The sequence below is a fragment of the Simochromis diagramma genome, unplaced genomic scaffold, assembly GCF_900408965.1.
Source record: "Simochromis diagramma unplaced genomic scaffold, fSimDia1.1 OVJJ01000603.1, whole genome shotgun sequence".
In the NCBI taxonomy this organism is placed as follows: domain Eukaryota; kingdom Metazoa; phylum Chordata; class Actinopteri; order Cichliformes; family Cichlidae; genus Simochromis; species Simochromis diagramma.
Genome location: NW_024387414.1, coordinates 18,637,236 through 18,759,131, shown reverse-complemented (window position 1 = coordinate 18,759,131; position 121,896 = coordinate 18,637,236). Strand labels below are relative to the sequence as shown.

Genomic DNA, 121,896 nt, shown 5'->3' with positions numbered 1-121,896 from the left:
CATTAATATGCAAATTGTCATGACCATTGATCAACAACCACTGATCAAAGCTCAATGATCAAAGACCATGAGTACCATTCACAGAGAGTTGGGGGATGGCTGCAATCACAGCATTGTAAGACGGCGAAAGATGTACCCTCCTCGATTCAGAGATGGTCTTTCCCTAGTGTTTTGGGGTTTAAAATAAAATTAGACGTCTTTACAGTGTAGCTTACAAAATAAACGCATTCGTAGGTTATTGGAAAAGTATTATTTGAAAAGTTACAGTATTTAAATCCCATAATAAAGGGAATATTAATCTGCATATAAATAAAACGCTCGTGTCTCCGGTAAGCTACTACACAACTCCCAACGATCTTACGTATCCCCGACGGCACTTTTTACGTGTTGCGTCACGGCTGTGGGTGTGACTATCCACGTGAGCCAGTGATCTCGGCTCGTCCGCTGACAACAAACATGCGTCGTTGGCAGCCCGAGGGGATACTCAACAGCAGAGTAGCGGCGGCGGCAGTTGACCAGCTCTAAGGACACTCTCACGCTAGTAGCGACCGCTGTCCCGTTCAAAGTTTTGGGGCTTTCTGTTCGGAGAAACAATCAAACGTTTTAGCGACGCTGTGTTTGACGGTGTCCGGTTTCCTCACACTGAGGGATTGCAATGCCCTCTGACTTTATCTCCCTTTTCAGCGGGGACCTCGACCTGAATTCACCCAGATCCTTGTACTCTAAAGGTAAACATTTTTTTATTCACTTTCTCTCTCGCTTGTCACTCTCATTTGCCACTTTTCGGAGTTTACATGTGCGACTGACCGCCTGCCGCGTTTGGTCTAAGGGTTTAAACAAGTGTGTGCGTGGGTGTGTTTTTTGGAGGTTTTTTTTGTGCGGTGGCTGAACTCCCTCCTTCACTCTCATTCATCTGTAAACCATCTCTAAAACGCCTGCTCAAAATAACGTGAGGTACTGAATCTCTTATAGATAATTTATAGATATTTCCTGTGTGTACTGTATCGTGGGATTGGACCTTGAAGCAACGTGGAATGTTTTTTCAATTATTATTATCTTTTCTCAAAACTAAAGCCCTGGGCAGCTGCATGCACACCGGTCAGACCAGTTTACCAATTCCCTGGCAGCTGAAAAACGGTGATATCTATGTTCTGGGGGTTGTTTGAATAGGCCATCAGTGACCCCCGCCCCCTGAAGCACTACATATACAGGGCACTGCCCCCAAAGCAACGCTGTAATGGGATCATGGACATGAACTGTGAGAGCCTCATGCAAGCCTTTACATAGCATAGCCTAACTTAAATGAACTTAACTAGGTGTAAATTTAGAAAAACACAAAACAAAAACAGCGTCATTTTGTAGTACCCTGTTAATTACATGGAGTTTATCCATACAATAGGACACACATGTGGGAGCATGCTGCTTTGCATGATACTAGTGAGAAAAGTGGAAAAAATAAGTCTCCCAAAGCTGTCATATGTAGAAATATCTTTTGGAAGCGATTTCATCCAACAGGGGGTGTGCAAAGCTAATATCAGTTTTTAAGGTTAAGAATAGTATGCTACCATTTTCTCATAGCAGTGGGTTTCAGCAAACGAATTAAGTGGGTGGCTTCATTCATGCTCGTGCGGAAATTTTGCATCATTAAGAATCTTAATTGGAAATCTTTTGCCAGTTTTAACCTGAAAGTATGAGTCGATAATGGGAAAATAATATAATTAGTAATTTAATTTATGGGTCTTTGTAAAACACAAAACCAAAATGCCATAATTCTGTAAATCAACAACTGATTTTCCTGACAAACGCTGCTTTTACAATGATCTTAGACTGAAAAACATGTTCTTAAATAAACATGAAGGTCGTGGTGCAGAATTCAACGCTCAACTTTACTGCGGCTGATCATGAAGAGAAACGATCATGACTCAAGATAACATGCAATAATGACACATTGCCTGAAAGTATATTTATCATCTTTCTGTAGAAACGTTTTGCAATTTGCAATAAGTTGGAGAGAAAAAGTTGAAAAGTTGAAGCATTTAGGTTGTTTTAGAATGTCGCACTTCCATTGCAACCTCTGTCCAGAATTGTGAAATGCTTCCTCTTGTTATTTCAAATTGTCATGCTATGGTTTTGGTTTGTGTCAAACTTTGAAACTATTACCCAAATGGATGCTCACAAATTGTGTTATATAATTTCGCTGGCTGAATCACTGGAAATGTGCAGCAATGAAGACCTTCTCTGCCTTTTCTCCCTGCCCTAGCATATTTACCAGAATATTAACATCTTTTTCATCAGCTGCTTACCTAGATTCAGGAGTCCATTAATGTAGTAAATAAGTTTAACCCAGTATTGCTTTTATTTTACCAAATATGTGTTGCACTGGCTGCTCATATTAAACAGTACTAAAGTTTAACATGAAGGCCACCACATGTACAAGTAATTGCTGTGAACCAATAACCCACATAGCAAGGAGGTCTGGCCTGGATCTTGTACCAAGCCGGCACTGCTGGCTGACTTCTGGCATGATATGACGTATGTCATCCAGATATGGGCCAGGCCTGGCATAGGTGGTACTGCCTATGCGATGGCATGCCACATCTGGCTCGATTGTGGTTTGGGTTATGTGGCCTAGGCCCATAGAAAACAGGACTGGCCTGGATCTGGCATTAAGCTGGCGCTTCTGACTGACCGGTGTCATGGCAGAGTGTATGTCAACCAGATGTGTGCCAGGTCTGGCAATGATGGCACTATTTATGTTCCTGTTTTCCTATTTTTAGTTAAAAGACCCAAATGCCATGTTGCAATACTATACTGCTATGGTAGCCAACATTTCAAATGCAGGTTTGACAGGTTATTGAGTGTACACTTTATCCAAAACCTAGTGACGGTTTACTCATGTTTACCACCTACTGATCGAAAGGTTAGTGGTTCAATCCCTGGCTCCTCCAGTCTGCATGTCAAGAGTGTGAATGTAGTTAGGAAGCACTGAGTTTAGAGAAAGTGTGTAAATGTGGCATGTTGTATAAAGCACTTTGAGTAATCCAGGACATGAGAAAAGCGCTATGTAAGAATCAGTCCATTCACTGTCTGAACAGAGCTTCGTCATGTTACTTTTGCACTGTTTTGCATGTTCTGGCACATGTTGTTATTATATAGCTTGATTTAGGTTCGCATTCGACTGACATCTGGGGCCAGAGCTGAAACTGTTCTGGGCCAGCAGTGAATCTACAACTGGCCCGTGGCTGCACACAACTTACACATGGCCCACATACCGCAAAGAATGATGGGACTTTGGTGGCCCAGATCAGGTTTGCCAGAGGTAGTCCACACATGGGCCAGCACAGGACCACCAGTGTGTCTGCAACTGGCCTTAGGCTGGCCCATGTGTGGGCCACCTCTGGCAAACCAGATCTGGGCCACCAAAGTCCCATCATTCTTTGCGGTATGTGGACCATGTGTAAGCACATTGTGTGGGCCAGATCCGGGACATACCAATTTCGCTATGTGGCAAAGTTCAAACTGCTCTAAGTACTCATTTTTAAACAGTTTCTTCTGTGACATAAGAGAAAAGTGATAATAAATATAGTAAAAATATTACAGTAAAAGCAACTTTACTTCAATGCTTTTGTAAGCAGCATTGATCATTCCCAGTAATGCACAAGGATAATAAGATAACAATTTGTTTTTGCTGTCAATTATATAATTTAACTTTTTACTCCTAACTCTAGACCGTGAACTCTTATGCACCACATAAATCAGCTAAAACTCCTTTGAGATTAAGGCCAGTGGTAACTTGTTTTTAAACCTGTTAATCGCACAATTGTGTGTTCCTGTCAGCACAGTCGACACCATGGTCTGTTTAGTGGAGAAGCTGGGTTTCACTGTGTTGGGTATGGTCCTGATAAGGCCCACTCTTCCACAGTTGATTTTTTTTTTTTTTGGAAAGAAAGCCCCAGTTATCTTTTAACTCCTTCACATCAGCTTAAGTCGTACCCCAGCCCAGAAATAAAATATACTGTCGATCAGAATTTTTTGCTGTTTTTTTGTTTTTTGTTTTTTTAAATAGGTAATGCTCGTCTGTAAAATGCCTTTCTCACACAAGTGGTCACAAAGAGCTGTCCCCAAGATAGAGCAAGATGAGTAAGAAAATAAATGCCATTTAAAACAATAGAAAAGCTGCATTAAACAGCCAAACATGATGAGGAACATATTTTTAGCTTGCTGTTGCGACAGAGAATGTAAAGTAAATCCAATAAACAATAGCACTCAAGACAAGACTGTTTGCTATCTTTTACTGATGGACTGTAAGTTAATGCATGTAATAAAATGTCTCTCCACCAGTTTCACATTAAGTTGAAGAATGTTATGGGTTCTGCACTATCTATCCCAGTTAACAATTGTACGACCCTCAGATCTCGACATAGTTTTTTCTCTCTCTTTTTTTTTTTTCTATTGACACGACCAAAGCCTGGTCAATCATTACCTTGCTGGTTGCACTGTGTATAAACCTGGGCTTAAATAGCACTCTATTAATATTGACTCTGCTGTGTTAAGCAAACTTAGCGGCATGCGCTTAGAAATATTTGACTCCCTTGAAAGCTCGTTGAGATCTGATGACGAAAGAAACAATATCATAGAGGGGAAACATCTGAAAAAGAGCAGTGCATTAAGAGTTGGCGCTTTACTCTGAATGTTTCTGACGCAGACACGTCGCCATCTGTGGACTCTAATAAACTCCTGTATTTGGAGATGTAAATAAACTCATGAGTCAGTGGTCTTGGGAACTTAAGCTCATTGTGAACACGGTGAAACGCACAGTAAGGTAACTCACAATCTTCATCTTTTTTAACATCAACCCAGACCTGTTCGACGTACTTTAAACCGTCGCCCTTGTAGATATATATATTCGTGTGTCAAGTTTGCCTGGTGTCATAATAAGATCACACATGACACCATACCAGCAATATGCTGATTACATGACATGGATTTCCTCCTCAGCTTTACAATATTCAACACTGCTTTGTGAGCACAATTTGCATTGCGTGCACTCTGTCTGCAAAGCCAGGAGGACACAACCAGGAGACAACCAATATGAGTCCTATGAAACTGGGTGAAATGGGGAATGTCTACAAACTGCTTACTGGTAAAATCTCTTCACTTTTCGCTCATACCCCTCTTCCTCTGCCATTTATAAGTGCCTATCATAACTGTTTTCTATATCGGGCCTGCTGTATAATGTCCAGACTGACTCTATCTCAAAGGACCTTAACATTTATTTTGACTGAAGGCCATTGAAGCTCCATTATGGCTCCTCGCCCCACAAAATTACTACTCCTGTAGTTATACTCTCTCTGAGGCCCAGCCATGTTCACAGAGCTAGTGGTGGTTTTTGTTTGTCTTTTGGAAGTGTTTTATGATATTAATTGTTATGAACAAAGCTACATGCAGCTGGCAACTTGACTAATCTAAGGAAGAAGTAGATCAGAGTCCACTAGCGAAAGTGGAATGCAGACAGACAGGCATCTGGACTAATGGCATGTTCGGTCTTCTATCCCCCAGTGTCTCTGTTTAAACATGACATGGCTGTGCAACTGTTACTTTCTGCACATACTACCAAAGTAGCTGCAGTCTTGCTTTTAAAATAGAAGAAATGTAACACTATTATTAAAGTTGAGATCTGTTTTGTCTGGAGTAGTGAGCTGTTTAAGAGTTAGGGGAGATGGAGAACATTTAGTTTCTATTTTACTTGAAGATGATCATAAAATCTCCTATTGTAATATAAATCACAAATGCTAGTGCTCGATACATTCATCTTCAGGGTTAACTGTTAATGAGCTCATTCAGTGCTCCTAAAAAGCCATAAAGTAATTCAGATTACTCACATCTAAATGCGGCCCAAGTGTTCTCACTTACCTTCTTTGAAATCTCTTTGATCAATCATTAACACTAACCAAACTTCAATAAGAAGTCTAATCAGTGTCGGGTCAAAATATTGCCTCTTCTGGTATTTACTGCACACTGGTGACTTTGTTTTGGCTGCAGAAAATCAATATATGAGCTTTTTAACCAATCAGAGCACTTGAAGTTTATACTAAAGTGTCTTCTTGTGTGTGTGTGTGTGTGTGTGTGTGTGATTGTTGAGGTCAACTATTGAACTACTTTTTGCTATACGTATAGATCTCCAAAATCTCCTTTGTTGTATTGCAGTGAACACAAAAGCCGTGTTGAGATTTAATGCTTAAAAAAAAAAGAGAAATATTTTACAAAAACGATCACATGTTTGTAATAATTAGCACTAGTATCACATTTGTGTCATACATATATAAAAAAACGTGTGTTCCCAAAGTTACAAATACCTTTTGTAGACATTGAAAAGTGTTCGTTTTTGAAACTGCAATTCGACAGCTTTGCCCGCACCTTTATAGATTTTACGACATGTAATGAAGTTGCCGAAATCACGGAACTTATAAAGTATTATACGCGTCTTTTAAAGTTTTTACGTTCTGCCAGAAACCGGCCTTTAATAAGTAATCAAGTAAAGATTCTTTGTCTCCTTGGCCTATTTTAGGTGAGCAGGTTAATTGTGTTCATGAATTGTTGCTCTCAGCAAGGAGATTATCTACCAGACAGGTGTTGCTGTGCAGCAGGATAGCTCTGAGAAAAAAATACAGTAGTGGGTTACGAAGCGGAGCATTGTATTGTATTTGTCCCACTTAATTTTGTGTCCATTACCATGTTTCAAAGAGTCCTGTCCGCAGTACTGTCTGGTTTACCGCAGTTCAGGATTTCCAATGCAAAATAACAGGAATAGGACTCGAGCATAGCGCCTGAACGCTTCTGCTTGCACAGATCTTGGAGAATATTTCTCAACACTATTCTGTGAAAAGCCCAAAGCACCTGTGACATCTTACAGCCTGCCCTTGCATTTCTGGCCCGAGCAAGATGATTCTGAACTAAGACATTAAATATTGAGTGCGGTGAATCTTGGCTTGCCGCATTCTTTCCATTGGCAGGTGACATGCGGCAGTTTAAGGTGTCAGAAACTCATAACTAGGCTGTAAGCGCAGTGTGTGTTATATTCTGGTTCAAAGTAAGAGGCTGTTAAATTGAATTCACACATTTATTCATTTATTTTTCTTTCTTTCCTGTTATTTCTAAATAAAGCAAATGTACATGCAAGTTCCTATCAAGCCAGTCTGTGTTTGTGTATAAATACATAGTGGTCAGTTTACAATAATTAACAAATAATAAAATGATAAGACTTTATTGTCTAATTGTTAGACAAATAGCAACCTAAAACGTGTTTACTTTAGAGTATGGTGTTTTAAATGTACGCTGAAATCAGAAACCCGAACACGTACTTTGGGTAATCCGATATACTAACCTTACAACAAACCCTTTCTCCGTGGAGCTTATCATATTCCGTTTTTATTGAGACAGTGCCAGAGAGCTGTGGATTGAAATGGTCTTTAAGGATCGCTCTCCAAAGTGGTTTGATTGTCCTGCAGCAGTCGTCTTGCTGCGTTGTTGTTCTGACCACTGTTACAGCCCACAGTTACTGCACCATGTTGGTTAAGTGAATGATGCTTTTATTAGCTAGCTGTAATTAGCACATATATCATTCCATCAGTTTTCATCTAATGCAATACCAGTTGGCAGTGAGACATTAAACGTAGTGCTATTGAAACATGATAACATGCACAAAGGACCTGTTGACTAACTTCATGTATGTGTTCACACATGGTTGCTGGCACGTATATTTAGGGTTGGGCTTTTTCTTTCAGGCAGTTTCACACAGTACATAGTAGTATCTTGTGTTGTTCTAAGCCGTTATGGATTTCTACATTTTAACCAAAGCTGCATAAATACATCAAATTGAAATTGCCACCTTTTTCCCCCCCCCTTTTGTCCTTCATGCTGTTTGGGCTTGATTGAGACTGCACATGTGGCTCTCTTTTGAGACTTTGAACTGCATCCATGGTTTTATTTTCCTGCAGATCCAGAGCCAGAGCTAAGGCAATTTTCCTTCAGTGCTGAGTCAGTTTAATCACATCTGTAGCCGTTTGTTAATATCCTGGCACAAAATGAAATGAAAGGTGAATCTGAAGCTGTGTTAAGGTCTGCAAGCCAATTCAAGTAGAAGAAACGTTACTTGGTTATGAACATATGATATATTCTCTTAGCTTTTTATAGCTTTTTTTCTTTCTTTTTTCCCCTCCCCGGCAGGTACAGAATAGCTGCTGTCATTTAGCTTCAAAATCCTGTTGTAGGTTTGTTAAGCCTGTAAGGGATTTTTTTTTATTCCTCTTACGTTTGACACATTTTGTCACAGATCTGAGTTTCCTCACACAAAAAGGTATTTCATAACATTCAGTAATGACGAATTCTTTGTCACAAAGTGCTCAAGAGATCCACCTCGCAAGCCAGCAGTTGTGGTATGCCAGTATCCTGTGTTTTCATTTCTTCTTTCTGAGTCATCTGGCTTCCCCAGCAGACTGGGAGGTAATTTGTGCTGGAATGAACTGGAGCATTGATGTCCTCCTGTATCCTGTCATTGATTGTATCCTTGCTTGTTCTTGTTATTGTGCACTCTCAGTTGGCCCACATTCAGTCCAGCGAAGCCAAGAATATACCTTTTACGCCACACAGATGCATGCGCAGGGTTTAGAGTAGCGTCTGCACAAACACAACAAGTTGGAGTGCATGCAAACATCTGCACGGAGGCTCGTCTTCACACTCTGATAACACTGTTTGCATCAGACAAGAACCCTGACCAAAAGTATCAGCTTTTTCCCCCTTCTCCTGCCTGGCAACCACCAGTTGTGAATGCCTGCTGTGAAATCAATTGCTATAGTCCCAGTCTCGCAGGCCTAAAGACCACAAGGAAAAAATCTGTCTTTGGTTTGGTCACACTTTTTCAAGTTTCATTACCACTTAGTGGTTAGTTAGCAAGTGTTTGCTGTAGTGCATTGACTTTGTCTGCAATGTGCTGTCAATCAAAGCAATCAGAAGGAGGTTTTTGATGCAGCAACCTCTTTGTCGTTTGTTGCTAGGTGAAACTGTTACCAGTCTTCAGGAAACCCTTGCTTACTGGTTGGGGCATACACATTTTTCCCTAGACACTGATGGGTCTCCAGACCTGTGTGACCTTACCAAACAGTTTTTCCTTTTCTACTCTGACATTGAAAACATTTTTTAAACTTTGGCATTATTTTTATTTTGTCTGGTTTACCGCAGCAATTTTGCCCTCGGCTTTAAACCCCACATTGTTCCACAAAATTCAAAGAGTTAAAGATGTGCTTTACCTTTATTGAGTTTTTTAAACTAAATCTGATTATAAAAGTATAATGATGGTATTGTATAGACGTTGCCTGATGCAAAATAAACCTGTACTTAGGTTGGATAATCATTAATCGTGTCAGTTTTTTATGATAAAATCAAATCTTAAATATCTAGAGCGTGACATCTGGTCACAAGGCTGCTAACTGCATCATTCGGTAGCTATTTAAGTCAAGGCTTATCTGCTTGATTGCATTATGGTCTTTTTAACCTTGAGGTGCCCTGCCATAGTTTCTTGTTAAATCAAAGGTCAGGTTCATTTATTAGTTTGGCGCAGTTTTTTTGTTTTGTTTTGTTTCTTTGTTTTTTGATGAGTCAAATACCAGTTCATCAGAAGAAAAAAACTGTTCATTTGTCACCATATCAACAAGCCACAGCTTGCTTGAACAATGAGCAACAGAAATATGAGTCTGCATCTTTTTTCTCCTCTTCAGTGAGTGAAGGTGCAGACTTAAGTGTGCAGTCTGACGTAAACCTGTTTGAGCACGTGGGGCAGAGTAGTAAGCATGCTATTTGGAAGGAATTTTTGCCTTAGGAGTCAACAGAAATTACATAAAGAGGGCTTCTGGATCAAAAGCTGTTGTTGGGTGCCAATCTTTGCATGTCCAGGCAACTAGACTAACATGCAGACTTCAAATTTCAACACAAGTTCCAATATTCCAATATCACCCCTTGTTTTTGTTTTTCAGTTAGTGGCCTAAACCCTGCCAGAGCAAACTGCATTTTGCGATAGTGGAGTTTGATTAGTCTTTGCCATTCTGTTGTGACTTTTGCCTGACAACTCATTCTCAATCCTTATTCGGAAGTAAATCTTCCTATATAAGTGGTAAAGTTATAGGCTTAGTCTACAGGCTGTCTCACAACAGTTTGTCAATAGAAATCTTGAAAATATTACAAAGAAGTAAAATCTACAACACAAGGATAAGAATTCAAAGCAGTTATTGTTCTGAAAAACATTGGTATTAGGAGCTAGTCCTACATTCTGGACTTTTTCAGTGTAGATTTAGTGCACCTCAAGACCTTCCCAGTGAACTTTAAATGTTGTCTCAGTGCCAGATTTTTTTTTTAAATGTTTATTTCCCCCTTCTTATCATTAGAGTCAACAGCTTTCATCAGAAATCAGCCCACAGAGTTTCCAAAACTAGACCTTTGTGATACTACAAGCTATTTTTGCGTAATGTTATATACTGACGTGCAGTGGCTCTGTGCTAATGGAGATTTATTTGCATCTTTGAATCATTATCTCCATCATTTGCTCACAGATGCTGATTTTATGATGTGCATACATACTTTATATTAATTATGAAATGAGTTGTTGCATTAAAAAGTCTCAGGGTAGTCCAGGATAGTATTATATTAAAAAGACTCAGAAGGTCTTGCTGATAGTGACTGTTCCAGTCTAAGAAGCTAGGGTGCTGTCCCCCTGTTTTTATGCGTTGTCGTTAACAACAACAACGGTAAAACCATCGCGTGTCCGCTTGTTTATTTTCCAAATAAACCTTTCACAATAAAGCTCAAGATCCTGTTGAGACTTTTCAAAATAAACTGAATCACGTGAAAGAGCAGATTATTTACGGATGAGAAGTAAAAAAGAGCCGCCAGGTGCTAAAAAATAAACCTTAGACTCAAACGTTAGAACAGGCTTTTCCCTGCAGCACGCCGTGTAATAAATACTCACAAAGAAAATGGCGGCCCTTACAACTTATGTCTAAAAATGTATAGTTTCATACATCGTTAAAACACTCGACTCCAGGTACTCGACGCGCAGCTGGAAACACTTCACGCAAGTCAAGCTGCCCAAGATTCACAGAATTTTCAGAAAATGTAAAATTTTTGTGATTTATATCGTTATCGGACGATAGATGTCTTATATCGGGATATGAGATTTTGGTCATATCGCATAGCCCTACACCCTTGTGAACATATTTAATTGTCTGTCAGTATATTCAAAGACACTTCCTGTTGCCTCATCACTTTTCCTGTGAACCTGTCAGAAATCCCTGTTTTACCACATCGTGTGTGTGTGTGTGTGTGTGTGTGTGTGTGTGTCTTCTGATTCACTGGAAATGGGGACTTGGAAAACTTCTCATCAGCAGTTAGACATTAATTCGCTGGAAATTTTATGATTTGATCTTTTTTTTTTTTTTTTTAAGTAATTATTTTCTGCGACATTGCAAATAAAACACGTTTTTCTTTTTTTCTTTTTTTTGAAGGGTGAAAAAAAAGAGGTTGATATACAAACATGCAGTTTCTACAGGAGTATATACCATCACTCTCTGATAAGTTTACTTCGTATGTTACAGCCGGCTCATAAAGAATATGAATTCAATTTCATTTCCAACATTCTCTCGGCTAGTGTTTGCACTTTTAGTATTTTAATTCAGGTGATGGCACATGGGCCACACACTTAGGTTGCAAAGGGGTGCATATGTGATATGTAAAATCGAGTACTCAGCTATGTAATCTGCCTTTGTAAACTTTTGTGAGCGAATGGGCTGTTCTAAAGAGCACACTGAATTTGAGCATGGTACTGAAATAGGATGCCACCATTGAAACAAGTCAGTCTGTGAAATCTATTCCCTCGTAGGTAGTCCACGATGAACCACAATGTAAGTGATTGCAAACCATGGCAACTCGGCCACCAAGTGGTAAACCACTAAAGTTAAGAGTGAGGTCTCCTGGTCGTAAGGCCCATGGTGCATAAAAACCACCAGTGTTCTGCTCACTTAATAACTGCAGAGCTCCAAACCTCCTCTGACATTAACACAAGCGTAAAGGTATTGTGTTGATGTAATCTGCATGTGGTACCCTGATTTTGTCCATATAATGTAAATTCTACATGCCGTCAGTAAGAAAAGATTCTGGACTGCTTTGTCAGTTGAAAACATTTACTTATTTATTTGGAAACGCAGGACAATCAAAACGTGTGCATGTATTAGTAGATGTAAATATACACGTTTTATGTGTAGAATTGCCACAGTGTGTCTGTTTGGCTCTCAAGTGGCGCCATTATGATGATGCACTGGTATTGAAGATGAATCTTTTTAAGAGTCTTTTTGTTTTCCTTCAATAGATAACGCTCCAAGTTTTTCAGAAAATTAAAACATCCTCGATGACCACCATATACGTGAGTAAAATGTGAATTTCACTCATTTAGTGGTTGCTGGAGGTCGCAAGGATTGTGCGTTGCCATGAGGTTGTTGACCGGTCTCTAGGCCAGTGTAACAGGCCTTTCAGCAAAGTCATGGTGTCTTTGAGTCTGCCGACCAATCACAGGCTGTGCAGGCTGGTCTCAGTGACACTGCACAAAGTAATGGGTAATATTTGCACATTTGGTTAGAATTGAAATTCACCCACACTGTCCCAACTGTGAGGCATCTACACAGACATAGATATGTTGTGTCGGTTGTCCCTGATCATGTAAATATTTATAGATTCATATGACATTACTGCAACCAAGGTTGCAAGGTTATCAGAATCCCTAATCTCACATTCTATAATTGACTTGTTTAAAAACAAGGTGTGACGAGGTTTAGGTTAAATGTGGCAAACACAATGGTAAGAATCTTATATTGTGACAGCCTTGCTTTCAAAGCTGACCATGCTGTATTTGCCAGCCTTTGTGTAAGCCGTCCACTGCAAATAGTTTGAATTCCACTGCTTTTTGAAGTCAAGCTTTCAGGTTAAGTTGAATGACCATTTTGTCTTTTGGGTCCACTGGTAAGCACAGAGCTAAAGGTAGATGGGTTTAAGAGCATTAAATTCAGTCAGATTGTCACTATTTTCTTTTCCAGTAGTATCTGCTGACAGTAAAACAGACTCCATTGTGGTACTGTTTAGATAATAAATATGATAATTGACCTACCTTGCTTTCAAAGATGACTTGTGGACGTGTGGTTTGGCCCTCATAGAGTCTCAGTGGGCTTTTTTTTGATGACGCATGGAAGTTGTTCCTGGTTGCTTCAGGATTAGCTGGGATAAAAGGGCTACATGCCACAAATGCTGAACCTGGTGTGACACAAATAACTTGACCCGCTCCAAGGCTTCACTGACTTTTACGTTGTTAGATTGCTGTGTGGAAAGAACAGTCTGTAAGATTTTTTTCTTTTCAAAAACGTGACAAGGACGAGGTGATGGTCAAAATAGAAAATGTTGACATAACTCAAGTGAATACATTGTTTATTTCAGATGCATCTAATTAAAAACACACATTCTAAATTTGTACTCGGATTGTTTTTCCTTTTTAGGCCAACTTTTCCAATATACCCTGAAGCAAAAGTTGGGGAATTTACATTTCTATTGAGAGGAAAGATGAAACTTTGTCTTTTTAAATATTTGGGTAAAAGCAGTGTTTTTTAAAAGTTAGATGGGCAAAAAATAGTTACGGTTAAAGTGAGAAAAGTTGGTTTATGTTCCATGTATTCTCATGCAAACTCAGGTAAGTGTGAAAGCGTTTTTACATATCGTTAGCTTCATAGCATAAGTGCCTAAGTCATTTTTTTGTGTTTTCGGAAAACAGACGGACAGGATGATGCAGCAGTGGTAGGGGAGTAAAGTTAGGCAAAAATCTCAATTTGACCAAAAAATGACTTAGGCACTTATGCTATGAAGCTAACGATATGTCACTGTACACTTCGCACTTTACATGTATTATGCAGCCTTGTGAAAAACGTAGTGCACCTTGTGATTCAGTAGCTTTAAGATCCACCTTTAGCAACAATAACATAAAGCAATCATTTTCTGGAAGATTGCCAGTCTTTCATGTCACTATGTCGGAATTTTGGCGCACTTATTTTTACAACTTAAATTCGTTGAGGTTTGTTTACTTTTGTTTTCCCCGGTCCTTGTCAGGTCCTGGCACAGCATTTCGATGTGGTTCAGGTCTGGACTTTGGATGGACCACATTGATTCTTTCAGTTTTCTGACATTCTGTTGCAGATTTGCTGCTGTGCATGGGATCATTGTCCTGTTGCATAACCCGTTTTCTGCCTCACATTTAACTCTAGAATACTTTAGTATACAGAAGAGTTTGTGGTTGACTGCAAGTTCTGCAAAGCCCAAATCATCAACCTCCACCACCGTGCTTGACAGTTGGTATGAGGTGTTTGTTCTGATATATTGTTTGTTTTTCGCCAAACATAGAGCTGTGCATTATGGCCAAAAAGCTCCTCTTCAATTTCATGTGTTCAAAGAATGTTTTCCACTTGTGGTCAACTTGGAGAAAAATGGCCTAAATTATTTGGAAACCTCCCTTCCCAGATTTAACGGCAGTAACAATTGCTTCTCTAAGATCATTGCTAACATCCTTTCTTGTCCCCCCCCCAATTTTGTTAACACACATCTGAATGCTCCAGACCTAAAACCTGCTACAACTTGTGCTTTAAAAAAGGTGCTCACAGTTTCTGATGATCAGTTAACCAAGTGCATTTGATTGTCAGCACCTGGCTACTACTTAGCATCTAAATTCCTATGGAAGCAGTGAGGGTGTACTTGGTTTTTCACAGGACTGTAGCTTAGTATTACTCCATAAAACACACATGCAACAACTGTGGTTTCACAAATAGTTTCTTCTTGTGCTTTGGTAAGTCTTCTGAGTTTCTTCATCAGGTAAACTGCCAAACACAATGATGATGGTGTTGTGTTTTTGTTTTTTTTTCTTTTCCCAAATGCAATATGTGGCTAAGCACCATAATACCAACATAATACCAACACTGCCTGCTGTTGTGCAGTAGGTTGAAAATCAATCACAGTAAGCTTTGTTTCAACAGTTTTGTAGTCATCATGTGTGATGCAGTTATTTAAGAAATAAGTGACAGTGTGTTGTCAGAATGAAAGTTATTTTGTTTGATAATAACTTAATAATGTTATAGAATACTCTGTTTTTACTACTTAAATTTAGACCTTTTTTTTGCCATCTGAACTTGTTATCTACAGGGGACAATGCCATCTTTGTTCCCTCCAGATTATGTGTTTTAAATATGTATCATTACTTTTTATTAGTAGGATATTTGATTTCATATGCTGGCAAAAATGAAATAAATTAGAAAATATGCATTTTTTTTCCACTAGTGATGTAATTAATAAAACAGTATGCCCTACTATTTGTGGGAAAGTGGTTTAATACTGGGTGGGTGGTTGTCATATTCGGGATTACTCAATTAGCCAAGTACTACCTTCACTGTATTTTTTTATTTTTATTTTTTTTTTTTAAATACGTGGCAGTAACCAAGAGTTCTGAGAAGTTTATGGACAAATACATTGTAGCATTGAAGAGTATGAACACATTGGCTTATGCTCTATACAAGTAAGTGGTGGTGGCAGCCTGTCAAAATGCATTGTCCGGACATGCCTTCACAGCATCAGGATCATGACAGGAGAAAAATGGTGGGCTTGTCAGAGAGGTTAATGAAAACAGGGCAGAAGCGATTGTAACACAACATTCCTTTCTATGGGCCACAACCATTAAAATAAAAGAGGCAAAAAAAATTATTTAACGACTTAATTTGTTATGCCAATGTAAATGTAGCTAGGTGCAGCAGAATTTGTTTAAATTACAACTTTGATTTTTGGGTTATGTAATACCAGTCACCTGTATGCAGTGTGACAGATGCACTATGTATACGGTCATGTATACGTAGTGCATCTGGTTTTGCATCTGGCTCATACGTATGTGCTGTATCTTGTTGGTGGTGGTATTTTGGGCTCATGTGACTTTTCCCATGTAATTACTGCAGAAGGAAACCTTGCAAAATCATTTCACTTATGCGCGTGCACTTGTCTACTCGTGCATCATTCCTGCATACATATGCCGACATGCTACATTCATATTGTGCACAGGTTTGTGACAAGTTTTGTTCAACTTGCCAAGAGGCTTTTGGGGTCAAGTCTTTGGTATTTTCCTTTTGATCCTGTGCTTTGTGTTGCTGTTAAATTGAGTCCCCCCCCCTTAATCTTAGCCTTCAATGATAACATAAATATAAAAACATAATTCTCAGTTTTGAAATATGAGCCAATGTGTGATAACATGTTGAAGATTACTAGTGCTGGTTTGAAGAAAAAGTCACCACGAGGTACAAATAATTACCTTTTGTAAAGGATTTGTGGTACACCAAGGTTTGCTTGACATATTTTTTTATTTTTTTCAAATAAAAACAAATACAGCAGATCACAAAATATGCAATTTACTACTAACTTTGCATATAGTCTGTTCAGTGTAACTGCTTTGATTCTTTCACTGTTCATACTGAGACTGCTGACTTTGACTGGCTCTAAGCTCTGGGTAGCTTTAGCGTTAACCATGTTGCCTATTTTAGCTTCTTTAAAATGTCCAGTGTAAGTATAAAACTGGGTCATTGCTGTTAGCTGTTAGTAGTGGGTGGTAAAAATAACATGGAGTGAGATTTTAGTACGGTGTTATAAACTGAAGCCACATACTGATTTTTATTTATATATGTTCGAACTTCATTGCTCAGGTATAAACCTGTATTCATTTATGCCTTAATAATACTGCTTATTTTCTAATTTCTCCATGTTGGCTCAGAAGCGAGACAAACACTCAAAAGAGTTGTCTCTCGATCTCTGTTGCTATGGAGTCCCTGGTAGCCTACATGTAGGTCGGTTGTAAACATTTCAGGGTTGCTGTAGATGGTTTGCTGCAGTTGCCCGTCGATTAAGCTTGTGCTCCTTGTTGCATTTTGTGAAATTCCACAAAGTCTTTGCAGCCTGAAATTTTTCAGCAAGTAGGTTGCACTACTGCTCGGTTTCTGCATGACAGGATTCCACATGACAATACCACTAACCTGTTGAGCAGGATGCACTGCAGCAAAGGGTCTGGAGCACAGTAAACAAGACGGGGAGAGATGTAGGTGGAGTGGAGGAGGGGGACAGAAGTGAGTTAAATCAGTCACTCGGCTAAAAAACCAGTGCCACGCCCAAGGTGCCAGGGCTAGTAAGAGCAAGCAAGAGGAATGTGAGGGAAATGAATGGGATTGTAAGTCCTACCATTCACATGGTGAGTTCTTTCTTCTTTTTTTTTCCATCTTAAGTCTGCACTACTTGCCACATAAACATATCACAAGACATGATGAGTATGATCTGTGCAGAATTCCTGATGTGAAACTCAGATTGTGAGTGTGTGTGTGTGGTTTGTTAGTTTAGCTGTGAGTCAGTTCAGTTTTTATACACACATATTTCAGTGCATTGTTAGCATGAGTGCTACTGATCAAAACTAACCACATGTGTCAGTGTGAATTATTCTGGTTGTTATGATTGTCACAGAAAATGAGAGGTTTTCCTCTGTGGTCAGCGGACTGCACAACATCGCTGTAGTCTTAAGGTAAAATCAAAACATCACGTGGTGTGTGTGAGTCCGTACAGTTTATTGCCCAGTTAGCAAGGCTTTTATTTTTCTTTTTTAAATCTTCAGAGTGAAAGGGACAGTGTTTTGTCACGTGTAAATAAAGAACTGCACTCTGTCTGTGCGTCAGGAAACAAACATGCAGCAAAATAAGAATTTTCATTCAGCCCTCTAAAAAAGTCCAAGGGACTGTGGAAACACTCTGAACAGGGCAGCCAGTGATTCGACACTACTGCTGTGAGAGAAGAGTACATATTTTCTGTCTGTGTGGTTGGCAATCTGTTTACTGGAAGGGCTGCTCACTAAGAGCACATGTTGCTGCATGTGCAGTCAGTGAGGCCCAAGAAGTTAAAAGTGTAAATGCACGGGCAGGGAAAGTGTTTTTGTGGCAGCGGTGGGATATGTTTGTGTGCATGCATGTGTGTCTCTGATTTTGTTTGGAGAGCGGAGCCAAAGAAAAAAAAATTTTTTTTAACCCCAGGAAAACCACACTAGAATCCTCTGTGTATGTGTGGTTCACTGGGAGTTAGGAGTTTGTTGGCTCCACTTTTAAGCCTCTTTCTGGGAACCAGCATTCCCTGCTCTTCTAAACCGAGCTGTAAGAGGCTGGAGGGCTTTGGGAATGAAGAGGCATGGGCTGGTTTCAGTATGTCCCAGGTTTGTCTTTTGTACACAGCGAGTGGTAACAATGGGAGGGTTACGTATCTGATATACACACCAAACCCTGGGACTCAGCTGCAAGTAATTAAAGCTGGCAGTTGGCAGAGAAGAGAGTCAGGCGACTGTAATGGCCGCTCTAAGTTCATACCATAATATTTGGATGATGAATCAGGCTGCTAGTAAAAGTGTTGTCATGCTGTTGACCCAAGGCTTTCTCCCTTCTCCATGTCCTGTTGCCCCAGAAGGGGGCACAGAGAGGAGAGAAAAGGCTTTGTATGACCCTGTTTTTGGTCTGTAATGAGATCTGCTATTTATTTTGCATGCTACAGCATTTGATATGTCTTAAGTTGCTGGGTTTTCCCAAAAGTGCACTCCGAGTCTTGACTAACTAGTTCAGATATATGATTCTACCGACCGTCCTCTGAGAAAAAATATGCAGCTTTCAGTTTTGGATGCTGTATAGTAGGGGGCAATGGGTGTATGCATAAAGTGCATACAAACAAATCTGTGCTTAAACTGTGCGTACAAAAGTTTCACTCACAAATTTTCTTACCTGAATTTGTTTGTGTGCTGCAAACAAATGAACTGCCTCAGACTGTGAGCACAAATAATCAAAGTCCTGCTGTCTCGGAAATGTAAACAAATTTATATTGAAAGTAATGATGGCTTAATTTACCTCCCACCTTTATGAAACATACTTTTAGAGAAATTTTTAAAAGTTCCAGATATTTCACACATAGTCTTGAGTGAAAATGGGCATCATTTCATCCTCGATGGATGTCATCATCACAAACTAATTTCTTGGCATTTTCTCACTTGTTTTTTTGTTTTCTTTTCATGACTGTAGTGATTCTCTCATCTTTAGTTGACACGTTAGATGTCTTTCCAATTTCTTCTTTATTTTCTTGCCTGTATTGATTTTTATTATTATTCATATTTTGCAGCAACTTTAATGATGAACTTCAACGATGGCATCATTTTTTTCATGTTATAATACAGTGTTGGAGTGCTGTTGCTTATATGTGAAAACATGGTGGATAAAGGCTCCTGTGTCAGTAAGAAATGTGCAAAATTACCTCAAATGAGGTCATTTAAACACTACAAGTTGCTAGTTGAAAAAGGGAGAGGTGTTAAAAGAGAGTGAACTTCCATGACCCCTGTGGCGACCTATCATCTCTGTTTACAGCCATTAGCCCGAGGCAACATTAGTGCCTTCTGTAGTATAACAGAACACACTGAATCTCTGGCTGGACTGTTAGTAGCGTGTTGCATTATAGCTAATGCAGCCGCCAGGCTTTAACAAGCAAGAAGAATGTGGTAAATTAGATAATATCTTTGCATTGGCTGCAGCTATGCTATTTTTCTCTGTCTGTTGTGACATCAGTAGTTTTACAGAAGATACGAGATAAATTTGTAAATCTTTTAAAAACCATGATGCTGCTTTTCTGATATGCAAAGATTCTTTACATACATTTCCATCTAATGTCAGTCACATTATATAGCTTTGAATTCCCCTTGAATTTTTAGTCTGTCAGCAAATTGGGTGAAAGGTGTGGCATGACTATTCATACTTGCAGCCTGCGACAGGCTTTGGCTTTAGTGAAAAGGTGAAGACGCGTTTGGCATCAGAACTGATGGTGAAATATGTTCCAGTGCATTGTTCCAATAGCCCTAGCTTTGTATCATGGGTATTTGTGTGTCATTGTGTTGGAGTCATTGCCAACAAGGTCATGGTGGTTCTTATAACTGTGTAAGAGTGGTGATATGACATTGCTGTGTAATTATATAGTTTCAGAAGAACGTATGAGCCAAAACCAAAAAGGTTTAATCACTTTCAGGTTTCCCGTTTACAACTCGGTGATGGAGCTGACACATTTGATGGTGCTCAACAAAAGCTGTTGAGATCCTGTAAATCTGTCACCTTACTGTCGCTTTTATTGGTTCCCCCCTCCTTTCACAACAGAGTCAGTGTATGACCTTCTTCCCAGAGAGCTGCAGTTGCCTTCATCCACTCAGCAAAGCCCAAAAGTCATGAGTCAAAAGAGCGGCGGAGAGGCAGGGCCTCTCCCTTCAGCTTCTCTAGCATCAGGTAGGATCCTGCTTCTCTTATCCTTATTTCTCCTCTGCAAGCAGGACTGATCATGCCCCACCCTGAAAAAAGTACAACTCATGTTACAGTCTGTACCTTCAGGCAAACAAACACCTGCATGTGGCAAGAAAGCCAGTCAGGCAACCATCGTGCTCCTCTGTGATTCTCACGTGAAGGAAAAAAAACAAAACAAACAGTAATAAAAGGCTGGTGAGGGAAGTTAATGGCAGCTGAACATAGCTAGCTGCCTGTACTCAGGTTGCTATGTACTATATGTTGTGGTCTCTTGTAGCAACAGTTTAGAAATATGGTTTATGCACATGTTTTAAGACAATGATATTAGTGCATAATGGTAATTAAACTGCAAAGTAGAACGATTGTAGACCATAAGAATATGAGGCCCCGGCAAAGGCCTGTTATTCATTACCCCACAGACTAAATCTACTTACCTATTTTTTTTTTCTTAGCCTTTTTTCCAGAGAATTAAGAAGCTTTGAATGGCTGTAATCACCTTGTTGACCATTCTGCAGTTCCAAGGTGGAGCTATTATTTACAGAAGAAAATCTTCTTAATAGACCAACACGGAAGTCCAGTATAAATGAACAGCTAATGACTATTTCCTACACAAGTAAAAGTTGCCCATTTTTTTTTTGAGGACTGTTAGCTTGTTGAGAGCTCCAGATTTAGATCCGGATCGGAGGGTGAGCCACAGATTGTTGAATGTGTGAAGATAAGCATATCTTTTACCCGCCATTGTTGCACTTGGGTTTATGGTTTCATGGTGGAAATTAACACATGAGAGTTTTGCAAAGATTCTAGAGATTAATAAAAAATCTTAGCATGTGCTTCTAAAAACAAAGAAACAGCAAAAAGTGCAGTGTCACTGATTTTATTTTATTTTTTCTAATTTATCTTTTGATGTTTTAACTTGGTGTTCTATGTTCACTTGATATTTGAAGTTATTCAAATGTTTCAGCTGACCTGAGACTTTTAAGTGACTGTTCCAGTAGTTATTCGAGGAGAGATGAACACTTAGGGGTAATAATGCAAGCAAGGTAGGCTCAGTCCAGGAGCTCCAGACTCCAAAATCAAGTCAGTCACTTTTGCATGCATGGGACTTTGACAGTACAGACTGCTATGATACAGACTTTATGGTAGGTTCTATTCATTGCCTGACCCAGGCTTTTTACCCCCTTTTTTGGTTTTTATAAATATTTTCCTGTCCTGCCTACTTTTGATTTTTTTTTTAATACCAGTCACAGGTTACTGCTTCCACAAGCAATTCATGTAGAGCAGGGGTGGGCAACTCTGGGCCTCAAGGCCTGGAGTTCCCCACTCCTGGTAGATATTTAGATATCATCCCATTTAGATATCATCCTGAATCAAATGATTGGTTCAGTACCAGAGCTCTGGAGAACTTCAAGCCATTTAACCCAGCTGTGTCGGATCAGGGACACATCTAAAACCTGCAAGACACCGGCCCTTGAGGTCTGGAGTTCCCCACCACTGATGTAGACCAAATAATTCATTGATAGATTCGTACCTATTGATGTTTTGCAGTCACATGACTGCTAACCATTTGACATTAAATTGTTTACCATTTTGGACATGTGACAATATTAGGTCAAGTGAATAAGATCCCAGTCACACAGGCCTAGAGACCAGCTAAACATCCCGTGGTCTTTTCCCATCACTTGTGAAATCTTGGGGTTCCTTGACTAATTGGCATAAACCACCTTGCAGTTGCTTTGGTTGGTGACAGATTGCCATGGTTGCCTAAAGTTTGCATGGAACAGACTAAAAATTTTTCACAGACACTCACTGGCTGTTCTACAAGCGGTAGTGAAACTCTGAAAAGTGCAAAACCAACCAGACACGGAGACCTTTTGCATTCAAAGTAAAACTTGTACCTTTTGAAATGTTTTGGCTCCAGTGCCAGGGTAAAGCTTTTTGCTTAGAAAGAACGTTTTCCATTGTCGTTACACTTTTTCAAGTTTTCCTACAGTTTGTCACTGCAAATGCCTGCCTGTTACATCTGTAGTAGACTTTATTGTGCCAGATAAAAGTAGGAAGACATCTGTGAAGTTTGTTTGTTTGTTTGTTTTTTAACTTCTGATTATTGCCTTTACATTCCTAGGATCGACTGTACACGTGTCATAAGGTGATATGTTTAAAAGTTTTAAATGTCCCTCTGTAAAGCATTCTGGTGTCTGAACAGGGCTATGCAAATAAATTTCACTTGAGTAGTTAGCAAGCATCTGAAGACAAGTCGGCATCGTCCATGCAAGCTACAGGCAGCCACTGCTATCTGATAGTGAACAATGCAATCACAAAGAGGTTTTTGGTGAAGCAGCCTCTTTCTGACTGATTTCACCTCACCAGCCAGTCAAAGAATACAACCCCGACCCCCAGCGCGACATGTAGTTGTCTCACGTCCAATATGGGGGACTACTATCAAGCAATTTGTGCATGATGTCCTGCGAGAAACAGCCATAGTTTTGATGTTTTCCTGGTTGTTTGGAGAAAAAATTTGTTGTTTGAAGTATTAATCATTTGCTCTCATTTGTTTGTTGGCAATTCTGTATTGTGGTTTCTGATCATATGTGTTTTTGTCTCATGATACTTGCTCAAAATGACACTATCTTCATGCGTTTTATGCGCTCTTTTTTTCTTCCAACCGTTTTTTTTCTTTCTTGTAAACCAATGATTCATCCAAACGTCAACAATGTCAAGACCAGTGTAACTGTTTGTTTATAATCTGCCATTTTATGGCGTTATTTTTGTGCCACTATTCTGAGCGCACGTAAAAAAAATTGAGCGCATGTAAAAAAAGTTTGCAGGTGCAAGTGTTGTATTTTGAGGAGAAATGTATTTTGAGCAAAGAAAAGCTGAATTTGAGTGAACAAAATTCATTTCTGCGTGCAAAAAATGTATTTCAGTGTTTGCTATTATCCACACACACACACAAAAGCAGCCCCTCTCGCTCGTTTTTTGCATTTGCGCTCGCTCACAATGTGTTGCTCGCGCTCTCAACATTTCTGCCTGTGCTCGCTCAACTCTTTCTCTACACCGTTATATTTGTGCCACAAAACCAGCCAATCACAGACTTGGATGCAAAAAAATCTGATTGGCTGTTCTGGTCTCCAATCAGCTCGAAATGACGAAATGCAATATCCCAGAATCCATTTCGTCCAAAACTCAAACGAGGCAGTGGCGGAGGAACACAGAGTGGTGGAGTTTGAAATATTACTCTTTCTGGGTCACAAAATAAACTTTTAAGATATTTTCATGCGAGAATGTTGCTGTGTAAACTTCAAATACCTGCTCGATTCATCAAGACATCACATATTTGCATAAGTGCTCTAACATTTTCGGAGATGCCTGTTACCCACCAGCTGACCGGGTGGTCACTCGGGTTAAACGTAATATATAAAGCTGAACTGACAAAAAAATCTCCGACTACACCACCAGGTGTTATAGGAAAAACCATAAAGCCTTTGAACTAAAACAAACGCTGTTGTGACAGTGATGTACACTGTCTTGTTGGTATATATGTATGATTTGTATCACCTTCATGTTTCCAAACCGATATCATGAGCAGCAGCTTTTACAGCTGTGGCTCCAGCAAACATCAGCTGATACTAGAAATTAATTTTAAATAAATTATAACAACAGCTTATCAAGCTTGAACGTGCTGCTGTTGTTGTTTAGCGCAACATCCGCTTGTTTCCTGTTTCTGGCGCAAAGTGGGAGATAAACAAACAAGAGAGACGATCAGCTGATCATTGATTAGTTTCATGATTGAAGTAGCAACAGGAGAGAGAGGGAGAGAGAATGAGGGGAGAAGAGGCAGCTGTGCAACGTAAAGACAGAATAATTCCAGCTTTGTGTCTTTTTTTTCATTCTCGCTAAAGTCCAGAACGAATCGCGTTCCTTTTCCTCTCAATACGGATGTATTGTAATTGGTCCAGCCCAGAGTTGATCATGACCAATTGGCTAATCCACCACCTTTCATTGTTTATACTGTTACAAAAACAAACAAACATAAAAATGAAAAATCATCATCGGCCCACTGGGCAAATGTCCGGTATGCCCAATGGCCAGTCCAGCTATGCGGTCAGCTGGTGGGTAACAGGCATCTAGGAAAACGTTAGAGCAGTTATGCAAATATGTGATGTCTTGATGAATCGAGCAGGTATTTGAAGTTTACACAGCACCATTCTCGCATGAAAATATCTTAAAAGTTTATTTTGTGACCCAGAAAGAGTAATATTTCAAACTCCGCCACTCTGTGTTCCTCCGCCACTGCCTCGTTTGAGTTTTGGACGAAATGGATTCTGGGATATTGCATTTCGTCATTTCGAGCTGATTGGAGACCAGAACAGCCAATCAGATTTTTTTGCATCCAAGTTTGTGATTGGCTGGTTTTGTGGCACAAATATAACGGTGTAGAGAAAGAGTTGAGCGAGCACAGGCAGAAATGTTGAGCGAGCATAGGCAGAAATGTTGAGCGAGCACAGGCAGAAATGTTGAGAGCGCGAGCACAGGCAGAAATGTTGCGAGCAACACGTTGAGAGCGCGAGCAACACGTTGAGAGCGCGAGCAAATGCAAAAACTGAGGGGCTGCTTTTGTGTGTGTGTGTGGATAATAGCAAACACTGAAATACATTTTTTGCACGCAGGAATGAATTTTGTTCACTCAAATTCAGCTTTTCTTTGCTCAAAATACATTTCTCCTCAAAATACAACACTTGCACCTGCAAAAAAGTTTTTACGTGCGCTCAATTTTTTTTTTTTTACGTGCGCTCAGAATAGTGGCACAAAAATAACGCCATACCATTTAACCATCCTTTTCCCACACTCTTTATATAGTTCATTTTAAACTCTTTTGAATCCTTTTGAAATAACAGTGTGCACCAACCAGCCACAACATTAAAACCGCTTGCCAAATACAATAGCTCTGCAAAACCTCTAAAGGTGTCCTCCAGGCACCAAGATGTCAGCAGCAGAGCCTTCGTTGTCGTGATCTGTAGATCATGCTATTTTTTCTTTCTTTCATATCCTTCGTCACTGAGATTGCGATGTGGGAAATTTTCAGGCCACACCTTGATCTGTTTATGCTTCTCAAACCATTCCAGAGCACATTTGCAGTGTCAATTCTCCTGGTGGAAGCTGAAATACAGTGAATGCGTTTGCATGGTCTGCTGGAGTGTCTCGAAAGGTGACATGCATCAACGTAACAATACACAAGATTGTTAGGAGCTAGTCTTCTCTGGAGTGTCACACTGCCTCTGGTGGCTTGCCGTTTTTCCATAGTGCGTCCTGCTGCTACCAGGTGAAAGAGGTGCACGCACCCAACCGTCAACAGGACTCACGATCCTGCTTATGTGCTTATGTGCACATTGTACCAGAGACATGGGACAGGATGGCCACTGCATTAAATCACTCAGTTCCTTGTGCTTGCCCATTTCCTTCACTTCTAACACGTCTGCTCCAAGAACTTTCTGCCTAACGTGTCCCACTCCCCTCACATTTACCACTGTATTCCTTGTTATGTTGGTGGTTTCAATGTTATGGCTGATCAGTGTATATAAGCATGTTGAAGCAACATGATTTTTGCCAAACAAATTTCCCTGTTCTATTGATTTCTTTTTTTCTCTTCTTTTTAATAAAATCTGAATACGTTTTTTTTACTGTTCAGCTTTTATTGCTTATTCGCTGTCTCATTTTTATATTCCAGGAAGTTCCCTATGAAGCAGGGAGTGTCTGCATTTTATATGCAGAAAATGGTCTGCAGTTCTCTGCTTCCTAGGTCAGAAGCTTGTTTATTTTGTCTCAGCGGCTACGCTCAGTCCCCAAAATGAACACTGATAGAAAGCAAGATATAAATAAACGAAAAGTTCCCATAATTGGCATGCCTCATATTGTACAATATTATCATTGTCGAGATTTTTATTTGAGCATGCACAAAATGCTAGCAATAATGAATTTCTGTTGTTTTTGAAGTTGATTACAGTACATTGAAATAAAATATAGTGGCCTGCTCAACCTTTGTCTTCGTTTTTAGTCTTCTTGACATAACACCTCCACTGTGCTACAAATACTCCACATTTATAACTTCATCAGAATCAGATGCACATTTATATGTAAGATCTAGTAACAACACAGAGTTTCTTTTTTGGATGACAACATATAAAAAAAAAACGTAATAAAATCAGCAACAAAAAAATTGAAACAGAGAAAAAAACTATTTTGCTGTAAAATTGGGACTACTAGCCAACATTAGTTGAGATGCCTGTATTAACTATCTAATTATTTGCACTGTAGATGCCTCTTCTCTGACCATGGAAGGCCCTCGCAGTGCTTTTTCCACCTCTTCCAGCTCCACCATGCATTCCAGTAATCTAACCAATGACCAGAAACCAGTTAAAGCCAGTAATGTTGATCCAGACGACACCAGGAGTACCAAAGTGGTACCAGAGGCTGCTGGAGCAGAACGTGGAAATGGTAACGGCAGGGGCAGCGGCGAGCTAGCAGGAGGAAAAGGTGTAACAACCCAGGAAGGCCCACTGCATCACCCACTGACTCCATCAAAGCGTCGCACCGTACTGAACATCTCGCCACCTCCAGAAGATTTGTTTGATGACAGCCGAATGTCCTGCCAAGATGATGGGACCCAGGATACAGAGCAAAGTAACAGCATCTGGATGGATGAATCTCTGTCCAACTTCAGTGTGACGAGCACGTTGTCTTACAATGACAACACAGAGGTGCCACGGAAGTCCCGCAAACGTACCCCCCGTCAAAGGCCTGGCCCTAAGACGGCGCCACCAGGGGAGGGCAGCATGGATGTGTTTGATGCAGACAGTGCCAAAGGCCCGCACTTTGTCCTGTCGCAGCTAGGCCCTGACAGCAAGGGAGGACATAAAGGAAGGTTTGTACTTTTTGTATTATGATCACCAGAAATTTGTCACATGCCTCTCGACATTTCATGGAGTTGTCAAAAATATTTCCAGTGGTTTCTCCCTGATTAAAGGGAGTTTTTCCTTCCCACTGTTGCCAAAGCGATTGCTCATGGGGGTCATATCATTGTTGGGGTTTTCTGTTTTTTCTGTACTATTGTAGCACCTTGAGGCAACTGTTATTGTGATATGGCACTATATAAATAGAATTGATTTTGAAATAAATTATGTTACATTATCAGTAAGTAAAGAAAACACATTGATTTAGGACATTGTTGACTCACTTGTTAGCTAACTTTTTGTTCATTTAATAGTTTCCTTTGATAGTTGCACCAGCCCTTTAGTAGTTACTTGGGTACTCAGCCTTTCTCTGACTATAACTTTAAAGACCCGTTTTAATAATTTTGCTCAGCCCTCATCGTTATTGTAGAAGGAGGTAGTATCACGAAATGATACGTTGGCACACACCGACAGATGGAAATCTTTACCAAACTGATCTGGCTCTAAATTTCCCACCACACTTTGACTGAAGGAGAGCGGTTAGATCAGAGGGGAGGGAGGGGCAGGATACTGAAGTACAAACAATGGTCAGCCACAGTGAATCACAGAGCCCTTCTCAAAGACCTAGGATAAGCAGAGCAGATTAAATAAACAGATAAGGCTGAACGTTTTAGGAGCTGGGGATAGAAAATGTTTGGTTGATGGACACCCTCTGAACTCTGCATTGCTTAGAGCGCCATGGCAACTTCAGAGCAGTTTCACTGTTGTGACTGAGAGCTATGTACTGCAGCAAACCCCAGCCAATTGCATACAGATATATAATACTGTTAGGGTTCTTTTTATTTAAACTGGGGTTCTGAACCTAACATTGCTGCAAACACTTGCATGGATTAAGTTGAAGACTTTTTAATCCATCACAGGCTACATGAAAACGTTAGAATTAGAGATCATCTGCTCGTGTCTCTGTCAAATTGGTCTTTGCTGCAGTTCTGATGAACCTCAGACTACTATTCAGAAAGGAGGAACTCTCTCGATGCAGTTCCCACAAAAGAGTGAGGGGAAAGAGTTGAAGATCCTCGTCCAGCCTGAGACCCAACACAGAGCCCGCTATCTGACTGAAGGCAGCAGAGGATCAGTGAAGGACCGCACTCAGCAGGGCTTCCCTACTGTAAAGGTAATTGTAAAACCCCTCTGTAGTTAATGTTGAAATTCTACTGCTTTAGCATCCCTGTGTTTAACGTTAGCATAGGGTGAAAGTAATTGCTGATATTGAATTTATTACTTGCAACATTTTCCAAAGAAGTTGGGGCACTCCTGGGCTTCCCTACAACTTTTTTTTAACAATACTGTATTGAACTGAGAAGACAAGTTGCTGTCATTTTGAAAGCAAAATGGTCCCTCAATTTTCATTTGAGCCTCCTAACAGATAGGCCTCTTGTGTTTTACGTATGTCAAATGTTTTCTCCAAGTGATGGGTCTGGACTGTGTTCACTGACAATGATTTTGTGAAGTGTTCTACTTGTGTTCAAGTGGATATCCACGTCCTTGGGAGGATGAAACGAAGTGTCAGAGTCTGTAATATTTCATGAGACTGTTAGTTCTCACTGCTGTTCACAAATGAGGACGTTGGATGAGGAAATCAGCTCCTTCAGACTGTCAGTCACTTATCAGGAATCCAATTTTCACTTGAGTTCATGTGTGAAAACAGGGACCTAAGCTTTAAGGAGCTGTAGCTTGATGAAAAAGGAATTAAATTTTATGTACTCGCTCAGACTAAAGCTGAGCTGTAGTTAACCGACTTCAAAAGCAGACAAAAACCAGACGTTAGTCAGAACAGGCACATTGTCTTGTGTTTGATCATTCATTTGCCCAGGTTCTGCAGATGGTCACAAGGCAGCCAGAGCCCAGAAATGACAGTCGAATCCAAACTGATAAAACAATCACCAAAGCCATAAAGAACTAAAGCTGACCGATTTGCATCTGAAAGCAGAATCCAATAATAAATTAAGCCAACAATGTCCTTGAGCAAGACATGGACACCATCAATGTCAGGGCAGGTAGGTGAAGATGCACAAGTTCAGCTGAATGCACAGAACTGATTGGGCATTATATGATGGAATAGTGTAAACTGGGAGCTCATTATTAGCACAGAAGTTTCAGAAATAAGCAGTTCATACTTACACTCCATAGTTTTGTATGAAAATGTTATGACACAGCAGATCTACAATGAGCTCCGTTTGATTGCTCATCTGTTTTTGCCTTGCACAGTTGGAGGGAGTGAGTGAGCCAGTGGTTTTGCAGGTGTTCGTTGGCACCGATGCCGGCCGCGTGAAGCCTCATGGGTTTTACCAAGCCTGCAGGGTTACTGGTCGCAACACCACAGCCTGCAAGGAGGTTGATATTGAAGGCACAACTGTTATCGAAGTGTCCCTGGATCAAAGCTCCAACATGACCCTAGCGTACGTGCTTTTCTTAAAACTTGAAATTGTGTCATTTAAGTGATAGTTGTTAGTCCTACTAAGAACATTTCCTTATAATTGCCAAAATCCTCTTGAGAGCAAGTAAACCCAAGTTAACACTGCCCCTCACTGCAGGGTGGACTGTGTTGGGATCCTGAAGCTCCGCAACGCTGATGTAGAGGCTCGCATTGGGGTGGCCGGATCAAAGAAGAAGAGCACACGTGCTCGGCTCGTGTTTCGGGTCAACATCCCCCGTCCAGATGGTTCAGTGCTTACACTACAGACTCCCTCATCTCCAATCCTGTGTAGTAAGTCATTTTTCTCATACTTTGACTGGAAATACTGTTGTGAAGTCGGTATATTAGTTAAACCACTTAAAAAAACTTTGCAGAAAATTATCCAGCAAGGTTTAATTACAAGGTACTATTTACGATATTCATGTAGTTATGACAGGTTAAGTGTGCGAAAATGGGTAGCTGACCTGTAACATGCTTGTTAATAATGACTATAATACTGTAAACTGAATTTTTTTTTCAGCTCCTGTTTCTCCATTTTTAGAGTCAGAGGTCAGGAGACTATTGTCTTCTGATATCAACATTTGGAGAGGAAGGAGACAAAGATCCCATTAGACTGAGTTGTTTAATAATGCCTACAGAATGCCTACAGTACAAAGGTGTGGTTGTTTTCATAAACAGGAAAGACGCTTAGGGCCGTAAGAAAATATCTGTGTCAGTGGATTTGGGAGAATTTGCTCTGAGAGTGGCAGGGGAGAAAGAGAGGGCAAGGACGAAACAATAGGTGTGTGAACTTCTATTGTTTACACGGAGCCAGCATACAACCCAGGGAAATATCTTTCCACGAAACAAGAAAAAACAGTAATCCTGCTTGGCATCTTAGTGTGTGTGCATGTCTGTACGTGTGCGTGTGTGGGGGCGGATATTACTCATATCGTGGGGACTTAAATCTGTTTATACAGTCATATTATGGAGACTGTAACTCATGACCCCACGAGGTAGTTATAAGATTGGGTTAGATCTGAGAAAGTAATGGTTATGTTTAAGGTTGACATGATTAATAATATCCTTTGAAGTGTGTGTGTGTGTGTGTGTGTGTGTGTGTGTGTGTGTGTGTGTGTGTGTGTGTGTGTGTGTGTGTGTGTGTGCGTGCACCCGTATCCACACGATATGGGTGCGGTGTACAGTAGTCAATGCCCCCCAAAATCAATGTTGAAGGTAAAGGGTATGTTAAGCATTTGCATTTACAGTTTTCTCAATACTTGGTGATCAGTTTTTCATTTTTGATAAAATATCTTTGAAATATTTAAATTTACTGAAAGTTTTAATTTGAAAAGGCAAAACAAAGCTGCCAATCTACTTTACAAATTTTTGTTTTCATATTAGTTTTTTGAATCACTGCTTCAGTCCTTTCAGCATGAATTTCTTTGCTGTTACTGTTAGATTTCATTTTATTTCTGCCTGGGTTGCACGTATAAATAAAACTTTAAAACATAAATGCGTGACGTGTATCTGCTGTGTTTACAGCCCAGCCAGCAGGAGTGCCTGAAATACTGAAAAAGTCACTGCACAGCTGTTCAGTGAGGGGTGGAGAGGAGGTCTTCATCATTGGAAAAAACTTTCTTAAAGACACTAAAGTCATATTTCACGAGAATGCCTCTGGTCAGTAGTAAAGCTTTATGTTTTGCATGGTTATTATAGGTGAGGTCATTTCCCTGGTTGATGCTTTACATCGTTTCTGTGTTTCAGATGAGAAGTCATGGAAGGCAGAGGCTGAAATTGACATGGAGCTTTTTCACCAGGTGTGTTTTTTATCTATTTTTAATCTTTTTTGTGACAAACAATTATGGTAATGGATAACGAGCTCAGTAGATAGATGCAGCCATTTCAGACTGGTAAGTGGCTTTAGATGTAATCATCTTAAATGGCTGTTGTTCAAAGGTTTGAGTAGTCTCATTGTGTTCTGACCTAATTACACTCCGTCTTAGAGGCTATTACTGAGTGTGTCTCAACAGTCCAGTCTGAACCTTTGCTCTTGTTAAATGAAATGACCAGAGCGATGAATCTGCAGCTGCCAAATGAAAGTATTCACATTTTGCTAAGACCTTGACACCCTCATAAACCAGTTTTACAGTTATCTGAAGTTGTGATGTGTGTTGTTTGGAAAGGCTGAACAAACATGATTGAATGAACCAACTCGGCTAACTGTGCTTTGATGATTTGAAAGATAATTTGGCATTACTTTGGTCGGTTAATGGTCTTCTGTGCTTCTTCATTATTGAGCCAAGTTTTACCGCCACCAGCTGCTGGTAGCTGGAAGTGCTACTGTCATTGATATTTAGTTGACATGGCTGCATGTTAGTGGCTAACACATCCGCCTCAGACACAATCAGATCCCAGGGTCAAGGCTGGAATGCTAGTGGACTCAAAGTGCTGGTCCCAAGTCTGGATAAATGGGAGGGCTGCATGTAGGATTAATATTAATAGCAAAATAATATCAATATCTGGTAGCTGCAAATCCATCGTCTACAGCGAGAGTAAGAAATAGGATTTATTGCTCCTTTATATTTGGTTTCACTGTGATGTCAGATGTGTCATAGAAATCTCTATGGCAGAATGCTGAAGTTGGGTAGTCTTGTTGTAGTCGTGTTTGCTGATGATTTTTTTTGTTTTGTTTATCATCCTAAAGAATCACCTGATAGTAAAGGTTCCTCCCTACCAGAACCAAGTCATCACATCTAAAGTGTGTGTAGGAATCTACGTGGTGACGAATGCTGGGAGATCCCATGACGTTCAGCCATTTACTTACACTCCAGATCCAGGTTTGTTTGAATCCGTTTCACACTAATTCACATAAAGTGTGTCCTTTTTACAATCGGCTGATAGAAGATGACCATGAAAATGTAATCGGGATTCTGGTAACCTTGCATGTAGCCTTCAGATTACTGGGTCATTTCCCACACATGGCTGATTAGATTTACTGACTGGTACCAAAGCAGACCAACCTAGTTAGAAAATAAAGCTGGATTGTATTTAACACCCCAGACACACAGGCCAAATTTTCATTCTCTAGGTGTTTGGCCTTGAGGAATACACATTCTTTTCCTGGTGACCGATGGTTGCCAGGGGTTCGCAAACCAGTCTATTAGCCTGTGTGATTGGGCCTTAAAAACTTTTTTGTTTTAATATATAATTATGCTTTTATGAATGTTCTTGTGTACAGTAGTCATAAGACTTACATCACTTCTTTGTTGAGTATATCAATATATTGTCATTGTTATTTTAGCAGTCATTACCTTTTAAATTGTCTCTTTACTAGTTAATTTGATATCCTTTTAGTCCTCTGGGTAAAAACACTGTAAGGTGTGACAAAGTAACTAAACTAAAATTTAGTAAGCAATTTAATTAGCTGTCCACTCACATCATATGTAGCTTTACTTAACTAACATTTTTGCTGTGCATTGATTTTTGTCGTTTTGCTGACACTTGCAGCAACAATCGATGTTCCTGTGAAGAAAGAGTTGCCTTCTCCAGTGAAGACGTGTTCTTTTGATGAGCAAATTAAAGGTTATTTTTTATTTATTTAAATTTTTTAACAAAGACACCAAGGTTTCCTATATAGAGTAAAGTGAATACATGGAAAAAAAATGTAATGTAATCCTTGCTACTGGTACGGTTGTAGATGGATCCCTGATGCCTTTGTTGTCTTTAGTAAAGAGAGAAGATGTCACTCCAATGGAGGTGACAAGCAACCTTCAGTCTTCAGGAGTATTTAAGGTGAAGCTTTTATCTTATGTGTTGCTTTCATAATTTGTTTTAAAGCCAAGTTGTTCAGTTTGTTCATGTTTTATTGTCCCTGAAATAAAGCATAAAGGTAGTATTCTGTGTTTTGAAAAAGAGAATAACAGTGATGCATAACTGAAAAGCAAAGTGAAGCACATCTTTTGTATTCTGTTTTGTGGGTTATCAGCAGACTGGTGATCTGTGCCCAGCCCAGCAGAACTCTGATATGACGGCAGGACATCTAAATAAAAACAGAGTATTCTCCAGCAACCTGTCTCAGCCTGCAGGTGATCCTGACAAAGGCCAGGCGCCTGTTTTTACCAGCACTGAGCCCTTAAGCACCATCCAGAAGCAGGACATTGTTGCGGACAGCTCGTTCTCTGTGCCTGCAGACTCTCTGCTTCAGCAAGGATCACAGCAGTTCCTTTTGGAGACCAGAGATGGCCTCAGGCAGGAGAGGCCAGGTGTCAGTTCTGGAGCTGTGGGAAGGTTGTGTGGGGAACCTGCATCTCAACCGCAGCAGCTGCCACTCTTTCCTCCAGATGAAGTAGCCCAGCTGGAAGAAGCAGTGAGACAACTAAAAGCCAAAGGATACTGTAACTTATCACTTCAATCTGACAACCCTATAACCAAACAGCAGCAGCAACACATCCAGCATCAGCAACAGATCCAAAAACAGCAAATTCAGCAGCAGCAACAGCAGCAGCAGGTTATGGAGAATCTGCAGCAGCAGCTCTTTCAGTCACAGATGCAGATGCACTGTGCCATGTTTCAGGATGCATCCCAGGCCAAGAATGGAGAGCTTCAGGTCTCATCACCAGGTGTGGTGACTAACCAGGGATCACTTTTCCAGCCGGACCAGCAACAGCAACAACAACAACAACAGCAGCAACAGCAAGCAGCTCTTTTTCAGCAGGCAAATGATCTTCTTTCTATCCAGACAAACTTCCTCCAGCAGACCCCATCTCACTCTTCACCACCGATGTTTCACAATCCCAGCACTCTGGCAGAAACGCAGGATCCACAGGGGGCGCTCTTTCAAAAAGCCTCCCAGGAACAGGTCCAGGCTGCACTCTTCCAAAGCACCATGACAGTGCTACAGTCTCCAGAGCAGCAAGCCTCGTCCCCTGGACTCTTCCTCCCCCAGACCTCTATGTCCAATCAGCTTTCAAACAACAGTTCCCAGCAACAGCAGCAGCAACAACAGCAGCAACAGCAGCTGGCCTTCCTTAGCGCTTTACAATCTTCTTCCCCTGAACCACAGTCAGTATTTCAGACCCAGATCTCCCCCATCCAGCAGAGAAGCCCCATGGAGCAGGAGCAACCATCTCAGCCTCAACACCACACACAGCCAGCCCAGCAGGCCACCCTGTTTCAGAACATCTCCCCACATTCATCTACAAATTCACTTTCTCCAGGCCAGCAGCAGCAGCAACAGCAGGCTGGCTTGCTGTTTTGCAGCAACACCCTTTCCACACCAGACCAGGGCTCTAGCATCCTTTTCAGCAACCAAGGCCAAATGCCTCCTTTGACCAACAACAGTCTAGTTTCTCAAGAGCCCCAAAACACCCCTCTGCCCTTTTCTCAAGCCAACATGGTGACGGTAACCCAGCAAGATCGCCCAGAACCCATGACCTTAGGGAACCCTGCTGAACCACCACAGCAAGCCATGTTTCAGGAGCAACAACCTATGCAGCTGGGGAACAGCAGCAACAGAGAGGAGCAGCCTGTGGGTCTCTTCATGCCTCAGTCCACTATGGCTTCTCTGCAGGGGGGTCTGGCCGCTCAGGAGCTTGCACAATCAGCCGTGTTTGCCTCACAGAATGGCGTGGCAAACCTCCAGACAACTACGTCCTCCCCTGTTCAACAGCCAGGATCTCTGTTTCAAACAGCTGTGAGTGGGAGCGTCAATCAATCCAGCCAGCCTCAACAAGCTGGCCTCTTCCTTTTCGGTATCCAGAACGGTAAGGAATTTATTAGGCAAGTGCACGTTGTTGAAACTGCTGAAATGACTCAAAGTGAGAAGTGAGGAACAAGATTATCACTTAGTTACTTTTAGTTCACTCTGGTTGCTCTCATTAGAGTTGTTTTCAGATGCAGCAAATAGCTGTTTATGGCAAGAAAAGATACAGTTAGTAATTAGCTGGTAAACCTAAAGGAGTATTACATAGTCAAAAAGCCCATTTTTCTTCTTCATTATTTAGCAGAGCTAAAAAGGAGCTTCGTTGAGTGATGAGACTCACAACTTTGACTACTGAGCATTGCTTCGTATCTGTTCAGTAGATTCACCACATCAACTTAAAGCGTGATAGAAAGTTAATGTGTTCATTGCATAGACAAGGGGTAGGCAACTCCAGGCTGTGTTGGATCAAGGACACATCTAAAACCTGCAGGACACCAGTACTCGAGGCCTGGACTTCCCTACCCCTGGCATAGACTGTATCTCTATGTATCACTACTTGTTTCTGCTGCCCTCAAGTGGCAAAAATGAGTTACTTCAGATTAAATTTCACATGTCTGTGAAATACCAGTATTAGAATTTATCCTTTTTATTTTTATTAATGTTCATCTTTAACATATTTGTAAAGTTGTTTTTTTTTTTATCCCCATCCTTTAATTGTCCAATAAAAGAAAAACAAAACACAATTTTTAAGTCGGATTTATAGGTTGCAAATTGGCAAGAATTGAGTACAGTCAAATCTGGATTGTGAGGACTCATTATTGACAGTAAAGTAGTGTCTCCACTTTTCATTCAAATTTATGACCAAAGCATAAGTAATTAATAATCTGTTCACTGCTTACTTTGTTCAAGGGCCTGTGGTTTGTTATTTTCTTGACTGTGGTTCCTGTTGAGTCATGAAGCTCTTTCTGTTCCTTCCTTGCAGAATGCGGGCAGTTGATGGAAACTCCTGGAAACACGCTGTCAGATCAGATAATAGCAATCAGCCAGTCTGGTCAGAACCAGAGAGAGAGTGAAGCGCACATCCAGTCCCTGCTCAGCCAGTCCCTCTCTCAGTCTGGCACTGTGCCGAACACCATGTCTGCCTCTCAGAACATGGAGAAGATTGACGATCTGCTGGTCAGCCTGCAGGAGCCGGGCAGCAACATAACTCGTTCCTACTAATTGAATGCAGGTTTATAACTTTTTCTTTCTTTAAAAAGTTTTATATGTGGAAAGATTGTAAAAATTTGTAGGTCCAAATATTGTCTCTTAGGAATTTTATGTAGGTTAAACCTTTAAAATTAACCCTCAGTAATGTGTTTATTTGTGGTCACTGTGTTTTGTTTTTTTCTGAACTATATGCATATGATTTGGTCTTCTTTTAAGGGTGTGTTAGGAAAGAACAGTTAAGATGAGCTAAAGATTTTATAGTGACCATGAAGATAAAGTGGACAAATTAATATTCGGATAACTAAAAGAAATGAAACATAAACATCTCTAACTCAATGACTGAATGGCTGAAAATGGCAATGGACTCCAGAGAAGGAAACTTCCGTGAAACTTTGAAAGACGTTGAATTTAGACCTCGGGAAAGACACTAGCCAGCAATCCTTGGAATTTGTTAGATTTCTATCTGTAAGTAGAATTTCACTAATGTTATTTGCGGTATCTTTTAGTTCTTGTGGTGTTTTCACAAATCACTTTCTTTTTTTTTTCCTTTTTTAAAAACTTTTGTATTTTGGTTGCACGGAGCATGGATTGTGTGACACAGTGAGAGGAGTGCGGTATGTAGGGGTTGAAGGGGTTTTAGTTCAAGGACCACATGAAATCAGTTTGATTTCATTTCAGTGGGTGTTAGGGCAGTTGAATCACTGAACTTCAACTTTAAAAAGTTTAATAAACATAAGTTAATGAATCCTCCATTTTTCAAAAAGAAAACAAGAACCAACAGTCTGAGATGTTTTTGGTTTAACCTCAGTGTAGCATGACAGGCCATGGGTTATTTCTTTTTCAAGAGGGAGTTGGTTTAGACAGCCACTCTCATTAGTTGGATGATTTTTAATTACTTTTAACTACTGCTATTAAAAAAACCAACAGACTGAAGAGACCAAAGATTGTGCAAGTTCTACAGTTTGTTAAAGTTTTCGAGTGGGCTGAATTGGCTCCTCTGCCCTCATGTTTGACACCCCTGGTAGGTAGCTTCTGTTGAGTCATGTGATCCAACGGTGTAGAAAATGTGAAAGAAGGCTGGAGCAGGCAGAGAAATGAGAGACAAAGGACGAGCTGTAAAAACGAATACACACTAATCTTATGTAATATCGCAATTAAGTTTTGTTTGTTTGTGGGTAATATTTCATTGTTGTAGCAGCAAGCTTGCACCCGATAGTGTAAATAAATCCGCTTTAGTTGTCTTTGTCACAAAGTGACTTTGGTTTCATCGATGATGGAAGCTCAGATGCTCACTAGGTGTACTGTACTTTTCTGTGTTATATTTTGCTGCAAATCAGTCTTGTCAAGGCCAGTTGAGTAGATTGATGACTATAAACTAAAATATTTGTAGTTCAAGCAAAGCTCGTCAGTGTGATGGTCAGTGCAGATGTGAAACACACACCAGTCAGCCACAATAATAAAACCTTCAATAGTTTAATGCAATTTATCGCCCCGCTGGGAGAACTTGGTTCCTGACATTCATGAGGATAACTGGACCTGTTGTTTGACCAGCATAAATACAGCTCAAGGAACATCACGCTTCCCAGATCCCAGTGATGTCAAGCATCGACAGTTTGAGCTGGAAGAAGCCTGGTCTACGGACTCCTCAATTTACTACCGACCAAGTCCAGAAGGATCCTCGCCACCAGAGATCAGGACTCCGCCAGAGGTGTTCTTGAGGGACCCATGCAATATTAGGAAGATGGGTTTTAATGTTGTGGCTGATCAGTGTCTTTTTGAGTATGAAATACTTTGCAGTATCCACCACAGTGTACAGGCTTTGTAATGAAGGCGTGACAAAATTTAAGGCATTTAAAAAAACAAAAATCATCACCAGGAGGCAGCAAGTTTGCCTGAAGCTGCCTCTTCTGCATTGTTTACAGTGAATATGAATATGGATCATAAAAACAAATTACCACGAGAGTCTGATTTAAGCCAGTATCGCTAAATGTGTCCAAATTAGTTACTGTATAACAAAAATGTTTTATAACAGTGTGAAGTTTTGACATCTATGTTACAACTGTCACTGTTCATTCACAGAAAAAGCTAAAACATTATTAGTCCTTTATTTTATTTAACCAGGTAAAAATTCTCATTGAGATTAAAAATCTAATTTCCAAGAGAGACCTGGCATCGTACTAACATATTAGAATCCTAAAAGCTGTGCTGGAAAACTGGACAAATCAGGAAAAACTTACATTACCTGCATTAAAATGTTAAATGCTAACTTCAGATGACCTATATCTCGTATATGTACATGCACCTAGAGCAGAATATATTATATGTAGAATATATATATTATATTTTTATTGTGTGCTTTAGTGTCATTTTGTTGGTGTCATTCTGCGGCAGGCACGCATGAACAGGAGTAGTAGTCTTTTTTCTTTTTTCTTTTTTTTTTTTTAAAGCCTTTCCAGCAGGTTATTAATGTGATTGATTCAGTGAATGTTGAAAAAGCAGCAGCATTCACTAATGCTACTGCACATCTCATCCAGGATAGTGTATTAACATGCACGAATAGAGCCCGCTACATATGTTTTCTTGTAAATGGATACTGTACAGTTTGGATACTGTACTGTACAGTTCATGTCACCGTAAGCAGTTTGCCAGTGACCTCTGGACCAAAGTTTGACTCAAATCTTGCTCTGAATGAATCCAGGAATGATGGAAGGCCAGTTTTATGGCTCATGAGTTTTTATTCTCTTTTTACAGGCTTGCATTTTAGCTTTAAGATCAGCTTTCCCCCTCAATGTCATGTCTAGTTTCCCTTTAAAGTGTGTGCACGAACAAGGTGCTGGTCTCTGATAGGATCGGCTCCATTTTACGCCTCGTTGTTGTCGTGTTTTCTGTGTATAGTTTGTCAGAAGTACATCAACGCCGCTACATTTTATACGCTTTTAAATCTGATTTAGCTGTCGGTTAGGATGGAGACGATGTAAACTCGATTAGTGTAATGTGTGGAGCTACAGGGCGTCAGTTGGAAGAGTTGGAGTGGTTTTTAAAGGGACCCGATTCCTGAAGAAAACCCGTCTTTGGAGAAAAGAGCTTTCTGAGACTGGCTTTCTTCAATTTGTGACTTTGTTTAATAACTAATACTTCCAGTGTTGAATATTTATGATTTAATTTCCTTTTGTTTGTAGATACTAATTCTTTTTTTATCAGTTTAGTACTTGTGCCTCTTTTCAGAGAAGTATATCTTAATTTATTTGTGTGTTGGTTAGTCTCCAAATTGTAATCGCAGCTGTGTTTCTAACTTCGTGAATGACACAGTTTGTGATTCGGCAGCCACCCCCCAAAGAGACACGCACACATGCTGATACAGGCACCTTGCGATGGATATTTCTGTGCACAGTTCCTTCTGTGACTTGCAGAAGTTGTAGTTACACCTTTAAGCTGACGTCACATGTTTATTTATGGTTTGTAATTAGACCGAAGGTCCGATGTGACCAAATACTTAAAAACAGGGCAACAGTATTTTTACAATGAAAATCATCCTAAATGTGCATCATGGTTGTAAAAGTGTCATTTTGAGACACAGTGAATGAATGGTACACATAAGGGGGAGGTGATTACTTTTTTTTTTTTTTGGGGGGGGGTAGTAGTTTCCTCAGTTGTGTATATTATGTGTAATTGTTGATCAGATATGAGTGTGTTTCCCTCATTTACACCGTCGTGTATGGAAAACAAGAGGGAGGTTTTTGTTTTGTTTTGAAAAAAGTTCTCGTTTTTCTCATTTTATTTAATTTTCTTTTTCAGTAGAACAAGATGTGGTTTTCTTTTATTATAACCTATTAATATTATGTCAGCAGAGTCACACACATTTTAGTTGTTTTGTGTGGTTTTTTTTGTTTTTTGTTTTTTTGTTTTTTTACCATATACACTGCTTAAAACACCCATAAAGATTGTACACGTGCCTTAACGAGATGTTGTAGCAACAGTCAGATTGACGTTTTACCATATCTGCTTGTTTAACACCTCGCTGGCCCTACCGGTGATGGTTAGTCCTTATTAAATAGAATGTTTCAAGCCATAACACTTTGAGTGCGCTTTAAGTGCTCGACAACAGTGACCAGATAAATGAGGTTGTGGTGGATTCATGTGTTGTGCAATTTGTGTCATATCTGACTTGTTTGTACTGAAGTACCCATTGCATTTATGTTGTTCGACACAGATGCAAAAAAGATTTTTCTCTGAAACTGCTATGCAGCTAATAAACCTTTTTAAATGTAGATCTATTACTTTTTGAACATATATTTTTCTATATAGCCTCTCCCATTTTTAGACTAAAGGAGAAACCAAAATAGATGTTCTTTGTTATTTACAATTTCTGCCTGATTTTAATTCTGTTAGTCAAAATGCTAACTTTTCAGCAACAATTAAAGATGCTTTCTTGTGTTTTCGTTGAGACAAGGGTCACAAATGTGTGTTTTCTTTGTTCCCATCTTACTTAAAGGCTTTGTTAGGAGATGTGAGTTATACCTCCGTCTATACCAGTTGTTTACTGTGCAGTGGTTCCCTTTCTTCTGATGTCTCTCAGGGCATCCTGTTAAACAGGATGTAATTTTAATTGTCACGAGTCATTTTGCTCAGACCTGTCAGACCAGTAAAAGGTGGTGCACACTAGGTTTGTTCTGCAATTTGTAACGGTGTGGATAATTATCCTTGCCACAAATTCTCTACAAATTGTACTTTCCATTTCTCTGCCATATTTAAAGCCTAAGTGAACCACTCTTCTAGTAAACATCCGAAGGTGTAAAAATCTTCCTTTCTGTTTCTAACCATGTGAACAACTATCAAATCATCATTACCCAAAATATTAAAAAACAAACAAACAAATAAATAACTTTTATATATTTGGCTTTTATTGGGACATTTTTACTCTTGCAATTAATTTTCTGTTAAACTTGCTGCTATCTGTAATAAATGTATTTACTTTAAGTTCTAGTTGGGTTTTTATTTCATTTTTCTGGTGTAAAACTATTACTTGGTTATGAGAGGAGGACACGACTTTTATTAGTTTTAGTTTATTATTTGGATGCCTTCTTAACACAAATTAGGTATTCCTAGTTTTGTGTTTGTTTTTCCACACTGGCTTTATGTAGATTATTTTCTGATGAAACATAGGATTATGTTTCAGAAAATAATAGTAGTATCATTTGGTATATTCTTACCAAAACACCCTTTTTTAATGAAATAAGTAGTAACAAAATATCAGATAAAGCAATCTGTAACTGAGAGTTAATTTATTTATTGCGCCTAATGGAATAAAGTCTGGCAAAATCGTTTTTAAACGTTTCTCCTAAGCGTAGGATGGAGGGAGAATAAACTGGGCCTACCTTATTCCAGCTTTAAATGTGTTGAAAGATGATATCAATTAAACTACACGCGTTCATGCAGCATGAAGGCGACAACATACAAGTTATGAAACATTTCTGTTCATGTTAGATTTCAGAACATTTAGTAATATTAGTATGCAATTAAATGCCGATTTATGTATTGATTTATTAATAAATAAAATAGAATATAACAACAACAAAAAAAACAGCACTGACGATCGGTCAGCTCTCCATATTCAGCAGGCCGTAATTTGGGGCCTATAGTTTGTTAAATCAACTGTAGCCCACGTTGTGACATATCCTTGGACGTTTCAGTTTTCTGGTTTCCGTCAGTCCTTTAAACGCACCACTCAGTTCTCGCGTTTCTGCGGCGCACGCATGTCAGTTGCTCTTTCTGTGCGCTGCATCAAGAACATGGCAGACGTGAAGACGGTGGACGGAGACAAACTCAGCAAAAAGTGAGCTTATTCGTTTCTTCTTTCGCATTTTCACCGCTCTTTACCTCTATCGCTTTTGTCACATCGTCCAAGATTTTTTCCTTTCGACAGTTATGGCAGTTCCAGTTTGGCATCGCAAAACATCAGGTCAGAGTGTGAAAACGTAGTGAAGGTCCCGTATTGAGGCACCGTACTAGCCTACATACCCCAGAATTCAAGTCGTGTGTGTTTCTGGTAGTTGCAGTCCTAAATTTAATTTAAGACCAGTGGCGAAAGTGTCTCTTGTTGACGTGTGAAACTACAACATCCACAATACATTGTTAAACGACTTCGATACATCGTGCAATCGCGTGGGCGTCTTATGCGTGCAGTTATAATTTTAGCGAATGATGGTTTATCGGGTGAAACTATGTATGCTGATTTGTTTATTTAGACGGACGCTCTGTTTAATATAAAAAATCTTAAATAAAGCCAAGCGCATGTTACTTCGTTCTTCCAGATCATCTTTGTTTGCCAAGAGTAAAGCTGTAGAAAGTGAAAGCGGAATCTAATTACAGGAAGTGTAAAGCTAATTATATAAAAATATATACTTGTTTACTTGTTTGGATCTTGGAGGGTCTTGCCAAATAGGAGGGTTCTATCAACCCCAGCAGGGTGTAGTTTTGCCTGAAGGACAGAGCAGAGACAGCCTTCATATACTGTACACTGTCTTTGTATATGTCTATTTTCTCAGGTCTGTCTGCTGACTGTCGTAGTTCAGCATGCTGTGTCTGGTCAGGGCAGCCAGGCAGCAGCTGTGCCAAGCCTGTGGGGTCAGGGGACAGTGGTTAAAATATGCGCCCCCATGTACAGCTGCAAGCCCAGCTCAGATTTACGGGAACCGCTGGAGAGGTGACAAAAGGTTGGTGGCTTTTCCATTCCAGTGCGGAAAACAACCAACCTTTTGTCATTAGAGCTGATGTGTTCGTCCGTTTTGCATGAATATTTGTTGTACCTCTCTGCTAGTAGAAAATCATGTTGTCCTTTTGTTTTGCTTTTATTTATTTTGGTTACAATAATAGAGTAGGTTATATGATGTGACTTTCTGGCTTTTTTGAATTCCAAAAGATATTTGTTTTTGGTTGCAAATGCATCATAAGGGCGAAATGTAGTATCCAACCACTGATTGCTGTTTTTGTTTTTATTCAGTGAGCTGAAGAGGCGAATGAAAGCAGAGAAAAAGGCAGCTGAGAAAGAAGCCAAGGTTAAAGAGCAGGTGGAGCAAAAAAAAGAATCAAATGACCAGGGAACCGAAAATGCCTTGGATGAGGAGACGCTTGACCCCAATGTGAGAGTTTTGCGTAGTTATTTTACCTCAGTGCATATATATATATATTAAACCCTTTAAAAAAAAACATATATTAACAACAAGAACATCTGTCTTTTCCCATGTAATACAGCAATACTTTAAGATCCGCACTCAGGCCATCCAGGAGTTGAAGGGCACAGCGGAGGACCCTTACCCACACAAGTATAATGTGGACCTGTCACTTACAGAGTTCATTGAGAAATACAATCATCTACAGCCTGGAGACCAGCAGACAGATGTTGTTCTCAGTGTGTCAGGTAGTGAAAAGTGTTTACTATCTCTTTTTTTTTTTTTCTGTGTGTTTGCACTTAATTGTAATTAATCCAAACTGAATATATGTTTGATAGGCCGCGTCCATGCTAAAAGGGCTTCAGGTGCCAAGCTGCTGTTCTATGACTTGCGAGGTGAAGGAGTCAAATTGCAAGTTATGGCAAATTCAAGGTACAGAAACAAAGTTGGGGGTTTTTTTTGGTTTTGTTTTTTTAGAAAACCCAAAGAGATTTCACCTCTTGACGCTGTGAATGACACACTCCCCATCTGGGAATTTGTTTTGGGTTTGCATGGATTGTGCAAAAGTAAATGTTACAGATTCATAATGATATATTTAAATTATAATGAGCTGATGATTTACCTTTTCATCAAGATTTATTGATTATGTGATAATTATAAAATCTAAGGGAAAAAACTGCATTTACGTCTCCAAATAATGTTTCTCCTTACGAGGAAACTTCAAATTGTAGTGACTGATTTTCTGTGTTACCTTCTTTTTTCAGAAACTACAAGTCTGAGGAGGACTTTGTGGCTATCAACAACAAACTGCGCCGTGGTGACATCATTGGTGTCCGCGGTAACCCAGGAAAGACCAAGAAAGGGGAGCTGAGTATAATTCCCATTGAGATGACTCTACTGTCACCATGTTTGCACATGCTACCCCACCTCCACTTTGGTCTCAAAGACAAGGTAGTGACCAGCACACTCTGTAGGGACAAAATTATTGGTCCATACCTCTTCATCTTTTAATTCATTTGTTTTCAGTCCCTTTACCACAGGCGCATGAAATATAACATCTAGCCAGACAGGCTGCCAATTCAAGCATGGTATTTTAATTGGATGCAGTCAGTTCTTGAAATTCATTCTGTCCCACATATGCCACAGTCACCTATTAGTGGTATTATTCATAAAGCAGAAGCATTTCAGCACTATAGCAAGTCACCCCACAAAATTGCTGAGCTGCATATTGTATTTGTAAGTCACAAATGCTTTGTTTACTCAGTAACCGGTGAGTTCCAAACCTTCTCTGGTATTAATATCAGCACAAAAATTGTTTGCCAAGAGCTTCATGCCATGGGATTGCATGAGAGAGCAGCTCCTGTAGCTGTAATGTGTAGGTGGTCCAGTACTTTTCTTCAGGTTATATATTAAGGCACAGTGTTAGTGAAACTAAATGGTACTTTTGTCGTCTCTTTCTTAAAAGAACTAAATCATTTATAAATGGGAGTGCTACCCAATTTAAAAGGTTAGCTTTAACAGCCAAGGCATTCATTCTTCAATTTCACGATGTGCTCTGCTTCAAGGCAGTGACAAAGTGCAAATGACACAAGCTAGAAAAATGTTCTACTTTACAAGGCTTAAATGTTACTGTGTTTCTCCAGTGCAGACCTTTTTTCACAGTAGATGTTACGACTTTTAAAGACCATAGTATCCTTCACTGCAGCATAGTCACGTGCCACTTTCTTTACCTGCACTGCAAGTCTAGCAGCATTAGAGTTGTTTGTCTTAGTCTTATATTTATTCAGTGACAGTTAAGGATCACTTTTGTGTTCACTAACCAGCTTTGGCTGCAGTGTCCAATAACCAGAAAGCTTTTACAGAGGAGCTAATATTGCTGTGAATGTAGACTTTAGCCTCTGTTAAGAGGAGGGAAACAAATATATCTGCTGTTAGAACTGCAGTAATCAGTATTGGGCTACAACAGTTCATCAACTAACTAGTTTCTTTTTTTAATTCTCACAGCAAACTTTTTGTTCAATGCTCTATTTAATCCACAGCTCTGTAGTGTGCAGTTGCACTACAGAGCTGCAGTAGAAATGTATTTAGGAGCAGCTTGTGAATAAAAGGTATGATGACGATGATGCTGCCATGGTTTAATATTAATAATGGACTCCCTTACTGAGAGGGTGACCTCAGATGGAGCGAAAAACAGCAGCACTTGTTACTATAACCACCATTAAAACTTTTACTAGAAAAAAAGCTGGCAAGAGTCCTTAAACAAACCACCTCTTCAGCAAGCCCCAACGTGGAAAAAAGTGAACTTCAGTGTAGCTGCTGCCATCCACTGCCGTTTGTTTGATACAGCAAAACTATAAAACTGCAGAAGTTAAAATAAGAGCATATCTGTGCAGATGAACTGCTAACTTACTCTGATATAATCTTTAGGCATGCTTTCTGTTTGAGTGATACCTGCAGAAGACAGGGCTGAATCTGGTCTGGTTTTTTTTTTGGTTTAGTCTGTTTTCTTCCACAGGCCAGTAAAAGTAAAACTCTGCACCACTGACCCAGTGCTGTTAGGCAGAACTTATTATTAACTCCAGTTCAGACCTGCACCATTAGAACATGTTTTTGCAGCACAGGACAAAACCCAGTTCTAAGGATGCTGATGTGCTTGCTTTTCTTCATTGCACTCTGACAGACACTCAGTCATTCACACAAAACATGTCCACATGAACAAACACCTAATCTAGTGAAGGCTGTTTTAGTTTATGCCTTAGCTTAGATTAAATGCAATGAAAGTTGTTTTGGTTTTTTTTGGCAGATGTTGTAGTTCCAATTAAACCACTAGAAATATTGCCAGTTTTGAAATGTAAAACGATGGGCAGTTCATTTTAAGACCTTTTTTTTCCCCTCTCTTTTGAATAATGAATATATTTTCCCAATGTGAATTCTTTCACTCAAAGGAAACACGATTCCGCCAGCGCTACTTGGATCTGATTCTCAATGACTACGTGAGGCAGAAGTTTATAACTCGTGCCAAAATCATCACATATCTACGCAGCTTCCTAGACCAGTTGGGATTTTTGGAGGTAAGTTGGATTTGAACATATACCTAACTAATCTGTGTTTGTCTGTTTGTTTTTTGGTGTGTGGATTTTATAAAATAATGTTCTAATAGTTTATATATTTGTTTAAACATATTGTAAGTTTAAATCTGCCGTGCTGATTCATGTTTTATTTTTCTGCTTCAGATTGAGACGCCAATGATGAACATTATTCCTGGTGGTGCAGTGGCCCGCCCATTCGTTACTTATCATAATGACCTGGACATGAACCTGTATATGAGGATTGCTCCTGAGCTCTACCACAAGGTAATGTGCTATCCCAGAGTCATCCATGTATGTCATGCTCCTCTGTAATTGTTATGAAATGAATCTGTCAGATGTGTTGCACTAACTCTTTACAGCGTGACAACTCATGTGATGGAAGAGATTTGCAGTTTATTTCAACCCTGGACTCTCACTACACCTTACCACTAATAATCACTAATACTCTGAATCATTTTATTGATCTTGAGTAGATAGACTTCTGCTTACTATTAAATGTATTTGTTAGACACTCACTGGACACTTTATTAGGTATACCTTGCTAGTACTGAGTTAGACCCTCTTTTCCCTTCTGAACTGCCTTAATCCTTCGTGGCTTAGATTCAATTAAGGATTAAGGTCCTGGAAACATTCCTCAGCAATTTTTGCACATCATTGATGTGAATCTTCCATTTCATCACATCTCAAAGTTGCTCTCTCACATTGAGATCTGGTGACTGTGGAGGCCATTTGACTACAGTGAACTTATTGTCATGTTCAAGAAACTAGTTTGAGATGACTTGAGCTTTGTGACATGGCATGTTACCACCAGTGGATGGGTACATTCTGGTAATAGGTAGGCAGTAGCATGTTGCTCAATTGCTGCTAAGGGACCCAAAGTGTACCCCTACACCACCACCAGCAGTCTAATGGCTTCATGCTTTCGTGTTGTTTGTGCCTAATTCTGCAACTAACTTGTATTGAATTGTAGCGTGTGGTCTTCTGTAGCCCATGTTGTGTGTTCAGAGATGCAGTTCTGCATACCTTGGCATATTGGTTATTCTAAGTGGTTATTTGAGTTAACTGTTACCTCCTCTCAGTTCGAAGCAGTCTGACCATTCTCCTCTGACATCATCAAGGCAAGTTTGACCAGAAAACTATAAACTATAAACCAGGGGTGTCAAACTCAAATACACAGTGGGCCAAAATTCAAATCTGGAACAAAGTCGCGGGCTAACTTTAATATTTATTGAAGAAAAAAAAAATCTTCCTCCAGATATGAGAATGCATCTTTTCTTATGGACTCGAACACGTTTTGCTGAAAAACTGAATATGGAACAAGCAAAGTTTAATACTAAACAATATATATATATATATTAGCTGTATAATACCAGTATATTGTATAGCCAAATGTAATTAGGCTGCGGGCCAAATTTGGCCCGCGGGCCAGAGTTTGACACCTATGCTATAAACCATAGAGATGGTTGTGTGGGAAAATCCCAGTCGATCAGCAGTTTCTGAGGACACGAGTTACTGCCATGTGATGAGAATTTCCCGGTTCTGCGATACCTAAAGCACATCTGATCTTAATCAGTTTTTTTTGATGTTCTAGTAAATTGGGTGAACCACTCAAAACTCTTAACCTGTATTTTTCTACCATAATTGAATTATATACACTGTCCATCATATGTTTCCCACAGATGCTCGTAGTCGGTGGCATAGACAGAGTGTACGAGGTTGGCCGTCAGTTCAGGAATGAAGGCATTGATCTCACTCATAATCCAGAGTTCACCACCTGTGAATTCTATATGGCATATGCTGATTACAATGACTTGATGGAAATCACGGAGAAACTACTCTCAGGTAAGTAGAGACTACATCGCGGCCATGTTATTTCATTGGTCAGTGAAAGTTTTCTTTCACACACAGTTATGACATTATGAGCTGTAACTCAGATTACCTCCTGATAAATTGAGTTGCATTAGAATATGTGACTTGATTTAAAACCTAAATGGGATTAGTGATTTGCTATTTGGCCAATGACAGTATAGAAAGCAGTCTTTGAAGCACAATGATGATGTTCTAAATGGCTTCATGAAAACTGATGTTAAGTTGATCAGAGCTTTCTCCTCAGGGTCTTTTCAGTTTTGTCACTTTGTTTGCTGCAGGAATGGTGAAGCACATCACTGGAGGATACAAGGTGACTTATCACCCTGATGGTCCAGAGGGACAGGCCTATGAGATCGACTTCACTCCACCATTCAAAAGAGTGAGCATGACTCATGACCTGGAGAAAATTATGGGAGTGAAGTTCCCTCCTGCTGACAGCTATGACAGTGATGGTAAGAATCTGTGAAATGTATAACAGACACTTCACATGCGAAAAATTACTGCTTCAGAAAAATGACTTCATCATCCTTACAATAGTTGATCATTAGGAAATATGTGTATTATTCTCTTGCAGTCATTTTTTTCCTTTTACTGTTTTCCCTTTTTTAGAGACACGTAAATTCTTTGACGACCTGTGTGCCCAGAAAGGAGTTGAATGTCCTCCACCCAGGACCACTGCCCGTCTCCTTGACAAGGTGGTTTATAAATTTACTTAACCTGTTATTCTTCTTTTTTCCTCCGTTGAATCTGACTTGCTAATGGCTTTTTACCCCCACAGTTGGTTGGAGACTTCCTAGAGGTCACTTGTATCAACCCAACATTCATCTGTGATCACCCACAAATCATGAGCCCTTTAGCAAAATGGTGAGAAATGCTATCTTTAGCCTTCATATTTATTTAAAATGGCAATGTTCAGATTCATACTGACACTTCTGACCCTTCTGTTACAGGCACAGAACCCAGAAAGGGCTAACTGAGCGTTTCGAGCTCTTTGTGATGAAGAAAGAAATCTGCAATGCTTACACTGAGCTGAATGATCCGATTAGACAGAGGGAGCTGTTTGAGCAGCAAGCCAAGGTGTGTTTAAAGGATAATATGACCTGTTTCACTTCTACTTCAGTGCACTGTCCTGTTCCTGCTGTTCTGTCTTTATGCTGTGATGGTATTGCATGTCAGTGATTTGAGGTGGATCTTTTTCAGGCCAAAGCTGAAGGGGATGATGAAGCCATGTTCATCGATGAGACCTTCTGCACAGCTCTGGAATATGGTCTGCCACCAACTGCCGGATGGGGCATGGGCATCGATCGTCTCACCATGTTCCTCACAGACTCCAACAACATCAAGGTAAATTAAAGTCCTCATGGTGAGGATTAGAGATGTTCTGCTGCCTATTTTCCTAAACCAGGGGAAAAATTAGACTAACCAATTAGTCTTAAACTTAAAAAACAAAAATTTGCAAACAGTTTAATGTCAGAAACTTTGTTAACAAAGTAATTAATTATTTAATCACGTTTGGCAATATTAAATTATGCTGCTTAACTGTGCGGCACCTCGCATCGTGCATTATGAACATCACATATTATAATCTAGACAAAGAAGAAGAAAAACACTTAAAGCAATGTCAAATATAATATGAAAACATGATACTACAAAAATGTTCATGTATTATTAAAATATGTAAAATTTACCATCCCAAAACCTAAAAAAAACTGTGACTGAAAAGTCTTATGTCATGCATTATGAATTAGGCATGCTGTTCGAAAATTCATGAAAACCACTTAAAACCACTCATAAATTATCCATTTTCTTTCGTGAAGTTGGGTCGCGGGGGCAGCAGCTTAAGCAAAGAAGCCCAGACCTCCCTTTCGCCAGCCACCTCCTCCAACTTATCCGGGGAAATGATAAGGCGTTTCCAGGCCAGCCGATAGATATATTCACTCCAGCAGCACCTGTGTGTACTCCAGGGCCACCTCCCAGTAGGACGTGCCTGGTCTCAACACCCTACCCCGTAGGCGCTCACCTACGCCATCTGGTGGCAGATAGGACACAACTATTTACCAACATTTGGTATCAATTTAAATGTAAAGCAGTTAGATTAAACAACAAATACATCTGGTTCTGACTAGTGACAATAGCAACGATGGCTAGTCGGCTAGTCACTCACATCCCTAATGGAGATGCCCAATTTACTGCTGTTCTGAGGTGTTCAATAGGTTTATGCTTATATTTATATGCTGTTTTTTGCTGTCAGGATCAAACTAAGAATTTCATCTGTTCCAACTTCAACAGGTGAATCATTCTTAGTTCTGCCAATAGTTTCTTCTCTAATGAAATTTCTCTCTATTTTTTTTCTGTGAAAAATTCCACTTTTTTTTTTTTTTTTATTGCATTCAACCAGTTTTAAATTAATTTACATTTGGTGTTAGAGTTGGTACCCTCACTGTTTCTCCTGGAGCAGAATAATCACAGGTGTATGTTTTTATTACCCATAGAGTAGCTGACAAATGCATTAGACACATCTTACAAAAGCTTGTTTAAAACTAAAAATTTCTATCATGTATTTCACAAATAACAAATTGAATTTATAACTGAATTTGAGGACTGGAAATGAATTAACATCCAAAAAAGGAAACTGATTTTTTTTTTCATTCATGGATTCAAGTAAATACCTGTAATTTGGCATCTCAGTCAAAAAAATAAAAATATGCTTATTTGTAAAATAATAAATATTAAAATTCATGGCTCCAGTTTGTTCAGTTCAGTTTTGTTTATATAAACTAAATCACAGCAAACAGTCCCCTGAAGATGCTTTACATTGACGTAATACAGAGAAAAAGTACAGGATAACAACAGTAATTATATTTTACCATTAAAAATAGTTTTGATAAACCATACTTGATAAATTTGTTAAGTACTGTACATTTGACGAAGAGAGCTTACATTATAGGTTCATGTTTTTATAAACTTGGCTATTTTAGTTTTGCTAAATGTATTTATTTTTATTTACCCTGGCTAATTTCGTATTTTTCTGATGCTAGGTGTCTTGGTCTTTTAAATCTTAATCCTTGCTCGTAATCATGTTACGTTAAAGGATGAGCCAGGGTTGCTTTTATTAGGGATGCTCCTGATGACTAATATCTAGTCATTTAAATTAGAGGGGGGGGGAAACATGATCGTCGACTAACGTCTTCAGAAAACATTTAAAACTGAATACACTTTAAATGCACAAGTGAAAGATTGGCCAAATTGTTATTTAGTGTGTGGTTAATGGTAGTTACTGAGACTACATTAAAATTGTTCCCCAAAAATCAGTTTGTAGCCTAACTATTTAAGACAAAATGGTGCCTTTCTTGACTTGTATGTTTAGACTAAACTGCCCCAGAAAAGCACAGAATTGGAGAACTACCAAGAATAATGGGTTAATGAGAAGCTACTGTATGAACAAAAAAACGAGCTGCTAACGTCTGCCGGGCAGTTGTTATATCTTTGTGTCATGAAAAAGAATTCTCTGCTAACATTTCGTTTTTTCACCTTCACAGGAGGTGTTGCTGTTCCCAGCCATGAAGCCTGATGACAATAAGACAGCAGCGCCATCAGAGGGCACCTCTGTCTAATAACATGACCTCTGACCTCTCCTGCTATCACACCTTTGCAGGAGTCGGCATGAAGAAGAATGAGCCTTTACCTCATTGTTGTCGTCAGTGGAGTTTCTGGGTCTTGTGTTTTATCAATGTTAGTTTGTCAAATGATTGATAATTTCTGTCAGTAAGGAAAATCATCGGGTCTCAAATACACGTTTTGGATTTTCTGGGTTTTTTTGTTTGTTTTTTATTCCATACACTTTCACAATCCTGTCTGATCAAAATATACTTTGAGCTATTTAAAGGGATGCTTTAGGGTACAGCATATAATAACAATGTTCAAGACCCTCTAATACTCAAGTCTTTTTACCAGATCTACTTAAAATCCTTGTCTAAGTTTTTCAAGTTGGACTCCACAATAATCCTTTGCCAAGAGGTTTGAATAAAGTTCATATAAAGTAAACTGATTTCTTAAGTCTTGTGTATGTGTTATTTCCTATTTTTTTTTTTTTTTTTTTTTTTTTTTTTAACAAGAATAAACCTGTGCTCATAGTTTGACATTTGAATTTATACATCTGTTTAATATCAAGGCTCCTAAAATGTGGTATATTTAATTAACTTTTTAATGTTTGGTTTTTCACTATAGCATAATTTGGCAAGTGAAAATGGATGGTAGGATTTAATTATGAGGGATTATTATTTTCAGTATTCATAAAATTTGACCTAGTAACTCAATGAACCGAGTCTGAAAATTGAAACGCAAATAATCTCTTTTTCATAAAGAATGTACTCATTAACCCAACACAGTAAGTGACACCAATGGAATCACAAATATTAGTCCATACAAAGCACAGTAGCAAACAATGAAAAGTTCAAATCCACTAATGAGCCTAACTGCATCTACTGGTGTGGTTATTCCCAAAAGTGTCTGTCATTGTGTTTGTGTAAACCACTTAGCTTTTGCTCTTTAAAAGAATCTCCAAAAGTTGATTCTGTTCATCTGGACGTAGCATTTTCAGTGGGAGAAACGTTTCCTCACTCATCCAAGTGACTTCTTCAGTCTCAGCTGACTGCAGGTTTCCCCAAATTTATAAACAGTACATTTGTATAATGACTGAAACCAGCCCACTGAAGGAACAATGGGCTGGGAGGTCACCTTCATCATAATTATGCAAATTCTCATGACCATTGATCAATGGCCATGAGTCCCATTCACAGAGAGTTGGGGAATGGCTGCAATCACAGCATTGTAAGATGGTGAAAGATGTACCCTTAGCCCCCCTCCTCGATTCAGAGATGGTCTTTCCCTTTTCACGTAAATGGCCTCCTTGACTCCACGCTCAAACCAGCCGGCCTGACGAGGTGGCTCTTCTGTGTTGTGCCATCTGCTTCGCCAGAGGTTGTTTGGTTTCTCCGATGTATAAATCCTGGCACTTAACAGCGTACACTATGTTACTCTGTGTCAGGACACCCGATCCTTGGGGTGGACCAATTTTTGATGCAATTTTGACACCCATTTTGGGGTTTAAAAGCCACAGAGACCCAGTGTTTAGAAAAAATGCATCTCAAGTGAGTGGTCTTTGATCAGTGGTCTTTGATCAGTGGGCCTTGATCAGTGGTCGTTGATCAATGGTCATGAGAATTTGCATAATTATGATGAAGGTGACCTCCCAGCCCATTGTTCCTTCAGTGAGCTAGTTTCAGTCATTATGCAAATGTAGGTTTATGTTGACCTGCAGTCAGCTGAGACTGAAGAAGTCACTTGGATGAGTGAGGAAACGTTTCTCGCAATGAAAACGCTACGTCCAGATGAACAGAATCAACTTTTGGAGATTTACTTACCTGGATGATTGAGAATGCATCAAGACTCTTTAAAAGAACATTTTAAATATTTGTTTACATGCAAGAAAAGTTAGGAAATTTAAAATAAACAGTTTTGGAGGAAGGTTGGATATTGTTTCTCAATCACTTTGTCTCCCTTTTGGAGCATCAAGTGTATATACCCTACTATCTTGTTTTCAGAGTATTTTGTGTTGTTGCTCTTGGCTTTAAAAAAAGTAGATTCATGGTAGATTCAATCACCGGAGCTCTGTGTATGATCAATTTCATTTTAAGTGTCACCAAGCATTGGCTGGAGAGGGTAAAAACTCTTCTAGCTTGTGCCTTTTGAAAGTTTAAGATTAAGTTTACCTTCAAGGGCAAAAACAAGGCCCTGCTCTGTTTTTCTCACAAACAGCTCTGAGTCAAGAACCAATGACTTTTAATCTCTGTCACCCAGACTGTGGTCAAGAGGAGGTTTCTGCAGTTGGGAGCTGTCAGTATTGAAGAAGAAAGCATTTTTTCCACTCCCATAATGTCCTGCTTAAACAAACTAGGCCTGCTCATACATTTAAGGTATGCCTTGATGTCCCCAACAACACTTCTGATCCAGAAGTGTTATTTATTTTATTTATGCTTTTAAAGTCAAAGTGCTCACATGCAAATAGAGAATCAGCAGTTGTTTCTGGACCAGTTGAGCTCCGGTGTAGGTTGAGCCTCAGCATCAGCTTGACAAGCAGATCCACCAACAGCTCTTGCTGATGGTGACTAGAGCAGAAAGAGAGACCTGGGAAATAATACATTTGAGATGAGAACTATGGCCCAGCATGTGGGAGGGCTTTGTATTTTCAAGGGGCTCCAAGTGGAAATACTTAAGTACAACTGCATAATGATTGTAAGTAGAACTTGAGTAAATGTGCTTTAGTTTCGGCCACTGCAATGAAAGGAAAAGGTGCAACATAATAGAAAGATGGTGAGCCTGCAGTCAGGTTTATTTTATGAGTACATGTGTTTACAGAACTGAATCTGATGAAAAAAAGAAACACTGTGTGGAGGAGTCCATACATCAGAAACTGTAAGAAAAATCTGCTTCACTAATCTTTTCCCTACAAGCCAGTGCAGTGATGCCAGAGTTATGTTCATACATCAGACACTGAGACACCACAGCCTTCACAGCTGCACAGTCCCAGCAGCAGTTTTTCATTTTTTTATTGAGTAATTCTGTTTATACCACTGCTTTATATCCTACCAGAGAAACAACAAAATCATTTTATTATTCTCTGTAGTCATGTTAAAAAAACAAAACAACAAAAAAACAAAACCTTTCTCCATAAAATGTACAAAGCAGTTGCAGGAGCAAACCTGTGCATAGTTTAAATGTAAACAGCTCATCATAAATTCATGCTGCACTCACAGGAAACAGAATCCACATAAGTGGACTGTTTCACTGAGATGTGCACAGCTGACGAGTATCAACCTTTATATGGAAATATTTTTTTTTCATCAGGCAAAAGGTACTTTTGCTTGATTAGAAATATAGATTTTTGCCCATTGGATGAGCGCATTAATAGGAACAGTATAGTATAAATTATTACATTTATTTAAGTACTTTACTAAAGTACAGGTTAAATGTACCTGCACTTTATTTAGTATAAGTACATTTGCTTCTTCTCTAACATACTTTGTATGTAAATAGAGTACTTTGCACACCATACTATTTATTTTACAGAATAAGTTACTTATTACTTTGCAGACAAACTGCAATTGCACAGATCAATCTACCCAGCAATACACGAGTAATTCAAACCGTCAGCAGCTGCAATGATCCAATAACGCATGAATCTGTTAAAAGTGTATTAATGGATTACTTGTTTTACAAAGTGGCAAGAAATATTTAAAATAAATGAAGAAATGCTTTATACTCAAGCAAAAATGTTATAATCATACTTCGGCTGCTAAATAGTGCATATGATTTACAATCAAAATATATTTACACTGTTGTGAAGCACAACTTTTTTATGTAATAAATTTGTAAGACATAAGGAGCCTGATATTTTCTAGCATGTGATCACAATTCCCAGATAGCACTCATTGTTGCAGTTAGTTAATTTCAATAACAGGTGTTTAAAGTAATTTATAAATAAAATTTTAGTCAATATAAAAAGAAAACGTGTTTTTTTCACGGACTTTTTTCACAGACATTCTCCTTTTTTTTTTCTTCTTTTTTTTTGCCATTGCAAAAGAAATTCTCAGAAATTAAAGTCTTGGGGTCACCACCACCTCATATAAAATAAATCCTGGAAACGCCCCTGTTATTAAATAGGCTGCTATCCGACATGTAAATTTTATGCAGGCACTTGAATATGTCAGTTTTATTTCAAACTAGAAAATTACAGTTATTGATATTACTGTTATCGCGATTATTGTTTTAATATTATCGTTTTATACATTTTTTTTTTCAATAGAAAGACAGAGCAAACGTAACAGCCATGTGCCGCCTTATCTACTGTACCTAAGTAGAACATGTAAGCATTTTCTTCTGACCCCATTAACTTTGAATAATTAGCATTTCTTTTTTTAAGTGTGCATTCACTCACTTTTGAGAGCTTTTTGGCCCCGGGTCTCTCACCTCCCACACCGTGTAGTGGGATGGTGCGCGCTCTCGCGGTCAAGTGATTCGCTTTCGATCAAACTGTGGCTTCACACTGAGTGAAGATGGCGATGAGAGCAGCTCTGCGGTGCCTGTCTGCAAACTTTTCGCCCAGACTGCCTCAGCTCTCGCAGGTTTCAGCGACTCGGCTGCAGTGGAGAAGCGGCTCCCCGCGGACGCTGAGCACGTCCTCGGTCCTGTCTGCAGGTAAATATAATACATTTAAAAAACAATAATAATAATAACCCAGACTTGCCAAATGAGCTGTAATGGTACTACATGCGGGTTGCTCACACATTCCTGTCTGACTGTAATGGGTGGGAATAAAAGGGGTCACACAGTTTGTGTCACTTTCCCACAGGGCGGCAGAGAAAAGCGCGAGGAAAGGCAACTAAAACGTTGTTTTAACTTTAAAGAAGCTTCACAGACCGAAGCTTACGTGCAGATAATTAGCCACCACATGTTACGCTGGCTAAAGGGTTCAGACGGCTGTATATATATTCTCTGTGAGAGGAGCACGAGCTCTAAATTGTGATGGTGACCAATTACCCGAGTCTCGTGCAGCCAGAAGCAGCTTGTTAAACAAAAGTCAGTGCTGGTACTGGGCATGAGCTACAAATGGCAGGGGAGGGATGACTATCATGTAGCTTTCATTAATTCTAAATCACAGACACCACCCTATCAGATATCCATACTTAAAAAAAATATTCCTGAAGCAAATGAGTTACCAGAAAGCGTTTCTTGAGCCGTTTGCCTTGGCAGTTACTGTACTCCTTAGCAATCATCTTGCATAGTTCAGTCTGGTTTGAACTTGTATTCTTCAGTGTTGGTCAGGTGCCAACACTGGAAGCTGTTGAGCCATTACAGTTCTCTCCTGCAGGGTAAACGCGACATGAGGAGCATTGAATCAAAATGGTTCAGTGTTTCTTTTCAAAACTGCAGCTCTGTCAGCTGTGGTTGGTGTTAAAGCAGTGATGGTGAAAATTGAAGATTTACCAAGCCAAAAAACGGGGTTGTGACGTCCGCACAAATGCCTCAAAGTTAGCTCTTGTAGACAGCACACAACTGGTGGGCTTCCCATTGATGTAACAGCTTGTCAAGAAATTGACGTATGCGAATCAAAAGCGTCATCACTGTTCCACTGGTTCATACTGTTATAATTTCATCTTTAAACATAATCATTTGATCTGTTCCAGACTAATTCTCCTTTTGTTTTTCTCTCTGTAGCATTAAAGTTCACAGATAAGCACGAGTGGGTGCAAGTGGAGGGTGGTGTTGGCATTGTTGGTATCAGCAATTATGCCCAGGTAGGTTTGTCTTTCTACTAATTTATGGCTCACGTGGTTCAGAGGTTTAATTATTACTATCTAAAAATAGCAATAAAATAGTCTGTCGAAAAATCTGCAGTGTGCACTTTAGAGCTGGTCTTTGCCCTCAACTGATGTGCTTTAACAGGCTAATTTAGTGCTTTTATGGCCAATGTTTGACACAATTGATCACTAGCATTGTGCAGGACTGGGCAGACACTTGGAGACATTCAAGGACTTGAATGTATACTGGAATATCTTTAAACATGAATCTAGCTTTGTAAAGAATCGTTATTACGGCTACCCCTTACACCTGACATACAGTGCTGTGAAAAAGTATCTGACCCCTTCACCTCTCTTTATTGTTGCATAGTTGCAACACGTCTGAGACTATCTAACAATCTGCGTAAATATTAAATGCAGTTTGATTTATTAAGGGACAAAATACAACCCAAACCTACCTGTGGAAATAAAAGTAATTGTCCCATAAGTCTTATAGCTGGTTTTTCCACCCTTGGAAGCAACACCTGCAATCAGTTTGCAATAACTGACACGAGGCTTTCACATCACTGTGAAGGAATTTTGGACAACTATTCTTTGCAGAATTGTTTTAAATCAGCCACATTGGAGGGCTTTGAACCATGGGCCTAGACTTGGAGGTCCTGATTCTCATTCCAGCCACATCACACTAATTTGCAGACCAACCCCAGTGAAAGCTGAAAGTTCTCGCTCGATGACTCTTAACAGAACCACATCATCTGCAAAAAGCAGAGATGAAATCCTGAGGCCACTGAACCTGACGCCGTCCAGGAGTTGGAGCCTTATTTCAGGAGTCATAGGATGCGAGGCAGGGTCCTGAGCAGATTACCAGCCAATCACAGGGCTAATACAAACTCACTTCCACACCTGTGGTCACTAGTTAACCTAACAAGCTTCTGTGATCGGTGTAAGGAAACAGAAGCACGTGGAGGAAAGCCAGGCACAGGTAGAACACACACAAAGGCCCGGCTGATTGGGAGGTTCAAAGTAGGAGGTACTGCAGCAGAATGCCGTCTTTCTGAAATGTCATCAAATTCAAAATCTTTTCATTTTACCCATCCTTGCTTTTTCACTATTTCAATATAGCCTTAGGATGAGGCTTACAAAAGACTGTAACGAATCCATGAAACATCCATGTCTTTAAACTAAGAAGCAACCCTGAAAATGTTTTTTGAATTCTTTCAGGGTTATTTTGTATTAATAAGCTGGAGGTAATTTAGTATAACATCGACAAGGTTGAGTTTCACATTTATGCTGTGAAAGCATTGTTAAAGCTAACTGTGGCAGGCAGCAGTTAATAAAAGTGTGACAAAGCTAAAGCCAGATTTACAGTATATTGCTCTGTTGCAGTACCCTCAACAGACTGCCAGCATTTTAAACCTATCTGGTGATATCTTACTGTTTTGGCAACAAATTTCATGAACTGTCTAAAAGTAATTCCCAGAAAGTTGATTCCGTTCATCTGGACGTTGTGTTTTGTGTTTATCCTTCACTGAAAAGAGAAGAATTTGTGAGATTTCCTTACCTGGATGAAGCATGCATTAGAACAATTTAAAATAAAATGATCCATCCGTCCTCTTCTGCTTATCTGGGGCTAGGTTAAGGTGGCAGCAGCCTAAGCAGAGATGCCCAGACCTCCCACTCACCAGCCACAGAGGCGTTCCCAGGCCAGGTGAGAGATGTAATCTCACCACACTGGGCCTGCTGTGGGGCCTTCTCTCGGTGGGACATGCCTGGAACACCTCAACCAGGAGGCATTCTAATCAGATCCCAGAATCACCTCAACTGGCTCCTTTCAATGTGGAGGAACAGCAAGTCCACTCTGAGTCCCTTTCCTCCTGTAGATCCACCACCCCCAGGAGGTGCCGTAGGGGTCAGGCACAGGGTGGGCAGGGGTGGAGGCCCAGGCTCTGATTCTTGGCTACGTAAACTGGCTATTGGGACAATAAAATGATCCAGAACAGTAAAAACCAGACTGACAGTTTTCAGTACTGTGATCATTGAACACAGGGACTCTTTACTTTGAGCCATCCTGCTGTTGCTGACTGCTTATTAAAGCAATAAACTGATTATAGTATTAGACACCCCCCCTAAATAAGCTTTGTATTCCTACAGTGCTGTTAGATATTGAAGTACTGTATGAAGTTCTCTAAATCTTAAATAAAAAAAGATTCTTGGACAACTTCCATGTGGTTATCTATAATACTTTGTGTCATATAGTTTGTTTTGTCATTTTAGGAAGCATTAGGTGATGTGGTATACTGTGGACTCCCTGAAGTCGGCCAAAGACTTGAACAAATGGGTAAGAGCTGTGAATTTTTGACATATTTATCAAGTGATTGATTCTAGTATTGAAATAAGAAGTGTTTTTCCTCTGTGTGTGTGTATATGTGTGTGTTGCAGATGAGTTTGGTGCACTGGAAAGTGTAAAGGCTGCCAGCGAGCTGTACTCACCATTAACAGGAGAGGTGACTGAAATCAACACAGAGCTGGCAGAAAATCCTGGACTTGTGAACAAAGATTGCTATGCAAAGGGTGAGCATTCACCACCCAATGTCGTACTTTGCCAGTACACTTGTCCTTGTGATTTCTCAGAATTGCAGGATAGAGGGCAACCTGCCAAACCAGTATTACAAAGAAGTAAAATTACAGCTTGTTCTTTTCAGCAAGTACAGCTCTTGATTTTGAAATAAACAAACTCTTATCTTTCAGGATGGATAATCAAGATGACCATCGAAAAGCCCGAAGAACTTGATGGCCTCATGGATCAAGCTGCATATGATAAATTTGTCACATCACTTGAATAAAATTATAAACTCATTTTGCTTTGTAATTTAATCACAGTCAAAGATTAGTCCCTGCAAGGTTACTAACATGTAGTGTGTCACACTTATTCATCTGTGGTATTTATTCTAGTACCGGAATTGTGTCCTCAAACTAAAATACTCGACTACAAATGCTCAGTAACAGCTTCCACTTAGAAAGTTCCTTTTTGTTAAGCAACTAGCACATCTAAAGGGCTCTTAATCTCAAGATCTGTCCGTATTATTGGGTCTTGTTTGTGGTGCTTTGCTCCATTACCAATATACAGATGTGTTAAACAACTTGAACGTGCTGTTTCAAATCCATTTAATAAAATGTGGGCATTTTGTTTGGGTTGTTGTATTCAAACTTGGGAAATGAATCATTTCTCGCATTCTTGGCAAGGCAAGTAATCACAGAGGTGTGTATTGTGAACATGTAGGGACCTATTTGCGGGGCAAAAGTGACAGCACACCTTTAGCTGTAATATTTTTTTGAAGCTCTTCAGACAGACTCATTCAAACCAAATTGCTTCATATGAGCTGCCAGGACGGACTGCAGCTTTTTGTGTGTGTCTATTATAGTTTAAAATACCTTGACCTTTGCCTTCAGGTGATGATAGCCTGAGTTAGTCGAAGCTAGTTAATCAATGATTAATGCCGCAGTGGTTTTAAAATCAGTGACTGAACAAAAACATGCACATTCAGGTTGATAATGAGAAGACTGTGATTGGTCTAAATAGGTTGTTTTCAGTTTATTCTTGCAGTGTGTTCACCACCAGTGTCTGCTGCTGACTGTAACAACCATTTTTCATATTCCTCCGTTGGATTAAAAAGGCCGGTTTGACCCTCAGTTGGCTTTTAAAACCTGGGAAAAACAGTTGTGATTGAGTAATGAGAGGAATTCAAAGCAGAAGATGGTAATGTTGTTGGGTTCTTTTCTTTATTTAATTAGCTTCATGGACATTAGTGTCATTCTGCTGGTTTTCAAATGACTCCAACACCTTTATAGGACTGCAGGTGGGATAGTCCCTGAACATCTTTGTTTCCTCTTACAGAAACCTGTGCCTAATCTATATTATTTTCATATATTTACACTGCAAAAAAGGAAAAAACAAATTTAAAAAATGGTGCTAAAGGCATAAAAATGATAAATTAATCAAAGATGATGGAGCCTACACATTTTTTATTTCATGACTTTTTTTCCCCCATGTAAATAAATCACCTTAACCTTTTATAGGACACTCATTCAAATAAAAGGAAACTCAAAATTTCAACCCAAGGGTGTTCTCGGAACATATTACAGCTGTATGTTTATTATTATATTTATTAACTGACTGGAACTTTTCATAATTATAACATCCACACCAAAGTGCATTCCTGTCGATGCTCAAGCAACAGCTTCATGGGGAAGCTTATGTATGGTGGCACTCTCCAATAAGATGATACTTTCTTTCAATGACTTAAATTCATTCACTGATTTGAGCACATGTATACACCCAAATACAGGGTGTGCTGTTCTCTGACATGGTGATAGGATAGCTTCTGTAAAAGAGCCAAATAGACAGTTGCAAAATTCAATCAGAACTAAATAAACCACACACTGAATTACTACATTGATTTTAGAATTAATAAGACTCACAGTAAACATATATGCAATTTAAGAGCTTTATAGTAAAAAAATGAACACAATCACATATTACACTATTTTTTTTTTATCTTGAAATTACTACAAGTGGTTTAAGCTTCTCACTGAGTGACTGTATAATGTTATACAAACTCGTGGGAGCTTATATGCTGCTCATTATGACTGTCCTACGCTTATACCTAATAATTTATTTTTTAATTTAAAAAATGTTAACTGGATGCATCTGCTGCAGTTCAGCAGTTCTGTCTGAAAATTGACTTACCGACAGAACTGCTGAGTTCCTGAACTTGTACCTCTTTGTTGGATATGCCATATGCACCATGAGGTGCTGATGCAGTTGCCTTTTTTTGAACAGGCCCAGGTTTTAGCATGTTAATGCCTTATTATGCTACATATTACAATGAGGCTTTAGATAAAGTCAAGTACAAGGTCTCTCTCACTGTTCTGAAAATAGCAAGATTACAAGGAAAACAGGCTCTTTAACAGCCTTTAATAGCAGGCTGATCACTTTAATGAGGTAGAATATACCATAAAAGCATCTGACTGAAGATATTTCAACCAAAAAATAAAAATACTAACTGTATTAGAAAATACACTGATGTGAAAAAGCACTTTACCCCTTCCTAATCTCTTCTTGCTTTCTTTTTAAATTAAGATTTCAGTTATTTTCTGTCAGAAAAACCTGAAGTAGAATGTCCAGCCATCAGTTCCATAACTCATAATTATGGTATATTCTCCTCATTAGCCTGTTATTAAAACACAGTTGTACTAGTTTAAAGATTAAATCTGTGTACATGCGGTTGGACACGAACTAAGGTATAGCCCTGAAAGTTTCGTGGGCACAATACAGTACGTTTTGATTTTTAAAAATATACATATATATTTTTACTGAATTTCTATACTTTGTTATGTTCATATGTTTTGGAAAATTGTTCAATCCTAACATTTTTCACAACTCGTTTCACTCAGTTCACTCCTGCCATTAGTGATATTTTATGTTATAATTACAAATATAATCGATAGAACAAAGACATTGCTGATCCGTATGTAAGATACTGCAAACAAAAAACAGTTTTTTTGTGCATATTTCACTCAAGTTTCAGATCATTAAATCAAACAAATGTAATATTAGACAAAGATAATAACCCAAGTGAATACAAAAGGCACCCGTTAAATTATTTCATTTTCAAAGATGAAAAGTGCGATTCTCAAGCTACTAAAGCCTCAAACGACCCATTTCTATCCTTGCACGGTTTGTTAAGTGTCATTTTTCACTATCTGTATAGAAATGAAACTTAATGTTCACCGTGGCCTAGTATTGCTCATCTAAAGACGATATAAATTATTATTCTACACTAGATTACTTGAAGTACCGCTTATGACTGGCGTTTCCGTTTACGATTTTAAGGGGGTGAATGCTCCTTTACACACTCTTTGATTGGCTGGTTGTTACATATCCCACAATCCACCGCCTTACAACTTCCTTTTTCCTTTCGGCCATTTTCCTCCCTTGTAGGTATGTGAAGTTATCCTCCAAAGATTTTCAAAAATCCGTTTCAATCCTCGATTTTCTGTTTGTATTTGTGAGTTTAGCTTATAGTCTGAAAAAGTGCTTTTTGTCATCTTTTAAATAAGGTGATTATTATCATGATTTTTTGTGTTAAATTGCTAAGTAGCTAATGTTTTTATGGAGATGACCGGTGAAGCGATGGCTGTCAGTAGCTATGTTTAAACACTGTCCTACTAAATAAAGATTAACCTACGTGAATGCCGAAATGGCGATGACAAATGGATTATTACATGTAGTAGTTTGTAAGGACATTATCGGGGCATGAAAGTAGCCGGACCCCTTGTTAATGCTTTAGCTTAGCATCTTAGCACTGTATGAAGCGGAGGTGCGCCGGCATGACGATCCGCTCATGTGTATGTGCCACGCTGTGTTGCAGGGAAGCAGGCAGCCATGGCCCCCAGCCGGAATGGAATGATCCTGAACCCTCACTTTCACAAAGACTGGCAGAAAAGAGTGCGCACCTGGTTCAACCAGCCAGCCAGGAAGATCCGCAGGTGAGGACATGGACGTATGCTAACTTGAGCTAGCGTGCCCGTAAATGGTTAGCATCGAATTCGGTTCAAATGGTGGGAATTTTTGGCCCGTAAAGGATAACTAGACCATGCTGTGGAACCAGAATTCATCCCATGTGTACATCAATATAATATTTACATTGACAGACGTTTCTTATACTCTGTAGTTACCGTGTATTATGTGAACGTGCGTGTAACTGTCCCTCAGTCCCATGAGACATTATTAAACTATTAAATAAAACAAACTGAGAAAGTGGTTGAAGTAACTGTACCTTGTTTGATTTGAGCCACCACTTCAGCTGATCAAGCTGTTGGTCAAGCAGGACAGTCTTTACGATTTTGGCATATGTTTGCCTGCAAAATTATACTGAACTAAGCAGATACAGCAAACTTAATGTTTTTTGTTTTGCTTTTTTCTTCTTTTAATTGATATTGATATTTCACTGATTAGGTATAAGACTGAGGTTGGAGCATGAAGCTGTAGTCTTAGAGCTGATGTAACTTTCTGCTGTGAATCTTAGTAGACCCTACAACTGACTGGAGTCTTTTCTAGCAGTTAATGGTTTATGTGGTGCGTTATGCTATGTATTGTGTCCTGGTGTTTTACATGTGGTGTCAGCCTTAGAAGTGAATGTTATGAGTGTCTTTTTTACCTTCCTATTTGGCAGTCTTTGTTTGGGTCAGTTACTTTTCAGAGGCAAACACATTTGTCCCTCAAGTACATCCTCCTTCGAGGAAGTTGTTCACCGTGAGTCCTTACAGATGTTTAAGAAGGTCTTTTGGTTGATCTAAACTTCGACTATTTCCTCAGGCGAAAGGCTCGTCAGGCTAAAGCTCGCCGCATTGCTCCTCGCCCTGTCGCTGGACCACTGAGGCCACAGGTTAGGTGTCCCACTATCAGGTACCATACCAAGGTTCGTTCCGGACGTGGCTTCACCCTCGAGGAACTGAAGGTACGATTATAGTTCTCTGTAAATGTTTCATTAGAAGGTAAAGCATATCTTTAATTTCTTTAGACCTAAAACTGTTAAAGTTACATGAAGCATTCAGTGCGGCATTAATTAAAATGCACACTTGCACACAAGTGCTGCAGGCAAACTGATGTTTGGCAACTGTTTTGTCTGGAAGTTTATTTCTATATCAAAATGAAGCGCTAGAGGCTAAAAACTTCAGAAGTGATATTTAGAGTTATTGTGGATGGAAACTTGAACAAACTATCAAGTCAAAGAACTGTGGCTGTAGAAGACCTTGATGATCTTGTCAACCTTTACCTTGGCAAAAGTATCAGGTTTTCCCTGTATGAAGAAAGTAAATGAGCTTTAATCAGAAACCGCTGAGAGCACGAGGGCTTCTTTTGTTTTCTCAAGTTTTAGTGTTTTCATGCATGTGTAACTGTTAAAATCAAATCATTTATCTGCCATAAAATTAATCATGAAGAGAGCTAAACTAAGAGTCTGATCAGCTAAGTAATGAATATCCATGAACTTTAAGTCATAGCCAGCTGTGCTCTCATCATTGGCCATCGCTAGTAAGTGATCTTGTTTTTGCAAGTGACCCTGTATCCCATGTAACTATAAAATGTCTCCAGCAAGCACGTTAACCATTGATGGCAGACGTGTTCAGGAATGTAACAACCACTTTGTTTTGCATCACAGCAGTTCAGATTATGACAAATCTCTGGACCTGCTGCATTTGCTTGATCAATACGTTGAATGCATTTTCTGAATGCTGCTATTTGTTATTTGAAAAGGAAGCGATTTTATGCTGACAGCTTGACATCAGTGTTTTATCATGTACAGGGCACGTGATCAAAATCAGAATTGTAAACGATCAAGTCCTCTTGTGCTAATGTTCCCGCAGGCGGCTGGCATCCACAAAAAGACGGCCCGCACCATTGGCATCTCAGTGGACCCTCGCCGCCGCAACAGATCCACAGAATCTCTTCAGGCCAATGTGCAGCGCCTGAAGGAGTACCGCTCCAAGCTCATCCTGTTCCCTAGGAAGGCTTCTGCCCCCAAGAAGGGAGACAGCACTGTAAGTTTTCACATGGCACACAAAGATTAGACTTTGGTGTTTCTCCTTGTTATTAATTTACTTTTTGTTTGTTTGGCTCATTTTCCTGAGAAAAAAACAAGTGTTGAAGCATTCAACAAAAGCATGTGGCCAATAGGAGTTGGCTGTATATAGAAACTGAAAAAGCACAGTTTTGGAAGCCCTCTTTGGTGTGAATGTACCATTTCCTTATTTAAAATTACTTAAAAAATAATTTTAATGTATTAAAAAAAATGGCTAAAATAAGACTTGCACATGCCTTTAAAATAAGACGCGGAAGAGATTATAGAGACTACAGCAGTTTTTTTATGTGTTAAGGATAATTTGATATTTGAATACCTTTTCGGCTGCTTCCTTTAGACTCCATGGGATTTAAGGTTACCTAGGTAACCTGGGGACACGTCTGCTAATTATGAAATTCCGTTAAGCTTGGAAAATGAAGCGTACTGATGAAATTCAAGGTTTCTGTTAGATCATTATTAAAACATGCCGAATCAGCCGTGCATCAGTATAATAATTTCAGACTGACTGCCGGGATGAGCTGCACTCCCACATTCTGCCACCTTTAAATGTGAATATATAAGCACATTTCCCATTGGGGTGATTGAAATCAAACCAGACGGTCTTAATAAGCATTTGTTTGATGCCCTAGTGAAAAGTCTTGCTGTCTGTTCCGTTTAAAAATATTTAACTGTTTTGTCATTTCAGGAGGAGGAACTCAAGATGGCCACTCAGCTCACTGGTCCAGTCATGCCCATCAGAACTGTAAGTGACAGCTCCTGCAAGGTTACCCTGTGTATCTGTTTATAGATGAGGATTAAGACAGCTGATGATAATTTGTTTTCACTGACGTTATTGGCCAGTTTTACCTGGACCAGTATTACAGAAGTAATGACTGATAAAAGATGCATTAACCGTCTGAACATTTTGCATTACAGCAGTCAGATGATGACAAATCTCCGGAATCTCTGTATTTCTTTGATGAAACACTTGAACCCTTTTTCTGATGACTGCTGTTCACAAAAATAAAAAATCAGCTAGAAAGCTGAACTGATTTTCACAAAATGTTAAATTCTCAAAATTAGACTCAGGCTTTTGGATTTGGAGAAACCCTCATTTTTCAGTATTCGGTGTGTGTCTTAACCCTCATTTTGTTTTTCTTCTTTAGGTGCACAAGAAGGAGAAGGCCAGGGTTATCTCCGAGGATGAGAAGAACTTCAAGGCTTTCGCCAGCCTGCGTATGGCTCGCGCTAATGCTCGTCTATTCGGCATTCGTGCCAAGAGAGCCAAAGAGGCTGCTGAGCAGGACGTGGAGAAGAAGAAGTGAAAATAGTCACTATGGAACTTTGCAAAATAAAGTGTTTAAAAAGAGCAAGGTGTGAATGTCATGATTACAATCTCATTTAGATTGACAGATGGCAGTTTTCATGAGCTAATCATAGATAAGCTGGCAAAATTTTACTACTTCGTCAGGGAGAGAGCCAAGTCGTGCGTTTCTGTCAGCAACATTACACACGAACAGCACCAGGTTGCATTTCATAAAACCTGGAGAGGTGCTTGGAGAGCACGAGTGAAGAAAGAACTCGGTAGATAAATGTATTCTAATCAAATATTTTAAAAATGTCAGAACCTTGGAGGATGTCTTCATGGCAGTCCATTTCATAGATGGTATAAAATCAGTTTAAAATAGCTGTTGGGTTAAGACTGCTGTCTGATACGTGACAATATGCTGGATCTGAATATATTACAAGTTTTTGCATTATAATGAGAGGAGAAAGAAACCCAGTTTGGGCACTAAGATTCAAACATCTATGAAAACACGAGTTAAACCAAAAACATGATTGTACAATTTTTAAAAAGCAAAAAAAAACCAATAGTCTGTTGATAGGGTTTTAATCCAGCAGGTGCTTTGGATGGCAGTCAGATATGTGGATATTAAAAACAACCCACACGGCATTTAATTCACATCTGTGACTTGTGTCAAAGTTCAGTTATTTTACTTTTTTCTATTACATTTATGAGTCCTGGGCAGCTGCAGAGTAGATTGGTGGGGTTAAAAGTTGAGAGACCAGTCCCCAGTACAACACTGGGACACATCTGTCTGTAGTGCAGCAGCTGTGAACTTGCTCTAAATTTGGTTCAGCGTGTATAACTGACGCATTTACAACAGTAGGGGGCACTGTAGGTACAACATGTAGATCATTGATGCAGACTTCAAATAAATCGAGTAGTTCTAAATTAATATTATCTTTTGTAATGTGTCAAACTTGATAATTTAATACTCTTAATCAGCGTATCAGTAACTCAGGAGTGGGAAATACTCCAGTTAAATCCTTCAGTTTTTTTCTTAATGTGGCCCAAAAACAAAACAAAACTCAAGTTTAAAGCAGGGTTTAAGCCAGGAAGATCCTCTGAAAAAACTGATTGCTAAAATATTAAAAGACCTGTATATTATTTACAGCATGGCAATGCAAAGGTGAGTGGATATCAACAAAAGCCCGGAAAGAAGGTCAGGAGAGGTGGACGGTAATAGAAGAAAGAAAGAAAGTTGGAAAGTTTTACATTGACCCCCTGCAGGAAAACAAAGCTGAATGTTAAATTCTCGACTTTTGTCTGGCAGGCATGAACCAAGACTTATGTAAAGCCCTGCTATTACAGCCGAGGCTCTGCACATTTTGCATTTTGTGTTCTGTGGGTGTTCTGATAAAGTGAAATGAATAAATATAAAAAACAACACCGGAGCAGAACAACACAAAATCTCGCTGATGGAGTGAGATTTCCTGCCTCCAATGCATTACTCACTACACTGTGAGGAAAGTGTCAAAGATTCTGTATGCTCAGCATGTCAACGTACACAAGCTGGAAATAAAAAAGCAGGATGTGGGGGACTCCGTGCCCTTGAGTCTCCTTAGAGTGTCTCTGTGGTCCCGCGGTCTGGACGTCCATAAATAATTCAGCTGATGAAGGTAAGTGGACAGTCAGGTTGGTTGGACAGGGGTGATTGATATGGCTGATAGGAGCTCAAATGGATGGTCCTGTTAGTCGTATGATCGGGTTTTGCAAAATAACCGATACACAGAGAAAAAAGACTTTAGAAATATTGCTGCCCCAACTAAATGGCTTATCTGCCATTTATGTGCAGTCATTTAATCAGGATAGACACATTCAACTATCACCGTGTCTCATTAATGGCCACTGGGATGAATTTCCTGTTTTACAATGCTGCATTAAATGCTTAACAAAATATAGATATTCTTATTGATTTCTGCCAGGAATCTCATTCCCTGCATTTCACCCATCCTGTGGATTAGGATAGAGGGCCCAGCCACCGGGCAGGAGAAGATTGTTAAGTCAATGTACCCCAGATCATAAAAAAGCCGCCCAGAGATGAGTGACTTTGTTTTTAGTTGATGGACAGAAATTCTTTTAACAACTTTAACAATCCCTTTAACTCCTTTATTGAGCAAGTAATCACACACTCACTACCTCAGATACACTTTTAAAGAATAAATCCATATCCCTATCTTACCTTAATCTATAACTGTAGCGTGGAGAGCTGAATGAGCTGAATGTCTTCTTCTTTTTTGCTGCTCAACAAAACATCTCACATTGACTGTTTGACGTCCAATTGCAGTCAGTGAGGCCGGGCATCCGGCAGTGTGAGCTTCTCTATGGTTTACCCTTTGTAAAAGGGGAACTGCAACCTTTTTGACCACAGTGTTAAAACGAGTCAAACATGACGCCTGGAGATTGCAGCTTCCATCACCGGTAAGAAAACTTTAGAATCAATAATGTCTTTGAAACCCTCTAAAAACCTTCCTGTGGACAGAAATACCTCCACTCAGTGGAGCTGCTGGTGGAAAATTTTACACAAATGCACTGAGGGAGCTTGACTAGACTAAAAAAAAAATGAGTGCACCAGACCATGTGTAGAGATCCTCCTATTTGGGTTATTGTACATGCAATGTGGTCAGCAGCACCAAGGCAAGCACTGAATGTGACTGGGGAGAAGCAGCAGGGGGACTCGGAATAGATAATCCATGTGTAAACGCAGGGAACGTCCTGTGAGGTGCTCAACCGACACAGCAGCAGCAGATGGTCGTTGTTTGGAGCTGTGGCGTAACAGGGCTCAGGTGTGTGCCCCAAAGCAGACGCTTAATACCACCTCTGAATACCCATGGAAGAAGAGGCAGTGAGGGTGAAAACTCCAGGAGAGATCTGCCTCTGTCGGAAAGCAGCCAGTGTGCGCGCGTTAAACACTGGCTGCTGATCCAGGCTTCTTTTGTCTGAAGTGCTTCACACGTAAAATCAACCTGAGAGCAATGCGTGTGCATTTTTATTTATTTACTTTGAATGAGTAACATGGTGATCATCTCAGCAGAGTAGTTAATTAGAAGCAGGGAGCCAAATGTTTTACATCTCATGCTGCTGGAATGATTTTATTGACCTGCCCATCTGCTTTGAAAGCCTCTCAAAGCCTCATATCCTCTTGATATAAAGACCAGATTTTAATGCGGCGCAAGTCAAATGAAAGCAAAGAATGTTCCACGTATCCGAAGGACATTTTAGCACCGTGAGGTTTAAAAAGCTTCTGGAATAAAATGTTAAAATGTGAAGCCTACACTTTACTTTTGTCATTCACTTTGCCACAATGACTAACAGCCAGCTGCACAAGTTGCTTTCAGACAGCTCGAACTAAGCTCTTACTTTGAGTTCTTACATTTTCTCTGTTTTCGTCAACTGCTTTGTCTCTCACGGCCTTCAGTGCTGTTTTGCAGAAACTCGAGAGCTGATGTTTTTTTGTCAGCGCCATGTATGAATGTTATGCAATATCTGGAAATACATTCAGGAAAATAATACATTTGTGGGTGGACTGTGAAAAGGTCCAAGCATAGACGCAGTGTAGAAACAATACATTATATAACATACACAGCTGTCAAGTGATTGAAAAACCACTCTGTGAATCAATTCATTGTCATTTTTACTGAAGGCAACTTTACACTTGACTTGGAGCATTTGTGCGTGCGTGGACTCAGCACATATTGTTTATTACTTGTGGGTGCATGTGTGTATTTAGCAAAGGCAGAAGAGTCACCTGCCTTTAGCTGTCTGCAGCTTCCACACGGAGATTTGATTGCGATGTGCTGCTGCTGGATGAGCAGTTCTTTTGAACTTCCTCTTGCAGTTTTATGTATGTCTGTTTAAAACCTGACAATACTACTAAAAGGATGAATCTCAGTGCAGAATGAATGGTTTCTGTTGAAAGACGGTCCCGTAAATGGGAAACACGCAGAGGAGGATGGCGAAAGGGGCACTATTGTGTTCACTGTTGACTCCAAAATTTTCATTTCATGTACTCTTCCTTGCTACAGCCCATCAGTTCATGCTCTGTCTGAAACATGCTTAAGGCCACCTTCCCTTTCGGTCAGCCCCTGTCCAAACAGAAAAGCAAGAGGATTGGGCTTCTGTTCTGAAAGCCAGATCTGTGTGCCTGAAATGGCCACTTTCAGGATGTCAACCCTCAATAACATCACAGAGCATCAAAGAGTAGAAAGAAAAATAAAACCGGTAATGTGCCCGAAGCCTGAGCTTCAGCTCACAGAGGTCACTTGCACATATGCTAACCACATTATTTTTTACCACTGCAGTATAGAAAATAAAGAAAAAACACAAATGCTGCATGCAGTTCAGCTTACATAAAGAAGCGTCTTTCCCCCTCTCGTTTGCACATATTTCAGTGCATCCTGCTCTTTCTATCCTCATAATCTTCAGTAAGCAACTTAATCCTGAGCGGGGAGGCTGCTGTAATAACTAGCTGAACATTTGGTCATAAACAGTAGTATTGTGTTGGAAAACAATCTGAATGGCATATCTGTCTAAATCCTGGTCCAAAATCCACAAAGGCAGCAGAGAATTAGCAGATAGAAATGAGCGACACCTTATGGAGGCGGGTTAAACATGAAAAATAATGCTATGTCTGTGTTTATAGACAAGAATTTAACTAAATCACTCAAGATCTACGCACGCCTCCACCTCAGGTTTTGAGCTTCCAGATCCCAGCATTTTCCCACAGCCTCTTTCCCCTACCTCTTTCTTTTATGGACTCGATTTCTAACTGAACTCAAAATAATCGAGTCCCAACGAAAAGCCCATCCCTTACATCAGCAGCTGGACTCTCTCCACTCCCCATCCCTACAAGCCGAGCCTACTCCCTCCTCACCAGTCTAAGCCAATGAGTTTCGGCGGAGAAAACAAAAATCAAGCAGTGTGTTATGGGAGCGGATTAAACAAGTGTGCTCAAGAAGAGAAACAGCTTCAGGTAGGAAGTGAGTCTCCCGCTTAACCCGACTGTAAGCGCAGTTTATCGGTTTGGTGAAGTGCCGCTGAGTTTTTGATCAGCTGCAAATAGTCTCGGAAGTGAGTCAGATGAGCCAGCGATACATGAGGCTGTGAAAGTAGACTGTTCGCTTCACGCTTTAACTCGTATTTAACTGTTGCTGTTATTTTGCCCTACTGAGCCTTGCCCGGTGTTGGGTTTTGAAGCTTGCAGATGAGCGGTGGCGTTTATTCACCGGGATAAAGTGTGAAGTAGCCGTTTAGCCGCCTTCCGTGTAAATTTCACCGGTGGATTGAGTAGAAGTTTGATTCATAACACGCGCGCGGTCGTATCTGGGAGCCTTTGATGCTGGCTCTGTTTTGAGCTTTCTGGAGTTCAGATTCATGCTTTGAGATAACATGTGGTTTCACAACTGGCTGAGAAAGACGCGTACGGGCGCTGTCCTCGGTGCTGAAAGCCAAGCGCCGAGTGCGCTGCACTTCTTCGTTTGAATTATAAGGATGTGACATTTACAGTGATATTAGAGGAAATTACAGCCCCACCTTTAAAGCATTCAGGGGGGGTTATTAGTTGTGCGAAACCGCCGTGTTCAAGGACACTTAAGCAGGGCGTACGCTGCCCATATTAAACCCATCAAAGTCCTTTCTTTGACTACTACCTGCTAAACCCATTGCCTTTTTGGATCCATGATTCTTTCCATCTACTTTCACGTATTTGCTTGTTGTTTATTAGGAGGAAATGCACTTTAAATCCTTTAAACGCATCAGCCATCTCATATTCAGTTCTTGAAACAGGATAAAATAGTGAAAATACCGGGAAATCTTGATACAGGTGGGCTCTCTCCCCTTTAAATATTGTAATAAAGCTCGTTAGAATAAGAGGTGGCACTCAGCTTGATCATCTTAAACGAATTTTTGCAGGAATTTGAACTAGACTCCTAAAGGCACAACCCTGCCATCTTCATGCCCTCTCTGTCGCTGTTACCAAGGTGAGATGATAACCCTCAGGAGGGGGGACAGCTCTGACAGGCAGCAATAACAGCTTGAGTTTGCTTTGGTCCCCTGACACTCAGCAAGAATCTCTGTTTTTCTTTTTTTGACAGCTGTACCAAGTCAAAAGGGCCCGTCTCCTGTGAGAGTGCCACGTCTTTACCGAGATCCCTCAACCTATCACTGGATTTTTCCATCCCTCAGAGCTACACCACAGCCTCACCTCGCACTGCTTCACTGGTTGGCAGATCTCTCTTGCCCTGAGCCAGGATGAATGATGTTCTGGAGGCCACCTCCCCTGCAACCAGCCTCAGCGGTCCAGCTACCTGTGTCACCAAAGTCGAGCTGCGCGTGTCTTGCAAAGCTCTGCTGGACCGAGACACTCTGAATAAGTCTGACCCCTGCGTCATACTCATGGTACAGAACGATGGACAGTGGATAGAGGTGAGACCTCATTTTATTCTTCAGTACTGGCACATATACAGGTGAGCCTCTGGGAGGGAAAAGTGTGACTAATATCTCCTCACTTAGCAGTCCACCTTCATTTATTAATCTCCCTGCCTGAGTCATTACCTGCATTATTTCAAGAATTGAAGTCTTGACTCACACATCAAGAGAGCTGAAATATTCAAATGCAGGCTCTTGAGGTGATTTAAATAACGTGTTTTCTTAATGTTATTAATGTTAATTGCACAGGGAAACACAGAGGAGACTTGCTCTCTTCCCTCCTTGTATCACAAACCTAAGATTAAAGATTGGTCATGTGTGAAATGTTGTAGATTGGGAGTGATATTGCTCTCTCTGTCTCTCTCCAGTCGTCACAAAATCTGTGTAGTCATACATGATCGACCAGGGAGATAAATCTGTTAATGGTTTGGTGAACTTGCAGCTGTTTTATTTTTTTCCCTTTCTTTTTATTTATTTATTTATTTTTTCTTTGCTCTTTTGGAAAAGAGCATGGCTTACACAACAGATGCCTGATTCAGAATTGAAAATGTCAAATGGAGTATACATTTGCAGTCATCACTGTCTGTCTCCACAATTAAAACAACTCGCACACAAATTGTGTTCGCTGCCCTGTCGGATTCACATTATGTGCAGTATAATTCACTTGTCTACATGGGTAAACAGTGGGTTGGTAATTTGCAGCATGATGAGATGTGTTCCAGCTGAAAATGTTTACTTTCTTGGTTTGGTCCCAAGCTGATCTGAAGTGTAGGCAGCGGCTCTCTCATTTCCCTGTTAATTAAGTCATTTAGTTCATGAGGGAGAGCCAAAAGGCAGGTTTCCGTTAAGTAGAGGATGTGTTAATGTGTGGCAGAGGATATCTAATTATATAGATTTTTTTCCCCTGCAACCCTTCATCTAGAAAAAGCCTCTGTTTTCAGGGAAATGGGAGATGATTAACCCTGACAGATTCCGGCCACATGGGAGTCATTTGTTGGAGGTGCGCACATTAATGTTTGGGCTATATGAATGTGGAAACCTCGAGATGCTATTTTTAGGTGGGGACGATAAAAACTTGCTTTGAAGTTGTCTGGGATTTAATTTGATGGGAGGGTGTTACATGAGATGACTGACCTGGGTTCAATGTGGCATGAATTTATGAGTGGCTATTTTTAGCTGCACTAACTGAAGCATATGCTTGACAAAAAAAATCAAATAATAGCGCCATCACTACAGCTCTATCTATCTATCTATCTATCTATCTATCTATCTATCTATCTATCTATCTCTATCTATCTATCTATCTATCTATCTATCTATCTATCTATCTATCTATCTATCTCTATCCATCCATCCATCCATCCATCCATCCATCCATCCACCCGAGTCTTGACAATCATAACAGTATTCACCAGTTGTCCAATGCTCTGCTGTCAAATCCCTCAGTTCTGGGCGGCACCATCCCGTCTGCAAATTGTTTACTTACGTCAACAACTGAGTAAGAAGCAGAGCCCACTCATATCGCCACCATATCACGCTCTTCCTATCATCTAAGCTCATGCTGCGTGGCCCCAGTGGCTTTTTAAACTGCACATATTTCCACTATTACCTTTTTTCACCACCTGCTCACGGGGCAAATTAGGAGGCAGGTTGAAGATCACATGACATGTGCTGCTTTCGCAGATTTGTCCTCTTCTTACGTAAACTGGACCCTGTACGCTTCTCTGAAAACTAGTTATTCCCAAAACTCGATCTCTAATTTAAGCTGCATCTATTTGTTATGATAAAACAGCCTAAATAATGCACTGATTATAGAAATGAATTTCCCATGTCAGGAATCTCTTTATAGTTTCTGGCCCCACACCAAAAGCAAACAGGCGTCATGCACAGACTAGCACAAACTACCCTATGTAGCTCTGATTAGCCTTTATCAACAAACAGACTCATCAGACTCATCCCAAATCTGTCCATCCAGATGGCACAAAGAGAGAAAGAATAGGCAAGAAAGGCCAGTAAAGAATAAATAGGAGTAAATGTGACAAAGGAGGCCAAGTCTGAGCTGGTAATTCTTTTTTTCTTTGCATTGCTTACTTTGAAACAATAAAGCAACACCTGCTTTTTATTATTGCTGTTAGCCAGACAGCTTTTCTGGTTATTAATCTAGAAGTCTGACATATGTTTAGGAACAAGTACATCCTTTCCCCCCCTGAATTACTAACCTGGAGCTGAATTACAAAAATAGAGGAAAATAAGATAAAAACTGACAATTGATCAGTTACATTATATTTGTGCAAAAAGTAAGTAAATAAAATGGAAATGGTTGGCCTCATGTAATCCTCTGTCTACAGATAAAACCTCCACCCCTCAAAAATAACACAAAATGTTTACATTATTAATGTAAATGAATAAAGCAGAGTCGATTATTCACACTGAAAATGTGAGTATCAGAACAAACTCCAATGATTACAGTGTACACGAGACAGGGAGTAACAGGTGGAATGTGACTTATTTAGCCCTTTAAAGCTCAAAACATTAAATAATTACCAGAAATGTCTTGAAAATTGATTTTTTAAATTAAATCTTCAGACAATTAAAACAAAAATTTGCATATATGAGTTTTAATTTGTATTATATTTGCTACTTCCAGCATTTTTAAAAAAAAAAATTACTGCTTAAAATTAACAATTAAAATAATTTAGAATACAATTAAAACATTGTGGAAACTCATATACACTGGGCGCTAACAGGTTATACAGTGACTCTGGTGTTTACATGCAAATGAAATGTGAAATGTCATCATGCAAAATTCAGCCTAAGAGAAGATCTTAAATGTTATCACAAGATCGACAACACTTGCAAGTGTTTGTGTTAAAACTTCCTGCATTTACAGTGAGATTTGACCTGCCCAGGAGGCACGGCAGGGAAAAACAAAACAAATAAACATGCAATGAACACTTTGCTGTCCATAAAGTACATTAGAGCAAAGCTGCAGTTTGCGAGGGAACACAAAGGGCAAACACCGGGCTTTGTGAAAGACTATGCTCTAGACAGACATGTTTGGCAAAGACCAAACACAGCTTTTCAGAAAAAGAACATCATACCAACTATGATGGAAGTGTTATATCGTGGGGCTGCCCCGGTGCCTTAGGGAACGGGCAGCTTACAGTCATTGATTCAAGTAAAAATCCTGCATCATAACAAAAAGTGCTTGAAGATAACATGAGACCAAAAGCTGAAGTTGAACCAGAAGTGGACCTTTCAGCAGGATAATGATCCTAGACGCACCAACAAATCAATAAAGGAACATCTCTGAAAGAAGGAATGGAGAAAGCGCAAGCAAGAAAACATCTTGCAGCTGAAGGAATTTTTTTTCGAACATTGAAAAACTCTGATCTCAGACACTGATTCACAACTGTGCAAAATACCCTAAGAGGTCATTTCGAGACCATTTTCTTTCTTTCTTTCTTTCTTTCTTTCTTTCTTTCTTTCTTTCTTTCTTTCTTTCTTTCTTTCTTTCTTTGGCAGAAGAATGGCACGCCCATTGATGTTGAGGTTGAATATTAACTTTATCTCTAGGCACAATTTAACATTTTATGTGTGTCCAAATATCAAAAAAGCCTACAATTTTCATTAGATGCACTTATTTGTTCACATAAAAAAAGCACAAAACCCCCATCAGGACTATAGGGACTCCAGTCGAATTATTCGTGCATGGGTGTTTTGGGCCCATGCCCTTCTTTATCATGTAAAGTGGCACCAATAAAGATGCTTCCGAGTAGGTGGGAGGCTTTATGTGGTTTGGGTCTCCTTGGAGGGAGGGCTCAGCTCAAGTTATTCTGAGTCATCCTTATTGTCCTACAATGAAACATTTCTATTCACAAATATGAGTGGGTTTCTTCCAGGTTGGTAACAACTCTGTTTACTGCGTGCGAGGATTCACTGAAAAGGATGACGAGGAAGTTTTATAACTTTCACAATATTCTATTCAATATCGTCGGTGTCCATTCAAATGTCTGAGAAATGCCACCAAGAATAACCTTAAATGTTGATGTATGAGTTTATTCGTGAAAGGCAGGATCTGAAGCTTTCCAAGAGAAAGCAAATTCCTTCCCTCAGTGCTGACTGATGTCTTGTGCAGGCTTTTTAATGATTTCCCATAATGTTCCCCCATGAAGAAAGTGTCACGGCTTATGCACACCTTGTCACGATGAAGACAGTCCATCATTCACTGTGGCAAAGATTATGCTTTAATATAGCATGCAAGAGGAAAGCTTCAGTTCCAATTATGTTGACAGCATCATTATTCTTTGGCATATTATTTATAAAAACCCTAAGTGGCTTCAAAAGGAAGAAAAAACCCATTTTAAATGTATAAATATTATATTTTTTCACAGATCTTGGAAGACTGGCATCACTCTAAAAATCACAAAATGAAGAAATACCTTTCAAAAGACCAAGAAAATCGATTACAAGAAGCTGTTGGCTTGTGATCTGAGATATTTGCTTGATGTTTGTGCTTTGATTTGTAGATTAGATGTATAAAATGTTGTGCGTGATGCAGGAATCATGCTTCTTATTCCAGTTCAGTCCTTCAGCTTATAGACTCTCCCAAAGCGAGAGATGAGAAATGGGAAAACACTGTCAACCGTTTGTAAAGTAATCAAAAGCAAAGTGTGGACCTGCCCCGCTGACAATGAAGAAATGACTTTGGACTGTGTCGTAGACGAATGCCATTGAAGCCGCTACGTTTGGATGAGCACTTAAACCTTCCTCAGTCCTTCATTTGCTGCTGATAGATCAGTTCCATATAATGCACCTTGGTGGGTCTTTTCCCTTCTGGGTCATTCAACTATTTACACATTTAGCTTTAAGTCCCAAACATCGCTTATCCACGCGCATTTGGTTAATCTTGGAAATTCGTGACAATTTTTTTCCTGTGTATATTTATTGTTCTTGTTAAATTTACCAGTACTAAAGTGCTGTTGACTTCAAAATGCTCAATGATGATTTGTCCTTGTGACAAATTGGGCAGTGTGGAAATGTTCATGGAACTGTGTGAGAGCTAAATTCTACATCATGAACAGATGGGGCCCCAGAGAGATCAGCTTTTCCTTGTCAGGCAGTCAAAGACAAGCATGGATGTTTCCTCTAAGCTGAGATTAAATGTCAGAGCCCTCCAATCATCTCTCGTATCATCCTCATGACAAACATAATAACGTCTGCCCTTCTTTGTAAAGAAGCTGGTTCTGTTTCTTACATGCGATGTAAAACACTATAAGACAGTCTGTCAAAGGGGGGCTTCATTTCTTTACAAATGCATGCAGTCTGTCATAATTAGGAACATTAGATAAACTAGTGTTGACATTCAAAAGTTCATTCATCATGTTCTCTCTCAGCTGGACAGGACAGAAGTGATCAAGAGCAACTTGCACCCAGTCTTTGGCAAGGTTTTCTCGCTGGATTACTACTTCGAGGAGGTTCAGAAACTGCGATTTGAGGTTTACGACATCCACGGCACTCACAGCATCGGAACCCGTGATGATGACTTTCTGGGAGGGGTGGAGTGCACTCTTGGCCAGGTAAACAGATGCTGCTGTCTTACTAACCCATTTTTGCCAGCTGTAGCTCCAGATTTGTGGTCTAATAACTGGGATTTGTTGGTGTAAAAGCACTAAAACATGCCCCCTTTTGTCTTTATTGGTAAATGGTGTATATTTGCTGCACCGCTTGCAATAAATGATTCATACTTATTAGTGATGCCAAAGGCTCAGATCTCTATATACTGCTGTTTGCCGCTGAGGGCTCAAGGCCAAACGTTTTGTTTATCTTGTTCTTTGCAGATAGTGGCCCAAAAGAAGATGGTGAAACCTCTGTTGCTCAAGTATGGGAAATATGCCGGCAAATCCACCATCACAGTAGGTTCCTGACATTGCGTGTGTAATGTTGCTGCTCTGATGAATGAATTAATTTGAACACATAACACATTAGCCCTGTGTTGCTCCTTGGTATCACTGTAGCGGTGTAATTTTATTTTATAAGTCAGACATCTTCTCTATGGTAGTGTCCGTTTTAGTGGCACGGAGAGGCATTCCCACTAAAGCGCACAGGGAAGCAAGAAAATCCATAAGAAATGATGAATGCACAAGAAATCATGTGACAAATGTGGAAGAGAATAGCTCTTGGTTCATTATCCAGCATCTTATAGTTAACAAGCCAGTGGCGGTAGCACATCAAAACATGACAAGGTAATCACGCAACCCTCCACTCAGGTCGGGAAATACACAAAAGAATCTCATCTTCTCCTTTCTCTAATGAATTCATGGTGGACAAGCTGCTGCAAAGTCTGACAGCGTTATTATCACCGGGCTGGACTGTCACACACAGTACAGATGTTCCGGTGTTTGCGTCGGTCTCCTGCATGTTTTTGGTGTGAGCAAAAGTACAAAGCGTGATTTAAATTCAGCCCCATCTTACACACACAGACAACAAACTTCACCTCCTTGGTTCTCTTCACTTACTGAATACATGCAAAAAAAAAAAAGAATCACTCAGTCTTTTGCCAGATTTAGAATTTATTTAAAAAGCAAATGCATTATGAAGCTCTCGAGGGGAATGGTGAGGATTCTCACAAAGGAATAATCTGACCATTTCATCTGCACAAGCGCAGAGAATTCAGTGCACAAGCACAATGCTGAACCATTATCCGTAATGCTGTAGTGGCACACGCATAATGGCATTAAAAACATGCCTTTGTCGATTTATAATAGTGTAGCTCTTCATTATACTTTACTTGCTACGCGTAAAAAAAACAAAACCGAAAATATTCTTACTGTAGCATATTATATGAGACACGATGGAGATAATGTAGGAGGTTTTTTTCTTTGTAAAAAAACATCCTAGATTTATAGACACATATTTGTACTTCTACACCCCCATTGACATGATGCATTATCGAACCCATGGGACCAGGATTAGGTAATGCATCAGGTATTTGAGGTTACATAATTACTAGTTAAATTCAAAGTCAGACCCTGTGGATCTCACCTCAGACAACGTTAAGATAAGTAAGAGAATGAACTGAGAAAGTATACTTTTGCCATATAGTTAGGTAGTGAGCTCAGGAGATCCACACCAAAAATGCCTGTTAGCATCTACTGTTTGCAGTGTGCCCATTAATGTGCAGACAGCTTGCTGCTGCTATACAGCCTGCTCTATTCTTTACCAAACAAATATATTTTCATTGCTTTTCATATGCAAAAGCATGAACCTGCTCCTTTCTGTGCTCACTGTATTGTTGCCTTATGTATAACAAGCAGCAAAAACCATATCTTCAAGCGCGAGACAGAAGCTGTTTTCAAGCATGACTCCCAGAAAATGTGCAGGGAATCATGTTGGGGCAACGTCTGAAGTTGCCCTTTCCCACGTGAGTGCTACCCCATGCTGTCATGTGTCCTGCTTCCTGGAGGTGTGAATTCACCAGGCAAATAGTGCACTCTTCTTTTTGTGCACTCTTCTCACATATCTTCTGCACTTTTGAACAAACATACTTCTTAATGTTTATTAAAGGGCAGAGCAGGTGTGTTTCAGCTAAAAGCCTTCATCAGTGCAACTGGACTTAACAGTTGTAAAGACAGCTGGCTGGTAAAGGCTGCTTAATGTCGGATCCGACTGCTTCAGACATTTAGGGTCTCAGGCTCAACTCTTTTGGGTGTGAAAATGTCTGTAGCCACAGGCAAATCCTCATTCTAACTTTAATACTATAATCCTTAAACAGCCATTAAAATAGATCACAATCTACTCACACTATACTACTTAATCTGCTGCCCTGGCAAAGATGGAAAGAGCACACCTGCCTACACCTTTTACAAAGATTTTACATGGTAGTTGTTCGTGTCAGGACAAACTGGGTGATAAAAAAAAAAAATAAAGCCTTTCCTTCCCTGTCATCACTGTCAAGCGTTGTCTAGCCCTGGGCATGCTTACTTTAGAGCCACAGTTCTGGCAATTTGATGTAATGTTGCTGCCAGTTTAACACAGAGAAGCAGAAAGCAAAGCCTTGTGTTCTGTGAGGTGGACAGACAGCACAATGGGAGCAGCAGAAGGTGCACTGTGTTTCTTACAAGCTGAACTTTTTCCTCTCTAAACAAATGTGGAAAGTGGAAAAAAATCTGATAACTAGCACAACTTTACTGTTTTGTTGTGGTAACGTTTACATCTATAACAATGTAAATTCACAAGTTGAGGTGATAACCTGACACATCAGTAAGCTTCTAGCTAATGTGTCTCTCCACGCTCTGGTTTAATCCTACACCAAGTAAAAGCCACTCCAAGAAAAAATGCTAATGATCACAACGAGCTTCAACTATTTGTTTTTACAATAAAAAACATAGAATTATGTGCATATGCATGTGCACAGAAATATTACTGTTACAAGCAAGCAGGTAGACTGCAACCTGTAATTTGCATTTACTGTGTAATTTTTTACAAATGTAAGGTGTCATTTACAGAGTATAAAATATGTAGGCACTGTAGAACAATGTAGCAGCATTCGAAGGATTTCAAATAAATAAGAAACAAATCAGTAAAGACTAGCTTTGGAGTATTCTGAAAGAAAGTAGAGATCATTTATACTACAAGCCAGTCATTTTATTATATTTTGCTTCCAGGGAGTCAGAGTTTCTTGTTAGTAGTCTTGAGGAATCATTTCCCAGGTTTTCTGAAGGTCTTTCACAATTTCTCTTTGGAGGCTGCTTTTCCACTGGTTTTTAGTTCAACCTAACTATTTTCAGAGGACTGTTTTTGTTTGTTGAGCCATAAACACCGACCTGAATCTTTCAAGTGCAAAAAAAGATTAACTCAAGGGATTAACCAATATATTGTCTACACATAACAGACAGCTAAAAGAACCCAACCATTTTTAACTTGTAGCCTGTCACAAAAACACATTTAGTCAAAGAAATGTTTCAATTTCTTTAACTTAATCAACTAAAAATGTCAAAGATAATAAAGTTTGACAGGCACAAAATAGTATTTTTGCACTAGTAAGGTCATTGCTCAGGTTAACACAGACAACTTGGCATATCTTGTAATCATCTACAGTTTCTCCTTAAAAGATTTAAGGAAACTGGACATGTGGGAGTCAAAATCAAAGGTTTTGGGTCTAAAAAAAAAAAGATCTACAGCAGATGAACCTTCCAGTCTGGTCCTTCCAAAGACCTGAGAGATGCATCTGGCCCTTCAGGTGATCCATCTGCTTTTCACTGAAGCTTCATCAGAAATGGTCTCTGTGGATCTGTGGCTGTCAAGAAGCCATTCTTAAAGAAGGGAAACAGGGAGAAAAGGCTGAGGTATGAAACTTACACAAGAATTGGATTGAAAATCAGTGGCAACAGATCTGATGGAGTAATGAATCCAAATTTGAATTTTTTGTTTCAAACCATTATCAGTATGTATGGAGAAGTTCAGGAGAGAGGTACAACAGTGAGTGTCTGCAGCCATCTTTAAAACACGGCGGAGGCTCTGTCACGGTTTGGGCTGCATTTCACTAGGTGGTGTTTGAGATCTTTTCAAAATTGATGGAAAAGTGCCGGCAGATTTGGATAGATTCTGGATTTCATCATGCAATACCATCCCAAATACACAACCAGTAAAGATGACATGGGTAAATTATCAGTCAAGAATTTATCTCCCCAGAGCTCCACAGAAATTACTAAAGGAGTGTGCGATCATTGTGACAGAAAACAGAACAAAATTTATAAAGTAGAGCTTTGACTATCATTTAAGAAGCCCGGAGAACTATTCCTGAAGACTACTTAAAGGAATGAAAGGAAAGCTTGCCTAAGAAAGTTCAGACTAAGGATAAGTGGTGCTCATACCAAATATCCACATCTGTTTGCACGTGTTTCAATAAATGATGGCACTTCTCATTTTCCTAGCAAACAATAAAGAAATGAGGGGTGACTCTGCACTCTTGTACAGTGCTGTAGTTAAGTGATGACTAACTTTGGAGTATTTTTCTGATGTTTTTTCTTCTTGCATTTTTACTCACTCATTCTTCTTTTCACCTACTGGTTAAACGTTTTACAGGACTTCACTCTAAAATCACTTTCATTTGCAATTGAAAATCAAAACAGTACAAATACTCATTATAACTGATGATAGATATTTGAGTCACACAGGGGCATTTAAGTTTTACAAGAGTGGAATTTTATTTGCCGTGTAATTTGTGGATTTGTCTGTTTAACTTTGCATTGACGTAAACGTCTCTTTTATCCTTAGGAGAGTCTTTTTGGATAGCATTTACATAGCTTTTAAAAATCTCTTTTCCAAAGAGCCTCACAATGTGTCTGCCCGTTCCCACATTTATGCACATTCACACAGTGATGACAGAGAGCTTTCATAAAATTACTCATCAGGAGGATTTTGAGCTTCGGTGTCTTGCTCAAGGACACTTTGAAATAAATGCACGATTCACTCCAGTAGCTAATGCAATAAAAAAAAAATGGAGCCACTAATTATTGGCGATAGTTTGTTATAAATGCTGACAAATGATATTGTATTGATATTCTGGAGCTTGAATCACGACAGTCATGTTTGCGAGCTTTAAGGTCGTGTTTTGGAAATATATATCACAGTCTTAAGTCACATTTCTTTTAACAGTAATAATAGAAATGCAAACACAAAAACATCACTGCCAAATTCTTTTTCCTTCTAGGTGCACGCTGAGGAAATTTCTGGCAACAACGGATATGTGGAACTCTCCTTCTGTGCCAAGAAGCTCGATGATAAGGTGAGAGGAGTACACGTTTTTGATTGAAACACCAACACAGTTGTTTTATTAGACACGGTTTAGAAGCATTAGATGGTGAGTAATATGAGAATCCTCCTGTCATGATACTGTATAGGCTAAGAAATCCATCCACAGTAATTCAATGGCATTAAATTTATGCTCACAGAAGGGAATATTTTCTCACAAAAAATCATGCTGTTATATACAAATTATATTAGTATTCAGAATTATTTGTGTTATTAAATGTTGATCTACTTTAAAGCTGCATATCACTGACCTTAGCTTCTCCTGGACTCAAGCTGTCAGACTTTGCTGAAGGCATGTTTCAATCAAAAAGAGAGCGGGAGTTTACATCCAGTTACAACTCTGATGATCTGTAGTCACACCATGTTCTCAGGAACGAGCCTCGGGACTCAAGACTCACAGGTTGCCCTTTGATTTCCAGCTCTATTTGGAAAAAAATTCAAATTTTCTACAGCATGTGCATTTATTTTTGGAATTCCACTCTGAATTTTACCGCCACACTGACAGTGAAATTGAACCCGACTCCAACACATGGAGTACAAAATAATAAAAATAAATCCTTGTTGTGAAGTCCATTTTCTCCTCCTCGTAATGGCTGCCCCAAGTCTCCAGTTTCTGTTGAAATGCTGGAGAAACCACTCTAACCCAAATAAATTACTTTTACTTTTAGAGAAATGATGTGCAATCACGTGCCACTCAGATGCAAAAGTGTTCATTTGCTCTGAACAAACAATATAGACTGTGATTAGATACTGATTTTATTTAGGAGCAAAGACAATTTAATTTTGGTTCCAAAAATAACCCATTCTATGTTAGCGAGGAGACACCTTTTGAAAGAACTGAACATCATTTATTAAGATACAGAAGTCAATTAATAACCTATTTGGTGATTAGACTCTGAGGAAACATCATAGAAAGTAGTCCCAGCAGTGATAGGACAGGACCCAGTGGAGTCTGGATGCTGATGGTGGTGAAGACAAAGATGAAGACAGACATGCTTGGATGCAGCTCTGAGTGACCAGTGTGAGGTGGAGATGGAGAGATGGCGGATTGGGATGTAAAACTCATTTTACACTGTGGGCCACATAAAGCCCACTTTATCATTTACTTTGGTGTAGATAAGGGGAGATCTTTATCAGCAGAGAAGCTGCAAAACTTTTAAGAATACAGTTAAAAATCCCAACAATACATCTTGCTTCACATTTTCCAGTGGGCCTGATTAGAGTCTTTATGGGGCCGATTCTGGCCCTGGGGCCTTATGTTTGACAACCCTTGACTACACTCATGATGTTGACAGGATGGGAAAGGGGAGCACTCAGGAAAGCAGACAAAAGATCACAGATTTTTCTTGTTGAAGTTACATATAAGCTTAATTTTTTAGGATTGTGGGCATAACTTGGTTTGGATATAAGAGGCAAGCTGGTTGTAAGAAATTTTCCATCATTTTCAAAACATGCCTCTGAACAGTGCTGGCATCTCTAAAAAAAAAATTGCATTTCTTCAGTGTCCTCTGCTCAGATGGGAGGAGATAATGTTGCAGATATTTGTGTTAAAGCTGGGGTAGGCAGGCTGTTGTTGGCATGAGTGGAAACCAAAAATCCATAGCAAGTTTTCAGCATATTGTAATTCAAGTCAGAGACAGAACGAGAATGGAGACTTTGGTCGGTGCCAGCTGTCTTCGGAGCAGATCAGGATAGTCTTGTTGTGGTGCAATAGGTTAAGTTCAAGGCTTTCACCTGAGAGATGATTTTTTTAAGTGATACTCATTGGGGATGCTTAATGTAGAGCTGCAGGAGAGGTGTTGTCTATTTTGAAATTGTGGTGTTTTTTATTAGATAGAAAAAAAGAAAAGAAGTTACGACTGGAAACCTTCTTTATATTAATAAGGCAATTTTCCCATTCGTGAAACAGTAGATACCCCAATCAGCACAATGTATACATTTGACCATTTTCTTCACAACTGTAAAGGTTGCAAAGCAAATATTGGAAAGAAAACCCCAACAGTCAGATAAATGGCTTTGAGCAAGCACTTGGCAATGGTGGGGAGGAAGAGCTTCCTATTAGCAGGTAGAGACCAGGCTCAGGGATGGGCAGCTATGTACAGCTACCAGCTGGGATGACAGGAGAAAAACAGTGAACACAGAAAGGCAAGAACAAAAACTGTGGCAGAAGCAAACTTAGTATATTTATATTTATCGAGCTCACATACCGAGGTACATGTGGAGTCATGTCCCTAACCACATGGTCAATGAAAAATGTTTCATGTAATCCAACCTATTGTAGGTTATGCAGGTACTACAAACACATTCTGGGCATCCTCCAAAAGAACCTCATGAATGCCCTGATTTTTAAACTTCCATAAACTTATTACAGCTTATCAGTGTGGAGGACTTGAATAAATTGCACGCGCACACAAGTACCGTATGCGTATTTAAAAATAAAGCGGGAGCAAACCTGAGTTCGGTACCTTACTCACATTTTTATTACCAGTAATCGTCATCATCAACAACACACAAGCATACAAGTGTGCGTATTTAAAAATAAAGCAGGAGCAAAACAAAGTTTGGTACTCACATTTTTATCATCAATCAAACCCATCAAAGTCCTCATCCTCTGTGTCTGAATTGAACAGCTGCGCTAAATCTCCATCAAACATGCCAAGTTCACTTTCTTCACCGTCAGAGTCACTTTCCGTGCCGTGCGGCTCCTCGGAAATGATGCCGGCTTTTGCGAAAGCTCGAACAACAGTGCCAGCAGACATGTTAGTCCAAGCATCTACAATCCATTGGCAAATTGTGGCGTAACTCGCCCGGCGCTGCCTTCCACTCTTGGTGAAACTGTGGTCTCCATCGGTCATCCATCGCTCCCAGGCCGCTCGCAGCCTTACTTTGAACGGGCGGATCACACCGATGTCCAGCGGTTGGAGTTCCTTTGTCAGGCCTCCCGGAATGACAGCAAGCTCACAGTTCATTTGTTTCACTAGTTTTTTCACATCGGCTGTGAGATGGGCACGCATAGAGTCACAGATTAAGAGCGATGGTGATGCGTGGAAAAAAACCACCTGGTCTCCTTACATACACCTCCCTCAGCCAGTCTTTCATCATTTCCTCATCCATCCAGCCCTTTTCATTTGCCTTAATGATGATTCCTGCTGGAAACTTCTTTTTAGGCAAAGTCTTTCGCTTAAAAATCACCATAGGCGGCAGTTTCTGTCCATTAGCATGGCAGCCAAGCACAACAGTAAAAGAAGACTTTTCATACCCCGTTGTGCGTATCGCTACCGTGCTGGTCCCCTTCTTCTCCACAGTGTGACTCACCGGGATGTCAAAAGTGAGCGGGACCTCGTCCATGTTTGTGATGTGGCTGGGCTGGATGTTTTTGTCGCCGATGTGTCTGCTACGGAAGATGGCCAGCTTTTCCTTATAATCCGCTGGAAGTTGCTGCGCTACCGTAGTCCTGGTCCGGATGGAAAAATGGCACCGTTTCATAAAACGAAAGCACCAAGACGGACCTCCTTGGAAATGTTCAATGTTCATCTCTTCAGCTAGTGAAACTGCTTTTAGCCGAATGGTGACCGTCGAAACGCTTCTCCCGCTCGTTCTTTGCTCGATGATCCACCGCTCGAGTCTTTCCTCCAACTCGGGCCACCTCGCCTTATGTCCGCGGAAACTCAGCTGCGTTTTCTTGACCTGCCGGAGCTTGTTTTCTAGCTTCCTCCATTTGCGAACCATCGATTCGTTAATCTTAAATTCTCTCGCCGCTGCTCGATTTCCATGTTCCTCCGCATAGCTGATGGCCTTCAGTTTAAACTGTGCTTCATAAGCGTGTCTCTTTGCCATTTTCAGGGTTGTTAAAACAACGATGTTCCACATAATGCACATACCTGTTCTTTTATACAGGTATGTGCGATTGATAAATTGCACTGTTGACACTCAATAAGAAAACCAACAATCAGTATGGGTCAAGATGCTGTAACAAAGGTTTTTATTTCAAGCTGGGTTACTACAGCTCGTATAATCAATCCTATAAAAAAAAACCAAACGTCAGAAGTTAAGGAGTCTCGCTATGTTGGTGTGGCAATCAGCAAACTGATACGCTGGGAGTGTACTTGGACTGAATGACCCACACTCCACTCAAAGTAAACCCACAACTTCCAGCATAAAATACCCAAAGTAATACCAGTACCACCATAAACATAAAATATTAACAGAAAACAATAACCTCCCACAGTAGGAGCCACAGCACTAAATACAAATAGAAGCTGTTTATTAGCACTGCGCTAGAGTTTACCGAAAATGAGAAATAAAATGATGTAAAGTGAACACTTGTTGGGCAACCTTCACTGCACCTTGAGACTGCCACTGGTCCAGGATCGTGATGTTCAAAAAAAACGAAACTACTTATATACTAATTATTACTACATTCACGCCCCAGCACCCCAGGTTGCACATACATCCCTACGGTAAAATAATCCCAGCTGAAACAAGCTAATAAAGGTAAAACAGCAGGAATAAAACTAACCCACCTAATGAGCCTCTCAAAGGGTCAGGTGCTCTCACCTTGGGCCCCTGAATTGTGCCTGGGTCTTAGTGCCCTCCTGCTACAAGTGACAGGGTGTCTTCTTAAGTAGTTTTTTTTAACAAAATAAATTAGCTGTGACAGGCAGCTTGCATATAGCAAATTATCTAACAAGGACAACAGATGATGACTGAAGCATGACTCTTTCTAATGAGCTGCTCATCAGTTGCATCCCCTCAACCTGCTGTAAATACTGAATGTCAGCCTGTTCACGTTGCTGAGCAGAAGGATTAATTAGGAGGCATGATAGATGGTGGTAACTGCTAATGATAAACATTACAGTTATTGTAAACCTGAAATTGAATTTTGACATGTTTGCCTCATGAGTCCATGCTACTGATGCCACTGGCTAGTGGTTGTCATGGCAACAAAGTAAGGATCTTACAGCTCTTTTTTTTTTTTTTTGCTCCTATCCCTCAGGAGATGTATCTGGCTAATGTAGCGGGAAATGCATCTTTAACCGTCTCATTCGCTGTACACAAAACTCCCCCTCACCCACCCAGCCGACACAGGCACACAGAACGACACAGACACGCAGACGCACACACAGTAATTATTTGTTTTCCTCCCAGAAGAATCAATTGACCTCAATAATCAGTGTTGCCTCTGCTCTCAGACGCCTGAACTTGAGACTCAGGGGATGATTCAAGGCTACCACAAATAACTATAAAAGATGCAAAATGTTCCACGTGTTTTCAGTTAATTGGGGCATTTACTAACACTGAAAATGGACACAAACACTAGTGAGTTGATCTGAATTCATCGTGTTCATTACAGCCGATCGCCGGGGCTGTTTAAAATGCACTTTGCGCAAGTTGCAACACGCGAAGCAAAGCGCAAATACTTTGCTAATGAACTTCAGCCGTAGCATGTTCAAGCTATTTGCTGAAGGAAAATGTCAATACTTGAGTGAAAAATCTATGGCATAATTTAGATGCTTATAAAAGATTGACCCTTTCCTCAATGATGTCTTATTCAAAAATTCCACCACGCTGCGTCTTCCTGACCTTTAATCATGCAGAGAGTTAGCTGACAATTATTCCTCCTGCAATCAGCAAACGATGAATTAGTGTCTGCAGACATTTGTACAAATCACCTGGACAAATACTAAAAGCATACTGAGATATCACAAGCACTCAAACCCGGGTGGAAATCGTCACAGCTTCATTGTAAACGGTAGCAAACGCTTGAAGAGACTGCAAATTGAATTAAACCAAATCCTTTCTGTTAAATGTGATATTTCATATCTTTTGATCTAACAGACATTGACCTCTGCGAGAGTCCATGAATGAATAAAGCTAAAAAAGAAAACCAGAGAAATACTAGTTTTATAGACTTTTCCTTTTTTGATTTACAGCAAGTAAAGGAAGAAAAATCTTTCCTGAAACTGGTTGTTTCTCACCTCCAGATCTAGTGGGTTAGTCAGTTTTGTCTTCTCTGTTTCTGCAGGATCTCTTCAGCAAGTCGGACCCATTTTTGGAAATCTATCGAATCAATGACGATGAAACCGAGCAACTTGTTTACAGAACTGAGGTAACCTTACCACATTCCCACCCCGGTTTCATCGACAGCTTTTAATGTGTTTCTAACACTTTACTTCTGTTGTTATTGTACTTGTTCTCTAACAGGTGATTAAAAACAACCTGAATCCAGTGTGGGAGCCCTTCAAAGTGTCACTCATATCCCTGTGCAGCTGCGATGAAGACCGGAAGCTCAAGGTAGGGAACGTTTTAGAACTGTGACTGCAAAAACCACAGTCAGTGAGTCAGAAACTGCATGACCAGCATGATTCAGCTGGGGTCAGCAAACAGGGCAGAACACTGAAAATACATCACTTTGATTTGTATATGGATTTTCTATGAGTATACCTGGGATATATGAATGAGTTGTTGTATGTCAAAAGTAGTAAACAATGTCTGTATGTGTGTGTGTGTGTGCCACAGTGCCTAGTGTGGGATCATGACTCCAGGGGGAAGCACGACTTCATTGGCGAATTCTACGCCAGTTTCAGGGAAATGCAGAAAATTTCCAGTGGAAATAAGGTCAGTGAATGGAGAGGTGGAGCAGAGCGGAGGGGAGGGGAGAGACAGCTGTGTAACAATTTTATCCTTTCCCAATGTGCCTCTGATTTTTCTCTGCTGAAATCCAGCACACATGGAAGGAAAAAACAATGTCAGGCTGCTTTGATATGTTCAAAATGCCACAAGTTGTTGCTTTTGTTCTTTGTCTTTCACTTGCTTTTGTTCAAGGTGTCGTGGGACTGTATGAATCCTAAGTACAAACAGAAGAAGAGAAACTATAAAAATTCAGGAGTTGTCATTCTCACTGACCTCAAGGTAGGAAACTCCTGCAGAAACATGCTTCAGAAGAAGCAACACCCTAGAGAGAATCAGTCAGTGTTTCATTCTCTCAGTTTACAAAGTGGTATAGACACTGCTGCTGTTTCTGTTACTGTTTTATAAAGGGAAGACTTTCCAGAGCATTTTTAGTCTCCACTACATTTTCAGCATACAGCACAACATTTTTTTTTACCTTTATAGCGAACAGATTTGGTGTGCTTTAATGACCTGGTGACATCATAACTTCTGCGGTTTTGCCTGAAAGATGTGTGTTTTTCTGCCTCGCAGCTTCACAGAGTCTACTCCTTCTTAGACTACATCATGGGAGGATGCCAAATTCACTTTACGGTAAATTAAACCGACTGTCTTTAATGACTGCTTCGCTGTCACTGAATGCTGTTAACTGCAGCCTAGTTTCATGACTTACATATTGTGCTCGGCACACCGATCATGTTGCTACTCGATGAAGACTTTGGTACGTTTCCTTCTTTCCTGACCTTTTTGTTTGTGCACACATAGCTTTCTTGGAGGCAGTTTCATGAAATAAATTCAAATGTTCTGTAACTCTTGCCCTTTGGTTTGCCCTCTGTAGTGCACATTCTCGCTCTCTGGCTGGATCAGAGAAGTAATGCATGTTAATCATGAGGACTGCTGTGGTAGATGCAGTCCTCCCTTGTTGAAATAGCTAGCTGCTTGGATCTACTGTGTATGGGAGGTGATGCTGCTTCAGTCTATGTGGGCGTAAAAAAAAAAGAAGCAAGTTCTTACCTCTGATCATGTAATTTATACCGCCATTAGGTTTATTTCAGGCTCCCTCACTCGTAATGGCTCGGAATATAATAAGCAGCCAAGCAACCAAGTAAAAGTCTTTGCAGGAAGTCAAGTGCCAAAAGAAAAGCTTAACTGATTCTGATGAACTGTTCATGTTGCACACTTTGCAATTTCTTTCTCTTCCCACCAGGTTGCCATTGACTTCACAGCCTCCAATGGAGACCCCAGGAACAGCTGCTCCTTGCACTACATCAACCCTTACCAGCCCAACGAGTACCTAAAGGCTCTGATAGCTGTGGGGGAGATCTGTCAAGACTATGACAGGTTTGTCAATCTTTTGTTTCTCAGAAAAGGCTTTTTGTGGCCTACAGGGACTGTCACTATCTCCTGTTGTGAAGCAGAGCTGCAGAGTGCTCCTCACATGCCATTTTAGTGGAATCTCTGCCAGTGAAAGGAGCCACTCCATCTGATCCACAGCATTAGGACTGTAATGGAAACAGTGCAGTGTTGAAACAGAAGGGCAGAGAACCCTGCAGGTCATTATAGCTTTGCTTGCCAGTTTTTTGTGACGCTATGGGAACCGAGCTATTGACCACCGGCTCCTTTCCCTCGCATTTATTCCTTCATTGAAATGAATTTGGCACTTTTAATTTTCTCTAACAGACGGGTTGCAGTTTTAAGAAAAAAGTCAGCTGGTAACTTGCAGCTTAAACACCGTCGTTCACGATAGTAAATACATTTTAATCTTCTATAGACGAGAAAACTGTTTGTACCTGGAAAAACTAGAGCAAGTAAATTTTTGCCTCTGCTGGCATTATTTATGCATGAGGCTAATCTGGGGCTTGAAGATGGGTCTTGGTGGCAGCAGTCAAGGACACTTATGCAGTTTTGTGGATGTACTCCTTTACGGTCATTTTGAATCAGGCAATTTCAAAGTAAACATCAGTTTTCTTCCCTCTGCCTGTGTGCGAGATAGGTGACATTCTGACCTTTTTCACCCTGTCAGCCACAGGCATTTAAATCTTGCAGACATCAGATTTTGATGGACAGAGAGTTCTTACCAAATATGGGGATTTCTTTCAAATCCATTCAGGCGTCGTAGATTGAAAAATAAATAAAATGAAGTGACACTAAAGTGTTTGGGTTAGAGTTGAACCCGGGCCATTGGATTTAGCCTGAGCACCCTGTAAACTAAACTGGCGCCCAGTTTAGGCACACTTGTTCTGGTAATGCAAATATCTAATTAGCCAATCACATGGTAGCACCTCATTCAAGCATATAGACAAGCTGCTGAAATTCTAACCAAACATTAAAATGGGGAAGTGGGAAGTGAGGAAGTGACTCTAAACCTGGCATGTTTGTTGCTGTTGAGTATTTAAGAAAATACTGATTTATTGGAATTTGAATGGTCCAAAATATCCAGTCAAGGGCAGTTCTCTGGGTGAAAATGCGATGTTGATGAATAGCCAGAGTGCTTCCAGCTGATAGGAATGCAACAGGAACCCTTCAAACAGGACACCAGGTACCACTCGTGTCTCAAAGAACAGGAAACTGAGGCTACAATTTGCACAAAATTGGATAATAGAAGACTGAAGAAATGTTGCCTGGTCTGACGAGTCTCTATTTTTAATGCAACATTCAGATGGCAGAGTCAGAATTTGATGTAAACAACATGAAAGCATGGACCCATCCTGCCTTGTGCCAACATTTCAAGCTCCTGGCGGGGGTGTAATGGTTTGGGGGATATTTTCTCAGCACACTTTGGGCCTCTTAGTCCCAACTGAGCACCATCCTACCCGAGTACTATAGCTGACCATGTCCATCCCTTTATGACCACAGTGCACCCATCTTCTGAGGATAAAACACAATGTCACAAAGCTCAGATTAGCTCAGACTGGTTTCTGGAACATGGCAGCAAGTTCACACTTTAAGATGCTATGGAACAGGAGATTCTCATCATGGATGTGCAGCCAAGAAAACTTTTATCAAAAAAACTAAAAACTAAAGACATCTCCGTGTGTACCTTCTGTTATTTCATTATTTTCTATACAGTGCTATGTTGTTCCTGCCATGTTGATCAAATCATAATCATTCTTATGTAACTTTCATTTCCTGCCACGTAGCTGCTAAATATTTTTATTCTTGCGTGTCACAGGTAGTAGCCTAACTCTACCTGTGAGCATGTGGTGCTTCTTGCTGTCGTGCTGTTTTACATGTCTGTCATAGTTTCTTTGCTCTCATGGGAAGCTGCATGTGGCTGCTTCTCCTGTGGATAGCTGACTGATACAGTTTCTTCTCAGCATCTGTTGCAGCGATTGGTCCTCCTTCTTAGCTCGCACAGGCTCATTACCCTGATACAGACGAGCACATGCTGAGATAGGGGCTGACACCAGGATAGCAGGCACTTCAAAAAGAAGTGGGAGGCATTATGGCTGGAGAAATAACAGCATGGTGTAGAATCTGATGTAAAGACAGAGGTGGTGCAGCATGAAGCCTGTTTTCCTCTGAGGATTCCTCTTACTGTAAATACTGGTTGATGTACTGTAGTTATAATGTTTGACTTCAGTCACATGTATTTTTAATGACTGGCCAACAGAGCACAAATATTACAGTATCGATGTGTAAAAAATATCTTTAGTAGACTTGCAGGTATTTGCTAATTAATGAAAAATAATTTGTGATATTATCTGTTTTGGAGAAAGACCCTCTCATCTGTCAAAAGTAAGCCAGATGAGGATTAACACCCCAACTCCTGATTTATGCAGATCCTCCTATTGAATATCAGGAGCACTGTCTGGCTAATTATAGCATGCAAGCGATAGCGCCGGAGACACTGAAATCCTGCCTCTGAATTTTCAGTTCATCTTTGTGGCTTTATCGCATCCATGTTTACACTGATGCACACCAGCATCATACATGGAAACATGTCTCTGGGCCAACAGCGGCTGCAAGTGTAGGCAGCCCTTCCCTTGGAATTGTTATTGAGGTGTAAAATGTGGGCAAGCAAACCTTTTAGCCTTTAGTGAATATAGGTGATGTGGGATTTTAGAGTCCATGCAGAGGAGTGCATTACAGAGCTGGAGTGACTAGCTTTTGTCTGTGTGGGTAGAGGCTCGTTTACCTTGCTGAGAGGGCTATTACACCGGGCACATCGCCCTGTGGCTCCTCACGTGTGCTGACGAAGAGGAGAAAACTGTGACCTCCGTGGACTTTGGGCAAAATTCATATGATGAAAATCACTTGTGGCCAGTCTCCTCTGTTCTCTCGTCTGGGCCGATCCTATGTCATATCACATTTAATAAGTTTCATGAAATGTATTTGCTGTGTTATCACAACAGTCCCGGGGCCAGGATAATCAGTTTTCTATGTAAACAATAACAGGAACAGAATACACGCCAAAGCAAAATTGGCTCAGCTTGAATAACTGCTTCCACATTAAAATATTTTCATTAAAGCTCTTTCTTTACACTGGCAAAGCTGGTAAAAACCAATACAAAACCCAAAACATTTTTTCTTTCCTATTATCTTGCATTGATACAGAATGCCTCGATGTGTTTGAAAGGTCAAAATCGTGGGAGTAAAGCCTGTATTCAGTTGGAAAGGAAGGCTGTTTTTTTTTTCCTCGATGAAAATGGATTTAACTTCAGTTGAAAACATTTAATTGTTGAAGGGGATATTAGAGCTGCTTTCATACTGTCGTATCACTTGCCCAACCTATTGAACAGGAAGTCTATAAATGTCAGTGGAGCACTGTTACTGGAGTATTTTAGCGCATTAGCTGGAACACGTATTCAAAAATAAGAATACATTAATGTTACACGGGCACCTGTTTGCCTTGTGAGCCATAATCAGTGATGCCTTGAAACTACAAGCTGATAATTTATTATAGTCCCAGATTATGGCAAAGTCCTTAGATTGTAACAACAACAATAATGAGTACCTTGGAGATGCATAATACCCATTAACTATTTTATGTATATCATGCGTGGAACTGCCAGTTATCACACACCGCGTATTTCCTGTTGCCACTAGGCGGCGCCATAAGTGCAGTGTAATATAGGCACATAGATGTCTCCAGAGTCCCATCAAATGTCAAGTTTGGAAGAGACTGGACAATGTACAGCTGAGTTTCTGGTGTTTCCTGTGGCGAATACATTTGGCGAGTCACAACCAGTGTTGGTCAAGTTACTTGAAAAAAGTAATCAGTAACTAATTACTGATTACTTCCCCCAAAAAGTAATCCCGTTACTTTACTGATTACTTATTTTCAAAAGTAATTAATTACTTAGTTACTTAGTTACTTTTTAAAAACACGATTTACAACCTGAATAGGTAATAAAGCGATAGATCTTTCAGCCCAATTCTACGTTTTCTGCATAATCCATCAAACAAAATGTAATGAAATGGAAAAGTCTCTTTTTTTTAAAAACTTGTTTTATTAGTTTTAATCTTTTAACTTTATGCATCAAGTAAAAATTTAATTATATGCAACATTCTCTGACTGGAAGAAATTAATTTAACATTTAAACCTATTTTCTGCACATTCCAGCACATAAAATAAAATATTTTTTTGTCTTTACACTCAGTCTTTCAAATAGATGCAAGTGAAACACAGCAGAAAATAAATAAAGTCAAAGACTAGCGGTCCTGTTGCTCTATTTTCACCTGTAAAGCAGGAGTGGGGTAGGCGGGGGTTTGCCCTGGTGCAGGTGTGCCGCAGCGGTCAGTGGAAGAATCTGCGAGTTTCTCTGTGAATTTCCCATTACATCGTAGCGCACTCAGTGCTTGTTTAGGGGTTTTTTTCACTATAAAAAAAAGTTTTCTTCCCACACACAATGGACACTAATGTTTTTGTCACTTTTTATGGAATCAAACTCAAAGTAAGGTCAGTACTTCCACGCTTTAAACGCTGCACGGTCATACTCTCTCCCGTACTCGATATATTATCCATTGTTGATCTGCACACAGCTGTTGTTACGGACGTGGCATACGTCATTGTCATGAGACATTCTTGCAAAAAAATCACGGTTTTAGTAACGCAGTAACGCAGCGTTCCTACAGGAAAGTAACGTAATCTAAATACCGTTTTTGCGATAGTAATCCCTTACTTTACTCGTTACTTTAAAAAGTAATCAGATTACAGTAACGTGTTACAAGTAACGCGCTACTGCCCATCTCTGGTCACAACAGACATGACCTTTTACGAAAATTCAAAAGCTTTGCAATTTAATGTTACTAAGGTCTTTAGATTGGACTCACCAAAGATCATGTCTGAAAAGTTTTTTAATGTAAAAGGCCTGAAAATGGCAAAATAAATAAATAAATAAATTGCACTGAAATTACACTTTAAATCCAAAATGGCTGAGTTCCTGTTGGATTTTGGTTATGGTTCCAAGAGATCTCAGGACACTGCACGAGGCTGCCAAATTTCAGACAGATAGATGAAATGCAGTGCAGGGGATGATTTTTTGAAATGTTGTAGGTGGTGCTGTGGAGCCGTTTTACCATATTCAGTGATCAGAGCCCCCCCCAAAAACAAGAAAGCTGTCATTAGGCTTGAGAAGTGGGACAAATTTCTTGACTTTTCAAGCTTGCCAAGCACTTCAACAACAATTTCCTCTTTCATGCAGAATAGGCATGGCACCATGGCATGCATCACCACATTGGTTTTAAGGTGAATGCAATCAGCCTGAGAGGAATAGTACAATCAAAATTTCATGGCAAATTATTGGAATTCACCAACATGCCCTTCAACAACAATTCAAAAGCGCCACACTTTAATATAGGCAGCATCTGAAGTTTAAACTGGCCAAAGAGGAAGTTGTTTGGACAAAGTCAAAAGTTCAAAAAAGTATAAGGCCTGGTGGACTTCCTGTTGGGTTTCCATGAGTGGACCCCACTCGTGTGTAACAAACTTCAGTCAAGTAGCTCGAACTATGTCTTGGTAGTACTTCATTAAAGATGTGTTAGGTGGCGCTATAGAGCAAAACTATTTTGAAACCATAAAATATGTAACTTTTCACCAGACTTTACACATGTGCTAATTTTGAGTACTTTTAGGCTTCATTACTTCATAAATAATAACAAATGGCGCAAATACAATGGGGCCTTCCCACTGTTACTGCTCAGGCCCTTATAACCAGTCATTTCTGTGGTAGTAAAATAACAATCCTGGTACAGCTATTACTAATTGCAGTACAACTAAAACTTGTCAAGCCAAAGTTAGTTCTTTCAATAGTTATCAAGCAGTTAAGAGTTATTGCTCCCTCTGAAAGTGTGAAAATCATCTCTGTGCCAGTGTTTATGTAAGTCCACAAACACCAGAGTTAATCGAACACTTCTGATAGCTCTGAAAAGCTGCCTCAAAGCCACATTAGCCACTATAAGTGGATAAACAGCTCTCCAATCAACACTTGTCCATGCACCAAATAACACAACTTCCTAACACTGTGCAGTTTGCTGGCCACCCTCTGAGGCACCCACACCATGTCCTGAATAAATGAATAAAAGACATGATCTCAAAATGTTTGTTCAACCCCAAACCAAGAGCTGAAGATGTTGTTTGCGATTGCACGGAGCTGGGTTGGCTTGTCAGTGATGAAGGCATGAAATCGATAAATGTCCTGATAACAGAAGCGGCCATTAGACAAAGCTGTCTGTAGGCAAAGAGTCCCTGATGGTGACTGAAAACAAGTCGTGACAGCTCCAGTGCTTACTCTAAATGCCCAGAAATTCCCAAAATATTACTGTAAATACTTTTTGTTTGCCGGAATACATTAGATTACTTTACAGGCATTACTGTATGTATTTGTATACTGCATATACAGTAGTTTTTTTTCAATAAAGCTAATGAACAGGATGCTCTAATGGGGTGTAACAGAAAGTGAGTGACCAAAACAATATCCTTCAGTTTCCATAATGCAACCCAAATGTGTCTTTTGCTCCTATCCCGCCTGGTTAAACCCATGCCTTTCAAAACAGATCAAATCAAAAGAGCAAAAATGGAAACAGGACAACGAGAACAAAGCTGAGCTGTAAGATATGTCATGAAGATATAAAAATCATGTCTTGTATTGTAGGTAGTGTGCATTTGTTGTGCATTTCATGTTTGAATGTCTGAGTGAATGCTAGAGGAAGATATTCCACACAGGTACTGTGTAACTGTGAGTAACTTTCCAGCATTGCTGTGCAGTGGAGTTACAGGCACTGAATCCCATTAGTGTGCTGCAAACACTTGCTGTCTACAGCTGAGAAGGTGTGGGGTTCAGGGTCAGGTTCAAGTTTACTTTAAAGCTGAACAGGACGTTGCTTTTTCATTTCATAAAGGATATCCATACTTAGAATTCAGACACGCAAATAAAATTGTAGTGGGCAAATATAATACACTTTATCTGGAGTGTACTATCTTGTTATTCATACAAACTGTGCACCCTGGCCTCTGACTGGAGGCAGCGAATCCAGCTTAACAGACTTTTGAAGTAATATCTTCCCATCTAAATGGTACAGTGAAAAATGAAGAGGCTAAAAATCGTTAGAAGCTCTGTGAACAGGTGCAAATGCTGTCTGCACTGACTGTGGGACAGATTTCAAATTGTAATTCAAGCCTTTAACACGTTCTAAAATGCAAACAAGCATGAGGTATGCCCTCAGAAATACAAACAGATGGATAAGCCATCAATATTTTCCAGATTGCAATCAAAAGGCAACCACAGATTAAAATGCAGTTGCTTTAATTTGTAACTGATTAATTTGCTTATCGTTTCAGTGACAAGCGATTTTCAGCTTTGGGGTTCGGCGCCAGAATCCCTCCGAATTATGAGGTGAGTATTTTTTGTGTGCATCTCTGTTCTCCCTTTTTACTCCTCTGTTCTAAACACTGTGCTTCTTCCAGTGATAATGATGTGTGCTGTATAGAAGTGTGCTCTTACCGAAACCAGGTATTTTCCACTAATCTGGGATTTTACGTTACGTGAGCCAATTTTCATGACCTGTTCCAGGACACAATTTGTCATTCAAAATTTCACATTTAAAACTAATTACCGAGGGTATTTTTATTCATAAGCCCCTCGTCTTAAAATATCCACTTGTCTCGAGAAAATATCACGTTACAATGACACAGAAGCCCCAGAGTGTTGATGCTCAATTTACATAAGAATTCATGAGTGTGAGAGCATTTGTTTAAGCAAATTAGACTTTGGGAACCGAAAGCCCTCGGTGATTCTGAATAGAGCCCCTGGGAGATGTCTGTCATGTGAACAGTGAGCACACACACACACACGGACACACACGGACGAAACACCATGCTCACATAGTCTATCAGACCAGAAGGGCCTGTGTTTAATGTAAGATTGTAATGTGCTATTCTTCAGTAGGAAACACTCATAATTATCATTTCAATCATGCTCAGCTTTGCAGCTCAATAATGCAAACTATTAATTTCTGAATTTGCCATAGCAGTGATTTCCTCACAGGAGTCAATTTTATTTTAACCGTGTCCTGTTGATCTATTGTCGCTGGTGGCGCAGGTGAATCTAAATTAAGCTATTAGATAAATCATAAAGTGCATCTGTGGACTCATATGTTAGGGACTGTACTAGGTGCCAGAAGTGCGAGGGCTCTACTGACTGCGGTACCATTTATTATGCATTACGCATAAGTATTAAAGATGTTAATTTAATGCTAAAGATTTATCACATACAGTATGAGCTGTGGGAATTAATGAATAAAAAAAGAATAAATAAATACATGAATAATAAATTTTTCTAACACAACACAAATAATACAAAACAAGTAACAAGTAGTTGAGTTGTAAAATTTAAAATCTTAATGGAGTCATATTATGTAAAAGAATCGCTCCATATATAAACAGATGCTGTTGGAAGGAGGGGCAAAGTTTGTACTATTTCTACACATTTCATTGCAAAATCTTTGACCTTTTTCATTTTACTATGAAGCCTTTCTTGGCTGTAACTGCTGATACTCGTGATTAAATGTGTGTTATTTAAATCTTAAATACAGAAGAAAAAAACTTCCAAAGGTTTAGTCAATAATGAAATTAGGATTGTTTTTGCACGTACGTCTCCTTGGTTTGCCTTTCAGACAACCACGATCTTCATTTGCATCTGGTCTTGGGCCAGTTGTTTTCTTCCAAGTGACCTCTTATGTGCTTCCCAGGTGGCCGGAAAGTATCCTTGATTTTTAGCTTGATTGTGACTGCCATTAGAGCCACCTGCTGAATGCAAACTGCTCAGGAGTGAGTGTGGCACATATTCATGCAAATAATCTCCTGACCACAGAGGCACATTCACAACAACTAGTGCAGTATTTTATACGATCAAAGGAACAAAAAAAATATGTTACGAACACTACAGTTTCTTTAAGATTGTAATATTAATGTCTGACTGTCATACAACAGTTGGAATAGCTCAAATGAAACTAATAATATTACCAGTGCCTAAAAATGCTCTGTTCCATCTAAGTGTCTCTGAAAGCTATATGTGAGCCAGAGGCACAATCAGAAGCACACAAATGGACCATTTAAAAGGGAGACGGCTGTTAATAGCATTATTAGACATTATAATGTCATTAATGTTACACTTGGGTGTTGTACTGCTGCGTCATGTGAGAAAGTCTGTTGTTAAACACTCTACACTGTGTCTCACTTCAGGCTGTAAATCACGTTATAGACGTGATTTACAAAAGTGACGTTAAAAAAAAAGTAGCCAGCTGGAGAAGAGTCAGTTGTCACTGATCTGGCTGACAGTTGGTGCCTGTGGGAAAAAAAAACAGTTTCTTGTGAGAGGATGGATTGAGAGGGGGATTTTATTTTTGCCAATTAAACAGCTTTGAGATAAACAAAATGTATCTGACATTTGGATTGCAGGGAAAAAAACATTTAAAAGAAGAGTGGGTGCAAAGCCTGTTTAAAAAAACAGATATTAAGCACGTAATACATGCTTTATACTCATTACTGTATAGTGTGATGAATAATTGGTTTGGGATATGTATACAAATAGCATAGATAGACTGCACCATTATGGGACATACGCAAGCCTCGTTAAAAAAACAATACGTGTCAAATTTCGGCAATATTTGATGAACATTTTAATCACAACTCTTGATGTTGTTGTCTGTTTACCACCTGATCTGATCTAGTTTGCCTTTGACTAATCTTAGGAAATGCAGTATTTCCCCTTGATTAGTTAAAAAAAAAAACCCAAAAACTAATCCTCTTGTTGGACAACCACGCGATGTGAGTCACTATTATATTTACCCTGTGTCTTATTATCCTGCTGTCTTGTGTTTACCTTATATGACTTTTCCATGTGTTTCCTGCTCTTTTTGATTCTATTTAGATCAAACGTTTGTATTCACCTAACATTTTTTAACAGAATTGCAGTAAAAAACAAAACATGGAAGTAAAAAAAGGTTCGATTTCTTCACCAAATCCTAAATTGGAAGCCTTTCACACTTTCTCCTCTCGTTCCCCACTCACAGGTGTCCCATGACTTTGCCATTAATTTCAACCCAGAGGATGATGAATGTGAAGGTAGGTTGACGGGCTTTGTTTACCTCCACTGATAGTAGTAGAAAGAGCATCTACACCACCGGTAAAATAACACAAACTAATTAGGTGCAACCATTTCTGCATTCGTCTCTCTGTAATTTTGTACTTACTTAAAAGTTAGTGTTTTAATGTGATAATATTCATGGATTTCATAACTGATTGGTTGAAACCTAAAGTGTCCGTCTTCAAATTGTGAAAAACAACAACAAAAATAATTCAGGCCAAGTTTGTTAGTATTCAGCAAATGAGTCATCTGACTGTACACTTCAGCCTGGACTTGTTAACTGACAGGTGTAGGTAACTGTGATGATGTTTTCTTCAATCCGCTCTCGCTTTGATCAGAGATCCAAGGAGTGGTTGAGGCATACCAGAACTGCCTTCCTAAGATCCAGTTGTACGGCCCTACCAACGTTGCTCCGATCATTAACAGGCTAGCCAAGGTGGCGGCAGGTGACGGCAACATTAAAGATGCTTCTGTGAGTGCACATTTTTACTCTTTTTTTCTTTTTCCTCAGAAATATTTGGTTCTTTATTTTATACGGCCTTTTTGTTTTTCCCGGGGTTTCTTTTTGCCTCCCAGTGAAATTCCTCAAGACAGCATTGCTAATAGTAGTAATTTCCTTTGGTCCAAAAGAAGTAGGAGCCCATTATAAAACAAGTAGTACTTTTTAAATCATACAGAGCTGTATTGACAATATTTCATTCAACATATTTTGATATCATTTCCTTTTTTGTACAGCAGTTAAAGTGTGTCTAATAGAGTTACTTGCTGCTCATGTTTCCTAATGCTGAGAGTAAAGACTCAGGATTTTGATCCACCGCCTGCACAGACATTGTGTTCTGAACTATTACACATACTGTGATTGCACTGACCTTCATTATAATTTATTCCTAAATGTCAGTCTGCCTTTTGAACAGTAACAGCAAACAAACTTCGACTCATTGGACCAATCCGAAGTGTTTACAGTACATTGTTCCATGTTAATATCCTGGGTCCATGCTGCTCAAGTAATTACACACTTGAAATTAATTTTGCGCACACGGACACACATGTGGTGTCTCTGCTTGTGATCTAGTTGTTCTTTATCTTATGCTCCTTTTTTTTTTGATTATTTGTTTTGGACTCTGTTGTTTTCTATGTAACATTTTTGACTAACTGACACAAACACATAATCTTTTCTACTCAGCAGAGGCTGTAAAATGATCCAGAACAGCATGAAAGGCCTCCTTCAGATGACAGCGCACACTGAGCTTAGAACCACATGTTGCGGTTGAAATGGGTTAACGTTAGCATGGATTAATTCACAGTGAAAGGTTTTATCTTCTTCCAGCGATACCACATCCTGCTCATCCTCACGGATGGTGTAGTGACTGACATGGCAGACACACGTGAAGCCATTGTACGAGCCTCCTACCAGCCTCTCTCCATAATCATTGTTGGTGTGGGCAATGCCGACTTCACAGACATGCAAATTTTGGATGGAGACGATGGAGTCCTACGCTCACCGAAGGGCGAGCCAGTCCTCAGAGACATTGTGCAGTTTGTGCCCTTCAGAGACTTCAAAACGGTCAGTCCTTCTCTCCATCTGTCTGCTTTTGTTGACTTGTTCAGGATTCCTTTCAATCCCGCTCTGTGTGACTGCTTAGCATGGGATGCTCTCAAAAATAATTATTATTATCATTTTATTAAGCCCTTGTCATTTAAAAGAATAAACAGGCAGCTTTTGCTGGTTTTTCAACTGCTACAGATGGCCATCATGGACTGGAAGAAATCCAGAAATGTGCACACACGAGAACGGTTTCTTAATGTTGTTACATCCAATTAGTAATTTTTCCGATGTATAATTGCACCGTCTGTTATAGATTCTTGTTCATGTCTCCCTATTTTCTGAAAATATGCACAGAATACACGGAATAACGAGTTAATGCATAAACTAAATAAAATCTTTTCCTGACTCTGCATTCATCTGATAGTGCACATCAGCCAATTCAGCCACAACCATCAAAACGCCATATCAGTGAACACATTTCAAAGTAATGTTGTTCATTGCTTTGCTGGAATTACAGAGATTCGGACAGTCAATGCAAGAAGAACTAAAGCTGTTCTGGCCACTTCTGATGAATCAGATGAATCAGATTCATTTTAATTTACTTACTGCATATTAGGTTAGTGTTTCAGTCTGAAACTATCAGTTCATGCAAGTCACTTAAGTTGAAAATGAATTATAAGATATGTTGCCACATTTATGTTGCTGTAATGTATATGTATAACTTTATGCTACTGTGCAACTGTAGATGGCCCCTTAATAGTAAGAAAAACACGAATAAATCAGTGGCAATACAGTAAAACAAACACTGCAGGACTTATTATTTTGGTTTATGTAACTCCTGGGAGTGAGACAGAACAGACTTTGTACAGAGTAATGCACACAACAGGTGCCATCTAATAGAGGTCTTACTCTGACGTACTTTTAAAAATTTGTCTGAAACAAAGAACATCATTATTGCCACCAGAGGCTCTAGATGTAGATGAGAAACCTTATAACCTTTATGTTCCTTATCACAGATTAAAACAATATTTAACAATTGTCTTAACAACTCCAGCTGTTCTCTAACTTTGTTGCAGGCATCACCTGCCGCCCTGGCCAAATGTGTTCTGGCAGAGGTGCCCAGCCAAGTAGTAGAGTACTTCAGCCACAAGGCCATCTCTCCTATGAGTCCTATGAGGGACTTACCGACTCCCATCCTCAGCCCAGTTGCCACCACTCCAACAGAATAACTGCACACCCTGTTCCCGCGACCAAGCTTTTGACCACAGCATCAGTCTGGCAAACTGAGAAGGATGCTTGTCTCACTTTGGACATAAACTGGAGAAAAAAACCTTCTAAATGTGTTGTCGCTCGTGTATTTCATTTTTCAAAACAAGCAAAGTGTTTACACAAGGACGGTACTACAGAGATTGTGGGTTATATTTCTGCGCTCAGTGCGGATTGAGCACTCGTCTCTGACTGTGCAAATCGACCATCCAGCTGTTTCAGCATCAGGAGTCCTGGAGGATTTTTTTCCCCCATGATTTTTATGCATGCAGACAAATCCCTTAGTGACGATCTACTGATCGCGGCAGGCTTAATATTCTTTGTTGCCCATGAAGTTCAGCTTTTTCCCCTTATACATACAGTGTGTTCAGATATTGTTTTGGAGAGGTACTATACCAGATGATTTCATCGCAATTTGATTGTTTTAACTTAAGCATGGACGTGTGGATGGTTTAAAATAGTTAATAACAAATAAACAATTTGCCCTGCAAATCAAAATCTGTCTGCAGAATTGGCCAAACAACCCATGACCTGACATTGGAATAAATGAAAACGGTTGCTAAGGCTTAAAAGCTTTTTTTTTTCTTCCAAAAGGCAGCAACCATAATCAACAAATCAAGAGCAGCCCTCATTGCAAATGCAAGAACTGGCACTACTACTTCTTGGCAAACAAAAACAATTAGTGCCATGTGTGATTGACAGTTGGACTGTACAGGTTGCCAAATGTATGTATCCTGTGTAAAATAAGAGTCTAAATAACAGCTCTGAACCATTTTCCAAGAAAACCTGATGAAAAAACAGCAGCAATGGAAATATCTTTGTTGAGCGCTCTCATGCCAGACTTGTTCATCTTGAACTTCTGTGAAACTGCAAGTGACATAATAACTTCAGCAATCTGCAATATTTGCTACAGCTTCAGCTCTTGGTGTGCTTTTTCAGTTGTAACAGGGAGCCGAAAAGACAGAGCAAGACAGGAACGGAAGATGTGTTTGGGTGGTTGTGTAGTAGCGAAAGGTTGTAAGGCGCTGCCTTTTCTGCGGGTATCCATGAGCAAAGCTCGAGTAACATACTCTCAAAGAGCTAATCGATGACTGCGCCCTATTTTTGGTCTCTTGTCTAGTGGCTACGATGTAAGCTGTGAAAGTCATGCTTTTTGTCGGGTGAATCCATCTTTGTTTGTTGTCATCTCTAAACCATGCAGGTTGTACTTTCTGCAGTGACTTCTTTTTATAGATATATTTCCGTTCCTTTTTTGTGCTGCCTTTTACATGAAATATAATTCTACTTGATGTTTGATGATAGATTTAATGGGTGAGAAAGACAAGAAATGAAAGCACAAGTGAACCATTAGCGCTGTTATGCACAACTTAATATATCCATTACATTTACATCACATAGATCAAAATCTAAAACAATAGTATGACTGGTCACCAAATTTCCATTTTCTTCAGCGTTTCATAATAATAAAAAAAGAAAAACGTCGATCCATGATAAACTGTTCGTTATTTCACTTCCATCTAACTCTTGCCTGAAGGTTTCCTGTTTACTGGATGGAGACCTTTGATTTTGCTGTTCTATTGAGCTTCACAATGTTCAGTATATAAAAGACGTAACCTTCATTTTTATTTATCCTGCCTGAGCTTTGTCAGATTGTCTTCATATTGTTCAGAGTGTAGCCCGTAACCCGTGTCAGTCAGAAAAAGCTGTCATGTTTTGCCCTTATTACTAATGCTACAGTGCTTAAAGCACAGTCTCTAAACTGAAACGCTTTGCAGCAGAAAAACAAGTTGCTGTTTTTTAAAAATATATATATATTATTATTGTACTGTGAATACCTGTGTGGATATTGCAATCTAAAGAAGAAAAGAGAGACTGTGTGTTTAAGCTACCGGCAATTATTTTTCAACGAGTGTGCAAAAAGTCAACAGCACCAGATAGTCCTTCAAAAGGCGTCCTCTTGGCATTTAATTAATTTTCAAGTGTACAAATAACCTTGACAACAAAAGCTTTTGCCTAATCAAGTAATTATTTCCAAGAATGTAGATTTCACCTCAGCATTACATTTTTATTGATCAACACTAATTCAAAAGATTTTTACGTTTTGAATGAAATCTCTCCCCGAACTAAAGAAATCCTATATTTTGCTTAGTATTGTGTTCTCCTTTGGTATTCAGTTGCATATGCAAGGTTTGCTTTAATGACAGTGTTAATAATTACAAGTTTAAGCCCCACAGGAAGTGTTAAATTCCTCATTAATCATCTGATGACCATTGCTTAAAAACGTGATCATACAGTAGTGAGTTTCAGTAAAAATAAATAACATGAGCGCTCCACGACTGTCAAGCTGGATAATGTGCAAATTATACTCTAACACGGTTTGGCTGTTCTTTATTTGACCCTGTACTTTGTATAGTTTATCTACAATGGTGCATTTGCACTGTGAATGATTCTGAATGGTGACAAATGCACTTGGAAAGAAACCACTCTGTCACTGCCAATAAATGTAAAGGAAGCAAATTAAGTCTTTACAGCTACTCCATCGTGCACATATCCACTCCAAACTACAAATACTAGTCAGACTTTGATTTGTCCTCTAGAGTTTAACCACCCTTCCCCAGACACAGATTATTGACTTCCCATGAAAGCACCTAAACACAGCTACCTCTGCTGTCAGCTGCTTTTTGAACTTTGATGATCAGCTATTGAGGATTCTTCCGTCACTGTGGATCACAGGATGAGACCTATTGATTCAGCAGGCCTTGATTCAGAGCCGTACTCGGTTACTCGAATGTAAATAATCCTGGAGGGAATTGCGTCTCACAGCTGAAGCGTAGCGCCACGTTACCAGTTTACAGCGGTGTAGGAATAAATGCAAAAATGAGGAAATTCTCGGCTGGAATAATCAGCATCTGAAGATTTTGGCTGGTTATTCAGAAGTTTTGACTTTCCTGCATGATGAATAATTGTTTTGCTGTTCATGCATCTTAATACAGTCCTTATTATTCTCCTGTAAATGATTTACAGCACAGAAAATGTTGCCATTCTTGGATAATTACTGTAACAAAAAGCATTTTTTAAGAGATTTTGTCAATGAAGCAAGCTTTGTACTTTATCACAATTCTTTAGCTGCCACTTATTCTAATGAAATATGGCAGGAAGTGCAGATATCAACTAGTATTTCTCTTCCTTGAGGGCAAACCAGCTCCCTTATTAATAACTAGAAGACATCCATGTTCATTCTGTGATTTGTGCCTTAACGTGGCAATACGCTTTTTGTCCCCTGTAACTTACAGTATCTCACTCTACGCGACTCTGCCTCAGGTTATGAGCTGCTCTGGCTCAAATGGTTCATTCCCTTATACTTTTAACATTTGCATGAGATGGGATTTTAAAAATGATCAGTAATTAACCACAGAATTCAGGCTAAATGTTATCCCTTATAAGCAACTTTAGTTTGCTTTTATCATCAACAATGCTTCATGGCTTATCTAAATTACAAGGGGAGTTTGATGGTTGTACAGCAGTGATGGATGGGTCTTCTATGCTTCACCAGATTTTCCGCAAACAAATCTTCGAAATCTTTACTCAAATCAATTAAAGATCCTATTCTGTTTCCATTTCCTTTTAACTGCAATGATTCAAATATGGAATGCTGAAATAATAATTGTGCGCTTGTTTGCAAGAACTGCCCTGAACCCAGGCATCATCAAGGCTTAACAAACTTAATTCGATTTTTAAAAAAATAAAATAAACGGCATTCTTATTCTAATGAGAATTTATCTACTGGACCATAATGGTGCAATCAAGAGTTAACTAAAGCAGTAAGACCGCAGTGCATGTGCCCATCTTGCTCTGCAGATTGGAAAAAAAAAAGCTGTGAGGAATTCACTGAGCTACTTATTCTCCCTTATCTATTCTTGCACTATTGTCAGACAAAATTAACAAGTCATAGGTTTTACACCTCCTCGTTGTATCGGAAATTTCCCATGCACTCTCTCTCTTTCTCTCTATCTTTCCCCTGCTCAGCAGAGTAGGGTTTACAGTCCATAGCTGTAATATGAACCTGGTGTAACTGCCGGCCCCGTGGCCAACAAGGATCCCATGCATCATTAGTAAATATTTGATTTCTTTAAAGGGAAAAAAGGGATTTATTGCATGCATACTTTTATTGTTACGCTGTGCTGTACAGTCATTCCTTTGGATTTTATGATATGCTAATATGCAAGCCTGCATTTGCACAAACCTCTGTTCCTGTAGTTTATGCTCTTTGTCTTGCAGTTAGGTAAATAAATCTCATCATTTAAGTGAAAATGTCTCTGGGGTTTATTGTAATTAAATAAACGATTAATTACTGAATGATTCAAATCTCGAATCAGCATTAATCTGTTTCTTTTGTCATCTAGCTTCTTCTGATCCTACTCATATATTCCAGTGATCATCTCACAAAACATTTCCTCGCCTCATGCTGCCACACAAGCAGGATGAAAAGAAAAAGCGATACTGATGTGCTTGGTAAAAAGTAGGTTAGGCTATCAGCTACACATTTGCTTTGTGTGGTTTGCCGATGCTGTGAGTACCTTGCATGGAAAGAGGGACTAAGCCTACTCTTTAATTCCATCAGACAGCTCCTTTCATTTAACGGCTATTGTTGAGAGCACTGAATAACGGTTGTTTCCATGGTGACACCTACTTGTGGGGAGACGTAGACCTTCATTTTTGTCAGATTCAGGGACAAAGATGCAGGATGTGGCGAGGACTCTGGCAGGAGGTCATCTGCACATGTTTTATGAACGAAGGAGGGGTTTGATTGTGATGAAAACTGTTTTTATCAAGGCCACTAAATGTCCAGGATGGCTTTGAGCCTCAGGTGGGCTCTGAGTCCAGTATAGACGGCTTTTCCTTCTCTCGCTGTCGGGCTCTCTTCTGCAGCCCTTTTTGTGCCTGGTTGACTGATTTATGGCCACAATTAAAGAACACTCACCATCGCTTAACATTCACTGGCAATAAAATCAACAACAGGCTTGCACCCTGGGACAAGGTGCTGTTGTTTAGTGAAAGCAGCTCATTGCCTCCATGTTATCACATTACTTTTAATGCCTTTAAACTCAGCTGGGCTTCCCTCGCCCTGGTATTACTTGGAGGTCTATCTGGAGGTGCTGCAAAAGCAGTAAGGACAGGAGGAGAACTCATTGGTTGGTTTTATTCTCAGTGGCTGGTTGCCTATAATGAGGAAATGACTAATAAGTGATGGAGAATGGGAAATCTCTGTAGTAATTAGCTACTCCCCCTTCCCCAAGGGAACAGTACACACCTTTGAAATGCTTCCAGTAAGCTTACCCAGTGTTATCGCTCACATGCCCGTTATTCTCCTGTTACTTTGTGCACATACATGTATGTTTACGCATAGACGTAGACACAAGTTAAAGAATAAAGCTGTTAATAATGCTTTTGTGAGGAGCACCTGTGCAAGTTACAAAAAGGAAAAGCAATTCCTACGATTACATTATATTATCTTCAAATGATGCCGTGTTCCCAGGCACCAGCAGCTTTCTCAGCACCCTTGGTCGATCATGCATGCAGAGAGCTTGATTGAAGCGAGTCTCTTCAAACATGTCAATAGATGAGTCATCTGGAATCAGGATTCAAGCATCCTGATAAGGAAGAAGAAAAGACACAGCGCCACAGAGGAGAATGAAGTTTGGATTCCGAGTTCAATTAAATTCACTTTGAGAAAATGTTGTGCAGTCAAGCAATGTCATCCCGTGGTCCTGAATCGTGCCTCATTTGTTATCGCACTCTCCCGCACCCTTGTGCCGTCCACTGACATTCTCTCTTTTCATTTCAATTTTCACATTTATTTTGCAATTCAAGAGCCATTGTTACTGCTTGGGAGAAAACAAAAAACGTTCAGCATTCAGAAACTATCAGCATTCAGTGTTTCCCATAACACGAACACTTAATGTGAAACCCCTCATCATAATACTGTGAGACCTTAGGAGGCTGCGTGCTTGAGATAAATGCTAATGCAAGGGTGACAATACAGTCATGGTGACAATGCTAATATACTTTTAGCAAGAAATGTTTACTAGGTTCATCCTCTTTGTTTGCATTTTCATACTAAATATGCAAATTAAACAAAAAGATGCAGGTGAATTTGATGGGTAGGTCATTAATTTCGCAGGTGTGTTTGTAATAAATCAAATGAGAAAACTGCAATGATGACAATTGCGGGAGATTTAAAGTTAAGGGATCACTAAAGTTATTACACTTTCATCTATCCAGTCGACCCTTATTCAATCTGAAGAAATCATGTGTGGACAGTCCTTTTTTGTTCAGTGACATCTGTCAACACGAAAAGAAAGGAGATAAAGCACAAAGAGAAGAGGCATTATCACAGCTGGTTAAATAAAAATCACGGAAAACTTTCCGTTTACTCAACATGGTCTGTTAGACAAGATAATTAAAATGCAAATTACAATGAGTAACCATAACAAATTGCAAATAAAATAAATATTCCACCCATCCACTTTTTTTGTTTCTGCTTATCCGATGCTGGAGCCTATCCCAACCGAGAGCCTGGGTACACCGTGGACAGGTCGCCAGCGCTCAGTTTTACACCCACATCCAATTTAGAATCACCAATTAACCCAACAGGCTGTCTTTGTACTGTGCGGAAGAAGTAAATATTCGACTGATAAACGAGGTAATTAAAATGTGAAATAAAATACAGTGGCGTGAAACTAGTAGAGGTGCCCTGATTTAAAAAACAAAAACTTAAAAGAAAATCACATTTCTAAAAGGTTTGACTGTATTGGGTTTTGTATTTTTCCTACTGGAGTCGGGAGAAACTAAATTAAAAGCAGCCTCTTCATGTTCAGAGCTAAGAAGAATCTGAAAGGTGAAGTTTTAATTTTCCAGTAGGGACTACTGGTGCCAGTGAATGTCACATCTCTCTTTAAGCGAAGCCCACCTAATGTAATTATATGTAATGAGATGATATGTACTGTAGGCATTGTCAGGTGTAAGACACATAAGATGTTAAGAGGATACATGCCTATAAATCATCTCCGTCTAGACAAAATGGCCCAAGAAGGAAGCTCATTATACAAAAGTACAGTGTCTCCGTGCCACAGCCCTAGATCCATCTACACCTCTGACACCAACAGATATAGTCGTATAAATTAGACTCCCTCATGAAATCACAACTTTAACTCTTCTGTTTCCCACCGGCATAGCGTCTCCCTTCCCTCTCACTTCCATCCTTTCAGCTTTACTAAAACGATGTGAGAATCCTACCTGCAATGGAGTCACACAACCGTGGCGTTATCAATACAGAGATCTAGATGAGTTAGAGTGGGAGAGCCATCTTACAGTCTGTCAAGATTTTTTATTTTTTCACCTATGCCACCCTTTTTTATTTCTCGAGTAGCGTGAGCAGACGTGATCATGGATCACTGGCTGCTTCATTTTTGTTAAAAGTAAAAAAAAAAAAAAAAAGCAAAAATACTGTAATTAAAGGAGCAAAAGAAAATACTGTCCTGATTCTTCTGCAAAGGAGGTTTTGTCTTTGGTAGATTCTGTCTGTAAGCATGACAGCTTAACATGTTTTGAATGAGTCCTGATAAAACTTGTAGGGGTGTAGATCAGGGGTCATGTTAACAAGCCATTAAAATTTGGCTACCGTGGTCTTCATGTTCAACTTAATGATTTATTGAATAAAAATGTATTCTTACAAATGTATAGTGTTTATTGTCAACATATAAAAAGAACCATATAATGATTTCGAATGCCATGCCGCAGTTGACGTCTAACCTTTCCTTCAAGGTCAATAAATTGATTTTAAGGTCAACAGTGACTTTTTAATTATATAATTAGAATACATGTACTATAATCCTGAATAATTATTATTTCTTATATATATTATGAGTTGTGCTTTGCTTTTGTTTTCACTGGACCACACGCTTTTTAAAAGTATGTTTAAAAAGAACAAAGAAGACATACAAGGTATAATACTGTTCTCTTAAAAGTATATACTACATAGAGACAGAGCTGCCTTGGTGGAGGTTTTCTTGTTTGACTTTGGACTTATACTGAATTTTATCAGGACCTGTTGCAGTCAGTTTTTGTGTTTACTCATCCACCAGATACAGTGTTAACGCTCACCTGGGAATGTACACACTATGCTCTCACAAGGCATAAAAAGCACTGGGTCACTTTTTCTGACTCTTTTCATAATAAGACGACAGACATGCTGGAATACTGCTTCACAATTTCATTGGGCAAAGGTTACTTTGGGTTTTTGCTAGATTATGTAACTGAGGAACCTGAAGGGGGAAAAGTAATCTATAGAGGAGCTGCAAATATTCTGCTGGGTTGGGATGATTGGCAGTTACGTGCTAATCGGGTTAAATAGAGCGGTGTACACATGCTCGTGCTAATTGTTGGAATAAGCAGTAGAGCTGTACAAATGCAGAAATGTTATGATGTTGACTTTATAATAAAAGGAATGGAAAGGTGAGCCGATGATGCTGTTCAACACATTATCAAACAGTTCAAGTTACACTCCAGTGCACATCCACTGGCCACTTTATTAGGCATACCTGTTGTCAGAAGTATTTAATCAGCCAATCACATTTTAGCAACTCAGTCCATTTAGGCATGTGGACATGGTCAAGGCATGGCTATTAGCGCCAGATAGACTGGTATGAGTATATCAAAAACTGCTGATCTACTGGGATTTTTCCACATAACTGTCTCTAGGTTTTGCAGAGCATGGTGTCAAAGAGAAAAGTATCCAGTGAGTGGAATTTCTCTGTGTAAAAATGCTTTGTGTATCCCGAAGGAAAATGGTCAGACTGCTCTGAGCTCATAGAAAGGCAACATTAACTCAAATAACAGGTGGTTGCAATCAAGGTATGCAGGAGAGCATCTCTCGATGTACAACATGTTGAACCTTGAACTAGATTGGGCTACAGCAGTGGAAGACCACACAAGGAAGACACAACTGTCAACTATGAGCTACAGCTGGTGAAATAGGTGAAACTAACAAAAGAATCTAAAACAAAAAACAAAATAATATATAAAACAAATAAAACTAAGCTCTTTAGTACCACCTGAGCATTGTTCAAATTGTACAACCCACATCAGCTGAACATTTCCACTGTGCACCCATCTTCTGAGAGCTGTTTCTAGCAGGTAACATGTCAGAAAGCTCAAACGGGTTTCTTGGACATGACAATGTATCTGCAGCAGCTGTGCGATACTATTGTGTCAGTGAATCCCTACTATTAAGAATCAAGGCAGTTCCAAAGTCAATTGAGGATCCAACCTGTTACTGGCAAAACGTAACTAATCTCCAGTTAATCTTATGTTGAACATAACTGATTTCTGTTGTGCTATACTTTTAGCTTAGTTTCTCCCATCAAAACACTGTATTATATTCTACTGTTTTGGGCATTTTTTGTATATCAATTCATCTGACAGAAAGTGTAATGTTCATGTTAAAAAAAGAGAATCCCCCTTTCTCACTTTTGCGCATTGGCATTTAAAAGTCAAGAAAAGAGCAAGAAATGCCAGTATCACTGATAACACTCTTAATCCTCACTGAAGCACACTGCAAGCAAAAGAGAGTAAAGCACATCACAAATGAGCTTTACACACACACACACACACACACACACACAGACACACACATATGGTAGTTCGATGGTAGGGAACAAACTACCAGAAGGCAACGTTGCAGACATAGAGGGCAGTTACAAGTACCTGGGGATCCCACAGGCAAATGGGAACCATGAGGAGGTCGCTAGAAAAGCTGCAACCACCAAGTACCTGCAGAGGGTCAGGCAAGTCCTAACAAGTCAGCTGAACGGTAAGAACAAGATCTGGGCTATCAACACCTACGCCCTGCCTGTGATCAGGTACCCTGCTGGGATAATAAGTTGGCCAAAGCAGGAGATAGAAGCCACTGACATCAAGACCAGGAAACTCCTGACCCTGCATGGAGGGTTCCACCCCAGGTCCAGCACCCTGAGGCTGTACGCTAAGGAGGGGGCCGATGAGTGTCAGCACCACGGTTCAGGATGAGACAACAAACATCCACGAATACATCAGTAAGATGGCCCCAACCGACCGCGTGCTCAGTGAATACCTCAGGCAGCAGAAACCCAAGAATGAGGAGGAACCATCAAGGACAGGCCCCTGCACGGTATGTACCACCGGCAGATAGAGGAGGTGGCTGATATTCAGAAATCCTACCAGTGGCTGGACAAAGCCGGACTGAAAGACAGCACAGAGGCACTAATCACGGCAGCACAGGAACAAGCTCTGAGCACAAGATCCACAGAGGCTGGGGTCTATCACACCAGGCAAGACCCCAGGTGCAGGCTGTGTAAAGATGCCCCAGAGACAATCCAGCACATAACAGCAGGATGTAAGATGCTAGCAGGCAGGGCATACATGGAACGCCATAACCAAGTGGCCGGCATAGTGTACAGAAACATCTGTGCCGAATATAACCTGGAAGTCCTGAGGTCAAAATGGGAGATGCACCCAAGGGTGGTGGAGAATGACCGAGCTAAGATCCTGTGGGACTTCCAGATACAGACGGACAAAATGGTGGTGGCTAACCAACCGGACATAGTGGTGGTAGACAAGCAGAAGAAGACGGCCGTAGTGATAGATGTACCGGTTCCAAATGGCAGCAACATCAAGAAGAAAGAACATGAGAAACTTGAGAAATACCAAGGGCTCAGAGAAGAGCTCGAGAAAATGTGGAGGGTGAAGGTCCCAGTGGTCCCAGTGGTAATCGGAGCACTAGGTGCGGTGACTCCCAAACTAGGCGAGTGGCTCCAGCAGATCCCAGGAACAACATCCAAGATCGCTGTCTCTGTGGTAGCCACCACCATTTTGTCCGCCTGTATCTGGAAGTCCCACAGGATCTTAGCTCGGTCATTCTCCACCACCCTTGGGGGCGTCTCCCATTTTGACCTCGGGACTTCCAGGCCGTATTCGGCCAACACGTTCTCACTCCCAAAGCGTAACATTTTACGCTAGGTGACAAATCGTCAACATATTACATTTTCGGCTACCCACCACGTTCCTAAATGACGACCTCGGAAAAAAGAGGAAATATGAGAACCGTCTGGACTCCATCTACACATGTTCGCTCTTTTTCTTCAAATCGCTTAGAAACACGCTATTTTACATCATTATAGTCCTGGTTAAGATCAGGAATAAGGTTATGGTTAGGGCTAGGGATAAGGTTAGGTTTAGGGCTAGAATACAGGGCTGGAACGTCTATTACCGCGGGAGCGTCATTGCACTGGATTCCAGCCATAACCCGCCGCGTACCATAAGAACGCCAAAGGTCTCCTTTCGCGTTCCTCAGGAACGCCGCGGGACGTGACAAAACGTCGACATGTTACGCCTCGGGAGTGAGAATGGGTCTGATTCGGCACAGATGTTTCTGTATACTATGCCGGCCACTTGGTTATATACAAAGACCATGGTGCATCTGTGGTTCACCATAAACCTGCAACAGACAACCTTGAACATGCATTTTTTTATGTAGCAGAATCAATTATTTGATATTTCATACACATTTCTTTCCAACATAAGGCCTAAGATGGAAAAAGCTTATCATATAAAAAGATTGATTTCTTTGTCAGGTTACGTGATTCAAGTTCTTTCTTCTCTTGATGAGCTGTATTGACCAGAAAATTACACTGCAAATCAAGTTCTTCCACATTTATTGATCTCAGCGTGTATTTACAAGAGTGAACGCTATTCCTACTCATGAGGAGAATCCGAAAACAGCACCAAGGTGTGTTTAAATTGGGTTTCTTGAAGAGGCTGCATTGATTGGTGATGTCACTGAGCTGAAAAGAAACCTTCTCAGAATCTCTAAATATGTTCGTTGTGAGGTTTGGGTTCAAACCTGTTTTTCACAGGGCCTCTATGACACCTGTTTATGGTTGTGTAATGCCATTTAGGAAGCTAACAGAAGCTAACCTTTTGCTTATGTTAAATTAGCATAACTTCGATCTTTCTACTGGGCTGTTTTTTATTTGTTTGCTTATTTTTTGTTTGTCACAGACTCATGATGTATTTTGTTTTGCACCTTTTTGCACCTTCCCCTTTAAGGATTTTTATTGATCAGGGATGGCAACAACTGCCTGCTGTCTTTCCGTATTGGTAGAGTTTTAATTGCCTATATTTCCTGAAGTTGTATAATGAGAAACACGACAAAATATTAATATCAGAAATGTCTTTTAATAGTTTAGGAGTTAAATTTATTGTGTAATAAGTCACTAAGTCTGTAATAATCCCTGTTTTCACAGCATCGGTTTTTACAGCAGAGAATGTGAAATAATTATATAATTCACTCTCATTTTTCTTGGGTGTAACCTGGTTGTTATTATTGCTGATTACACGAGAATCAGAACTCTGAGCTGAGTAATAAACACGCAGTTCTCTAATATTTCTTATAGCCTTTGATAAAACGTAGTCAAATAGATTTTTGTCATCTTCAAATATTTCTTTGACCATCAGTCAGCCAGTCAGTACTTTAAGCCACACTTCTTCTGATTGAGTTTTCTGTTCACCCACTGTCACTTCAGAAGAATAACTCTCACCTGTGACTGTGACATCACCTTAAATTTCCTGATAATCAGTCCCTGCAGCAGATCTGTACATTCTTTCTTCTTATTTGCTTGTTTTCTGTTCATCCTTCCCTGCACCTCTACCTTTGCCTGCTCTCTGTGTTTTGTGACCATGAACTTGATTTTTGTGAGTAAAGCTTACTTTTGCTTTCACAAACTGCCTCTCAGGTCCTCTCAACTAAACTCTGATACACTTTCCAAAAAGCTTCAGTGCTTTTAGCAGATTGATGCTTTTAAACTGGACTGAGCACTTGTTTGCAAAACCACGGTGAGAAATTAACATATAAAAATAAAAAACATAATGCCTTGCATTCATGGTCTTTGTTTTGAGTAAGTGAACAATTTACAGCCTCCAGTGGCTCACTGCCTCTGCGGGAGATAAATTGGCTTAATTTTGTCCATTGCCCAGCCTGCATGGCTCCATTGTAGAATCCAGAAAAAACATAAAACAAGCTACTTTCACACAGATGCCAATAACTCTTCCTCTATGATACATGAACAATAAAGGAGGATACCAGTAAGTTCCCTTTTTTACTACTTGCTTTATTTAACTTTCAAATCTCAGTAAAGCTTTAGATCACAGCCTGCAATGTACAACATAATTACCCCGGTGTTATGTAGTAATCTTTTGTTCAAACTGTCTACATATGGGAGAAGATGTGAAGGTAACAATTCAGAATTTAACAAAGAACCTACATGGATTTTATGGCTTTTTCCTCTTTTTTTTCCTGAATGAGCATTCAGTTATGTACAGTCACAGCAAAATAAGAAAGTACACACTCTTTAACGTCTAAGATTTTTTGCAGCAGGACGTATGAAAAATAATCTGGTTCTTAGCAGGTCTTAACATTAGATAAATGCAACATCAGATGAACAAAAAACATTTTACCCTGTTGTCATTATTTAATGGAAAGAAGCAGTGTGTGAAAAACTAAGTGCAACCTTACTACTTCCATCAAGAGTATAAGGAACAGACAGGTGCTGCTAATCAAATGCGCTTGATTAATTGGTCATCAGCAAGTGTGACTACACCGCTCTACAAAAGCAGAGGTTTGGGCAGTTTGCTGAACTGGAACATTCAGGTCCATGTGAGCACAATGCCAAGGACGACAGACATCAGTGATGAATTTAGAGGAAATTGTTGCCACCCATCAATCTGGGAGGGGTTAAGAGGCCATTTCCAGACAATCAGAAGTTCATCATTCTACACTTAATAAGATTATTCACAAGTGGAAAACATTCAAGAGAGTTGTGAATCTCCCCAGAGGTTGACATCCCAGCAAATCACTTCAAGGTCAGACTGTACAATGCTCAGAGAAACTAATAAGAGCTACATCTCAGACCCTACAGGCCTCAGCATATTAAATGTTAAAGTTCATGACAATTAGAAAAAAGCTGAACATATATGACCGTTTTGGAAAAGCTACCAGAGAAAGAAAGTGGAGAAAGAACAACAAAAGAACAAAAACAAATAGCTTAGCTTAGCTTGCAAAGTTGTGTCTGAACAAACCACAACAATTCTGGAGGAATGTGCTTTGAACGGATGACACCAAAGTGAGAGATGTTTAGCTGTAATGGCCCGCACTGCGGTTGGACAAAACCAAACACAGCATATAAGCACAAATCAAATGTCAAGCATGGTGTTGGAGGACTGATGAGGCTTGTTTTGCAACCACAGGACATGTCACCCTGCTGTCACCTTGAGTCATCCATGAACTCTGTGTATATACCAGAGTATTTTAGAGTCCAGTGTGAGGTCATCTGTCTGACGGCTTGACCAAAACTGGATCACGCAACAGGACAATGACCACCAACATTGCTGGGATCATTGTCAAGGTATTGCAATGGCCCAGAAAACTTCTTCAACCTGATTGACATGCTGTGGTGGGACCTCATGAGAGCTGTGCATAAATAAATGACCTGAAGCAATCCAGTTAAGAAGACTGGGCCAAAATGACTCCACTGTGATCTGAGAGATTATTATTTCAAATTATTGTCTCTAAAGGCGGTCTTAAAGACTATCAGATCATTATTTGGTGTTCTTAATTTATCACACATTGCTTCTGTATTCTAGAAATAGTTTTTCTTACATCAAAAGTGACACAGATGGTATGTGATGTATTTAATTAATTTTATGGCCTGCTATTATGTCGTAATAAGTAAAACTTTAGAATAAGCAGAGGATTTATGCTTTTTTTAGTGCAACCAAGCAATGATGTGAACGCTGGGAGTAAGTTAGAAATAAATTTGTATCGTACTCATTAATTTTACAAGTGGTTGCCAGTCAGTACCATTACAGACAACAATATAACCATAAAACGGACCCAGCTGTGAAGATTGACTTCTCATCTCACCGATGATCATCAAGAGGCAGACTGCATTATTCGTTTATATTGCCAGGATACTTAAAATAATTTTAATAATTTAAAGTATACAGTATATTCACTTCCAACAAAGGTCCAGGGGAAACTATATTTTCATGCATATTGTCGGCTGCTGAAGACTGCCTTAGCTTTTTTTCAACACATACAATTCCTCATGGCAGATTACACCCACCCTCGATAAGATGTTTTCGGTGTAATTAAAAACAATTTTCAAGTGTTTTCAGTATTGAACATTTTTCCACAACTTTTATAGTCAACCAGCATTAAAGTTCCTAAAGCTGTAATTTCCCCTTGTTTTATCTCTGTGCACAGCC

At 39.7% G+C, this 121,896-nt stretch overlaps 5 protein-coding genes, 1 long non-coding RNA gene and 1 other non-coding gene across 10 annotated transcripts; 6 read left to right on the top strand and 1 right to left on the bottom strand.

The window, feature by feature from the left end:
* Window positions 1-408: 408 nt before the first annotated feature.
* nfat5b (nuclear factor of activated T cells 5b) lies at window positions 409-35,435 on the top strand. The gene is given in 13 exon segments (XM_040011763.1): window positions 409-728; window positions 20,319-20,444; window positions 26,772-27,378; window positions 28,394-28,580; window positions 29,675-29,865; window positions 30,001-30,173; window positions 31,407-31,541; window positions 31,629-31,681; window positions 32,569-32,701; window positions 33,372-33,446; window positions 33,562-33,656; window positions 33,850-35,172; window positions 35,175-35,435. Coding segments are annotated over 13 exon segments (3,312 nt in total). The 5' UTR covers window positions 409-655; the 3' UTR covers window positions 35,316-35,435.
* A 7,046-nt stretch (window positions 35,436-42,481) lies between these two features.
* On the top strand, window positions 42,482-52,949 carry kars1 (lysyl-tRNA synthetase 1). Of its 2 annotated transcripts, XM_040011765.1 has the most exons (15): window positions 42,509-42,607; window positions 43,320-43,487; window positions 43,775-43,913; window positions 44,026-44,191; window positions 44,282-44,375; window positions 44,708-44,894; window positions 46,889-47,014; window positions 47,177-47,296; window positions 48,712-48,874; window positions 49,180-49,353; window positions 49,511-49,596; window positions 49,680-49,765; window positions 49,852-49,978; window positions 50,102-50,245; window positions 52,441-52,949. In XM_040011765.1, exons 2-15 carry the CDS (start codon window positions 43,348-43,350, stop codon window positions 52,513-52,515), a joined length of 1,827 nt encoding a protein of 608 aa, XP_039867699.1. In that variant the 5' UTR covers window positions 42,509-42,607; window positions 43,320-43,347; the 3' UTR covers window positions 52,516-52,949. The 2 variants fall into 2 exon arrangements, with proteins under 2 accessions (XP_039867700.1, XP_039867699.1); XM_040011766.1 differs by lacking the exon at window positions 43,320-43,487 and having other exon boundaries at window positions 42,482-42,607.
* LOC120721436 lies at window positions 50,240-57,013 on the bottom strand. Its single transcript, XR_005693164.1, has 3 exons — window positions 56,898-57,013; window positions 54,959-55,087; window positions 50,240-50,930 (listed from the first exon to the last, which is right to left on the bottom strand). It is a non-coding gene; the product is annotated as an uncharacterized LOC120721436 (long non-coding RNA).
* Window positions 56,935-61,446, top strand: gcshb (glycine cleavage system protein H (aminomethyl carrier), b). Its single transcript, XM_040011771.1, has 5 exons — window positions 56,935-57,157; window positions 58,178-58,257; window positions 60,535-60,598; window positions 60,700-60,831; window positions 61,009-61,446. Exons 1-5 carry the CDS (start codon window positions 57,016-57,018, stop codon window positions 61,101-61,103), a joined length of 513 nt encoding a protein of 170 aa, XP_039867705.1. The 5' UTR covers window positions 56,935-57,015; the 3' UTR covers window positions 61,104-61,446.
* Window positions 61,447-64,145: 2,699 nt separating this feature from the next.
* Window positions 64,146-68,250, top strand: rpl13 (ribosomal protein L13). The gene is made up of 6 exons (XM_040011770.1): window positions 64,146-64,261; window positions 64,692-64,809; window positions 65,639-65,780; window positions 66,688-66,861; window positions 67,588-67,644; window positions 68,048-68,250. Exons 2-6 carry the CDS (start codon window positions 64,706-64,708, stop codon window positions 68,204-68,206), a joined length of 636 nt encoding a protein of 211 aa, XP_039867704.1. The 5' UTR covers window positions 64,146-64,261; window positions 64,692-64,705; the 3' UTR covers window positions 68,207-68,250.
* LOC120721687 lies at window positions 67,826-67,900 on the top strand. The gene has a single exon (XR_005693233.1). It is a non-coding gene; the product is annotated as a small nucleolar RNA MBII-202 (small nucleolar RNA).
* A 1,602-nt stretch (window positions 68,251-69,852) lies between the features above and the next one.
* cpne7 (copine VII) lies at window positions 69,853-110,270 on the top strand. 3 transcript variants are annotated; one of them, XM_040011769.1, is made up of 17 exons: window positions 69,853-73,198; window positions 74,137-74,204; window positions 74,319-74,649; window positions 80,049-80,231; window positions 80,493-80,567; window positions 85,367-85,441; window positions 91,493-91,576; window positions 91,672-91,761; window positions 91,987-92,085; window positions 92,293-92,379; window positions 92,671-92,730; window positions 93,344-93,477; window positions 100,919-100,973; window positions 103,651-103,702; window positions 104,063-104,196; window positions 105,052-105,288; window positions 106,347-110,270. In XM_040011769.1, exons 3-17 carry the CDS (start codon window positions 74,476-74,478, stop codon window positions 106,497-106,499), a joined length of 1,692 nt encoding a protein of 563 aa, XP_039867703.1. In that variant the 5' UTR covers window positions 69,853-73,198; window positions 74,137-74,204; window positions 74,319-74,475; the 3' UTR covers window positions 106,500-110,270. The 3 variants fall into 3 exon arrangements, with proteins under 3 accessions (XP_039867703.1, XP_039867701.1, XP_039867702.1); XM_040011767.1 differs by having other exon boundaries at window positions 69,853-74,047; XM_040011768.1 differs by lacking the exon at window positions 74,137-74,204.
* The last annotated feature ends 11,626 nt before the right edge of the window (window positions 110,271-121,896 follow it).

Excerpts from the sequence above, each read along its gene's own strand:
- rpl13 (XM_040011770.1), top strand. The coding sequence starts at position 64,706 with ATGGCCCCCAGCCGGAATGGAATGATCCTGAACCCTCACTTTCACAAA. Across the intron at positions 64,810-65,638 it reads CCAGCCAGGAAGATCCGCAG|GCGAAAGGCTCGTCAGGCTA; the intron begins GTGAGGACATGG and ends CTATTTCCTCAG. Across the intron at positions 67,645-68,047 it reads CAGTCATGCCCATCAGAACT|GTGCACAAGAAGGAGAAGGC; the intron begins GTAAGTGACAGC and ends TTTCTTCTTTAG.
- gcshb (XM_040011771.1), top strand. The coding sequence starts at position 57,016 with ATGGCGATGAGAGCAGCTCTGCGGTGCCTGTCTGCAAACTTTTCGCCC. Across the intron at positions 60,599-60,699 it reads CCAAAGACTTGAACAAATGG|ATGAGTTTGGTGCACTGGAA; the intron begins GTAAGAGCTGTG and ends TGTGTGTTGCAG. Across the intron at positions 60,832-61,008 it reads CAAAGATTGCTATGCAAAGG|GATGGATAATCAAGATGACC; the intron begins GTGAGCATTCAC and ends CTTATCTTTCAG.
- kars1 (XM_040011765.1), top strand. The coding sequence starts at position 43,348 with ATGCTGTGTCTGGTCAGGGCAGCCAGGCAGCAGCTGTGCCAAGCCTGT. Across the intron at positions 43,488-43,774 it reads CGCTGGAGAGGTGACAAAAG|TGAGCTGAAGAGGCGAATGA; the intron begins GTTGGTGGCTTT and ends GTTTTTATTCAG. Across the intron at positions 50,246-52,440 it reads CAGACTCCAACAACATCAAG|GAGGTGTTGCTGTTCCCAGC; the intron begins GTAAATTAAAGT and ends TCACCTTCACAG.
- cpne7 (XM_040011768.1), top strand. The coding sequence starts at position 74,476 with ATGAATGATGTTCTGGAGGCCACCTCCCCTGCAACCAGCCTCAGCGGT. Across the intron at positions 74,650-80,048 it reads ACGATGGACAGTGGATAGAG|CTGGACAGGACAGAAGTGAT; the intron begins GTGAGACCTCAT and ends GTTCTCTCTCAG. Across the intron at positions 93,478-100,918 it reads ATCTGTCAAGACTATGACAG|TGACAAGCGATTTTCAGCTT; the intron begins GTTTGTCAATCT and ends TTATCGTTTCAG.